This window comes from Engraulis encrasicolus, chromosome 10 (genome assembly GCF_034702125.1).
Source record: "Engraulis encrasicolus isolate BLACKSEA-1 chromosome 10, IST_EnEncr_1.0, whole genome shotgun sequence".
Taxonomy (NCBI): domain Eukaryota; kingdom Metazoa; phylum Chordata; class Actinopteri; order Clupeiformes; family Engraulidae; genus Engraulis; species Engraulis encrasicolus.
In genome coordinates, this window is record NC_085866.1 from 53,149,092 (window position 1) to 53,254,091 (window position 105,000).

The 105,000-nt window shown below is 43.5% G+C and overlaps 5 protein-coding genes and 1 non-coding gene across 14 annotated transcripts in view; 4 read left to right on the forward strand and 2 right to left on the reverse strand.

Annotated features, from left to right (window-relative positions):
- The window catches only part of dnajc5ab (DnaJ (Hsp40) homolog, subfamily C, member 5ab), a 32,132-nt gene extending 28,209 nt beyond the window's left edge, over nt 1-3,923 (forward strand). For both annotated transcript variants that reach the window (XM_063209321.1, XM_063209320.1), the window contains exons 3-5: nt 1-37; nt 1,094-1,265; nt 2,090-3,923. The exon at nt 1-37 is cut by the window's left edge and continues 177 nt beyond it. In XM_063209321.1, the coding sequence (XP_063065391.1) occupies nt 1-37; nt 1,094-1,265; nt 2,090-2,193 (313 nt within the window). In that variant the 3' untranslated portion in view covers nt 2,194-3,923. The remainder of the gene's footprint in view (nt 38-1,093; nt 1,266-2,089) is intronic.
- Nucleotides 3,924-9,081: 5,158 nt separating this feature from the next.
- On the forward strand, nt 9,082-32,856 carry trim101 (tripartite motif containing 101). Of its 2 annotated transcripts, XM_063209323.1 has the most exons (10): nt 9,087-10,040; nt 24,753-24,901; nt 25,377-25,551; nt 25,977-26,072; nt 26,244-26,477; nt 27,252-27,274; nt 27,389-27,513; nt 27,748-28,187; nt 29,710-29,824; nt 31,830-32,856. In XM_063209323.1, exons 1-9 carry the CDS (start codon nt 9,855-9,857, stop codon nt 29,794-29,796), a joined length of 1,515 nt encoding a protein of 504 aa, XP_063065393.1. In that variant the 5' UTR covers nt 9,087-9,854; the 3' UTR covers nt 29,797-29,824; nt 31,830-32,856. The 2 variants fall into 2 exon arrangements, with proteins under 2 accessions (XP_063065392.1, XP_063065393.1); XM_063209322.1 differs by lacking the exon at nt 31,830-32,856 and having other exon boundaries at nt 9,082-10,040; nt 28,462-29,803.
- Nucleotides 32,857-35,276: 2,420 nt separating this feature from the next.
- Nucleotides 35,277-61,067, forward strand: LOC134457351 (tumor protein D54-like). Of its 6 annotated transcripts, XM_063209327.1 has the most exons (10): nt 35,277-35,465; nt 37,300-37,448; nt 39,337-39,485; nt 41,315-41,359; nt 50,430-50,477; nt 54,091-54,192; nt 57,352-57,378; nt 58,032-58,073; nt 59,544-59,592; nt 59,931-61,067. In XM_063209327.1, exons 1-10 carry the CDS (start codon nt 35,447-35,449, stop codon nt 60,024-60,026), a joined length of 726 nt encoding a protein of 241 aa, XP_063065397.1. In that variant the 5' UTR covers nt 35,277-35,446; the 3' UTR covers nt 60,027-61,067. The 6 variants fall into 6 exon arrangements, with proteins under 6 accessions (XP_063065397.1, XP_063065398.1, XP_063065399.1 ...); XM_063209328.1 differs by lacking the exon at nt 41,315-41,359; XM_063209329.1 differs by lacking the exons at nt 57,352-57,378; nt 58,032-58,073.
- Nucleotides 61,068-63,604: 2,537 nt separating this feature from the next.
- Nucleotides 63,605-63,676, reverse strand: trnae-cuc (transfer RNA glutamic acid (anticodon CUC)). Its single transcript has one exon. It is a non-coding gene; the product is annotated as a tRNA-Glu (tRNA).
- Nucleotides 63,677-64,358: 682 nt separating this feature from the next.
- Nucleotides 64,359-69,594, forward strand: LOC134457350 (pancreatic progenitor cell differentiation and proliferation factor A-like). Of its 2 annotated transcripts, XM_063209324.1 has the most exons (6): nt 64,359-64,539; nt 64,949-65,035; nt 67,339-67,444; nt 67,757-67,834; nt 68,022-68,106; nt 68,604-69,594. In XM_063209324.1, the coding sequence occupies exons 3-6, from the start codon at nt 67,390-67,392 to the stop codon at nt 68,728-68,730; spliced, it is 345 nt and encodes a 114-aa protein (XP_063065394.1). In that variant the 5' UTR covers nt 64,359-64,539; nt 64,949-65,035; nt 67,339-67,389; the 3' UTR covers nt 68,731-69,594. The 2 variants fall into 2 exon arrangements, with proteins under 2 accessions (XP_063065394.1, XP_063065395.1); XM_063209325.1 differs by lacking the exon at nt 64,949-65,035.
- A 31,414-nt stretch (nt 69,595-101,008) lies between these two features.
- LOC134456340 (protein-tyrosine kinase 6-like) overlaps nt 101,009-105,000 on the reverse strand; it is a 10,367-nt gene continuing 6,375 nt past the window's right edge. Inside the window, exons 6-8 of the mRNA XM_063207710.1 lie at nt 104,581-104,762; nt 103,839-103,992; nt 101,009-102,948 (exon numbers count right to left, since the gene is read on the reverse strand). Coding sequence (XP_063063780.1) covers nt 102,710-102,948; nt 103,839-103,992; nt 104,581-104,762 — 575 coding nt within the window. The 3' untranslated portion in view covers nt 101,009-102,709. The remainder of the gene's footprint in view (nt 102,949-103,838; nt 103,993-104,580; nt 104,763-105,000) is intronic.

The following is a 105,000-nucleotide window of genomic DNA, read 5'->3' on the forward strand; positions in this document are numbered from 1 at the left end:
CAACACCTACTTCGTACTGTCCAGTTGGTGGGCTAAGGTACGGTGATCCGGAGCCGCCTGCATGCATACGTGTCCTGTGTGCATGTGGGTACAGGTGTACATGGCAGTCTGGTGCTCTATGTGGTAGAGCAGTTTTGGGAGGAAAATGTCAACAAATACTTACTACTTACTGTGAGGGCGGTGGTGACTCAGTTGGTAGAGTTGGTTTAAATGGGCTATATAAAATAAATGCTGTCCATTTACCATTTCACTTCATGCTCCCTAGCTGGTGGGCTAAGGTACAGTATGGAAGGGTGCCGTGTGTGTCTCTGAGTGTGTGTCAGCCAAAATGTGCCTAGGGTGATGGGAGAGGCTGAGAGGGCGAGGTGGGTATGAGGATGGAAGGAACGGGGGGTGACTAACATAGGAGGAATCTGGAGGTACAGGAGCAAGGACAAAGTGGGCACATGGGGGCGAAGGACTGTCCTCAAGGTGCGCTGTACATTGCAAGCCAGTTGAACTTTAAAAAGTAAGTTGCCCTGCTGCCTTAAGTTTGTAAGTTAACTCAACTTGAGGCTTATATTTGTGTCATTTGTGAAATCAAAATCTCAAGTTGAGTGAACTTAAAAACTTCAGGCAGCAGGGCAAGTTACTTTTGTACATTTAACTGGCTTGCAATGTTTTACAGTGTTGATACAGGGGTGCTCAGGAGAGTCATGCTCTGTGTGAAATGAGTCATGTGTGTCTGGCGCCCTCCCTTGGCCTTCTTCCTCTTCTGCATCCTGGCCACAAGCCGCAACCGCCATTCTTATATCCATCAGCTGTGCTAATAAGTAACTGGAAAAATGATGTGTGTACAATATACATGCAGATATTGTGTCTGGCGCCACCTGGAGGCCTTGTCGCAGTTCTGTTACTGCCACTGCTGTTGTCATTTTCATCAGCTGATTTAATACTGCTACAACAGACACAATGCATACTGTCATGTCAAAATGTCATATATATTAGCATATTTTGACCAGGACTCCCTGGCAATGGTACACTCCTGGCTAAATAAAGAATAAAATAAATACAATGTAATGTAAGATTATGTTGTGTTTGGCTCCCCCTGCAGGCCTTGTTCCTGTTCTGCGGCGTGGCCACCGGCTGCTACTGCTGCTGTTGCCTGTGCTGCTGCTGTAACTGCTGCTGTGGGAAGTGCAAACCGCGGCCACCGCCAGACATGGAGCCCGAGTTCTACGTCTCCCCAGAGGACCTGGAGGCACAGATGCAGACAGAGGACAGGGGTGAGCATGCACGCACGCACGCTCACACACACATTCACAGACACACACACACAGACACACACAGACCCCTCACCAGACGACCTGGAGGCACAGATGCAGTCAGAGGAGAGGGGTGAGCACACACACACACACACACACACTCTCACACACACACATACACAAACACTCTCACACACACTCAAACACACTCACACACACACAGCCTTGATGTTTTTTCATCCGACCTGCCCATCTCCTCACACAAGGAGACATCAGCCTTAACTCTTCTCTGCTATTGTCCTTCAACTTAAGATCAAGGTGCTCAAAGAGCAGGGTCATCCGTCTCTATCTGGAACCCAAAAAACGAGCTTCCACATACAGGACACCTTGCTTATACTTCCGTAAGAGCCTGATCACGTGATTCGTTATGTATGGGGCGCAGTGGTTAGGGAGTTGTTCTTTCAATCGGGGGATTGTAGGTTCGAATCCCAATTGACCTCTCCCTACACCTCCACCCATGGCTGCAGTGAAAATATTCTCAGGTGCAAAAGGGGGTCCTGGCAGAAAATGTTTAGGAACGACTGGTGTAATGTAATGAATGGGGCAGCCGTGGCCTAGTGAGTTGCTCTTTCAATCTAGGGGTTGCCGGTTCGAATCTCCCTGACCTCTCCCTACATCTCCATCCATGGCTGAAATGCCCTTGAGCAAGGCACCTAACCCAACATTGTTCCAGGGACTGTACCAATACCCTGAAAAGTAATAGTTTTAAGTCGCTTTGAATAAAATGAAAGCGTCAGCTAAGTGTAATGTAATGTAATAATGTACTGTAATGTTGTGTGTTTCAGATGGCACGAGCCCCATCGTGATGCAACCGTCCTCGGCCACAGAGACGACCACGCTCACTTCAGACAGCCACCACAGCTACCGGACCGACACAGGCTACAACTAGAACCCCGGCAGTACCCTTCTAGAACCCCTACGCAACACTCTAGAACCTTTAGCCCATAGCCAACCCACAGCCCACACGCCACTCCCTCCCATGAACCACTCCAAGACCCCCTTAACACACCGTACACCCACCCGACCCTGTCTCCCCAGCCCAAGACACCTCAAAAAACCAAACCGCCCTTCCTCATATTGATCCCCTCTCTCCTCCCCCTACCCACGATCCCCTGCTGTGGGGTTCTAGAACTAGAACAGGAAGGATCTGTCCAATCAGACTCTAGGGACGCGAGCGTTCATGCGCCTGCTGGCTGTGAGGAGGGGGATGGGAGATGTGAGGCGGGAGCTCTGGAGTCGGGATGCCAAGTAATCTTCTGTTTCGTCTTCCTCTGCCTCTTCCTCTTCATCGGCCTCCGCACGGAGAGTGCGAACATATCGGCGGCTTCTTTTGAAGGATAAAAAAGGAGAGGTGTTTTATTTGTTTCCTTTTTTTAACCTTTTACCTCCTGTTAATCCACATCCTGCTGTCAACCCTTTTAGCACACACACATGCACACATACACACATACACACATACACACACACTTACACACGTACACACGTACACACACTTAGACACACACTCTTACATGTACCGTACACGCACATGCAGACACACTGTGTATACATACATCCCTGTATAACTCAGTAAGTCAAGGTTTTTCTTTTTAGAATGTAGTATTTAATTTTACAATTTTTAATTGTATTTTTAATATTTATGCTTTATCCTTCTTTTGTTGTATCAGTATTGTTATTAGTCTCTTGTGATGTTTATTTCCATATTTCTTTTCTCTCTCTCTCTCTCTCTCTCTCTTCTCTGTGGTGCCATCTCCAAGTGCACCATAGGAGATGGAACTTGTGTGTGATCCACATGTACTATCAGATCCCTGTCTATCTCTCCAACCCACTCTAATAGTCCCACTGTATATGTGTGTCTTTGATGGAATCAGGCCCCTCACCAGCTGATTGGGCTAATGATGTTATACTAATAGCCACCATGTTAATTATATTACAATGAAGATGACTGATCAGAAGCTTTAGCTTCATGAGCCATTTACTGTACACTCACATGTACACGGAATTAGAAGGAATGATAGTGATGACTGATCATAATCATGATGATAATTGATGGTAATTATGAAGGCATAGCTGATATGTGACCTCATTCCAGTGATCCCCTGTCTATTGTGGTCCCCCCCCCCCTCTACAGTGCAATACAGTGCTGTTCAGAGGCCATTGGTGTCTGTGAAGATTCTCATTCAGCCAGGTCATGTTAAGTCAGTTAGACGGAAATACGTAAGTTGTTAGCAACTGTTGTTAGCAAGTTGTTAGAAACACATTTTATTTTTGTAGTTGTAGTTTACGCCTTAAAATACTCCGTCTGCACAGTTGAAATACAAAACCTCTTGTGCATTTCTTTCAAACAAATTGTATTGTGGTAGTCCTCTGACAAACTTTTCTTATGTATGCATAGTGACATAACATGTTACATGCATACAGTTGTATTAAGGGGGTAAAAACAACCAAAGGGGATTGATAAAGTGGAGAGACCATGATACAGTGGGGGTCACTGTGCTTTGTAGTCTCATAATGGCATAATGGACAGACTGCAAAACATACAGCACATCTTCATATTTTTTTACGCTTCTGGTTACAAAACTCACAAAAACTCACAAATAAAGTAAAACTGGCTCTTTGCATTGTATATTTTACTTACCATATTTTGAAGGAAAGAAGCCACTTTTTTTGCTCTTGAAAGACAGTAATACGTAAGTGAAGGAGCGCACAAAAGCAGTTCACACAAGGTCTTGTCCAAATAGCCCTCAAAGTGAGGCTGGAATTAGTCTGTCATCCACTTGGTCTTAGCAGATACCCATAGAGTCCCTGACATGAAGAAACAAAGTGTGTGTGTGTGCTTGTGTGTGAGTGTGTGCATGCGCGCCGCGTGTGTGTGTGTTGAAGAAACGTAAAGCAATCCATTTGATCCTCAACTCATCACCTCCCGTAGCGGTCATTCCTTCTCAGTGCATGAAATGGAAGCTATCAATATGTGCTATAGGAGTATAGATGTGCTCCAGAGATGCATGTATTCAGCTGTTCAGAGCACTCAATCGGCTAGTGTGTTGTGGCTCAGGCATAGTAGTGCCCTACTTGTATCTACACACACACACACACACACACACACACACACACACACACACACACACACACACACACACACACACACACACACACACACACACACACACTGACTTTCCTCTGTTATGAAATGTACAGCCTGGGAAGCTATAACAGCCTGTAGCATACAGCTAAATGTGCTCGTCTAACTTGGTTCTTCCTTGAAAGCGTGCACACACACAAATGCACACATACACCCAACCACACCGTGTACAGTTTTTACAGTCTTGCACTCCACCAACGCAGTGCTTTTCCACGCGGGGTACAGTAAGTGGGTCAGGGAAGGCGTGTGTGTGGGGGAGCGGGGAGCTGTGTCCCTGGGTCGCGTTAATAGCATGTATGGGGGAGCTGTATGCACGGCCGCTGACAGCTTTCGCAGGGCCCAGGACAACGTAATCTGAAAGGGCCTCCTACCCAATATATTCTACAATGTAATGGGACCTAGTTCTAAGCCCCCTATCACCTTGGGCCCGGGACAACATACCACTGCAACCCCCCCACCCCCGTCTGTGTGCCTGGCTGTATGTCTGGGCTGGATTGGGTCTATACACTAGCATGTGTGGGGGAGCTGTGTGGCTGTGTTGGGCATGAGGGGGAAAGAGGCCAGTGTGCCTGGCTGGCTGGATGAGGTATGTCAGGCATGTGAGGGCTGTATTCTTCTGGATCATATGGAGGATATACTGGATATCTACATGCTGACCATCGTTCAGCACACATACACAAACACATGCACACATACAACACACACACACACTCAGTAGTCCACTCGCAGTACACATACTGTACACACCTCAACTAGCCCTTTCACACAGTACACACACATCCCAACTTACCCTCTCATGCTCTGTGCATGACATTTGATGTTATAGGGTGGAGGTCACCCCCTCTGTGCCCCCAATATTCTGCAGGAATGCACAGCAGCCTACTCGAACTGCATTAGTCACTGTGGATGTGGGCCTACTGTGGGAATACTTTTTTGGTCAAAAGTATTTAGTTATAAGCAACAGGACTTCTTTGCATCTACAGTTGGAAGACGTTTCACCTTTCGTCGCAAAATTTGTCTTCAGTTTTGAATCACAGCGCTTTTGTGTGCACTTTGTTGGTTTCAAGTCAAGTAGTGTGGTGCACACATCCAAGACGCAGGTGTAGGACAAAAGGGTCAGACAGCTATGAAAATAAAGTTGAATGTCCTCCTGTTTTGCTTTCTTAAAAGTGCATCAGGAGCAGGTGTGCAGACATTCAACTGTATTTTCAAAGTTTTCTAGAGAAATCATGTTGACCTAACCAACGCTGGCTGCTGTGACTGATGAGGTCGAGCATCTGTTGACGAGCTGTGGCCTCGTAGAGCTACAGTCGTCCCAGTAACCAAAACTTGACTTGAAAGTGGTTCTAATGAAGAAGAGCACATACAGATTTGACAGCAGCTGCAGTTAGGAGCACGTTGCTTGGTTGTGGCACTGCAATGGTATGATGATGCACAAGACCACTAGCTGCCTGTCTTTGTGGTTTCTGTCAGGCTTTGTTTGCACATGGTGGGCTCTTTGCCCACAGTCTTGCTGTGATACAAAAGTGAGTTTGGAGGAAGACAGAGGGGGAGACGGTGAGTGGGGGATGCCACTGTATGCAAGCATGCACTTGCTTCTCATCTGTTGCCATGCCAACAGGTGTTCCTCAGTTACCATGTGAACAATGTGCTTCCTGTAGACACGGGCAGGTAGAAATGGTGCTTTTCAACTCGCCACAAAGAATGGCCTCCAACTGGCCCTGAAATAAAGTGTGTGTTTGTGTGTGTGTGTTTGTGTGTTCTTGCGCCATTGTGGAGATACATGTAGGCCTATCGTATTGGCCACTGTTGTGTGTGTGTGTGTGTGTTCTGTGCTGTGATCAATGTTCTCTGCTTCCTTAAGCATCAGTGCTCACCCTTCCATCGACCAAATATCTCCAACTCTTTTATTCCGTGTTAACTTAAGCTGTTGCGCTGTAAAGAATACTTGCTGTGGTGCATATAAACAAGTATTTAGCATTCACTTCAACTAAGTGTGTCATTTCCGAAACAGACACAGTAGTCAGGTTTCTCATTGTGGGCAAAATTCAGACAGACTGAAAAGTGAGTGGAAGATGTATCGTTTAGATGCATAAGCGTAAGGCTTTAGGAAAAAGTAATCTTAACGAAATTGATGTGAAATTGTATGTGTGCATCTTGTGAGTCTGAGTGCTTTTGTGTGTGTGCATGCATGTGCTGTATGTATGTACCGGTATGTATGGGGTACCATGGGAGAGAATGGCATCACGCCCTTTTATGGGAATCCTCATTCCATATCAAAGCAAAGATTCTACAGCGCTACAGTCGAGAATCTGTGGTTTGAGGAGTAATTGATCCATTTCCTGTGTGCTCAAAAACAAATAAACATTGTTGTCTATTTTTTAAAGTACACACAATAGGAACCCTCATGGCAACCCTTTATGAGTTTGTTTCCTGTATGTGCTGCAAGTAGTGGTGTGTGAATCTCTATGATATTTAAACATGTCGAATGGAAGTTATGTGTAATGGCTTTAGCGCCGAGTTTCTTCTCCCTCGTATGATTGTGTGTGCGTGCTTTGTTGCACTTCCCCGACTGTCTTTCTTTCCTCTATTTTTTTTCTTTAGTCGTACAAGTGTTTATGTTGTCTGCGTGAGTGCGGAAAATGAAGAAACCGACAATCAGTGAAGGCAAGAGATATACAGTAGCTTTTAGATAACTCGTCACTAGAGACTTATATTTTTGAAATGATCTATTAAAATAACAATATTATCATCACACATTAACACTCCCTGATGATTTTTTTGTTTTGCAAGATGTCAAACACATTTAACATTGCTGCAAACATCTACTTGTTGTTCATAGTTTCAGGGTAGAATGTTATATTATAGATTTGATTGATAATATTTAATTTTTTTTCTGGCATTACATTTACAAGGGACATTTTTAGGTGTGACATTTATGTGTCTTGTTTTGTGTTGTTAATTTAATTTCTTTTACTTTATTTCCATGTTATACTAGGTCATTGTTGGCTTGTTTTCTTGTTAAGTTCCCTGTGAACAGTGTTGTAACTCCTACAGCATGTCATATCATTGCCACCGCTTGCCCAGTCAACATGTCAACATGACCACTATCAATACCACCACCACCTGTACCAAAACTAGTCAAGATGAACCAAACACACTCTCACAAGTACACGGGAAGAACACAGTACAACCTTACCATTGATAATGTCGTGCAAAAAACATTTTATGTCATTTTTGTTTTTGTTATGCTTTTACTAAATTGCCATAGTCCAACTAGTATGCATGTAGACTTTGAGGAGACGCCAAAATGGTGACAGTCCCCATCGAGTGTGTCAGCTGACTGTATCGAGAAAGCAGACTTTTCGTTGTTTTGCTGTTGTTCAAATAAATGTTTCTCAAATGAAGAAACGCTCTGGCGTGTGTGCGTTTTTTTGTGTTTGTTCAATGAAGTATCCCTTGTAACCTTTTTCCTATTCCTGTCCCAGACATTGATGATGATAATTACTCCAGTGTGTCATCACTGTAACCCAGTCAGCCAGACCAAATCATGCACAAATGAGCCACAGAAATATTCAGCCTGATCTTTGTTACAAGTATTATATGTATATGTACCAGTGTCCGGTGCAGTGCAGGCATGCTTAATGCACACGTTATTACATTAAAACTACTGCCCATTATACTGTGTGATGTTAAGCCATTTAAACGCCTTTGGAAAACTTTAGTGCCAAATGCCTATAGTGTGACCCCAGACAATTACCTTCCCCCCATGGGGGTGCGTTGGCTCAGGTATTGCAGTGGCCCTGTCTGTCTGTCTGTCTGTCTGTCCGTCCGGCTGCAGTGCTCTTACTTTATACATGTGCCATAACAATGAATGAGTAATGGCAGTGTAATGACAATTAAACTGACTCTAATCGAATCAAATTGAATTTAATGTTGATAAGAACGGATAAATGAATAAAATGACCATAAATAGCAGCTCATTCAGCTCAGTGGGTACACAGGCCAAAGCAGCAGTAACGTTGACTGAATGGCCTGTTCTGTTATGTTTAGTACAGTACACCCCATGGACTCGGGGGTACACTGGGGTATACGTACATTGGAGGGGCGGGGCATGCCGTCCTGGGGGGCACATGCTCTACTTCACTTCTTCAAAATAAAAGTTTTGTTATTTACCAGTCATATGACTGTGCAACATCAATATTACACTGAATGAAATGGAGAAAGTTAAGATACCTTTGCACATATTGTGTTGCTCCAATCTCGAAAGTCAAATCATCCTAGCAGAGGGTGGGGGGCAGGAGAACTGAGCACTGGGGGTGGCAACGGGTGGCAGTAGATCTGAGCAGAGGGGTAATTGGAGAAAGAGCAGGGCATCGTATCGTTTGCCTGCATTCCGACCACTGCCCAATATGGACCCAGCATGCTAGGGGCAGCCCCTGGATGCCTAGCTGTAACCAGACACTCCTGTACACACACACACACACACACACACACACACACACACACACACACACACACACACACACACACACACACACACACACACACACACACACACACACACACACACACAGAGAGCCCCAATGAGCAGAGCAGTGCTGATGCCGGTCTACACCAGTGTGACACACACACACACACATACACACACACAGCAGTCTCTCGTTGGGAAACGGGTGACAGAGGGTTGTTGAAACTCAGGCCAACTGCACTTTGCTGTCCCTCGAGAGAGGAGAAGAGATGAGAAGAGAAGGGAAGGGAGGAGGGAAAAAGAGAGGAGACGAAAAGCAAGACAGGGAAAGAGAGAGGTAGAAGAGAGGACGGAAGAAAAGTGACGCGAAACCGGTGGCAGTATAGGGGATAACTCAAGTTAACACTCCAGTGGATTCTTCCTTCTCTCTTTCTTTCTCTCTCCCTCTCTCTTCTCTCTCTCTTCTCTCTGTCAGTCTGGGTGCACCCTTGCACCCCTCATTGCTCCAGTCTTGTTTACTTGTGGATCGTCTGTGTTGTAACTGGCGATGAGTTGAGGAGGCTGGCCGTGTGACTCCCTGATGGCCATTTGTAGTTTGGCATAGCATAGAGTAGAGTTGAGGTGGATGGAGGTTGGTCCTGGTGTTGTCTTGGCTTAACCGTGGTGTAGCTGTGGTCTGGTTTGGCTGGAGGTCTAGTCTTGGTCGCCAGCAGATTTACACTGTACTGTGGTAGACTGGGCTGAGGGGCAACTGTAGGCTCAGTCTTGTCTGAGGTGACTGAGCTGATTCAGTGTGAGGTGGTCTTCCCTCAATCGTCTGCTGATCACACCTTGTGTGGCATAATAGCGCATGGTGTCTGCGTGTTTTAACAGGCCCATAGCATAGTAGTGTATAGCTTGCAGTGACTGTTTAAGAGTGACTGCTGAGGGCGTGAGGATGTCTCTGCCGCTGGAGCTGAGCCACTACCAGCGCGGTGGGGAGCGCGGCGGGGAGCGCCCCGACCTCAGCACCCTGGAGAAGCAGCTCATGTGCCCCATCTGCCTGGACGTCTTCACCAAGCCTGTGGTCATCCTGCCCTGCCAGCACAACCTGTGCCGCAAGTGCGCCAATGAGCTCTACCAGGTGAGTTCGTCAGTCGATCAATTCATTGATCAATTAAGCAATCTAATAGCCTCTCATTGCAGAAGGGGTCGCCGCCGGGCCTATTCACTATTTGCTGAAAATATTCAACTACATTATTACAACATTGCTATGACAGTGCAGAGACAGATTAAGACAGCCATAACAATTTTGGTGACAGTAAGGTTATAACATAGGCTCTGTGCTAAGGGTTAATCAATCAATCAAGCAATCATTTATTGTACATGGAATATTAAAACGTAGGAAGTCATGGTTATTGTATCAATAGGCCAACTTTAAGCTGGTCAACACAGCAGGTTTCTGTTCTGCAGCAGAGATATATAAACATTATAGAGATTTGAACAAGACATTTTAAGGAGGTTTCCAGTTGTGTAATACATGACCATTAATCACTAACTACAGTCAGATGCTGGTCGTGCGTAGAAAGCTGTGGGAGTGGGGTCTGTAAATCAATGTGTGGCCGACTGTCCCGAGAACTCTTAAATCTCAAAATAGTCGGCGGCTTTGTAAGTGGACACCCGTGAGTGTGATTGTCAATGTGATCTGGCTCTGTGACATAATTGTTCATTATTCGAAGCCAAATCATAAAAGCTATTCCGGTGTGTGGGTACAGTTTGGCGGTCCATCTGTGGGCAGCTTCACAGGAAGAAGCTGGATGCGCTACATGTAAGAGATCTCAGCAGTTAATCTTTATTAACTGTAAGCCATTACAAAACACTTTTAAAGCTGAAAACATCAAGACACTGATGTATGTCTTTGTGACTGGCAGCCATTGACATCTGACCCACTGTATGTGCCATACCTCTAATGTGCTAAGACATACTATAGCACCATACAGTCAGGGCAAAAACACAAATACACACACACATGCACACTCACACACACACACACACACACACACACACACACACACACACACACACACACACACACACACACACACACACACACACACACACACACACACACACACACACACACACACACACACACACACACACACACACACACACTTCTTGCAGCATGAGTAGGTAATGATGTTTACTGATTTGAGTGTTTACTTGTGTCTTGGTGCCGGCGAGCAGACAGGGTGTTAATAAACACTGCTCTCTCTTAGTGGAACATGTGGAGAAAGATTTCCAGTGAAATCCTATAGGCTACCTAAACATAATAATAATCATCATCTTAATATTGTACAATAATATTATACAATATTATAATAAGAAAATGTAGTATATTTGTATAGAAACATAACCTAATTATTAGGTGCAAAATGTTGGTCTTACCTGTAGATCTATCAGGCATTGTTTTTACTGCGAAATGCCCAGTGTGTGGGATTTGAATAATTTCCTGATCTGTGTCCTGAAAGGGTAATTTCCAACATTCCACCCAGCTTGAGGTGTGCAAAATGGCAATTATGTATTTCCCTCAAATTGATACGTCAACTTAAACATTTTGGTATAATGTGTAAACTTGTCCATGGACAGAGAAGTATTTGTGCACAAATCAGCATGGTTTGGCACACCATCTACAATCTGTAGACATCCCATCACTGATGTGGCCTTCATGCGTCTCCTGCATTTGGGGGAAAAAAACAACTCCTGGATGCCTGCAAGCAATGCTAAATCACCTGCACTGCTCACAGATTATGCCAATCTACGAAAGCACTGAAGCACAAACAATTTCCTCAGTTCTTGTCCTCATGGTACTTCTAGACTTTTTGAGAGGACACATTAGGCAAAACACTTTCACAGATGAAAGGGGAAGATGCCTACTTGTTGTTTTTTTTTTAATTACAAAGACTTTTTTAGCGAAAAATAAATGACAGGTGTACTGACTGGGAGACAGTGTGAGAGTGACATACAGAGTGATCGTCCTGAGGACTTTTACAGACAAGTCAACCTCTGTCTAACATCTCCCTCTTATCTAAGTATACCTTTCTTTACAAACAATATTTCCTTTGTGTGGTCTGGGGGCAGCAGCTGCTGTGTTGGCAGGCCTGGACTGGTAATCTGGCATACAGGGCATTTTCCCGGTAGGCCGACAGTCCTGATCTGGGCCAATGTTGTTGTTGATTTGCTGGAGATTGGCCCTGAGGGAGGAAGGAAGGCCCATTGGTCCATCATCAATACAGACACTCAAGATATAGTATGGAAGTGGCCTGTGACTGTATTAGTGGCCAGTCTATTTCAAATTGCCGGGCCATTTTGCGATCATAGTCCAGCCCTGTGTGTTGGCATGGTTGACCTCTCTGAAATGACTGTCTGCAGGTTGGCATATCTGAAACTGAATTTACACGCATAGCCTACTAACAGACAGACAGATAGAGCAGCAGACAGGGTTGGAGGGCAAGCTTTCCATGGCATCAAAGTATCTCAACGCACATGTTGTGGAGCACTCCACAAATCCCCAACAGGTGCCTGGATCAGAAATGGCTAAAGAAGTAAAGTAGGCCACAGGCTGCATATCTATGGGCCCCGCAGTGCTGTGCTGTGCTGGGCCATTTTGTGTACTATATATATAGCTGACAAAGCACATTTGTCGTCTCTCGATTTGTTCTGTGCTAAGCACAAACAGAGAGATAATAACTGAGGACAGGAGGTCAGTTGGTTTGGGAGAGAAGGTCACTCATGGACTCATGGACTCATGAACAGTCCCAAGCTTACTGTATGTATGGAATCCGCATCTTGTGCCAAATATCAAACACACTCTGGTCCCTTGAGCCACCTCTACCACATTCACTGTCTGATTTGTTTTGTGTCCAGTACAAACAGGGAAATAATAACTGAGGACAGGAGTTCAGTCCGAGAAGAGGAATTAGGTGAGGAGGTCAGACGGAGCAACATGATCTCATAGAATTCTGTGGAATGGACATGGACCTCTGGGACACGAAATCTGCGTCAGTTTCATGAATTTTGCCAAAATTCTGTGTTACGGTCACGGAAGAATTGGACTCACGGAAGTACTTTCTCTATATTCCCAAATAGTGCAGCAATTACCTCAAACAATCTTTCACTTGGTGATACAAGCATCAAATTTGGTTCAGAGGTGCTTCAGACCCTACCATTTTAGAAAAGGTCGCTATCCAGGTGAAAAAACAAAATGGCGGCCATTTTCCAAGATGGCCGCCAATTGAACTACTTTTAAATGGCTTTTATGTATATTTTGATAGACTGATCATATTTTGAATATCTTTGTATGGAAATATATTATGTTGAGCATGGAAAATTCAATGATACACTCAAAAAAATATTGACAATTATAGTATTTTCATAATTACATATAAATAAACTAACACTCACTGAATGATTGTAAATATTACAAAAACAGAAGTAGGCCTATAATGATTACATGTTTGTTGTTTGGGAAACCTCTCTGATGCACATGATGTTGGATTAGTTATTTTTAGTCCTCACATTTGCAGGAACATAACTGTGTACAGTTGAGGCTAAAGAAATAGCATTTGCATCTTCCTCGGCAGTCAGTCTTGCATCCACATTTTGTCAGTTGCTGGCAACTCTATACAATTGTAGGAAGCTTTGACCAGAGAACTTTCCAGGCCTCACCATCTTTTTGCCACCCCCAGTTGGCAGGGCTTTCAATTTGCATTTTGCACACAGTATCCCGGCCCCATATACAGGCAGTTTGGCAGCGGACCGTTTAACATGATGGACAAGGGATGCACTTGTCGGTGGAATGGCATCATAGGATCTTTGTTTCCGAGCAAACAAGTCCTCATCAACCTTGTCTGTTGTGCTGTTCTTGTCATAAATATTGATGACAAACCTCTCAAGAAGCTTCAGGTCAGTATCTTCAATTACTTCTGGGTATGAACTGAGCTTTTTGAAGACATGAGTCACTTCAGGGCAGACGTCCCATGTTTGCCATGCTGTTTTCTTGCCTTTGCTATGGAAAGCTGATACAACATCACAGCCAGTGAAAGAATGGAAGGACATCATGCTTTTGGATTTCTCTGGCCCAAGATTCAACACCATGTCATGAATTGGCAGCCACCTGATGGAATGACCATGGCCGAATTCGATCCACATCATCTCTAATCCTGCATCCTGGAGAATTGCAAAATTGCTGACTGCAACACTGCAATACCACCTCCTCCACCCAATCTTTATATATCTAACCTGATAGGCAGCAGGTTGATCTCTTGAAATTGTGGTATGTTTGTGGCTAACATGGAATAGCCATCAGAACTACAGCTGTAATGGGTAGGGGGAGCCTTCAACTCCTCTTTTGTATCTTTCTGGCAGAGGCAGCACTTCTTCCAGTCTGTTTTAGTTGTCAAGTCAAGTCGGTTTTATTGTCAATTTCTTTACATGCACTGGTCATACAAAGAATTGAAATTCCGTTTCTTACTTCTCATGCAGACATTGAGATAGACTTTAGGTGTGGACTTAGGCAATTAGACATACATGTAGACAGTACACATGCATTACACCTAGAGTACCTATACAATACCCTTACAGACATATAAAGTGCAAGACTGGGCAACAGCAGACATACCATGTATTAAGAAGAGATATTGTTGTGCATTTTCAGTTATGTCCTATTGTGACGATTCTGATATGGTGATAGTAGCATTGTGAAATAATAATACATATAAAGTAAGCAATTGTAATGTGCAATATTTACAACTATAGTTGGTGGCTAGTTTTCCAGTACAGTCATTAAGTAACAGGCATGAAGCAGCAGCAACATGTGTGTGCATGTTTGTGTGTGCTTTTGAGTTAGTTCAGTGCTGTGTGTGTGTGTGTGTGTGTGTGTGTGTGTGTGTGTATGTTTTTTTTTTTAGTTAGTGCAAGTAGAATGTGCAATCACAATTCAGTGTTGAGGGGGGGCTATCAGTGATAGGAGGGCGGGTTAAGAGTTCAGCATCCTGATTGCTTGGTGTATGAAGGTCTGGTGGTATGGGAGCGGAGGCACCTATACCTCTTTCCAGAGGGCAGGAGACTGAACAGTTTGTGTGCAGGGTGACTTATGTCCTTGGTGATCATCAGTGCTTTTCGGGTGGGGCGGGTGGTGTAAATGTCCTGCAGGGAGGGAGTGGCGCTCCAATGATCTTCTATGCTGTGTTCACAATGCGCTGGAGTGTCTTCCTGTTTTGCTCTGTGCAACCTCCTCCCCACACTGTGTCACACAGCTGATCAGGATGCTCTTGATGGTTCCTCTGTAGAATGCTGTCATGATGGAGTTCTATGTTCCGACAGTCTTGTGTTCCCAGGTCAAAAAAATGTGTACTTAAGTGTACTTTAAGTATATTTAATTTTCTGAAAGTATATTTTAAGTACACTCTATTTATCAAGTACAGTACTTAAGTATGGTATTTAAAAATATACTTATAGTTTAGTGTATTTTAAATATATTTTAAATCATTTGTATTATTAAAGTTATGTACTTAAATATAGTTTTATAAAATATACTGTTAGTGTATTGTATTTTAAATGTATTTTAAGTATATTTGTATTTTAAAAGTAATGTGCTAAGTGTAGCATTGTAAAATATACTATTAGTGTATTATATTTTAAGTGTATTTCAAGTATATTTGTATTTTAAAAGTAATGTGCTAAAGTGTAGCATTATAAAGTATACTATTAGTGTATTATACTTTAAGTGTATTTTAAGTATCTTTGTATTTTAAAAGTTATATACTTAAGTGTAGTATTATAAAATACACTATTAGTGTATTGTATTTAAATGTATTGTAAGTACATTTGTATTTTAAAAGTAATGTGCTAAAGTGTAGTATTGTCAAATATACTATTAGTATATTGTATTTTAAGTCTATTTTAAGTACATTTGTATTTTAAAAGTAATGTGCTAAAGTGTAGCATTATACAGTGTACTATTAGTGTATTATATTTTAAGTGTATTTTAAGTATCTTTGTATTTTAAAAGTTATGTACTTAAATGTAGTATTATAAAATACACTATTAGTGTATTGTATTTAAATGTATTGTAAGTACATTTGTATTTTTAAAATAATGTGCTAAAGTGTAGTATTGTCAAATATACTATTAGTATATTGTATTTTAAGTCTAATTTAAGTACATTTATATTTTAAAAGTAATGTGCTAAAGTGTAGCATTATACAGTATACTGTTAGTGTATTATATTTTAAGTGTATTTTAAGTATCTTTGTATTTTAAAAGTCATGTACTTAAGTGTAGTATTATGAAATATACTATTAGTATATTCTATTTAAATGTATTTTAAGTACATTTGTATTTTAAAAGTAATGTGCTAAAGTGTAGCATTATAAAGTATACTATTAGTGTATTATATTTTAAGTGTATTTTAAGTATCTTTGTATTTTAAAAGTGATGTACTTAAGTGTAGTATTATAAAATACACTATTAGTGTATTGTATTTAAATGTATTGTAAGTACATTTGTATTTTTAAAGTAATGTGCTTAAGTGTGGTACTGTTAAATATACTATTAGTATATTCAATTTTAAGTCTATTTTAAGTACATTTGTATTTTAAAAGTAATGTGTTAAAGTATAGTATTATAAAATACACTATTAGTGTATTGTATTTAAATGTATTGTAAATACATTTGTATTTTTAAAGTAATGTGCTAAAGTGTGGTATTGTTAAATATACTATTAGTATATTCTATTTAAAGTCTATTTTAAGTACATTTGTATTTTTAAAGTAATGTGCTTAAGTGTGGTATTTGAAAACATACTATTCGTGTAGTATATTTTAAGTGTATTTTAAGTGTATTTGTATTTTAAAAGTAATGTGCTAAAGTTTGGTATTAGAAAGAATATTTGAAATGTACTTTAAGTTAAGTATGATTTTAGTATATTAAGTACACTTGTACAAAGTTTGATTTTAGTACCAAAAAGTCAACTTGAAATGTGTTGAAGCTCTACTTAATTATATTTTAAGTGTATTTAAGTATACTATAAGTTGTCCCAAAATAACACAACTTAAGTATGTACTTCTGCAGCATGCTATAAAGTGCTTTCTTATGACCTTGAAATAGATTTGTAGCATATTTCAAATAGTTACACTTAACCACATGTTAAAGTACAAATTAAACATCTTTTAAAGTTAATTAGTAAGTATATTTAAAATGTACTTACAGTTAAGTATGATTTTAGTATATTAAGTACACTTCTGCAAAGATTGATTTTAGTACCAAAAAGTCAGCTTAAAATGTGTTAAAGCTCTACTTAATCATAGTTCAAGTGTATTTAAGTATACTATAAGTTGTCCCAAAATAACATTCTTTAAATACACACTTTTGAAGTATATTTTAAATACAAAAATACATACTTATTAAGTATATTAAGTACACTTTTTTTCACCTGGGTACTTTTTTCAACCATCATTTTAGTGTATTTTAACCTAGGCTTATTTATAAATATGAATATATTCATTATGCTTTGTAACATTAAATAACCTTCCACCTTCAATTTTGTTAATGTATTTTCATGGTAAAAACACCATATTGAAGAGCACAAACAGATCTTAAAAAGGCATGTAAGGCCTTACCTATTAAACTTTTAAGCACAATACTGAAGTCTGTACTTAAGTTGTGTTATTAGTGTATTAAGTGCACTTTAAGTGTACTTTTTGGTGCACAAATTAAACATGTAAAAGTGTCTTTAATTCGATAAAAGCATACCACCACCAATGATTTCTAAGTATTATTATTATTAAATATATAAAAGTATACTTAAAGTGTACTACTCAAGACTATTACTTCAAGAACGTAATTGTGCCTGTTGAAGAACAGGTAGTTGTGGTCTAGTGGTTAGAGTGCAGGTCTGTGGTTCAGTGAGTTGAGGGTTCAAATCCTGGTTGAGGTAGTGGTTGTTGTCTGAAAGGAAGGTTCATGTGAATGGCTGATGGTTGTGAACAAGACAATGTACAATGGAAATGAGCAATTAGAGATTACATTAATGTTTTTTTTCATATACTTTTGAAATATATTTAAAGTGTACTTAAAATAAATATATTTGAAATGTGCTTAAAGTAAAATCTACTTGTAGTATACTTAAAATACATTTAGAGTCAATACACTTAAAATGTACTTAAAGCGATTTTTGTGAATATATTTGAAATGTACTTAAAGTAAAGTATGCTTTAGTACATTAAGTGCACTTGTACAAAGTTTGATTTTAGTACAAAAAAAGTAAACTTAAAATGTGTTTAAGCTCTACTTAATCATACTTCAAGTGTATTTAAGTGCACTATAAGTTGTCCCAAAATAACACAACTTAAGTATATACTTCTGCAGCATGCTATAAAGTACTTTCTTGTGACCTTGAAATAGATTTGTAGTATACTTAAAATACACTAAACTGCATGCTAAAGTACAAACTAAACATATTTTAAAGTGAATTAGTAAGTATGTTTGAAATGTACTTAAGTTAAGTATGATTTTAGTATATTAAGTACACTTGTACAAAGTTTGATTTTAGTACAAAAAAGTCAACTTAAAATGTGATTAAGCTCTACTTAATTATATTTCAAGTGTATTTAAATATACTATAAGTTGTCCCAAAATAACACAACTTAAGTATGTACTTCTGCAGCATACTATAAAGTACTTTCTCATGACATTGAAGTAGATTTCTAATGTACTTAAAATGCACTTATCCGCATGCTAAAGTTCACATTAAACACATTTTAAAGTGATTTGGTTAGTATACTTATAATGTACTTAAAGTTAAATATATTTTTAGTATATTAAGTACACTTATACAAAGTTTAATTTTAGTACAAAAAAGTCAACTTAAAATGTGTTTAAGCTCTACTTAATTATATTTCAAGTACATTTAAGTATACTATAAGTTGTCCCAAAATAACATTCTTTAAATACACACTTTTGAAGTATATTTTAAATACAAAAATACATACTTATTAAGTATATATTAAGTACACTTTTTTTTTTACTTGGGTTGTCTCAGGATTTTTCTCATTTCAATTTTTTTATGTAAAAAAACATTCCTCATTGTGAGGTTAGGATTGGGGATTGTTTTGGTCAGGGCAGAACTTAAATTGCTATAGCATTCTTTTGTTTACTATAGAATTTGGAAGCAATCTTCTAATGATAGACTTATGATATAGAGAATATAGAACGTACTTCTGTGTCCATAGTACAGGCTTTTGACGAAATGAACCGCACAGTGTTAGATTCACAGATTTTGTGTCCCAAAGGTCTGTGCATTCCACATAATTCTGTGAGATCAGACTGGGCGGACTGGTGACGCTTCCTCTGTCACCAAGTGTCTCTTTTAAACCGTCTATCTGTGGATATGTGGCTGGATGTGTGATCCACAAATCATTGTCTCCACTGAGTGGCTGGTGGCAAATGTCAAACAGTGAACTCTTCACCTCTCCCACATGCACTGTTTGTGATTTGTTCTGTGCTCAGTGCACAGTCGTATAATAACAATAATATCTGGATAACAACTCTGAATAGGATGTCTATCAATCAGAGAGGCCAGTGTGGAGAGGAGGTCACTCATAAATGAATGGGTCCATCAGGGCCGGTGCAGTGGGCATAGAGAGACAGGGCACCAAGTGTCTTGTCCCACAGAACTAGAACGTGCAGCGAAATCAGCTGCACTCGATCAGATGGTTGACGCTATGTTTGCAGATGCCAATTTCTAAATGCATACAATGTAAGGGGGGTTGCTCACCTGGGACACCAAACAGAGTAGAACCGGCCCCGGGGTCTGTTCCCTTGTTGCCATGTGTCTGTGAATGGGATATGTGGTGGCAAATATTAAACGCATGTTTGTTTCTGTGCAAACAGACAAACTATAACTGGGAAGGAGAGTTCAGATGACTCAATTCCCCTGTTGCACTGTAAGTGTCTCGGTATGCAATCCACGGCAGTGTATGCAATCCAAGGCTTCTGGAAAATGCTGAACACATTGATCCCTTAACCCACTTACCACATCCGTTCTAGGCTACTTGATATCTTCTGTGACCAAAGCAAACAGTGAAATGATAACAATGGGTAGCAGGTCAGTCAGAGCAGTCAACGGGAGAGGAGGTGGATTATACTATGTGACAACTACATGTTCCCTCAATCGGATGCACAACTTTTTGGTATTGACTACGTGTCCAGTGTGGAAAGCTTGTATATGTGTGTCCTAAATATTTAAGATGTTTTGTCTTGTATGAGTGGAGATCCCTTATCTGCAAACCAAATCTACCTTTGGGTACTAATAAAAATTATCTAATCTAAAATAGGAGGTGGGTTAAAAGAGTCAGAGTGGATAGGATAGGTGGGTTAGATAGGACTCCGTGGAGACACTGTAGGTGGTGCACAACAATGTTTCCCAACCTCATTTGTCTTGCTTGCATACACCCTCAGCCTTTTGCCATGCCATTAGTACCAGTACCCCCTAATTCACTCTACACCTCTCCCTCTATGTCAATGTAGCTATACTCCAAACTTTTGTTATCATTACACTTTTTCCATATATGATGTGTGATCCCGTACCCCTGGTGGTGCACGTACCCCTGGTTGGGAACCCTGCGTAGAAGGATGAATAATTCTGTTACAAGATGTCTGTCTGTACAGTAAGGGATCCTTGTCTTGTGGAAAATATGTGAAAGTGAAGTGAAAGCCCTATTTGAAAACTTTAACTCCAACTGGCGGGTCGGGAGTCGAACCGGCAACCATGTCTGACGCCCTAACGTCCTAACGCTAACCCATGACTGCCCTTCCAAATATCAAACACATGCACATTTATCCTTTCACCTAACTACCACATCTGTTGCCTCTGATTTGTTCCCTGTCTAGTGCAAACAGTAAAATAATAACTGGAATAAATAAAATAATGGAGGTTGGGCAGACGAATGAGTAGTTCCCTTGTTGCTAAGTGTTTACCGTGCAATCCGTGACTTCAGCCAAATGTCAAATACATACATTGGTCCCCTGGAGTAACGACCACCAGGGGACCAACTTTATGTATTGTCGTTAGCTAAGCACGACAGAGGTGAGTCAAGTGAACATGCCCTTGGCAACTGTGAGCTGCTGGGAGGGGTACATAGATGAAAGCCATTTATCTGTGTGCTTTGGCACCTCGTTCAAGGCAGAGCTATTTGGAAGTCAGTCGTGTCCTTCCAAATTAACCTATGACTGTGCTGCAGCAACAGTAAATACATTTACATATCTTCCATAAAAATTTAATTCTCTTTTCTGATTGGCTGATGAGGTGCAAATTAGATGTCACCATTATACTAAGTATTTTGGGGGGGGGGGGCTTTTTCGCCTTTATTATCATAGGGCAGTGTGAGAGTAGACAGGAATTGACTGGGAGAGAGAGATGGGGCAGGGTCGGGAATGGACCCAAGCCGGATTCGAACCGGGGTCCCTGTGGGTGGGCATGCAAGCCCAAATGTGCCCCCCCCATGAGGTGCAAAAAAGCTATTCCATGCTCCACTTTTTCAGTAAACAGTGCAATCATTAGTGTTGCACCGATACCATTTTTTGGCCCCGATACTGATACTCGATACCTGGCTGTGCAGTATCGGCCGATACCAATACCATACCGATACCGATAAGACCCTATTTGAAATGTATATATATGAAGGGCTGTAGGGCATACTACTTGGATGTAAAATCATTGCATGGCTTTGTCAGGCTGCTGCTTACCTTTGTGAAACAGGAAAAAGGCTAATACAGAGTGAATCCAGCAAAACTTTTTATACTTTCTAAATACCTCTATACCTCTATGAAATAACTAATTTCAAGGCTGTTTAAGTGTCATACAAGCACCTGTAAATGGTATCGGTGCCCTATTTGTTGGTACTCGCTGATACCGATACCACCATTTTAGTGCCGATCCCCTGGTATCGGTATCGGTGCAACACTTGCAATCATGCCATAAAATCATGCCATAAAAACAAAATTTAAAAATTAAATGGGAGATAGAAGGGATAATAACAACTTGATGGAGTCAATATTTGTGTGAGTACATATTTGTCATTTGTCCTGTTTGTGTCAATCAGCATGCTTCTGCATTTCCCTGCCACCTTGTTCCTGCATGTGCATTTGCAGTGGAATAGTAAATACAAAAACCCATTTATCTGTGTGCCCTGCCACTTCATATGATACAGTTTTGTTGTTTGTGCATTGATGATCAGGTCTTGCCTAATCAAACCTGTGACTACGCGACTGCTTGCTACTGCGAGCAGACAGATAAACATGAAAGCAAATAGGAACCCGAGCCGGGCACAGGCTGTTTGTTGCTAACTTACAGAGTTGGTGCTGCCTGCTGCTGCTATACGTTTCATGGAAAAAGTTGGCACGTGAGTCGTGAAATCGGACTCCCATGAGGATCACCTCTGACCCTTTGAGAGTCGTCGTTGGACATACACATACACTTACACTTGTACACATACACACACACACACACACATTCTGCATATTTCTCTCTCTCTCTCTCTCTCTCTCTCACGCGCGCACACACACACACACACACACACACACACACACACACACACACACACACACACACACACACACACACACACACACACACACACACACACACACACACACACACACACACACACACACACACACAGGATTTGGTCTCAGGCCTGGATGAGGCTGTCAGCGGCCCTGCACACACAAACACAGATTACTTAATTTGATTCCACATTACTTCAAACACATTTATTTCATATTTTGCATGATTTAATATCGAAAAGAAACAAATCTGGAGAACACACACACGTGTACGCACAGAGGTACACACACACACACACACACGCACACATTAGTGTGGTCGATGGGGGCATGAGCCATGCACAGACAGCAGCAACTGCACGGCTTATTATTAAGTGGATGAGTAGTTGTGGACAGGACAGGGACCTATTGCAGTTCTGCTTACGATGCCTCCTGTATGGCCTTGCTGATGGAAGACATTCTCCTGGGTGTGTGTGCATGTCTATGTGTGGGGACGTGTTGTGAACCGCCTAGCTCTTAGGAGGTGGGACCGTCTGTACTGCTGATAGAAGACTTTTTCCTTTAGTGTGTGTGTGTGTGTGTGTGTGTGTGTGTGTGTGTGTGTGTGTGTGTGTGTGTGTGTGTGTGTGTGTGTGTGTGTGCGTGTGTGTGTGTGTGTGTGTGTGTGTGTGTGTGTGTGTGTGTGTGTGTGTGTGTCTGTGTCTGTGTGTGTATGTGTGTGTCTGTCTGTGTCTGTGTGTGTGTGTGTGTGTGTGTGTGTGTGTGTGTGTGTGTGTGTGTGTGTGTGTGTGTGTGTGTGTGTGTGTGTGTCTGGTGGTGGTGGGGGTTGCTAATGGAGAACTCACTCCTGTGTGGGCTGTTAAGGTGCCCTCTGAGAGCCTAAATTGCGCTTAATTTGCACCCGCGAGGGTTGGTCGCTTGGTCGGTCGGTTCCGAGAGGGCCCCCAGAACACTATGTGCACCCCCAAATGGCCCAAAACGCAGAGGCAGCTGCGCTCTATTAAAGACTGCAACTATTTCCAGAGACGAGACGAGTGTCTTTCTCAGCTTTCATCCGCCCGTCTCCCTCTCTCCCTGCTGGGGTGACTGTCTGCATGGTTCTTGGTTCCCCAGACTGCCTCCCTGCCTTCTCCTCTGCCCCATACCATGGCTCAGGGAGGAGACTGTGGGGCAGGTGAAAGTCTTCCAACTCTAAGTTTCCACCACAGTTCAGTCCTTTGATGATGCCTCTGTGGCACCCTCTGATGTTGACGGAAGCTCCTGTTAATGTGCAATGTGTATAAATGGCACGAGTGGGGCAAAGTGGGGCAAATGTTGGAGGGGTGGGGGTAAAACAGCATAAGACTCATGGGAGGGGGAGGGGCAGGAAGAGAGGGTGGGGTAGGGTTGGGGGTCATGACACGTCATGAGTTCCCTTGGTAACCAAGCTGAAATGAGCGCAGACTAGTGGTCACTTGTGTAAATTAAATATAAACATAAATAAATAAAAACACTCCCACATTTTAAGTGTAAAAAGTCCCTGGTGCAGAGGTAGACTGCCAATGCTCTAGAGAGGTAAGACATGGAAATATCCCTCTCAAGAGTATCATGTCTCATTTTAGCCATTACTCATTTTCATTCACTCACTTACACACTCGCACGCATGCCTGTCATGTCATGTCTTCATAAGCATTCATTATTTTAAAACTTGCCTTAAAGATAGAAGCCCTTTTCCCTAGTCATAATCACTTCTAAAAATGATCCACTGAGTAGTGAGAGGGAAGAGGAGAGCGAGCGCGCCGAGAGAGAGAGAGAGAGAGAGAGAGAGAGAGAGAGAGAGAGAGAGAGAGAGAGAGAGAGAGAGAGAGAGAGAGAGAGAGAGAGAGAGAGAGAGAGAGAGAGAGAAAGAGAAAGAGAATATTAAAAGAGTCAAAAAGAGTGAGATAGTTGAGAGGGGGGCAGGGAAGAGAGGAAAGTTTAAAAGAGCAGAGCTGGAAGTGAGAGCAGGCTTGCTGAGTAAGAGGTGGTGCTGTCACTGTGGGAAAAACAGGCTGGCTAAGAGTTGTGTGTGTGTGCGTGTGTGTGTGTGTGTGTGTGTGTGTGTGTGTGTGTGTCTGTGTGTGTGTGTGTGTGTGTGTGTGTGTGTGTGTGTGTGTGTGTGTGTGTGTGTTTTGTGTGTGTGTGTGTGTGTGTGTGTGTGTGTGTGTGTGTGTGTGTGTGTGTGTGTGTGTGCGTGTGTGTGTGCGTGCAGCCGTCTCTGTTCCAGGTGGGCTCGGGTGGACGCTTCCGCTGCCCGTCCTGTCGGCATGAGGTTATTCTCGATCGGCATGGCGTCTATGGCCTGCAGCGCAACCTGCTGGTGGAAAACATCATCGACGTCTACAAGCAGGAGTCCGCCAGGTGAGCTACAAACACCAGTCAGCCGTGGTTAGGGACGTGGTCTTAAGATCAGAGGGTTACAGGTTCAAATCCCGCCCTGCCCTCTCACTACACCTCCGTCTATGCCCCTTGAGCAAGGCACCTTACCACCACATTACTCCGGGCCTGTAACCAACAACCTGTAAAATAACGTCGAATTGGATAAAAGTGTCAGCTAAGTGTAATATAATGTAATGAGTCGGACAGGTGAGTTACAAACAGGGGCGTGGTGATGGGTGAGAGATCTGCTAGCGTCACTATTGTGAATGACATTCTACTCCAGCTATCACACAAGGCATCCTCAACAAGCTTTCCACTAATATTTTAAACAAACCTTTGGTGATTCTGTTGCCTTAGCAAGCTTAGGTAGTTTATTTAACAAGGTGGCAATATCTACCCTTTATGGTGTTTGTTTTGTCTTACTGTACCTACAACACTGTACTGTATGTCCCTTCAGTTCTAGGCCTCCACCAAAAGTTCCAGTGCCGATCACCTGTGAAGATCATGAGGGTGAGAAGTTGAACATCTACTGCATCACCTGCAACGTGCCCACCTGTTCCCTTTGCAAGGTGTTCGGAGCCCACAAGTCCTGCCAGGTAGCCCCTCTACCTGAGGTCTACCAACAGCAGAAGGTGAGTGTGGAGTGTGTCCGGTCCGCCAAGCGGTTAAACAAGTCAACAAACAAAGGAAGTTTCATCTTGCTGGCATAACTGTGGTTGTGGACGTGAATTCGAAAACAATCAGTGACAGTGTGACGGAGGTCATCTTGCACCTGTTCACCCCCCTCTGGATCGAACATGCAACCTCGTCAACTACAACAGTCCGGCAATGGGAGACACAGTACGATACCGCTGGGCCAAGAGACTAGTCTCTCGGCCCAACGGCACGAGACTGTATGAGGCTATCGGAGGGAGGTTTTACCAACGTTCCACGCCAACTCTGCTAGTTAGCCTCCGTTACACTGTGATGTACACCTTTACAACCTCCACTGTCCAAAATGAGGTCAATCTTAAAAAGTAGCTAATTTGCACTAATGTTCAAATTAATTTTCTTTCAGACCGAGCTCAATGATGGGATTGACTCTCTCGTGGCCAGAAATGACCAAGTCCAAGGTGTCATCAATGAGCTGGAGGATACCTGTCAGAGTGTAGAGGTAGGCTTTGTTCAAATCCATTATACACCATCGCTTTGTACTGAGCAGACATGGGCGTAAGCTTCAGCCACCAACCATCAGCCAATTGCTAGTAAAACAAGAAAGCGGGTGATATGCAGTAACAGCTTCAAATTGTAATCACCTAATAATATATTCTCCATAAATGTATAGGACAATAGCAAGGCCCAGAAGCAAACCCTGTGTGAGAAGTTTGATCGCCTCTCCACCATCTTGGAAGAGCGGCGCAAAATCATGGTGCAGCGCATCACATACGAGCAGGACGAGAAGACCAATCACACGCGATCGGTGGCCTGCAACTACAGGGAACAAGTGGACAGCAACAGGAAGCTGTTGGAGACGGCACTGCGCACCATGGAGGAGCCAGACATGTCCATCTTCGTCCAGGTCAGTGTTTCTCAACAGGGGGGCATTGAGGGAGCCCTTGGGGGGGTGGGGCGTGGAGAAGGATACAGCTGAGGTCGAGGGGCGTTGGGAAGCTTGTAAAGAGGACAAGGGGGTGTTTGTTCAAAAAAGGTTGAAAAGCGCTGGTCCAGGTAGTACTCCCTCTGCAGTACAGCCTCTTACTCCTGGCATGATTTTTCAACGCTGTTTGACCAGGCGGCAATGTTGGACGCATGCCCGTTGCGTGTAATGTTGACGCAGTTGCCTCGACCTCCTAGATCTGTCACTTAAATCTTACCATCAGTTAAGTCATGTTACCGATAGGGTGTGTCAGTTGTAGACGGCAAATGTATACTCTTGAAATATGGCCACCTGGTGAATGAGTTGACAAGTGACATATTTGAATGATACTATGTAGCCCTCGGAGAGGACTGTAACTCCTTAATACAGCATAATGTTGGAAGCTAGTGTTGATTTAAAATGGCTGGCTTTGTCCAGGTAGGCCCTCTGAGAGGAGCATTATAAAGCCTAAATACTGTATGTTGTTAGTGTTGATTTGACATAATCATCTATTATAACTTTGTTATAAACAGAGCCAGTAATGACTTTGTACCAACCAAGCATCACTGTCAATGAGTAAACAATGTACTCCCACTGATAGAAGGGTACCAGTTATGTGTGTGGTGTTTTGAAGCAGAATGTTCCTGATGTCGTAATGTTCTAATGTTGTAGCTATATTTTGACAATATTGAATTTCTTTTTTTTTCATCAACACAGAGTGCAAAGGGACTCATTGAACAGTAAGTGTTCATTAGATATTTGTTGATCCTTGTTTGGTATTATTTTGTCTGTAGAGCTAGAGAGGAAATATCTGGATATTCATTAGCCTTGTGTTTTCCTTATCAAACTCCCAGAGTCAATGAGGCGGCAGGTGCGTTTGTCATTGAAACCCTGGAGCCTGGCTATGAGAACATGGACCACTACAAGGTAAACTTCAACGTAGAGGAGAGAGCCCTTTACCAGCTTGATTTCCTCAAAGGTAAACCACTGAGTTTCTTTCATAAAATAATAGTTCATACATTTTGTTTCATAACCCCTATAATGTTTTGTGTAAACTTTGACTTCAGTGCCTTGTTTCTAAACAGGAATTGAATATTTATTTCAGTAGGCTAATGACTGTAATGCACAATGGAAGCATAGACTACTGTTTCTTGTTGGTGTTTGCATGATCTGGAGTTTGCACCTGTGTACAATATTGTTTAATCTCCCACAGCGGAAGAGGCGGAGGAGAATGAGAAGGAGGAAGAGGAGGAGGAGGAGGAGGAGGAGGAGGAAGAGGAGGAGGAGGAGGTTCCAGAAGAGCTGGAGGAGGAGCCAGAGTCGGAAGAGGAAGTGGAAGCGGAATACGAAGCCGAAGTAGAAGCGGAGTCAGAACCCATTCCAGAACCTGAGGAAGAATTAGAACTAGAACTAGAACCAGAACCAGAACCAGAACCAGAAATGGAACCTGAACGAGAGTATGAGGCAACCCCTGCACCTGAGGAGACAGACGAGCCAGAGCCAGTGCTGGAGCCGAAGACTAATAGTTGGGCTGTGAAGGACTTTGTGGAGGAGAATAGGGAGACAGTGAGGGGACAGGCTGAGGGTTGCGCAGAGCCCAAAATGGAAGAACTGCTTTGTAAACATGAATATGAAGGGATAAGCGCACAACAGGTAAAAACAGCATCTACTTTTTTAAAAAACGTGTTACTTTGTGGTGGTTACATTTGTTGTTTGATTACCATTCTCTTCCCCCTCTCCAGACTGAATCACCCCTGAAATCTAACTAATGTGCTTTGATCCCCTTGCTCATCTACAAGTTTTACTTAATATAATGGTCATAATACGTAATATCATTTTGTTTTGCTATGTGACACTACATCATTCTACTAGCAATTCTGTCATAACCTCTAAGACAGCTTCTCCCCCCTCTGACCCACCTCGCAAGGATAAGCAGGTGTGCTGGCACGAGCAGCGTGATGCAGGTGACTTGGGAGCCCAGGGCGTTCCAGCAGAGGCTAGCCAGGATGCCATGCTTTACCCCAGCTGGTACAAACCCAGCAGCTGGCAGCAGGTGTCAAGTCCTGCTTGCATGGCTCTCGCCAGCGAGCCCATGCAGCAGGCGCAGCCAGACTTCCCTCCCCCGGTAGTAAGGGACCCTTTACCCTCCCTCCACCCCCAGCAGCCACAGCCACAGTCACAGCCCCAGTTCCAACAGTCCTTCCCACTTCCTGCGTGGATGGGAAGTGGTTTTATGCCCATGGCCCCAGAGATCCCTGCCAGTCAGTTCGCCAGGGTAGCTTCCGAGACTCCTCCCCAGGGCAATCTGTCTCCCCGACATCAGGCAGGCGATGGCCGTCCAGATGGGAAAGAGCACCCTGCCAACCAGGGGCTTGGTACGGTTGCCATCTCTCCACAGGTCAGTTCCGTTGTCGTCCAGGTTCTTCGTTATAGGTCATCGTATTCCGGCGTGACTGGTCGATGGATCACCTGATCGTTTGATCACCTGATCACCTGTTGTCAGTCACCTGTCCCATCACCACCTGTCCATCGCCGATCACCATCATCACCATAGCTAGTGCTGCCACCGCTGCTGCTGGTGTCATCATCAAGTCACCTGCATATCATGGCTGTGCACGTCTCTCCTGGCCTGGCCTCCCTCACCTGCTCAGCACTCTTCACAACTCATCGTCTTGTGTTTTTCACCTAGTGGAGGGAAGGGCCTTGTGTTTCAGTGCCTATCCCTGAGAAAACAGACCAGTGCCAAATTACTATATTTCGCAATGATGAAAGGTCTCGCTGACCTGATCATCTGTTTTCATAATAAGTGGTTTGTCCGTAACTGTAGAATGTTGCGCTATTCCGTTCTTTTAAGTGATACCATTTGTAATGGGTGCCCTTGCATAACCACTTCAAGGTTTGCAGCCCTTTAGCCTTTATAATGGCAAGACTTTAAAGTATGTAGATAGCAAAAAAAGGATTGGTTGTGTATGACTCTTGAATGCTTGAAACAAAGTATAAATGCTGACACAAGGTATAAATGACATCTTAGCCTTCTACTAATGGTCGTTCCCTCTTGTGTTGGGTAATGACTGTGTTGCTGTGTGCTGACTGACTTCACTTCACTTCACTTCACTGTGAGTATTTCTGCCACCTCATTGCCATGTGCTTCCATCACCTCCATCTCTCTCCGTAGGCCATCACCTTCCTCTTTTACTTCCTGGCTCTGATGGTCATTCTACCGCGGGTCTGGGCCCCCATTCAATACATCTTTTGCACATAGCAGAGAAGAGAGAGAGACAATTTTCCAGGTACTGCTCCGAGAATGGGTTTTACTTTACGTGGATGATATGGTGTTTTTCTGCAGTGCTAGTGCAAAAGAAGACATCGGTGTGGCAGGTGGCCGGTAGCTTCAAAGAAGGACTTGTCAGCACTTTTATATGGCATGTTTTGTTTTATCTTGGCAGAACAACCGTCCTAAGATATTGAGGATCCTTTGCAGCGCCAGATAAACAAAACTGTATGTGTGCCATGGGAATCCATTACTATTCGGGTAGTTTAACTGCTTTGGGAAGCAGAGCTTGGACTCCCATCTCAATTTGATATGAACATTTCTTTCAAATGTGTCGTCTGGTTGCATGATACAAATGTTGATGGCAAAATTGCATGCATTGCATTAAGTTAATTAGTTTGTAGTTGTCATGTAGCATTACAGTATATGTTGGTGGAACTCTTTAACCTTTCAGGATTGCAGAATACAGCATTTCAGAATATGATCAAAACGTATGTATGCTGACAGTAGAACCCCTAGATATGGAAAGTTGCAATACCAATTGCTACTTTCATCCCAAAAATAATGAGATAAGTTCTTGCCTGACTTCATGGCTGTATGTTTTGTGGGCCATTGCAATTCAGAGTATGACGGAAGAATAAACCAAATAGAGAAGGCTTTAAGCCGTCTTGATGTTTGAAGCCCCTCAGAAGACAATGGCTTATGAGCAAGGCGTCTGGTAGCTCTTTGAGTGCCATGGACTTGAAAACGCGCCTTTTCAGAATGTATGGCACAGTGCCAAAGACTTGATATCAAGCCAATTGCGTTTTTTATGGGGGGTGGGGCCTAACAGTTGATCTGGTATGTTTGTTCACATGGACAAAAAACTCATTTTTTATGGCTCTTAAAAAACAGTCAAATGTTGAATAAAAGTTGGCAAACCCCGGTCTGAATTTGAAAATGGCTGGCACTCAATGAGTTAATTAGTGTTTCCATGTCTGAATGAATTCTGGTTGTGAGTTTTGCCTTGGCCTCCCGCTGGCTGCCCGCTGCATGTGTTGCTCGTCGTCACAATAGGGAATGCTTAGCATGGAAATTATTTTGCCCAAGACACTTCCGGTCTTTGTGTTTTTCGAAAAAGTTGTTTTGGGTCCTCAGCCACTTGAATTCATTTTAATTTGCAGGAAGGTCTTGGCAGACACAGTGGATGGATCACTGTTACAATTATTCAGCAGAAAAAAAGGAGACAGGGTGATGAACTTAAGAGGTGTAGTCCTCCCCCACAAAGATCAAATGATACCATCACCCCATATTGTCTTAAAAACAAACCGCTATCCAACAGATTGCTTGACTAATGGATCATGTGCTTATGGAGAGAGAAACAGGAAGAATAGGAAGGATGGAGGGCATTAGAAGAAGAAGAAAAAAAAACAAGCAGCAGATAAAGATACTCAATGTCTGTTCCCTCCCTCCTTTTAGGGCCAGCCCTGCTCACTGGGAGCGCAAGGCAGGAGAGGGACAGGGGCGGATTAGAGCATTGAGGCAGCAGCCCTTGAGTCTCTGTCTGAGCCCAGGCCTGACACCCCTCTCTGGCTGGACACGTAGGCTGACAGTAGGCAGGGCAGTGGGGCAGGGCAGTATAGCAGACATAGACAGCACATGTTGCAATCAAGGCTGTGTGAAGTCTGCATTTGCATGTGAGCAAAGCTAGGAATAATATAGGGCCAATGTAGTGGGTGAAGACTTTTCTTTTACATAAATTATTTCTAACATTCTAAGTCAGTTTCGTTGCACCACTGTACTGTACTGTAAATTGGGTCTTGACACATTTGTTTGTCAGCAGAAGATGACAGGTCGACCTATATACATAAGTCCTCATGCTGCTAGACAGTGTTTTTCCATGGATGCATTCATACCGTCGCATGCTTAAAACAGTTTCTGTGGTCTGGTCATGTGCTTTTTGCACACACACACGAGTTTGAGTAGTTTCACTATAGACATGTGCATGCACATTTAAACCTGCTTCCTCTTTTCTGTCTGTGCAGTCTCTGACACCAGCATACCCGATGCAGGAACAACCCGGTCTTCCCATCAGTGCTGACCCTCCTCCTCCTCCTCGCCTCAGCTTCTCTTTCTCCTGGCTCAACCCTCTGTCCAAAAAGGCAAAGTAGAGAGAGAGAGAGAGAGAGAGAGAGAGAGAGAGAGACAGAGAGAGACAGAGAGACAGAGAGACAGAGATACTCACACCTGTCAACCAATCCAAACGAGCTAAGTTGTAAGCAATTAGGCTTCTTTTTGGAGCTTTTATGGTCTACACTACAGATCCACTTCCAATTCACAGAGATAAAACCCCTAGTTCCTAACGGCAGACCAGAACTCACAAACAAAATGTTTTCAAGCTCCAAAAAAGAGACCCGGTTGCTTGCAGCTGATCTCTTTTGGATAGCGTGACCTGGATGAACTGGGGTCTTCACAGACTGACTGTCAACTGATGCGGCAGCAGCACACATCCATGAAGGACGAACTGTAAACGAAGACCCACAGATGACAGACTACGCTGATTCCCAGCCGGTGCAGCCCAGCGTGCCCTTGAAAAGGGGCCTGAACTGTGTCTGCATGTACCTGTCTCTGTATTGGTCTCGGTTCCTGTTGACTTTGATACCAAATCACTTCTTTCGATTTTTGCCTCTTTTTTAAATTTACTTTTTGGATGGAATACTTTTTTGAGTTTAAACTTTTACGAAATGCACATTTATAGTTTTAATCAGGAAAGATCAAAGTAAGGATTTGAACCTGCCTTGAATTATGTGATTGCTGTGTTCAGTATGTCTTAATGTTTCTGAGCTAGGGCTAGTTATTGCCTCTGTTAAGTTACTGTAAGTATGAGTCAGTATCTTGTTTTGGAAAGTTCTTTGCCATTACAGGTTACACATCCTATCCTAGTAGTTTTCTTTGACACAGTGGTGGCTTTTGTACTGTATGTATTAGTAGGCCTACAAGACGTTGATGTGAAGTGACAATGAATGTGTGATGTCTTGCAGTCAATGAATAAAGGGCATGAATGATTTTAAACCTGTGGATCAGGTTGTAACCCTCAGGAGGACATGCCGTTTAGGGCTTGGCAAATGAACCAGTGCACCAGAAAGAGAACCTTTAATATTCCATGAATTCCAAACATTCCAGAATGAAAGCGTAAGTTAATCTTGTTAAGCAGGTCGATGCACCTGACTGACCTGACCATCCGATAGGGATTGGCAGCGTCTCTGTTGGATGGAGAAAAGGGAGAGGACCGAAAGTCCAGGTCCATTCCTCCTTGCTTTACACTCAGATATGTTTGAAACTGACTTCTGAAGCTACACACCAAGATGACAAAGTAAAAGTTATGTCAGTGGTTTCAATGTTACCATAAGTGGGACAGGGAAAGGGTGGGCTAGGGGAAGATGGGGAGGGAAAAGAGGTCAAAAATGTTGACCCTGGCTGGGAATTATGAGAAACATGAGAAACATGAAAGAACAGAAAATAGGCCTACTCACCTTTGACACATAGGCCTAGGCCTAGCCTATCATGAGTTTAGCATGCTCATATTTTGCCATGCTTTGTTTTATGCAAAACATTATAAAAAAATATACTACATATAAAATTGTATGTCATATCACACAAAATGAAAACACTAGAAAACCTTAAAAACTCAGGCCTACTTATTTTTAGTCAACAATCGACGTCATCTAGTAGCGCCGGAAAGGGAGGAAACGTCAGACTCATCAAGCTGAGTTGGCTGTGTAGCAACCCAATGTAAGTAGGCGGCTGGATGTGAGTGCCCGGATATCCGCCCGAGTATTTACGTCTATTTTACCTCAGCTACTCGCGTTCGGTCGTGTATTTACGACAGTTTAACCTCAGCTACTTGATTTCGGTCCGATTTGAGTCTGACTGAAGGAGGGACATAGGTGCCGTGCGTAAAGAGCCCACCGCACATCGCCGTTTCGGCGACACCAGAAAGTTCCTTGATCTCCCAATCAAAGGAATAGACCCTGTGACATCAAAATAATAATAAAAAAGTATACAATGAAATTATAACTTAAAACCGAATTGATTTGGGTGTGAAAATTAAACTGTCTCAACCGGGCACCCAAAGGGAATTCATCAAAAGATAACGGCGTTACTTTCTCGTCGGCATTATTTTGTGTTTATTATCCAGGAGGACTGAGCTGAAAACTGCAGCAGTCACCTTGCACAGTTCTAGCTGCTCTGAAGCACGTGCGTGTCTAAGCAAATCATCCTGCCCATTCGCAATGTTAAATAAAAAGTTTTGCACAAGGCTAGGCTATAGGCCTAGTATAAAATAGACACTGGAATAGCCCGTTTCGGAAGGCATTAAAGTCACGAGTTTACCCAGTCTAAATGTAGCTAGCACCCGGGAAGTTTCTGAGTTTTACTCCTTACATTAGTGAAACATAATATCAGGATATCCATCAAGTTAAAAGAATATCTGGGCATAACATTTAAAAGTGTCAGTGCAGAATTAAACTGGGCGCTGAATATAAATATTGGAGCCATTCTCCCTCCGTGTCTAGATACAGTCAGAGGCGCGCGCGCACGCTCTTATTTCTGTATTATATGAAAATATCCTAAAACGGTCACAACATCAGAGGACCTTCGTGGTGGAGGATAGGCTACTTGCGGCGGGGGCCGAGACCGAGTTGTTACGGGACACTCTTAATATTATTGAAGGGACAGACCATGCTCGATACTTTACCCGGTCTAAATGTAGCCCTCGAAAAGTTATGCCGCATAGGCCTATTGTGCAGATTGATGCCAAGAACACGTGAAACTAGGCACATTGACTAGAGCCTATAATTTAGACATAGCCTATTCATTTGATTGTGCTACGTAAACTTAAAAGTGTCAGTACAGAATCAAGCGGGACGCTGAAATATTGGAGCCAGTAACTTCGTGTCCGGTGGACAGCCTATTGTGCAGACGTGTGCGCAGTCTGCGCACGCACAACTAATTTCTCTCCCATTGCTAATCAAGCCTCCGATCTCCAAAAAGACACGGGCACTCAGGATAACCGTTTACACGAGCTGTTTAAATAATGTGATGCACGTTCTTCATGACATGGCATGGTTTGGCCACCCTAAATTCAACATGACTGCATTCGCACATAACGTTTAAACATCCATGATGGAATTGTCACTCTTAATGTGCAAGTATTGGATATGAAAAAAGATCCTAAAACGGTCACAACACCAGAGGACCCGTGGTGGTGTGGTGGATATTTGCCGCAGGGACCGAGGCCGAGTTGTTACGGTAGGCTACAGTCATATTATCGAAGGGACAGTCAGGCGACACAGCGCGACTCACATAGGGTAGCTGTGGTACCGCAAAGCATTCCTGATGGCGGAAATGAATGCAAATGCATGCAAATACTCGGGCGGATATCCGGGCACTCACATCCAGCCGCCTACTTACATTGGGTTGCTACAGGCTGTCTACTTGTCCGTGTGCCTGGCAGTGACTGTCTCGTCTCAGCGAATTGTTGTTGTGGGCAAGTCGAGGATACGGGGGTAGGAGTGAAGTCTCGGTCCAACCTTTATTGCAATCGGAGTATTTCTGTCATTCTTCAGACACCTTTCTCGACGTCTTTTCAGTTTTAAACGCCATGGACACAGCCAATCAAGGTACGTTACAAATTACACCACTCGATGTCAGGTCTAATACATTGTTACCAGTTACTACTCTGGTGGTAGCTGTGCCTGTGGTGGTGGTGGTGGTGGACTCGGAGATGGCCGTGCAGCAGGCTTCCTTGCTGCATACCAGGGCTGCAAAATGGGCCCTGGTTTAGCTTCCTTGATAATACGGAAAAGGGAAAGTCATCGGAGATTACATTACTTTGGATGCGAATGTAAAGAAACGAGATATTGCGGAGCCTGTCGTGGAAGAGGGAGCTGCTGTTTATTTATTGTGCTGCTGAATAAAGTCTAAAATGCACACATTGGGGCTAGCTAGCTAATATTAGCAAGTCATTTTAAAAATGCAAACTCAATATCTTAAACGCGCAAAGCAGAATGGGTCTAACTGAAGATATTTTTGCACACAAAGGGCCAGCTGTATTGTTGTGTAATCTGTCACACAGGGAGAAATAAAGACCTACGAACTTCTTGGCAGTTGTACCAGGGAAACCCAACCTGTCACCAAGTATTTAAATGTTCTTGAAAGTCTTTAGCTAGCAGGCGCTAGCCATTTTATGGATATGTGAAGAAGGTGCCATTCTGCCAATGAATCTTCATCATGGATTAGTGAGACGTTTGATACACCGCAATAATTTCTGGGACATCTCCCACACGGAGCTGTAATACCAGCTTGACAGAAAAACGAAAGTTCTACCTTGACGGATATGGAGCAAACTTAATGGGTTTACCGCGACACTGACCGATGTTTCAAAGTTCAGGGAGAAACCAAAGCAGTAAATCTTAAATGGCAAAATTAACCTGTCATAATTTCGCACACAACCTTGGGTCAACCAGCATCATTTGCAGGTTTATTATGGTGCCAGGGCTAGGCCTACACTGTTTAGAAAGAAAAAATACATCATTTTCAAGACGATAGCCTATGGCACACCGTGCTGAACTGCATGATGATGTCAGATGGCTGTTGGCTGGCATGACTTTGCTCGTTGACAGTTGTGGTACCTCCGGAGACGCCTAGTTGCTTAACAGATATCTTACCAGTTGCATCTGTTTAACGTTTAATATCTCAAGTAACTCCTCCGAGGGAAAGCAAAATTCAATCCACAGTGAACCTCTAATGCCAGTGCAACGAAGTGCAAACATTGACATCTACAGTTAACCATAATACAGATCTTGTCAATGATTTGGTTGTAGGTTACTATTGTAGTTCATCCACTTCAACAACACTCTCGTTATCTGCCATTTGTACTGCAACTCTGGCATTAACAGTACAATAGTTCAGTGTTGCAGTCCAACATGATGCAACATTAGACCCATTGTTATCCTCTTGTAAACCAGTCAGGTTCTCTAAATAACATTTGACCAGGTAAGCGTCATTCTTAACTTCAAAGTAGCATGCACAGCTTTTCTGCAGCACGTTATCTAGCTATCAGGCTGTCCATGTGTCCCTCCCTCCATAGGTCGTTTGCAGAGGGTGTTGGGCAGTAAGTAACCCCCCAAAATCAACACGTAGTGTGTAGAGACAAGAACCACAGAAATGCATTTTAGACATTCAATTGTGATGTTGTTGGACAAACCATACGGTTGGGCGATTTGTTTGGCCCTCAGCCTCATTTTGCGCTACATAATTTGGCCCATGGGGGAAAATAATTGGCGACCACTGATCTACTGCTTCATCTACTGCCCCCTCTTAAAGACACAAGAACAGCAGAGTTGAGGAGAAGGGGTGGCACGGCATGGTGGGGTGGGGTGGCGGGGTCATTACTTATTAAATGGAGGGACTGTAAAACCATCCTCTCAATGTGGTCCCACACTCACTTGTTAGACATCAACCTGAACTCGCCCAACAAGGGGCTGGGCACCAACGACCTGGCGGCTGACGGCGTGGAGGAGGGTGCAGTGGCTGCTGCCAGGGTGCTGCCCCCTGGCATGACGGAGGAGGAGGCAGAGGAGCTGCGCACTGAGCTCACCAAGGTAAACAAGAACACAGGGACCTCACAGAGCTGCTCACCAGGGTAAACTAAGGTCCTCACCAAGGCACTGTAACACACAGACATCACTGAGCTATGCTCTAAGCTCACCAAGTAACACAGACACACACCACTGAGCTACACACAACAAGCTCGCCAAGGTACAATAACATACGGACATCACCGCACTACACGCACGAGGCTTACCAACGTAAACAATAACACACAGACCTCACCAGGGTAAACTAAGATCCTCTCCAAGGTACCATAACACATGAACACCACTGAGCTATGCACTGAGCTCACCAAGTGACCATAACAAACAAACGTCACTGAGCTACACACAACAAGATCACCAAGGTAAACAATATCTCATAGACCTCACCACGCACCAGGCTCACCGGGCTAAACTAAGGTCCTTACCAAGGTACTGTAACATACAGACATCACATCACTTGGGTGATATGCAAACCTCACTGAGGTAACCAACAAAACAAACATGGATTTCGAGTCCTGTAGAGTGTTCAGATTTTCTCATTGGTCTACGCAGGACTCTCAAGACTCTCTTAGGCAATGAAATCTGAGGGACTCAATATTGCTTTTTTTTACTTTGTTAAGCTGCAAAGGTGTATATTACATGTTTAGGCCTTCTTCGGGGTACATAGGCACCTTTGTAGCTCACTGAAGTAAGATTCGGACCTCACCAAGGTAAAGAAAGGTACACACTGAGGTTAGCCTTGCCATAACCCTCTGTAAGCTTCTGCACCAAGCTCACAAAGGTAAGGAAAGGCCCTCACTTAAAGGATCCATTATACATACTGGGGACATATTAAAATGTGTTAATCACTGCATGAATAACACCATTACAATCTAACGTAAACAAAGGTACTCACTGAGAGGTACCATTATTCTGTACATATTGGGCCATATTCAAATTTGTTAATTGTGGCGTGAACAGCATTACAATCCAACATCAACAAAGGTCCCCTTTGAGGTACCGTTATACATATTGGGGCATATTCAATTTAGTTACCGGTAATCTCAGTGTAAATAACAGCATTAAAATCCAAGGTAAAACCCAAGGCTTTCGGCTTTTACTTTCACTTCACTTTCAAGGTAGCACACAGACCACACTGAGGTACCATGCAGGGCCCTATTCACATCAGAGCAGTTTAGCCCAGCAGGTAGCCACAACATAAACAGCTCCCCAAGGCAAAGAAATAAATGTCCTTACTGAAGGGAGCCTTGCCTTGGCTCTCTGTAAACTTCCGCTCAATTATTATATTAATATATTATTTTCATACGCATTACATCTGGGGCTGATCTCAGTGGACTCCGTTCTCAGGATGCATTCCATCCTGGTTATTCAGTGAATTGATGGTGGTGGGGGGAGCTGTTTTGGCAGTAGCTCAAATATTAGGGATTGGGTAAAATCCAATCTTATTGTTTCAAACTTCAACAGAGGTTCACCCCTCCCCCCTGAAATTGATACTCAGTTACGGTATGCAGGTTTCAGACCCTCTGTACAAAATTAGAATGAGGGTATGGTGAGATGTGGCTGTGTGACACTGGAGGATCATGCAGGGACGTATTCAGATGTGCTAATCACAGCATAAATAGGTCACCAAGGTCGCAAGCTGACATCACCAAGATACCAATTACACCAAAGGATCATCACACAAGGAATGGGGAAATACATCAGTAATACAATTACACATTTTAATGAAATGTTTACAATTTTAGAAGTTAATTTTAATGCTTTGAAAATTAATAGTTTACAGTCATGTCGTGTGTGTGTGCGTGTGCGTGTGCGTGCGCGTGCGTGCGCGTGCGCGTGCGTGTGCGCGTGCGCGCTGATGCAATACGACTTCTGCTTTGTTGTTGTGGTGCAGGTGGAGGAGGAGATTCACACGCTGCGGCAGGTGCTGGCGGCTAAAGAGAAACATGCAGGGGAGCTGAAGAGGAAGCTTGGCCTCAGCCCTCTCACCGAGCTCAAGCAGAACATCACCAAGGGCTGGCAGGACGTGCAGACCTCCAATGCGTGAGTGCAATGTTCTAGACCGAGAGTTCAAGCTTCTAGAACCATCCAAGTTTCTGCAGAAGGAGTCCAAGCTTTCCAGAATGAGTTCAAGCTTCTAGAACAGTTCACGCTGCTGTCCCCCGTTCTGCCTTCATATTTTTATTTATTTTGGAGGAAGTGGCACGTTCTATTGGCTGAGTTAAACAAGTTCAGTTGTAGGCGAATTGACTTCTGGGGCTTGAAGGTGGTTGAAGAATAGAAGTCTTTTTTCGATAAAACGGCAAACATCACCAAGCTCCTAAAAAGAAGTCCAGTTACTTTACACTTAACTCCTGCAACTAAAGAGGCGACAATTCCACCAACACTTTCCATCAGTTTTCAAGAAAAGTTAAAGCTGCCCTTTCGGCGGTCAATCATCAGTCTTTGTTTTGGAATTTGGACGTGTCCCCTCTAATAGTTCAAGTGCTGCAGCAAAGTTTTTCGTCTGAGTCCTCAAAAATGATCTGAGGGTCATCAGCATGACTGCACAGGATTGTCATGACGTAGTTAAGCTTAAGATATCCCTTGCTTAGCTGCTGCTTACCCGCCCAGCCTAGGCTGCCCAGCCCAGGTGAACCGGTCCCTCTGACTGCTGTTGAGCTTTTTGAGATCTTCTGGCTAGCTAGTGGCTGCCTGGCTGGCTTAAAGTTAAGTATTGTGGACGTGAAGTGGAGCTCTGTGTAGACCAAATATGTGGTACATTGATGGACGACTCAAACAACATTGTCGAAAAACATCACCACAATTTATTGTCTAAAATGCATTTCTTTAACCCAGCCGCACTATTAGCCATCCGGATGATTTCAAGTTGCTTTTGTCTGCTGGCCCTGCTGTCACAGAGGAAATGCTTCTTATGCCCTGTTCCCCCTGCTATGGCCCGTACCCCTCACTAGTGTCCATCTATATTACTGACCCTATCCTGGGTCACCGAGAAGTTGTATCAGATCTATGATGGCATGTCAGTTGTCAAAAACAACAACAAAAAACCCAAAAGCTACAAGGATATTTCTGATGATGCTGAGAACAATACATGCTGCACATATTTAGGTAAATGACCACAAGCTTTGCCAGATCCAAGCACACGTTCGTCTTTCTGTGGCAATGCAGGCTATAGTAGAATAGGCCTGTTAGGGATGGCCTTCATAGCCTACTGCTCATTGTAATGGATCATATGGAGTCCATCCATATCAGTTTCTGTTCAGGTTACTTGGAGGCTATTTCAAATCTATTAGTTATTAGTTCTATAATCGCATATCTCTGACACTTCTTCAAAATCCAGTTATGGTATTACCCTCCCAAACCCAATATTACACCATATTAAATGGAGGCTGGGGATGATTCTGAACGCTATGCTGGCTTTCCCCCTCCTTTAAAAATCCATTTGCCATCATCCATGGACGTTGTAATGGTGCATATGTAATTGCATCAGGAGGTTCTGGTTGGTGCGTGCTGTCGTCCGTTCACTTGCTGGATGACGGAGGAATGGGAGAAGGCTCAGAACCAGGAAATGGCAGCATGAGTCACCTCTGATTCAGCATGAGCTACTGTAGTCACACGAGTTCAGCCACTTGAGTTACCACTGCAGAGCATTTGACACACACACACACAAGCACAGACACAACACCCATGTAAATATGCACACACATACACAGACTTGCTTGTAAATATGCAGACACACACAAATTAAAACATTTGCCCCACGAATGCAGTACATTCAATACACACACACACACACACACACACACACACAGTCCTACAAGGTATCCTGTGTGTCAACCTGATTAGTCCATATCTTCATTTCTCCCCTCTAGTTATGTGAAAACAGCAGAGCGCCTCAACGAGTGGAATGACAGTTTGTAAGTCTAGCTGTCCGTCTTTCGGTCTGCATGCGTGACGGGTTTGCGGTGCCTTTTTTTTTACACCACGTCGGGCTGTCTTTCCGTGCGTTCTTTTGCAGTAGCCGGACTAAACACTTTTGGGCACCTTTTTTGCGGCCAAGTTCTGCACAGACTAAAACCTCTCGTCTCGGCTCCTCTCAAACCTTCATTCACAAGAGTACAGTACCTGCTCCTGTATACGTATCTTAGCAACCAGAGGGTGTAGGTCAACTGTAATGCACACCTTCAGATAACACCAAGTGTACTTACCATGCTCTACGGCACACTGACACAACGTTGACATTGGCATTACACTGTCAATGACATTCACACTTTGCTTTGGTGCGGGAGTTTTTAGCTCCTGTACACACACACACACACACACACACACACACACACACACACACACACACACACACACACACACACACACACACACAATGCACGTACAAACAGAAGCGCCTTTGTGAATGTGGTATTCATGGATAACTTGGGTTTTCTGGTAACCTGCCGAATGGTGTGGTGGTGTTGTGTGTCTTTGATGACTGCACTTGATTGATTTAATATCCTCTGCTATGCCTGAGCAATCTATGTGGTGTTGGTACTAACCCTCGGCGCCTCTGGTAACATGCAGAATGGGGTGGTATTTTTTTGTGTCTTATGTCTGCAGTTACAGTAATATCTGCTGCCTAGCCTGTGTAATCTGTCTGGTGTTGGTACTAACTCTTAGCTCCTCGGATCGTATGCAGAAAGGGGGGCTTTGTCTTATGTCTGTCATCTGTTGGATGTTGTTCCCTGGCGTCTGTGTTTCCATGTAGTAGGGAGGAGTGTTTGTGTTTGTGTTTGTCTGGCCTCATCCTCCTGAATCATCTTTGTGTAGTGGTGATGTGTTTTACTTCTCATTTAGTCCTTGGCTTTTATTTTCTCTTTCTTTCTTTATCCCCTGCATCTCTCTCTCTCTCTCTCTCTCATTCTCTCTCTCTCTCTCTCTCTCTCTCTCTCTCTCTCTCTCTCTCTCTCTCTCTCTCTCTCTCTCTCTCTCTCTCTCTCTCTGTCTCTATTTTTTACCCCCCGTCGCACTCCCCCTCTCTTTCTTTGTCCCTGCTTCTCTCATTCTCTCTCTTGCTCTCGCCCTTCCACTCTTCTCCTCTTTGTTTCTTTTTTCTCTCTTTTCAGTGTCTCTCTGGCAGTGTCTGCTCTCTGTTCTGGCCAAGGGAGCTGTGCATTTCACAGATAGCTTCTTGTGGTGGCTGTGGTGTGGCTGGAGCTCATGAAATGTACCTCAGTTCAGTAGAACAAAAGACAAAAGCTTGCTTTTCTTACAGTCCTGCTCCTGGTTCTCTCTCTCTCTCTCTCTCTCTCTCTCTCTCTCTCTCTCTCTCTCTCTCTCTCTCTCTCTCTCTCTCTCTCTCTCTCTCTCTCTCTCTCCTCCTAGCCTGTTCTCTCATTCTCTCTTGCCCCCCCCACCCACTGTTTATATGTCTTTCTCTCACTCTTTTTCTAGCTGTCTAGCTATCTTCATCATCATACCTCAGTCTTCTTCTCCTCATCCTGTTTCCTGCCTCCCTCCTCTCTGTCACTTTCTTCCCCTCTCCCTTCCTCTCTCTGGCTGAGTCATAAAAGCCTTTTTGTGATTATTTCAATGTATTTTTTCCTCTCTGCTGCCTCTCTTTTCTCTGCTGCCCACCTGCCAGACACCAGAGCTGATTTTTCTGTTATTAATTTATTTAGAGCTGAGTAAGAGCCGAGACCTAGGTAGGCACTGATATGAGGGAGCCAGCCACCGTTGTCTCAGTCCTGCTCTAATGGACTAATGTCTGTATGAGTATGAGTCATATCTGGGCACAGGGGCCTCATGCCAATACTGAATACTGAATACTGCCCCGTCAGCAGCTGATTAGTGCTCTACCTTTTCCTGTGGTGAGTGAAGCACTGCCTGGCCAGCCATGCTCTTCCCCTCCTGGCCGCCTTAACTGCAAAGTGCTGGGGAAAATGCTGCTTACTTATCCATAGTTTCTAACCAGCTAGCAGAAATGCGTCATTGCATTGCAACGTATGTAGTAAGCAAATGTGGTTTTGGAAGGGAAACTCCTGTAGAGTAGGAATTCTGGTTTTGTGAAATTTGCTTCTTCAGGGGAGAATAGTCCAGCCCTTCCAGGAAGTCCTCTACATTTACATTACATTAGCATTTAGCAGACACCTTTGGCCAAAGCGACTTACAAGGAGAAATTTAAAGGTGGGGTTGCAGGTTAACCATTTTAAGAATATGTACTATTATGACGTTGGGGGTTCCGCAGGCTCATAGGAGTCTATGTAGAACCTAAGAATCCTGGGGGAGTTCCCCCAACGTGAAGTCATAGCTTGCAACCCCACCAAGAACAGGGCAAGGCGCAGTGTACAGTTGCAACACTGATAGCATTGCCCTACACAGACACACGTTTGTTTGATTTTACCATAACTACAGTTAGCCACCTTACCAGCTTAGTTGTTTACCAATGGGTAATTGCAGTGCAACCAACCAACATAGTGTAGCTGTGTAGCGTAGCGTAACACAGTTGGCATCTATCTATCTACCTGAATCTAGTTAGAAGAGAGCTCAGTTACACATTATGCACCTCACAGCTTGAGTGAACTTGGCTCACCCTGGCAGGGCAGGCCAAAGGCAAATAACTGGCGAGAGCACTGCAACGTAGCAGTCCAACAGCCAATAGCTGGCGAGTTAACAGTACTGTCAGTACTGCCAGGCCAGCAGCCGATCTCAAGCTAGCGAGCGAGCAGCACTGGGCCAAGGCAGGGGCTATTAAAGGATAACTTCTGCCAATTTCAATATGCTGTTGTATTGCTCATGCTACCCTTGACTTGTCAGTACCCGGTGATGCTGCTTTTTTTTACTCAGCCCTTTCCGAGACCTAAGCTATTCTCATGGGGGCAGACTTTGTTTACATTCAACATTTTCTTAACATAGGCCTACTCCAAGTATTATCCCAAAAGGAATCGCTATTTGCTAGTTGTCTGCTGATGTTGCAGGGTGTTATTGGGAATAAATCGAGACGTTTTTTTGAGATGTAAACAAACGCCTGACCCCATTACAATTACCAGGATCTCAGAAAAGGCTGAAAAAAACCCCAAGTTCTCAGGTACTGACAAGTCAAGGGTAGTGTGAGCATTACAACTGCATGTCCAAATTGGCAGAAGTTATCCTTTAAGTGCTGAGCGAGCGGTCTGCACGGTTTTCCTCCAGTACAGCCTTGGCACTTCCTGTTCCAAATTCCAACCAATGACTAGGCAGTGTGATGCAGCCAATGACGGTTGAGTACCGGTAAGCGCTCCGCCGTGTCCTGCTCCTGCACCACCTGACCTTTCTAGCTCTTGGAATGTTCCGGATGGAGGACTGGTCTTGTCTGAGAAACTGGCCAGACAGGATTCACACTCATGGCTCTATGAGAGATCTTACACCTGCCTCTCAACACACACAATCACTCGCTGCCCTCTCTCTCTTTTCTATCTTTTGCTGTCTCTTTGTCCTTCTCTCTCCCTCTCATTTCCACTCTCTAGCGCTGCACGCTACCTTTTGCTCCTTTTCTCCACCACCGGCCTCTTCCTCTGTGTCTCTCTCTCTCTCTCTCTCTCTCTCTCTCTCTCTCTCTCTCTCTCTCTCTCTCTCTCTCTCTCTCTCTCTCTCTCTCTCTGCTAGTCCATTTGTCAACTTTGGCCTCTGATTGGCTGTGAAGCATCTATGGAATGAGTGTGTAGGATGTACAGTAGAATGCTTTGTGACCTGTGTGTGTGCGTGTGTTTGTGTGTACAGTCACATGAGTGTTTGTACAGTGGTGTGTGTGCGTTTGCGTATGTGTGTGTGTGTGTGTGTGTGTGTGTGTGTGTGTGTACGATGTACAAATATCTTCGCGCCAGGAAAATATCATACACTCAATGCTAATGAAGACGGACGCCTTCTTAGAATGGTCAGGCCTCCAGGCGAAAGAAACCAAATGCGCCGCCTTTTACGAACGGAGGAGTGGTGGTAACAGATGGTACCGGGCGAAATCGGACCAGCCACCACAGTTCAAAATAGGGGACAAACCAATAAGAGTGTATGAAAGGAAGGAAACGTACATGTACCTTGGACACCGTTTTAATGTAGCAGGGGAGTGGGATGAACAAGTGCGAGACATTATTTCGGAATACACCAAAAGACTGCAGAAAATTGATGAATCCCCCCTGCCACTTGTTATGAAATTAGAGGCCATTAGACAGATTGCCCTTGCGAAAGTACAACATCTTTTCGCAAATGTACACATTCCCCGTAAACGTCCTGAGGGAAACTGAACAACACAACTGTGGCGACAGTAAGGAGGTGGTTTGGCCTGAATAGCCACACCTACCCGTGACCTTCATCCACCATTCTGCGCGTTGAGGGTGGACTAGGGGTACCAGACATTGAATGGACCTATATCGCGACTAGGCTGGCCCACTTAGTTCGAATGCTAAACAACGACGATCAAACCGTTCGAGAAATGGCCCGTGCGTCGCTGTTTCTCGACATGAAAAAGCGCAAAGTCCCCCAAGCCAAGGAAACAGAACCCAGTTTTCCTTGGTTTTAGGAAGAAACCCAATGGAAAGCTGGACGTAAGAGCAGTCGGGTTTGGAGTTAGGTCAGATTGGCCAGACCTCAACGACTTGTGTAACTGGAGCGGAGTCAATTTACACTGGTCTCAGTCAGGACTGGTAGACGAGAACATTATTATTAGGAGTGCAAACAATCACCGTCTGCGCAACATTTGGGGATGACGGAGAGCGCGCGCATTCCTTCCAGCATGCAATCGCGCGTCTCTGCTGTCAATCAAACACCAGCAGCGCAAAACGCGCTGGACTGGGCTCAAAATGCAGGGAAAATTAGCTTGTATTTCCTCAGCAGACCAGTCAATCTCCCACAGCATATTTAAAAACGCATCTATTGATGAGGACATTCAGACTTTTACAGCAAAGAGTAGACTGCAAGTACTACCAACCCGATTCAACCTTTCAGTCTGGGTTACCCCAACTCATTCACCCCCTTCTGTATACACCATGGGACAAACTCAAGTCATAGAATCCATGTCGCATGTACTGAATGGCTGCACATTCTACAAGAAGCTGTATATATCAGGGCATGACCGGATTATAGACCTTTATTAGAAAAAACTGCAATATGTTTGCCCCTCACCTGTAACAATGTATACAAACTGTGTTCTAAAATCCCAAATGTTTGCTCCTAAACCAGAATCCAACTGCTTTTAATGGACTGAATGCAAACTAAACCAGACAGTCACTATCATTGATGAGGACAATCGAACTGTTGATATAGTGGAAGTAGGATGTTGCTTTGACTCATATCTAGAAGAAACGTTTTGTGAGAAACTAATGAAGTATCAACCACTTGTGCAGGAAATCACTGTGATGGGCTACAAATGCCAATATACATGTATATAGTGCTTGTATTTGGAAGTTTGGGCCACGTGCATAGACTGGCCACTAGGGGGCTAAGGATGCTTGGCTTCCCAAAAATGAATGCAAAAAGCTTGCTTAAATAATTGGTAGTCGACACATATGGAGAAGAAGGTGCTGTGTATATCCTTGAGACTTTTACCCCACGGACTATTGATCACTGTGGTGACACTTATCTAGTTCATGCCTGAGTATCTTTGCAACTGACAAATTTGTGTCTATGGAAACTCAATTTTGAATTGTGGGCACAAATAAAGAAGTAAACTGTGTGTGTGTGTGTGTGTGCGTTTGCGTGTGTGTGTGTGTTTACACAGTGCGGTGTGTGTGCCCCGTGGCAGTGGGAAGGGTGGCACTGTAGCGGGCTGTGTAGCGTGTGAACGCATTGAGAATGTGCCAAGCACATGTGATCAGTCAGCCTACCTCAAAGTCAACATGGAGAGATACACACACAGGGCAAGCGCCTAAAATTGGCCAGACAATATACAGTACACTATGTGTGTGTGCATTGCTTTATCCTATACAGTATATGTGGTATGAAGGGCGATTTATTACTCAAGTGTATTTGTGCGACAGCAGAAGAGTTTAAATTGAGACCATAGGCCTAGTGCGGATCCATTTATTTTCCCCTCAAACAGAAAATACAAGATACAGCAATTCACCAGTTCAATCCCTCATATTTACAAACCGTGCAGAGAAATGCAACACACTGCTGATTAAATATGTCCTTTTTCGTTGTCCCAAACATACCACGTGTCAGTAAAAGGAACAGTCCAACATTTCTGGAAATGTACTGATTGCTCATCCCCCTTGGAGTTAAACTTATTGAGTTTTACCTTTCTCCTGTTCTTCCAGACGTTCTGTGAGTCTGGTGATGTCACCTCTATTTACAAGCTAGCATGCATTAATAAACCAAATGGGGCCATTAGCTGCTAGCTGGTCCTATTCAGATCAATGATGCATACTAGCTTGGAGGTAAGTTGCGTCACCAGAGTCAGAGAATGGCTGAAATAACGGGGGAAAGGTACAACTCAATTATTTAAGTCAAGAGGAGGCGGGAAATGAGAACATTTCCAGAAATAGTGGAATATTTCCTTTAAAGATTCTACCTCAACCAGGTCATGGTGGTCAGAGGGAGTAAGCTGCATTTAAACGGATTACACTGCACTCCCAATGAAAAGGTGCCAAACAAACAAAAACTGTGACGCAAGAAAGGAAAAAATGATAAGTGTGCAGACATTTTTCTTTCTTTTTTCACAGTCAAAGGAAGTCTTCTGTAAGCACCAGGGTACTGCAGTATCATTTGAAGAGGAATGGAGGAAAATTCTGGACATTTACTATTAACTTGTTGGTGCAGAACCGAAACCTTTGGTCACAAGTCCAACACCTTTACTTACCCACTGACTGGGGTGAACAGTTCAGCCACAACCACTGCCCAAGCCTCTAGTCCAGGGGTATTGAATTATATTTCAACGAGGGCCATTTTTTTCAAATTCCTCCCAGTAAACTATACATATGTATTATGGTTGCCGACTGTCAATGAAAAAAATGTTTGCATTTCCCAGATGTAATTTCCAGCATTTTAACGTCCCATGTCCCGTTTCAGCATGATAACGGAGCCCATACCTTTATGTCTAAATTCCAAAAAAACGATTCTGTATTTGAAGGGGCTTGTGGGGGACCAGAACCTTGCTGTCCAAGGGCCGCATCTGGCCCCAGGGCCGCCATTTGAATATCCCTGCTCTAGTAGTCCATCACCTGTTTCTGTGGAAAATAACATTTGTGACCCTTTATCCTTGGCTGCCCTGTTCAGCCACAACCCCCCCCTCCCCCTCCGAGGCCTGCTCTCACAGCTGTCTGCTGCTTTGGTTGTAGTCATCAGAAATGCTCCCGTCTCCCCTGCCTAGCCCTGCTCTCTCCTGCCCCGCGGGAGGAGCTGCTTACTGCAGGACATCAGTGCATATGCTTCTGGTTGCTGTAGCTGTTACATAATATTTATGTATGCATAATGCATAATACAATACTGTACTTTCTCTTGATTTATTGGACAGCTCGACACTGTTCCCACTAATGCTTGGCCTTGGGCCGTTTTGGGTTGGATGTCTTCTCCACCATCACCTCCCCATTATAAGTGTGCTACACTGTCTATAGCAGTCCATGTGCTCCGTTATGCATTTTACTGTACTGTACATACACACTCTGCACATGCTACATGTGCTCAATGTGCTACATGTACCTGTAGGGCGGTTTAGCTTTGTCATCACCACCGCCACCCCTATAAGCGTGCTGTATCCATGACTATACCATGTTCATGATGTTGCAGGCTAGGTTTAGAAAACCATTTGGCCATTTTTGGCCAATTGGCCATTTTAAAATCTAGCTATTTTGATATTCAACTTTTTAATATTTTAATATTGCATAATTTATATTTATAAGTGTTGTGTTCCATGTTGTTTGTGTAATTTGTAGAACCAGAAAAGAGCTGTCAAACAACATCTCTTTGTGACTTAAATTGGCTGACATAATCAAGGATAAATAGATAGTGTCCCTCCCTCTCAATTAAAACTTTTTTAGTCTGTTTCTCCCTACATATTAGTGCCAGATTAATCCAAATGTAGTTCTGGGGTTCTACCTTGCCAATGAAAAGGCACACTAAGTTGTATTAAAATCTGTGTCGGTCAGGCCCCAAAGTGTCTGATTTCGCGTGAAATTACCTTTATGCATTACTGTATACTAGGGCTGTAACGATGTTGTATGGAATCGAGAAATCGTGACACACAGTCACGATACTGTATCATGATACAAGAGGGCAGTATAGTGATGCGTTTTAAGATACATTTTAAAAATCGTGGGATGTATCAAACCCTAGGTCAAAAATCGTGATACGAACCAAATCGTGAGTTGAGTGTATCGTTACAACCCTACTGTATACACACGCTTTACATGTTACATTAGATTAATATTCACGGTTCATTTAGGGCTTTTTAGCTTATGGCTCTCTGTTGTTGTGCTACATCTACAAGCATCACCACCACTTCTGCTTCTGTGTGCTCCATATACTGTGTGCAGTATGGAGTCGAGTATATACAGTATTTGTACATGCTGGCCATGCTATATTAGCTCAATGTAGATTCTTTGGTTTTAAGTATTTTGCAAAGCTCTGTGTGCGCTGTGTTGCTGTGATGCAAGGCTAAGGCAAGAGCAAACGATAGAAAGATGCATCCCCTGCCTTGTGTGTGCTGCTATCCCCGCAAGCCTGTTTGTCTATAGCTGTGTGTGATTTTGTTTACTGTAACCATCACAGTGTTTTTGATTATGTTGTTGTTTTTGTTGTTGTTGTTGATGTTGATGATGTGTAGCATGTGTGTAATGCACTAATGGTGTTCCCTCCCCATAAGAGAGCCTGTTTGTGTGTTGTGTGTGTCTGTGTGACTTTATCCTTTGTGATGTGGTGATGGAAGTCTTGTCCCTTGGTGTGTGTGAGAGAGACAGAGTGATCATCTTGTCCCTGTGTATGTGTGTGATGTGTGTGTTTGAACATCTTGTTGTCACCCTGTCACCCATATAGATATCTGTCTGCAGCGGCCACCTTCGACGACATAGCCCAGTCTGATGCGTGAGTTGCTACATTACCCCACAAACATTTGACCTTTGATCTAATCATGTAGTGTTCAACAAAGTCTTTATTTGATTTCCTGTTTACTTGCAGTACCTTTCTACCTTTTTAACAACATGCTAAGCAGGCAGCGGTGGGCTGGGATAAATACGCTGTTAGTCTGTCACTGCGGTAGATGCTTGATTGATATTTTCAGCCTTAGAGAGCAATGATTTGCTGTATGTGTGAAGAGTCTCATTCATCCGGGTGTTATGGTAGTCGGAGGAGCTAAGTTGAAACAAACTGGACTAATTTTAGGGTCTTGAAGAAAGATCACCCAAGGACTATATTAGAAGGGAGTCGGACGCAGAGTTTCCATTCTATTCCGTTAAATGGATTTGATCTTCAACTGTTGATTTTTGCAACAGAAAAACTGGTTTCCTGGTTGTTATTTTCAATCAGAAACTGGAAGCTAGGGTGGGACATTGCCAACAATTTTGTGATGGGCAATACCAACAAGGACATCTTTTCCTTTTTTTGGTGGCAAAATCGACAGTTGAAAATCTATTGAAGCAAGCGGTGTCCATATAATCCACCGTGTTTGGTTTCACCTACTGTATAATCCGAAAGACCTCTGAAGTCCTGGCCATGTTATGGAGAACAAGATCCCGAAGTAGTCTTTGGTCTTCAAACTCCAGAAATTAGTCCAGTTGCACACAGCTTAGCTCATTTGACCACTGCTACTGCTGGTTATGTGGTTTTCAGGGTCTCTGATATTGTTTATGTGGGGATTGTTGAGGGGTTACTGTGTAATGCAGTTTTCTTCTTGGGTGCTTCGTTCTCCCCTATGGGACTAACCATAATGCTTTAAGGTCCGTGCGTGCGTGCGTGCGTGCGTGCGTGCGTGCGTGCGTGCGTGCGTGCGTGCGTGCGTGCGTACGTGCGTGCGTGCGTGCGTGCGTGCGTGCGTGCGTGCGTTGGGCCTTTGATGATGATGGAGATGACAACATTGCAGTGGTGGTCTCACTCAGCACTAAGGTCTGTGTCTTGTTTATAGAAAGGCTAACCATTCTAGTCTACATTAGGCTAACAGTGTTAGGCTTACCCTCTGGTACTTTGCTTTAGTTTAGCTCATTACTCCTGAGCAGTATTAGGGGTATTGGGCCAACACTGCTACCCTCACCCAGTGGTCCATATGGACACCTTGCCTTAGTTGAGCAACACATCATTCAAGGGATTTAGCCTGAAAACTGGGTAAGTACAGTAGGCTAATAAATGCGGAGTGTATGTGTGCGCATTTGTGCTTGGTGCTTTTATGGGTTTTCCCCAGTTGTTGTGCCATACCAGATCAAGCTTTTCTCATTGGTTGGCACAAGTTGTGAATTTCTCAATGCTTGCCAATCTCAATCTCAAGTGCTTTTCTTCTTAAGCAGAGCTTGTTTGTGGAGGGTGGGGTAGCCAGCGTGTTTTATTTTTGAAAATCCAGTTGGACTACTATTCTCTGGCCACTCCCTATCATTTGGGTTTAGTGTCCATGTCCCAGTAATCCCTAAACCATATAGGCCCATCAGACTCTTGTCAACAGCTACTTGCAATCTCCATGTCTGACCATTCCACTACCAAAGACAACACTATTTCATCACAATATTTCGGCCAATATACAATATCATGGTACTTCCGATACACTGATACTCGGTAGTACTGTAAATGCCTCTCACAACAATCCGTCTGATGTTGGCACCACATTGCTCTTGTCCATCATGTAGTCCTTCTCTGCCACCTTGTCCTTTATCACCTTCACGACTTTGGTAGTAAATCTATTATAGGAGACAGGACTGGCCAATTTCAAACCGTGCAACACAATTCCAACAAACTGAACTCTAACAAGAACTAGTAGCTAGTCAGGCTGGTTTTAAGGGGTGGGAATCGTCAACTACATCGGTTTGACAATGACAGGCACAGTACAAGCGCACTGAGCTAAAGGGCTGGTCCGATAGCCCAACACTACCGCACTGTATTGAGGCTTCGGGAGGGAGGTTTACTTACGTTCCACACCAAACTCTGCTAGTTTGCCTCCGTTACACTCTCCCCCCTAAACCTCACTCCCATCCGGGTCACTGCACCACTGTGACAGAGGTGTTCCCGCCCAGTTCGTCCCCCTCGGGGATCGAACCTGCCACCTCGTCAACTACATCTGTTTGGCAATGGAATGCACAGTACGACACCGCTGAGCTAAAGGGCCGGTCAGATAGCCCAATGCTACCGCACTGTATTGAGGCTTCGGGAGGGAGGTTTACTAACGTTCCATGCCACACTCTGCTAGTTGGCTTCCGTTACACATAGCATAGACATTTCTTAGCAGGACATCAGTCTAACATCATTAGTTTTATGGCAACCTTGCAAAATGAACAGCCATGGTAAATCCATGGAAGATGAAATGAAGAAAATACATTAAAAACACATTGGTAAATGATTACAAAGGTACTAGATTGAGAGCTGAAAAAAACTCATTCATTTAAATCCATCTTCATTTCATTTATTTTCATTTTCATGTAGTTGTTATGAGTGACTGCTTACTATGCAGCAATCAAATGTACACATTGCGATTTCGGATGTTTTCCCCCTAGTCAAGTATCACCACCTGTCTTGATTCATCAGGCTAAGTATCCAATACCACACACACGCAACCACCACCCATAGGTAGAGTGAGATTGGATGTGGTATTTTAACACACACCACCCATATGGTAAATGAAGAGTGACTTAAGGTACTTAAACAAACCCACTAGGCCTAAGTGTAGAGCAAAGTTGAATACATGTTGACACACCCACCACCCATACAGTAAGTGTACTCAAGGAGATATCCTGCACAGTGGAAAGTACAGAGCAAACAGGCACACAGGCCTCCTCCTCCTCCTCCTTCCTCTCGTAAATGGGTCATGCACTCTCACAATCTCTCATCACCAGGCTACCATCTCTCTCTCTCACTCCCTCACTCTCTCTCTCTCTCTCTCTCTCTCTCTCTCTCTCTCTCTCTCTCTCTCTCTCTCTCTCTGCATCTAATTCCTCGCTCTCTCAATCTTTTTTTCTATCCCTGTCCCCTTTACACTCTCTCTCTCTCTCTCTCTCTCTCTCTCTCTCTCTCTCTTCCAATATATTCACACTTCCCTCTCTTAATCTTTTCTTTCTCTAGCTCTTCCCTCACCTGTCTCACTCCATATCTTTCTAGTATATTCTGTCTGTCTCGCTCTCATACGCACATACACACACCAATACACACTAGTTCTCAGTCATGCTCTGATTGTGCCTCTATGTGTTTTGCATATTGGCGCTTGCGGATGTGCCCAGATGTTCCCATGAGCCTTTTGTCTGTTGTTTTTGTCTGGTCTCCCAGACTTTAGTCTTTTGTTCGGTGTCCTCTTCATACCGCCCTTTCGCACCAACTCTACAGGGAGAAGGCGAATTGGGAGGGCGGGGGTCAATTTGGGCAATACATTTTCAGGCAGCCATTATGATTATTGTGTACATGTTTTAATAGCTTTCTGATGTGCATCTCTCTCTCTCTCTCTCTCTCTCTCTCTCTCTCTCTCTCTCTCTCTCTCTCTCTCTCTCTCTCTCTCTCTTTCTCTACACAGATATAAAAAGACTCAGGAAACCCTGTCGGTGGCGGGCCAGAAGACCACGGCAGCCTTCTCCACCATGGGCACGGCCCTCAGCAGGAAGTTTGGAGACATGAGGTAGCGTAAACACTTCAGCCAGGAGGGCAGGACTTCCTCACCTCCTCGCCTCCCCTTCCTCTTGCTGTCCTCCAAACCTGGACCTTTCCAACACACACCTTTCCTTTCTCACTCACTCACTCTCTGTGCCTAGCGCCAACCAGCAAAGCTTCTCATCCTGTTTCACACATACACACACACATATACACACACATATGATGTGAAAAAATATCCAATTATCTTCATAGAGAATTGAATATTTACTTTTGTAGGTAGGATGTAGACCAGCTGATGCCACTGTGATGCTCCTACCTTTGCAGTTTACTTGTAGTACTCTAAGCAAAATGTGCTTCGTACAAATGCTCATCTTGAAGTCTTTGCTGTTTGGAAAGTTGTTGGCATGTAATTACTAATGACATCATATGTAATTGCTAGTGTAGTAAACTCAGTCCGTGAATGACTTGCTGTTCATTTCTCCTCCCTGTCCTTCTGTTCCTGCATGCACGCCACCTCACCTCACCCAAGCATGCATGGCACCTGCACTCTTTCCATGCTCACAAACCTCTTTTTGTTGATGTTGAGTAAGAGTATGAAGTTAAGATTCCGCCTGTGAAGACACAGGTCATCATAATCTCCGCAACTCCCATGCTGCCTGTTCATGTCTAATGGATTTCCAAAAGGAGTTCCTTTCCAAGCGGTGGATATGGACGCCATTTCTTCCCTTTAAAAAATGCGGAAAAAACTCCTGCCCATTGACCATTTTGCAGTTTTCTTTAATGGCAGGTCTAATACCAATACGTTGTGTAATAACGAAAATGGCAATCTGAGGTGTGCGAAAAAACCACAAGTTCCCTTGAAATAAAACATAGCAACACTCTCATCTTGTCTAACCAGGAGAAGAGAATTTTACCCCGCACCCCCACTCCCCCTCCTCCCCCACATTCCTCCCGTAGAGAATAATGACATGCACCGTTGAACACTAAAAACAGTAGACAGAAAAACAAACGCAGTCTGGCTGATCAAGCATATCACACGTATCGTTAGTTTTACCCCGATGATTAAGAATAATAAAATACAGTACAAGCTGTTTCAAAACCAAGCCAAAACAACTTGATGTATTGTATTATTGTATTAGTCGCGGACTAGATTTGGCAATGCAATGGGACAAATACAAGTAAAACACTATTCCCTCCTGTGCCAAACAGACCTTTGGCCAGTTAGTAGATATTATTCTTTATCTCAAAGGAGATTTAAATTAAATCATGTAGCCTGTTTATTGCATTTAGCGGGAAACTCCATGAATACATATTTATTTATTTACACAATGGTTTATTTATTGGCTGTGGCTTGGTTGTTCCATTCCACACATGGCTTTTCTCAACACGGCACAGCCTTGAACGGTCAAACAGAATAGTCTCTGCAGTGCACCCTCTGGTGTCGTAAGTGTAGAAACTCAACAAAAAGTGAAACTTTCAGACGGTGACATCTTCCATTTTTTTTGTTTCAGTTTTCATTGTAGAAGAAAAGCACAAATCTGCTGCTTTGTATTATCACTTTATACTCATTATACTTTGGCTTGAAATGAACACTATGAAACTTTCAAGGGCATACCTTCCAACACACTTCCAAGGTGTGCAGGCCCTCACGTACGGTACATTTTCAGGTTTCTCAATTGCACTTTTGTATTTAAAATTTATTTTAAAAAAAATTGGCTGATGCCAATCCCCATCCCTGGCATATTATACACTCACTGAGATGAATGGAGTGGCAATAAACTAACTTTTTTTCCATCATCAGCCAAAATGGCTGGTAGATGTTTTAGATGTCACTCACTAATGGGTCAAAGTGGCTAGTAAGTTGGTCTTTTCTACCAGCCAAACTGAAATTTTATCAGCAATCTGCCGTTTGGCTGGTGTTAATGTAGAGACCTGGACATTGCTGTTTTAATCCCGGTATGTATTTTAGACCCTCTGAGTCTGATTGAGCAGTGGGAGGGAGGGGTGCTGTTTCATAAACCGTTGACCCGCTTTAGTTGTGTCAAGCGACCGCTACTGGACTCCCTGCTGCTTTGGGTGCAGACAGGCACCTGCTAAATCTCATCAATTTAACGCAATGCTGACACTTGGGTTCACATTCTCATAGTTTGAGAAAAGAACCTGGAGAAAAAAAGTGAATATGCTTATGTAGCTGTACATTTTTTTCTGCAAAAAAAAAATCCCCATTCTCTTGAAATATTTAGTAATGTCTTTATATGGTGTGTTGTGAAATGCATAACCACAGGCTCATTTTACTGCAAACAAAAAAATCTGGGAAAGAAATTATCAAATTCTCCTTGTTTAATCTCACTCAGACTGCTCCAAAGGCTCCTTGTCTGTGGTTGGTTAGAGTATCGCTCTGGCGTATCTGTCTCATTTCCTATCTCTTATCAGTGACCTACTTCAGCTCAACTCATTTACTCTTCTAAACTAGACCACCTCACCTCACTCTAGCTCTGTGTCTCGTCTGTAATGGGAGTGAAACTGTCCTTCCTTTCGCTGCTTATGCACCTGCCATTCCATCCACGATCAGAAGCCCTATTGCTCATGCATCATTTTCACTCGAATTGGTAATAACTAGTGTTGTGTGCATTTATTTAAACCCAGTAAGCATTCCTATCAATTTCCCTTTCTAACTCCCATTTCCATTAATATTTCCATTAACTCTCATAAACTCATAAATATGCATCCTCTTCATGCCTCATCTACATGCCTCCTTTCTACCAGAGGTGGCCAAAGTAAAAGTAGAAGTAAATGTATGGTTTAAGTACAACACCAGCACATGATATTGCATAGCAGTTATACTACTTATTACATTGCACCTAATAAGGTGGCTAGTTGTTGTTAAAAAAAACTCTAAAAACCCTAAAAAGAAAACAATACAAATTTGATCCAACCAGTGCAGAATCAGGTACATTGCTCTAAAGTAATTGTAGACCAGTCACTCAATGAAGTTACTTGTGTTGGAAGGAGACTATGGCAGCTTTTGATTTCTACTTCTGCTTTTACCTTGGCCACCTCTGCTCTCCACTAACCCTGCTGTAGTAGTCCTAGCTCTCCCTTCAGATGCAATGTCTGCCTCCCACTAAACGGATTGCTTCCATTTCTTTTGTTTTTGTTTACTACTGCTTCCCTTGGCCAACAGAGCTCTGCCTTTCTCCAATTCTTTTGGGTAAGACTGATTTGGGTATTTTTAATTATTGGGATAATCCATAATTCAGTTAATTTATTTGTTCCTCCTCTGCCAATGTAAAAAGATTAGGATTTCTTCCTCCTTCATTAGTTTAAGCTCTGTTTGAATTGGAGATTATACCCCTGTAGTGCTGCTCTATCTGCTCTGCCCTGGCATACAGCATTTGCATGTCTCAATATTACAATTACAGTAGTCTGTGCTAATTGCTAAATAGTGAGCTTTATGATTTATGGGCATGAATTAAACTCGTAATTGCTAAGCCGTGCCTAACCACTGATATGAAGCGGTGGTGGTGTAAGGCAGACCACAGTTCAGTGGCCTATAGAAACACTGAGGCATCAGAAGTACCACAGCAGGCTACATCTAAGACTTGCTATTTAATATTCCATACACACATGACAAAATGTATACATGCAGAGTAACACACAAACATGCAGAATAACATTGAAACATTTTAATAATTGCACATGTATAATAAATAATTATTTCCTGCTTTTTGCACTGATGACTAAGTCTAATGATCCCTCCTAACCACTTGAGGGCGCTGTGCTGTGATCTGCTGTGTGTGTCCTTTCTGCTTGCCTGCCTTGTAACCCGCGCACCTCTTCTCTCCCTCTCTAACGCCCTCAAAGTGGCAACTCCATCCGCCACTCCATAAGTATGCCAGCCATGAGGTAATGTACACACGGGACCCCGCCACACCACCCAGGTCCCACTCATGAGTGTCTCTCTCTCTCTCTCTCTCTCTCTCTCTCTCTCTCTCTCTCTCTCTCTCTCTCTCTCTTTTTTCTCTCTCTCTCTTTTTTCTCTCTCTCTCTCTCTCTCTCTCTCTCTCTCTCTCTCTCTCTCTCTCTCTCTCCTTCTCTCTCCCTCTTTCTCATACACATGGGACACCGCCCTGCCACACAGGCCCACTCATGTCTCTCTCTCTGTCTCTGTCTCTCTCTCTCATACACAAGGGACACCGCCCCGCCACACGGGCCAAATCAGATCTCTCTGTCTCTCTGTCTCTGTCTCTGTCTCTGTCTCTCTCTCTCTCTCTCTCTCTCTCTCTCTCTCTCTCTCTCTCTCTCTCTCTCTCTCTCTCTCTCTCGCGCTCTCTCTCTCTCTTACTCTGACACAGGCCTACTTTATCTCTTTTCAATTAATGCTCTATCTCTCCCTCTTTCTCTCTCTCTCTGAATGAGTTAATGAGTTCTTCATGACTTACATTGAAATAGACATGTATAGTATCACCAGTCTTTTTCTTTTCCATTAGAATTAGCAGGAGGTTCAGAGAAGGACATGTATATAATTAACTCACTTCTACAAGGTATCTACAGCATAGACAGTAGTCAGTTAGCAGCAAGACTAATCTAAGCTAGCTGCTGATCAGCTGTTTAGCAGCAGAGTACCAGAGCTTAGGAAGGCAGAAGAGTGCCAGACCCGTCCAAGGACATATTGCTGCACAGGCCAACCGGGCTCAGGCCCAGGGGCCCAAATGTTGTAGTTGCAAGTCTGTTCTTTCAGTCACTGAAAGGAAAACATGGCACAGTGACCTACTGTGACAAGATAAGCAGATAAGTCACTTCTCCAACTTCAATCAAGACCTTTTCATTATCATTCAGTGGGTTGTCTTTATGGCCCAATTACATGGTGAAAACCAAAGAGCTGTGAAGATAAGTGTAAGAAAAGGGTCAAGTGTTAAGCACACAAATGCACAACAGGAAAATAAGTTGAAACAGAAAGGTTGACTGAGCGCTCTTGTTCTCCAACTTAGTAGACTCCAAACTATGGGTGCTCTTGAAGTAAGAAGACTTAAGTCCTTTCACTTAGAGCGTGTTGGCACTAGGGCCGACTTCAGGCAACTCCAGAGGCCGACAAGGATTGTCCTAGGAAAATAAGTTGGTCATGTCTGGAATTCCCATTTCTGCTGAGTTTCCTGGAAGGTTGCCCCCATTTCTAAGAAAATCCGCATTCACAAGCTACACGCACTGTCATGGTGGTAATTTATAAATAAATAATGAGACTTAGCTCGTGAGTGCGGATTTTTCTTCTTTAAGTTGATACCTTTTATCGCGCACCCAAAGTGGCACGTGGCCCACTGGTGTTATAAATGATCAGTGAGCATTGGCCTAACAGTCACCATTTTGTTTCCCCCTCAGGAATTCGACAACCTTCAAATCCTTTGAGGACAAAGTTGGAAACCTCAAGGTAAAGCCGAGAAAATCCACTTGCCCAACAATTGTACTTGTGTTTGTATTTCTCAGTTCAGTGTTATTGGCATTTAAAGCATGATTACGAATCTAATGATGTGATTAGGTCTTCAAATAGTTTGCCAAGAAGTCATGAAGCGATTAAGTTAAATGTATATCTAAACATACAGTATCTAATATGCGTGTACGTATAGACAGAATGTGAGGGGTTTTTTTTTCGTTCCTTACCTTGCCCTTACATCCTGTGTGTGTGTGTGCGTGTGCGTGTGCGTGTGCGTGTGCGTGTGCGTGCGCGTGTGCGTGCGCGCGTGCGTGCGTGTGTGTGTTCCTGTGCAGACCAAAGTGGTTGGCGGCCGTGCTAACGGTGAAGAGGTCCAGTCTCCAGAGGCCCAGTCTCCTAGCAACCCCGTACAGGACAACGCCCCCTTCTAGAGAGCCGGCAACGCTACCACCACGCGCACCTCCCCCACTCCTCTCCTCTCTCCTACACCTCCTCCTCTCTTACCTTGCTCCTCCCCTACTCCTCGCCTACCAGACTGTACAGTTGAATCATCTCTCTATCTCACTCTCAGCAGTGATGCCTCAAGCCGGACAGCCAACCAACCACCTGTGAACTCCCGCTACTGGCACCCAGTCCCCGTCCTCCCCAAAAGCCTTACACCTGACCTTCTCATATGTTCTCCACTCCTCTCTCCTCCAATACCCACCCTCCCTGTCCCGTCCTCCACTCTCCTCCACTACCCCATCCCCCAAAAAAAGCCTTGCATCTTTCCTTAGCTGAGCTAATCACCACTCTGTGACTCTCTGTCCTCCAATACCACCCCTGCCAGTCCCCTCCCCACCCTCGAAAGCCTCACACCCTAATCCTCCTCTCTTGTCCAGCCCTCCCAAAAACCCTGCACCTTACCTTACCCCACCTGAACTCTGCCCCTCTCTGTTGTACAGACTCCCAAACCTCCCTGCCACTCTCCGAAACGCTCACACATGTCCTCACCTGACCACGACTGTGCCCACCTGACTCCCGTCTCTTCTCAAACCCCTCCGCCTGTCCTGAACTTGCCTACTGGCCTCCACCTGTTCTCAGCTGATGCTCCGTTCTCTCCCCATCCCCTACCTGCCCTCCCCTTTCTCTCCCCTCTGTCCCCTCTCTCTTCACCTGCCCTCCTCTTTCTCTCCCCTCTGTCTCCTCTCTCTTCACCTGTGCTCTCCTGTCTCCTCTCTCTTCACCTGTGCTCTCCTGTCTCCTCTCTCTTCACCTGTGCTCTCCTGTCTCCTCTCTCTTCACCTGGCCACACCTGTGCTCTCCTGTCCCCCCTTGGCCTTCACGGCAGCATGTGCTCATCTTGCCATCTGAAAACAACTCCAAGCACCCCAACACACCTGTGCTCTCCTCAAGGCAACATGACATGGGATCCACTCAACGCCACACGTGATGACGACAAGAAAACATTAATACACACACACACACACACACACACACAAAAAAAGAAAAGCGAAAAGAAAACAGACAATAAAAAGATGTTAAACCATTTTGTATTATAAACTATTTTACACTGCTTTGCATAATGTTTTTACATAACTTTTATCTATATACAAAGATATTATATAAATGAACAACTATATTTAAAGTGTACTGCCACGCGGCACTCATCATTAGAAGGGGAGGGGAATCGGCATTGGAGTGAATAAATAAAACAAATGTAAAAAACAAACGGCATTGGAGGAGTAGAAGAGAAGAGAAAGTAGGAAAGTTAAACGGCTAACATTGTGAAAAAAAAAAGGAAAAAACATCAACAACCTTTGAATAGCGGAGGGGGAACGTTCTAAGCTGCTGCCCATTCTACACTCCAAGTCTTGATTTGTTATTTTCCAACAACAGTGCAGTGTGAAGCACTGCTGTGCCGTACGCCTGGTGAATGTGGACTCTCTCTCTCTCTCTCTCTCCGCCTTACACTTTACACTCTCCTCAGTGTTGGCTTGCTCCCATTTCTGACCCGTGCTTTACTGTTACGTTGTATGTCATTATTATTATTATTATTATTATTATGACCGTGTTGTTTATCTGTCTCATCTCATGGCCTCTGGGTTGAAAATAATGTACAGGGAGGGAAACTGTGAGTTTTTGTGTTGATCATGTGATCTTTGCCTGCTCTTTTGTGCCATTTCCCCACATGTGACAGCGTTCTGCCAACGCACGTTTAGAAAGTCTCGCTGTCCCCAATGTGCCAATTGGCCCCACTCGCACACCGGTCACACACATGCTTGTCATTTGAAATGAAAAAAAAGGTTAAAGGTAAAAAGCCAAGCAGCAGAGGCGGATGTCTATATACCTCTGTATGCCATAATAACCTGGCCCTTTAAAACACTCACCCCTAACCAAACATGTACTTACTGTACTGTAATACACACACACACAAACACACGCACACACTGCAAGATAATGTTCTTACCATACCTGTGCTCTTGATGGATCTTGATTGACAAACTAATGACTGGACACTAAGGCCATTGTAAAGACGTTGCACAGTCACTTTTTTTTGTTTTGTTTTTACTTCGACAATGACAGTTGAAGTAGGTGGTCAGATAGGTCTGTATAAAATGATTACTCTTATTTTATTTTCTCATGTTTTGACTTGATTTGTCTCCTTGCCTTCGTCACAGCCTCTGTGTCCTTGTGTGTGTGTGGCCACACATTGAAAGGTTATGATGGGTCGCTGCCATCAAGATAATTGATGTATTCTGTTGGTGGGAGGGGTTGTGGGGTGTGAGGGATTTATTTGTATTTGGTTGCCATAAGTTAAAATAATGAAGGAAGCTGCCATTATTATTATTATTATTATTATTATTATTGTCTAGATGTAGGTTTGCGTGCCATCACTGAAACTCATGCTGTTGGCAGAGTAGAACCCTGGCAAGTGTGTGTGTGTGTGTGTGTGTGTGTGTGGAAAGAGGGTTGTGGAGGAAGGTGGTGTGCCCTCAAATCTCATGGGCTGGTTACAGTAGGCTACACACATACACACACACACACACACACACACACATCATAGAGCTTTAATGTAGGGATCTCAAGTTTAGATGTACAGAGGAGGATCTGAATGTCTCGTTTGGAGCCAACTATTATGATGATCAGTTTTCATTTTATGTTTTTACTTTGTTTGGGATATCAATAAAGCATTCCTTAAAATAATTGGCTGTCATTGTGTTCATTAGTCTTTCTTTCTTTTTTTTTCTTTCTGTCTTTGTCTTTCAAATGTGTTCACATTTGACTGATGCATTACACACTTCAGTGTGCAGCTAAAAATGACAGAATATCTGTGTAAACACGTAAATGTTCTTTGGCATGAATAAAGTATTTACTATTATACTGTAATAAACATTGATCTCTCAAACACAACAAATCTGGTGTATGTGTTTGTACACACGATGGCGTCCTTTTCCAAGCTATTGTGCAAAGGAAACTTGATTCATAGTGATTGACATTGGGAATTCAGAGAAGACTCTTTCTGAGAACATCGTTAATTGAAACAGAAGTGTTTGGGAAGCGTATAGACTAACTAGTGTCATGAATTATACTTTAACGTATTGATTTGTCTTTTAAAAACTTGAACAAATAACGCAATTGAAGCAGTCCAGTTTTAGGTAGGCTGTTTGTCCACGTGGGGGCGTGCTTTTTAAGGCGCTGTGGTTAACAAGACAACCTTGCATTTCACACAAATAAAAGGTTAATTTCAAAATTACATCTTGAAATGGATGCATAACATTTAGGCTACGCTACACCGTCCATTACCTCATCATATCCAGCCTAACATAACAATGCATTTGGCATTACATTTTATATCGGGGAGACAGAGAAAAGTAATAACATTTTAGATAGTAGGCCTAGACTGCTATGAAAACGTTTCAGTTCTATCATTCGAATTATAATGCCTACCATTTGTAATAATTTGTTCGTGACCGAATCCACGCATGTAACTTGTGCGATGGAAGCGGGTGGAGAAATAAAACGTCTCTTCCCTGACCGGGAATCGAACCCGGGCCGCGGCGGTGAGAGCGCCGAATCCTAACCACTAGACCACCAGGGAGACTGATCACGAATGTGAAAAATATGTATATAATATGGGCATTCTGCTCGTTCAACAACATTAAGCTTTTTAACTGAATCATTTTGATATTGTTTGCAGGGAGCATGCCTGTGTTCTCTGAAGCATTACAGCAGCAAAGCGAGTCACGGCTCAATGTTACACAGATAATGTAGCCTGCCCTAAGTGTGCGCATGTCAGTTCTCTCAAATAGGCCTAGGCTACTACAACAGATAAACCAACAGTCCTAACTCCTAAGCATTGATATAGCCTATTTAACATTTATTTAAGGTTATTGTTTAAGTTAAACATCCATGAAGGCCTAATGCTAGGATCGTTCTGTTTTGTGAAACGGAAAACACGTGCGACATTGTTTCAACGTTTTGTTCCACTTGTTACAATGTCAAACACGTTGTAAAAAAAAAAAAAGCCACATTAGTGACACTGCCAACTCGCTCACGTTGTTTAGGCTGCGTGCCTTCACCCCGTCCTAGTGTTTTTCCTTCAGAGAGCGACAGCTGTTATCCCCATTTGTTTGTCAACGACATCGGTACTTAAAAGTTGTCACGGTTGTTGGTGGGGAGAGTATTTTCCTGACAGCCATTGGCCTGCACGAGCAAGTTTCGCACCTCCCCGTAGGAGGATCACAGCCGTGACGTCACCAGGTCGACTCTTTAAAGCCCCTCGTCCTTCGAATCCAGTTATAACCAGTGGCCAGCTCTACAGCCAGACTCGGACCTACAAGGTCTCACCCGACTCATCCCACAAATGGGCCCCGTCGCTTAACGTCTACCCGCCGAATACCGACCGTCATCCTTCATCCAAGCTGGGGTTTTCATCTCATCACCCAACACCACATCTAAAAGGTAAGCCTAAGGATGAACTTAACAGGCTCGTTCATGTATACAGTAGGCCTATTGCCATTGATGGCCATCATCTTCAGTTCAGTGAAATGATGGCGAGAAGAAACAGCGTTATTAGACTAAGCATTGGGTCTAGGCTACATTTCCGGACCCAGTTGTGTAGGCTAATGGACTTTCCAGTTAGTTCTCTGTGCACTGATGTCACATGCACAGGTGAAACAAACAATGTTAACCACTGCCACTGTAATAGATGCCCTAAGAGCTCCTATATTAAGAGCTGGCCTAGGCTATTAGGCTACTGGAACTTGTCCTCAATTTCTGAGGCCATTTCAACATTAGGCTGTTTGCATGTTGAGCCATTCAAGTCAGCTAAAACGGGAAGTCATTCTTTTCCATTTCTTTCTTTTCACAGCTTGTAACCATAGTATGAATATCATTAGTCAGAGAACTATACCACGTTCGAATTACTCCTTACCCACCAGAGAAAAGTTGTTGTGAGGTAAGCAGCACCCAAGTGCTGAAGAGCAGCATGTGCATGTTTTTCTCTAGTTCTATCGCCGTACTCCTCTTTGGCACAAGAGCGACGGCAGCCTGGCATGGCATCCAGAGCATCACATCACGTGTGTGTGCAGCTGTGCAAGTGTTCTTTACTGTTTCTGGCTGGCACGTGGGCAAGAACATACAAGGCACATGTGCCGTGCGGGAACATAAAAGCATGGTGTTCTTTGGGCAACGCACAATTTTCCTCTTGCAGATTGCAGTCATTGTATGAGCATACGATCTCTATTCAGCGTTTGGAGTATCCCTGAGGTGCGCTGTAGGCGGCTACAGGCAGGTATTAGCGCGCACGCAGGTAGAACATGTAAATCCCTCTGGCAATCTGGAACCAGGGAGCCTGCCTCCTGCGTCTGGCGTCCTTTCTACAGTCAGAATGACCTTGCCGAGTCGAATGGGCTACATGCGAAATGGTTCCAATTGAAATAAAACTCGACATTGCATTAGTTGGCAAGTCACTTGCATAAAAATAATTGTTGTTGCAATAACAATAGTAATAACAATAATATGTATAATAATAATAATGATAGGCTACATGTATCTGTATTGCACACTTCATACAAAATACTACTGTCTCAAAGTATTCTATGCATCTATGTGTCTCAAAGTGCTCCAACATTTTGGCAAGAGCATATGCTGGTGACTCATGTGTGCATACTTACACAGTCGGTAGTGGTCGCGGTTTTGAAATATCTGTGGTGCTGTTTTGGTGGCAGTGTATAGCAGTCATGCCCAAACAGCTTTTGTGACCACATTGCACACAGATCCCTGGCATGATTCATGATTACTGACCTGACAGCATCCAAACTCTCTCTCTCACACACACACAGATACACACATGGACCCTCACACACACACACACACACACACACACAGCTTTGGCAATGCCGTCAGACTTTAGAGGGCACATCGGCAGCAAAGAGGGTAAAAATTGGAAACATGACGCCGCTCCCCAGCTGTCTGCCCATAACACACACTGCATTTTCTCAGTCAAATCAACACTCAGTGAGTTAAATGTAACACTAGTCCTACTCTTTAAGTGCAGATAAACACTTGCCAAATGTACTGTTTGCCAGAGACCCAACCCCAGTGCCTTGCCTCTGCCCCTGGTCCTGCCTGGTCCTGTCCCTGCCCCTGCCCTTGCCTCTAAGGCATGGCGAGGAATGCAGAGAAGGTCTGGAGACCACAGCAGGCCAGCAGCTTAAAGCTTACACACTCCTTAAGCTCACCTTAAGCAGACATAGCTTTGCAGTGTACTGTAACAGTGCGGCGATTACCTTATGGAAGAGTGAAAAGATAGGAGCTCACCCACCTCTGGGAAGCGATTGTCTTCTGTTAAGACCATAACTGGGAGACTAAGCAGGGGGTTCTTCTCCCTAGCCATAAAATGTTTAAAATAGTATAAACAGCTCAACCTCAACTTTCAAAGCTATTTTTTAAATGTAAGTATCATTCCTATATGCAGTTATTAGAGTAGAGTAACTGTATTGATCCCTGGGGGGGAATTAAGGTGTCCGGTTATAATTATGTATCATGGCAGATTATTTCATTGCACAAAAGGAAGCATGTGTTGCATCACCTTTTCCCTGCTGCTTGTAGTTGCCCAAACATGCATGACAACTACACTTCTTTTTTCTCTATTCCACTTCTTAGATCCCCACAGCTTATATATAGCTTTCCTGTAACTCTCTGCTGTGTTACCGAAGTTGTGTCTAAAAAAATCACCTTTCTCTAACTACCGTATAGAACTGACTGATGTCGTTATGAAGGAACTTAATGCCTTGCCAGCGTGCTCCAGTGCTACATTGCATTGTTTTGACATTTTGTGGTATTCCAATCAGATAACTACTAATCAAATAAATAGATGGAATGGCACTCAACGTCTGCTTTAAAGCAACACTAAGTGGTTTTCATGTTCAGTTGCTGTACGGGGTGAGAGTGGAATTGTCTTCCTTACAACTCCATTCATCGGAGGCAGACCACTCCACCACCGAACTATTTGGCGTTATGGAACGCGGCAAAGCAAATTTGAACGTGCCTTTCACCCTGTCACACATGTAAGAACCATTTTAATGGTTTTGGACATGTTTATCTTAAGCCTCAAATGTTTGGGACATGCTTATCTTTAAGCCTCAAAAAAGTACTTAGTGTTGCTTTAAATAAACAAAATATCCTATTATGAGCTATGTTTAACTACATAAACAGACTTACTCATGTGGGTACATTTCTCTTTTGTTTGTCTTACAGCATTTCCATCTTTGCAAGGTTGACGTGTAAAGGTTAAAAAACAACAACAAAATGGCAGCAATTCCATCCAGCGGATCCCTCATCGCCACCCATGACTACTACCGTAGTAAGTACACTATCATAACAACTTATAGGTAGCACACTAGCCACTAGGATATTACCATAGCAACTTTCATTATTACCTATAACTACCGTTGGGAGTGCACTACATCTTATTATACCGCCGTAGTAACTCTGTGATGAAACGATACCATAAATTGATATCAGGAATGATATTTCCCTAGTAAGTGACACTACTGTATCAAGTATGCTAACTCACTATTAGAAACCTGGCCCAACTCCAGTCATATTGTATTATCGATTGTCATATGTCACATTGTCAATGTCTCACGGGCTGTTTGTGTATTGTGTTTCTCAGGGCGCATAGGATCTACATCCAGCAACAGCTCCTGTGGCAGTGCGGAGTACTCAGGGGAGGTGATTCCTCACCCACCAGGTGAGAAACATCCCAGCATTTAATAGAATAGAGTGCTACTATTCACACATACACATACCATACACATTCACAATGAGATTTTGCTTGATCGCTGAAGGTTATTCTTGGCTAGCAGGTGTGGCTTGGTAAATGTTGTTAGCTGTAGCAGGAGTGGTATGCTAAATTCTGTGCCTGTTGTGTTTTGCAGGTGTGGCCAGGCAAGACTCAGGCCACTGGTGGTCCTCCTTCTTCTTTGGCAAGCAGTCTCAGCCTGGCATGCCCGGCGCAGCCAAGTGAGTTTCTATTCCCATCACTCCTGGGGTCACGTAGAACATGTTCAGTCTACTATTTTAGGTGGCCTGGCCTCTTTGTGCAGATGGGCCCGCCAGTAGCCCCATTCACTGTTGCTGGGAAAAACATGTGTAACAGATTAAGACTTGGATCATTACCATTTTGGTGACAATTAGGTTATAACAGAAGGTCTGCACATTCGGGTGGTTTTAGTGAGATACTGACCACTTCTGGGAAGTGAGAGCTAAAGTTAAACTCAACGCTAATTTAAACTAAAGAGAAATTTGAGCCAACAGCAATCACAATGCAGCTAATTCAGCTAAAACCAAAATGAAATGTGAACATAGGAGTTTGGGGCCTAACAAATCTCACAAAACTCAATATTTGCATATGCACATAGAGGTTACTATTTAGTATTTTCCGGCATCGGTGTACAGTGTACTGTATGTAAGTCACCTTGGGCAGTAGAGCTGATGGTGATTGTGCTTCTGTTTTGCAGCGCCGGCTCGTACACGGTTTCCAATGGGCAGATCACCTGCGTTGCCAGGGAGATGGTGTTGAAGAGGCAGCTGAGCGAGACCAGCGACTCTGGGAAGGCGGAGGCCGGACCTGCCCCCTCTCCTTGAGGACGTTTAACAACGCCCACACCCCCACCACCCCAACTCACCTGACCCCTCTCCTTGAGGACGTTTAACAACGCCCACACTCCCACCACCACAACTCACCTGCCCCCTCTCCTTGAAGACTTTTAACCCCTAACCCTTCTCACCAACCTGCCTACCTGCCCCCAAACTCACCTGTATTTCAGACCCCCCCCTCCCAATACCCCACTCTCCTGCTCCTCCATGACCCCATCGTCCATCTCACCCTCTGTCCTCCCTGAGCCCTGTACCAGCCTTGCACCCTCCATCTTCCTTTCCTGATCCAAGACCGCTTGACTCCATTTTGAGCAGTGCTGCTCCATAACAGCTCACCTGCAGGACCCCTCCCCTGTCCACCCTCCGTTTAACCCTCATACCCTGGAATGGATGATGGCTTTGCCCCATGCTGGGACTCCCTGAAACCATGACCACTAACCACCCCACCCCCACCACACCACCACCTGCTGAATCCCGACCCTCACCTGTGCTCCGACAACCCTCACCCCCCTCTCCCAGATGCCCCCCCCCCCCCCCTCTATAAAGACTATACCAGAGCTCTCGAACCCGTCCCACAAGGCCAGATGCCCTCCCAGCAGGGAAACCACCATGGCAACGAGAGCTCTGCGATTTTAACTATTAATTATTTTTTTACTCTCTAGTCTGCTGTAACAGCATTTGTATGTATGTTTGTCCTTTGGTTTTTGTAAGTACTATCTAATATGTGAAAGAGGCCAAAAAAAGAGTTGTTTGTTATTCGAGGCTTGAAGCCCTATAGAAGAAAATCCTGTTTGTTACTGTGCTTTTACTGTCATCCTGCTTGCGTTGAATAAAAGAAAGCTGCTTTTGAAACAGATGTTGTGAAGTATCATCTTTTCAGGGCAAATCGATGTCCAGATTATTGTGCATTCACCTATACAGTAGATTTCAATGCCGATTGCAGCACATGCCTTCTTGCAGGTTTAACATTTGTACACACACACACACACACAAACACTATTACTGAATGGTATACAAACTTACCATGACTTATGGTTGAAGTATCAGATATTTGTGTTTTTACAGAAAAGCGCTATATAAAACCTATGTATTATTATACTAATAATGTGCCATATTTAAGGAGTACTATCCCATATACACAATAGTAGTGAATTGCATGTGGTTGCCATAATCCATAATCAGTAGTTGTTAACAGGGGACTTTTGATGACAGCATTCTCTTAGTCATTACATTACACACCAATTGCACCAAACTAAGCTCACAGCCCTCCTCCTAATCCGCCATCTGAGAGCTCAGCTGAGTAATGCTCAGGTGTTGTTTGTCTCTGCTCTGGTCCTGTACTCTCGGCCAGCGTGTGTGTGGATTAGAGGTTGGGGACACGATTAGGGTTCAGACCGCTCACTAAGACCCTTTACATAACACCAACACACCTGTTGAGGAGGCTGAGACAGTAGTTGTTGTGCAGGGTTTGAATGGACACACTGCTAACTGCTGTGGCCAGATAAGACACAGGCTTACCTCAGGGTTTCACTATCCTCAAACACAAACTCTTTATGCCCCCTTGTCCCGGTCTTCCTTGATTGTCACAGGTTTTTTGTGGTCTGTCCAGATGGGACGCTGAAGAAGGCTTAGGCCAAAACAAACGTCTGTCTGTCATGCTGCTAACCTTGGATTAAACTACAGAAATTACACCCGAGAGTGTGCCATTTTTACTAAATATGAACTTTGCTGTTTGCTTGCACCCGAAGACCTTGTAAAAATATAGTTGGGAGCTGAGCGCACTTTCTCTTAAAAAAAGACTGTCCAGGGGGGAAAAATACTGTTTCCCTGGACAATGAATGGAGGGAGACATTGCAAGTGAAAAGATTGATCATTATGGAAATGTCCAGGGTTTTTGTCAGCCAGAGATGGCAACGAGACTCTGGTTGTCACACACAAGGGTGACCCGAGTCTAAACTGGGACTAGACTGGCTGATAGCCGTTCGTGTCCCCTGGAGGTGCAATACCTGGTTATACCCTACCTGCCAGGGACGGATTATGACTCCAAGGGCCCCCGGGTCAGACAGCAAGGAAGGGCCCCCCTCCATGGGTATTACTAGTTTCGAAAAAGATTCAGGGTTTTAGGCCAGAAATAAGAGAAACCTATTTTGGGGGTTCTGCGATTTGTCTCCCAAGAAAACATTTAAATACAGTTGTTAAAAGTGTAATACCGGTATGTAACGCAATGTGACAATGGTAATATAGAGGCTTGGGCTTCAGGGCCCCCTTGGTTCTTGGGCCCCTGAGCCTGGGCCCGGTAGGCCCATGCAGTAAACCATCCTCTCTACCTGTGTGCCTTTAAGAGGCTTGAGGATGACTGTTATTTTCTTCTCCGAGAGTACATCCCTTACGTAAAAAACCTCACCTCCACTCACCAAACACTTGTGTGCACCCTAAAGACTCTTACAGTACATCCCCTCTTATATGTAAGACATTGGTCTGCACTGTGGCTGTGCTTACTTTGTTAGGCCCACAGTCTTGTTTACTCTCTGCTTCTCTGCATATACATATATGTAGCCTGAGAACATCCTAGCTGGACAGTATTGTAAAAGCATAATAACTATTTACAGTATGCATCCACTACTTCATGTAATGCAAGATCATGGTGAATGAATGAATACAAGACTACATGTTAGAATGAATGACTGGCTGACTGAAGAATGAAAGAATTAGCTAATTAGTTAATGATGCATGAGTGGATAAATAATAATAAAAAAGATAGATTAAATAAAACATTAAATAATGAACAAATGTATGAAAGTGAATAAATGAATGGATGAGTTGCTGCATGAATGAATGAATGAATGAATGAATGAATGAATGAATGAATGAATGAATGAAAGAATGAATGGACAAGTGTTTGAATGAATGACTGAATGAAGGTGAATGACAGAAGGTGCTGTGTAATGTCAGGTGGCGTGTAGTGGCCGTTCTCCCCTCATCTCTTTCCCATCTGGAGCCAGGTGATCTGGATTCAGCCAGCTGAGCCAAAAATAGAAATAAACGGCGAGCCATGTGAAAGGGCAAAGGCTTGATTTCAGGAGGAGAGAGGCGGCGCCGGTCCAGGAGTCCAGTGCCACCATCCGTCCGGCTCATGGTAAAGGGATGGACGGCCAGACAGACAAGAAAGACAGACAAGAGAAGAAGATGCGTGTCAGCTGTTTCTTAACCGCTTAGTGCAGAGCATCTGTTATAACCTTATTGTCACCAAAATGTCAATGACCAAGTGTGAATCGGTTACCTAAGACTCAATGCATTGTCATAGCAATGACGTTATTATGTAGCTGAGTGTTTTCGGCAAAGAGTGAACAGGCCTGTCGACGGGACCATCTGCAGTCAGAGGCTACGCAAGCTTGTGCCAGATCCAACTCATGGGTGTGACTCAGCAGGACAACTAACGAGCAAATCAAAGAGCTGTGTCAAGCACAGGAAATGGGGAGCGGCTCTTACTGTTCCTGTTCTTGTGATGGCTGCAAACATCGGCCTCTATTGTTCTGAAAAAATGACTGTTGTATCTTACGTAACTCTTCATTGGACATTGGGTAAAAAGGAGGGCAAGACAAAATTGCACAGAATGACTAGATATACGTACACGTAATATAAAGCCGTACGTACGTACGTACGTACACGCAATATAAAGCCTTGCTGATTAAATATACATACTAAATAAATACATACATACATAGTGTTTAGGGCATTGTTTCATGAGTTAAGCTGAGTTGTAAGGTTTGACTTTTGACCATGAGGAAGCATTGGCCTCTACTGTTTTGCAACAATGACTGTTGTAACTAATCTCTTGAAAAGGTTTTGCCAACTTTCCATGAAGCAAGACATGGATACATAACTGCAATAGACACATACATGCAATAAATGACTAAATACATATTTACAATGCACATTCAAGTGAAGTGAAGTCTACATTTACAATTGTAGCCTTGGTGACTTTTTTATACTCTAAATAGACAGATTTCAGAGCATTGTTTCATAAGTTCAACCGAATTGTATGTAAGACTTGACTTTTGAAACATGGGGAAAACTGTGACATAAGCACTCTGCCAGATCTGGTATTGTCCTGTTCTCATTGTTGTATCATTTTCTGACCTCGTCTTCACTCCCCTTTCCCCTCAAACATACATACCCTTCATCTGTGACCTTGCCACAGAGTAGACTGCGGTCAGTCACAGATAAGACCCCCACACACACACACACACACACACACACACACACAGGAGCGCACACACACACACACACACACACACACACACACACACACACACACACACACACACACACACACACACACACACACACACACACACACACACACACACACACACACACACACAGAGTGTTCCCCACCGTTTGTTTGATTAAGCGGCAGCACTCTGTACCTCACGGTTTCTTTGAATCCGGAGTTTTTGTCCCGTAGCCTTTCCTCCCTTCAAAACATTGACATATCACCGACATGGTTTGTGCAACGTGTGCGGTTTTGTGAAAATCACCTGGGTCCAAATTTCACACACAACACTCAAATGAACGTAGGCCTATTTTACTGTAGATACACCACGCAAATGAACACATTTGAACACAACCAAATAAAGACCCAGACACCACACTTCATTCAAGGCAGGGCATTTCATACACACCATTTCAACAAACACATTTTTCAACCAACCATGAGCACATTTCATGCAACAACACCGATGTCTGTAACAAGTGACAGTGTTGTTTTCATGTCTGTGCTGATTTAAAGGATAATTCAAATATCATCCCCAAACGTAATTACTGTGTTATAAGGTGTCAGCTGATGTTGCATAAAATGTCTGGCATGATATTTGGAGTATGCTACTTTTTAAAATGTTAAACCAGGCTCCCTATAGAATGGTCGGGATCTTGGGAAGGACTTTAAAAAAAATGCTGTATTCTCAAGTACCGACAAGTTAAAGTATGAGCAATGCAACGGCATGTTGAAATTGGAATTCTGCTTGAAAGTCGGCCCTTCTATGATTACAAGATATGGGCAGCTGTTGTCTCATGTTCTTTGTTAGGACATCTGGTCATGGAATCGGTCAGAATCAATACGAGTCGTGGAATCAAGTCAGTCAGAAGGAAGAAGGAGGAAGGCACCTAGACAACCCAGTGCAAAATACCTGTGGGTGCATTTCCATCAAATATTTTGCCAGGTGGTGAACTGCTTTGAATTGAGGTACTTACACAACTCCACCCTCTGATGAACAGTTGTGCCGCAGGTGACAGGTGTCCTGTGCCACATATCTGACGTGATTCAGAGTCTATCGTTGGCCTTTATGGGGAAGGCCATGTTATGAAAACATGCTGTTGGCAGCAGTGGAGTAATGCTATTGGGCATGGGGCCCAGTTGAATGCCCTATATTTTGATGGCAGGACTGGCAATGTTCAAATACCATAAGAGAAACACATTTGAACACTTCTGACAATACAACACCCAACTGGAGATGTTACATACAACACCCGCATGAACACACAGTAGAGTGCACCATACTCTGATGAACTGCCCCAGGTGTGCTGTGTCTCAGCTGATGTAGATTCCATCATTTGGCCTATAACGTCTCACTAGAAAACTTCTCACTTGGGTTTCTCACTTGGAAAGTTCCATTGGCAGCACACAGTGCGCATAAGCCAATTTCTAACTCAACAGTCAGGTGCCCCAATACGATAAATCATACTAACAAAATGCACCATGAATGGGGACCCAAGTTCGTATACTGGCCGGGGTAATTTCTTAGCCCTACCCCATCTCTCTCTCCCAATACTGTCCTGTTAACAATTTTCACAATCCTGCTCAATAAAGGTACAAAAGTATTTTTAAAGGGTCCACTCTATAAGGGCTACATGTGTACTGCTGGGGAAGGTTTTTTCATGAGCACACACACACAGCTGAGGCAAATGGGATCGCCGGTGATCTCATTCACTATTTGCGGAAAAAAACGTACTATATCTATATCATACCAGCAATGCTATGGCATTACAGAGAGTCTTAAGTAGGACATTAAGACATGTTCATTACCATTTTGGTGACAATAAGGTATAACAGTGGAACTGCATGAAAGGGTTAATGGTTAGGGATTCGGCCTTGGGATGCGGCAGGAATACTGTGTGTCCGCTGACCATAGACCACAATCAAAACAACTGAGTCAGCCAACTGAGTCTAACCACCATCTAAACCATGTTAGCTGTAAAACCCAATTACTATCAGCTCTTACAGGCCTTCTTAGACTATTCTATTCTATTCTGCTCTGTTCTATTCTATTCTATTCTATTCTATTCTATTCTATTCTATTCTATTCTATTCTATTCTATTCTGTTATGCTATATTCTATTCTATTCTATTCTATTCTATTCTATTCTATTCTATTCTATTCTATTCTATTCTATTCTATTCTATTCTATTCTATTCTATTCTGTTATATTCTATTTTACAAAGTATTCTGTTCTACTCTATTCTGTTATTGTCCTTTTACAATGACAAGGTTTAGAGTTGTGTCTTTGTTTAAGTGGAGAGAGCAATACTCCACAGAAAGTTACGCTATTCTTATCAATATCTGTACCTACTTTCAGCTTTGTGCATGCTGAGGGGGTGGTGGGGTTGGAAGGGGTGTGAAGTATGTAGAGTTCAGAGGGGTTGTGCACGTGTATGTAAAAAACACATAGCCTGCTGTGTTCGTGTTCAGGAAGGTATCGTGAGGAGTTTTACAGTCATACCAAAGGGGCCTCCTGCTATGGTGAGAGTGGCATGTGTGTGTTGAGAGTGTTGACTAGGTGTGTGATCTATACAACAACAGTGCGAGAGCTCTCTCTCTCTCTCTGTGTATGTGTGTATGTGTGTGTGTTTGACATGGTATATATACATTCATTTTATTTTGGGAGAGGAGTTCCTGACCTGTCAAGTATGTAGGACACCTTTTCTCCCCTCAGCTGCCAACGGAAAGAGCATGGCCTAGTTACAATGTTGTTGTTATTATTATTATTATTATTATTATTATTATTATTATTATTATTATTATTATTATTATTATTATTATTACAGTTTTTCTCAATTGGTTTTGTACATTTCTCACAACAGAATAATGATTCTCAAAAGTCTTTGTTCAATCCTGACTTCCTGGCGTTACCTGTGCACATGGTCAAATCAGTTTCTCATTGTTTTCGGCATATAGCAAATGCTCTCGTCCACCATGCCATGGCTGTGTACAATTCTCAGTGATTTCGTACATTATCAATTGCTTTTGTCATATCACTCAAAAAGCTTTGTCACTGAATGCATGAAACTATCTCAATCTTATCTGATCAATGTAATATAAAACTGAATTTACAACATTTCCCATCCAATCTAAACAACATTTCGTTTCAGAAAAGATCCTCAAGAGTGTACTATTCAATTGACAACATGAAAAATTGATTTGACTAGCTTGTCCATACACTATTACACAATGACTAACCATTCTGCTGGCGCTGATACGTTCATGGACACTTGGTTTTGAAAGACAAATAAGGGTTTTGAGCAAGAGACTCGGTTTTGCAGGTTATCCACCGTGTTTTGCCATTTGTTAAAGCTGTTTTGAGAATGACTATTATGTTTTGCAAATTGCGAGAGAGATTCGAGAAATGTACAAAACCAATTGAGAAATACTGTATTATTGTTGTTGTTGTTGTTGTTGTTGTTGTTATAGCAGAATATTATTATTGTTATTACTATAACAGAATATTTATTCTTTATTCTTCACAAGGTCATGTGTCTTTCCTCTTCTGTTTGTCTGTGTGAAATAAGCATGATGTACTGCATTTTGTGGCAATAACAAATCACTTTGACCTCAACAGCTAGACTCATCCAAACCGCATTCCCTCATACACTCATACCAATGGCCAGAGCCAGAGCCACACACAAAAACAAGCACACATACAAAACCAAGCATACACAAACAGAAACACAAGGCCGCGAATGCACGCGCGCGTGCACATACACACACACACACACACACACACACACACACACACACACACACACACACACACACACACACACACACACACACACACACACACACACACACACACACACACACACACACACACTCACACACACACACACACGCCGACATGTACACACACGCCAAGGCCCGCTGACAGCTTTGGCTGGGACCAGGACAAAGTCATCTGAAAGGGCCCCCCACCCAATATACAATGTAATGAGAATCCAATTGTAGGCACCCTCTGTAATTGGGCCCGGGACAACTGTCCCCTTTTTCCCCCTCTGTCGGCTTCCCTGACACGCCAACGTGTACACACACGCTGTGTCACAGCGTCTGGAACATTCACGTTCACCTTTGTACACAGTAGCCCCAGCTCATCTCCCTGCTCTTACTGAAAAGGGAGTGTCCTGCTTTGCAGAGGGGTTGCTACTAGTCAAACTAGACAGACCGCTATGCTGGCTGGTATTGGGACATGCCCTCATTGACACAGACACACACTGACTGACTGGTGTGGATGCACTTGTGTACACATGCACGCACACACACACACATGCATGCACGCACAAGCGCGCGCACACACTCACACACACACGCACACATGCATGCACGCACAAGCGCGCACACACTCACACACGCACACACACACACAACCAACCAACCACCCATCCACCCACCCACCCACACACACACACACACACACACACACACACACACACACACACACACACACACACACACACACACACACACACACACACACACACACACACATACAGGCGGGAGGGTTTAGCAGGTCATTTTCAGCATACCTGAAATAAGCATGGTTTAAGAGGACCACCCTTTCCCTTGATGCTACAGCTATGAAAATAACACCAAAAAATTTGCTTTTTTGTAACTAAGATACATCCGAGTTAAAATTTTACATTTTACAGTCACAGTCTGAAATAGGATTTCTCTGACTTTTATATGGTTTAGGAGGACATGTCAGAATGCATGTTTGCAAGGTCATAAATGTTTATTAGGTCGGTGAGAATACACATACACAGATATGAAGAATATGTGGTTTAAAAGGACAAATGCAGATTAGAAGGTCGGTCCGAATACAATACACAGACATGGTTAGTATGTGTTACATTGGGTCATATGTGGTATATCAGGTCGGTCTGAATACAATACACAGACATGGTTAGTATGTGGTATATTGGGTCATATGTGGTATATCAGGTCGGTCTGAATACAATACACAGACATGGTTAGTATGTGGTATATTGGGTCATATGTGGTATATTAGAACAGTGTGGATACACGTGCACTGATATATTTCAAAGGATAAAAGTGGGAAAGGGTGTCCATCTTAACACAATACACAGAAAAGATATGAATGGTTAACGGGGCAAGTATTAGTATGTGGGCATGCACATCATACTGTATGTAAAGGGACCTGTGAGAAGGCACTCCCTGCCATCTCATAATCTCAACGATTTTAAATACTGGTGAACGTTTGTTTGATTAGTCTGGACTGTCCAGGAGCGCACACGCACATTCATTCACACACACACACACACACACACACACACACACACACACACACACACACACACACACACACACACACACACACATGAACAAGCGCACACAAGACCTCTCCGAGCCATCTCTCCTGTATGGCGTTCAGGCCGGCCAGAACAGAGCCGGTACCCGTGCTCGCACCAGTTACACTAAAGTGCTTATCTGTGAACTGGGCTCATACCGTGCTCTGAACTTTTCCCCCACGTGACTGACAGTCTCGTTGTCGTTTCAACTGTTCAACAGTTTCACAGTTCGCAATGGTGCCACTTATATGTTTGAATGACAAAAACTCAGAGTTACAGATGTGTTTTTGAAGAAGTGTCAAAAATCCCGCCAGCGGGATCTTAGACTCTAGAGGGTTAATGAACACATATTTCCCACAAATCAATACTTTTGCTGGCTGACTTTTGCAGTTGATATGTTGACCTTGTTTTATTGGCAATCTTATGCATGGATTAAGATTAAATGTTTTGAAAAGGGCAGCGTTTTGCTTTTATTCACAAAATAATGAATAGCACTGAGCTCTCTTTTGCTGATGAGTTAAACACATTTTATGCACGTTTCGACCTTGCCAACCCCATGGTGGCTGTCACTGAAGAGTCTAGTGGAACCTTTCATTATCAGTGAGAGTGATGTGAGGGGAGTGTTCAGAGGTGTACAGTAAATGGAAGAAAGGCAACAAGCCCTGATCATATTCCTGGCAGGGTTCTGAAATCCTGTGCTGATCAACTAGCCCCCGTATATGCTGAGATCTTTAATTTGTCACTTGCCCAAGCCGTTGTCCCATCTTGTTTTAAACACTCTATCATAGTTCCTGTGCCCAAGAACAGCAAGCCAGCAGGCCTGAATGACTATCGCCCAGTGGCCCTTACATCAGCAGTTATGAAGTGCTTTGAGAGGCTTGTGAAAAAACACATATGTGACACCCTGCCCAGTGCTTTCGATCCTCACCAATATTTCTATAGAGCAAACAGAAGCAGGGACGATGCCATCTTAAGCCTTCTACATACCACACTGTCCCACCTGGATGAGGGGAGGGGGAATTATGTTAGAATGCTGTTCATAGATTACAGTTCAGCATTCAACACCATTATCCCCCTGCGCCTGGCTGACAAGATGAGGGGGCTGGGACTCAACACACAGTTGTGCAATTGGGTGCTCAGCTTTCTCACTGATCGTCCTCAAGTGGTCAGAATAGGTGGAGGTGTCATTTCAAGTCAGCTGACCCTCAACATTGGCTCGCCCCAGGGCTGTGTTTTGAGCCCACTGCTCTATAACATCTACACACATGACTGTACAACCACCAGCAGCTCAAATTCCATCTTAAAGTTCGCTGACGACACCGTGGTGCTGGGTCTCATCTCAAACAACGAGACAGCTTACCTGAATGAGGTGGATGACCTTAACGTCAGCAAGACGAAAGAAATGGTTGTGGACTTCAGGAAGGTGCAGAGCAGGGCATACACGCCACTTACCATCAGTGGGGAGCCGGTGGAGAGGGTCTCAAATTACAAGTACCTGGGAGTACACCTGACTGAGGACCTCTCCTGGTCACAACACTCAACACCTGACAGCAAAATCCAGGCAGAGGCTGTACTTTCTCCGCCTACTGAGGAAGTTTAAGGTCTCCACTCCCATCCTGACCACCTTCTATTCATCAGCGGTGGAAAGTGTGTTAACAGGCTGTTTTACGGCCTGGTTTGGAAGCTGCACACAACAACAACAGAAGGACCTACAGAGAGTGGTGCGCTCTGCAGAGCGCTCTATCAAAGCCAACCTTCCAGGACTCTTGGGCCTTTACACTAAGAGAGTGGGAGCCAGGGCTAGGAAGATTATGCAGGATGTCTCACACCCCAACTCTTACATGTTCACCCTACTTAAGTCCTGCAGACGACTCAGAACCATTCAGGCCAGAACAGAGAGAATGAGGAAAAGTTTTTACCCCCAGGCAGTGCGACTGCTGAACAGAGACTTTTTTAAATAATAATTTTCTTTAACTTATTTCTCACCTTTTATTTCCTTTTTTACTTTACTTAATTTTTAATTTTTAATTTTTAATTTTTAAGATGCAGAGCTGATGACACCATCATCATTTCACTACAATTACCATGTATGTGACAAATAAAAGTACTTGAACTTGAACTTGAAAATAACAAGCGTCTCAACTTTTTTGGAATCTGCTTTTGTATATTTCAGTGTGGTGTCAGCTGTGTGTGTGTGTTAGCCTAGAAATCTAGACGCCCCTAGCGACCGCAAATTGAATTTGCTCCCGGGGGCAGTCTAGCGGACCCCGGTCGTTTTGCGAGGCTGAAAGTTATCCGATGACAGGGCCAATCAAATCGCGAGGGGGGCCGGGCTACCTAGTAAACAGGAAACTTTCTAAGAAGAAGCATGGTGTCCGTCCGTGCTACGTACAGCACGAAAGTGTTTACTTAATTTAAAAAGCCTGGATGATATTACATTTCGTGGCTGACATGGATTGATGTAATAATACACCATGAACTTATCGGACACAAATAGATCTCAACACATTACCATTTGATCATTCGATGTTTTAAACTAGCTCGGTAAGCTAAGTTGAGCATTTTACAGAACCAGATAATCACACGCTATTATCAGACCACTACTGTAGGTGTAGAATGAAATTGCTGCCCCAATTTCTAATAAGACATATGCCATTAAAACGAGACATTTGGGAGCTTTGAAAGTCTTTGAGTAGCTTACTGAATAGATGGGAATGACACCTAGTCTACCAAGCTAGTGGCTAGCTAACCTGTCGTCAACAACACAGAGCTAGGTATCCAGCCTTGTATTATATTCCTGCCCCAACTGTATAAGTGAAAACACGATTTATTAGGAAACTTGTTTGTGGCTGTGGTCATCACACGCATTCACTGCTACGACGGCTGGAAGTTGCCGCTTCACCTACAAAGAGGCCCTCGCTAGTGGCTAGCTAACCTGTCGTCAATAACAGAGCTAGGTATCCAGCCTTGTATTATATGCCTGCCCCAAATTCTAATAAGATCCATGTCATTAAAAACGAGACATTTGGGAGCTTTGAAAGTCTGTAAGTCGCTTACTAAATAGATGGGAATGACACCTAGTCTACCAAGCTAGCGGCTAGCCAACGTATCCAGCCATGTATTAGTTATGGGTATACAGCTAGCTAGCTAACACCGAACAAGCCATGTTGACAACAATCATAAATATAACCATTTAACAAGCCCCAAATTGCTCGACATTTCGCTGATTGATCAAGGAGGGCCATGTGGTTGAAAACGATGCATTTTTGAACTGTATAAGTGAAAACACGATTTATTAGGAAACTTGTTTGTGGCTGTGGTCATCACACACATTCACGGCTACGACGGCTCGAAGTTGCCGCTTCACCTACAAAGGGGCGTGTCGCGTGTACGTTGTGAAAGACAGCTGTGACGTTACACAGAAGTGTGTGGGGATTGGTTGTTCCACCATCCTATTGCGTGACGTTGAGTGCTGAAGCAACCGTTTATCCCACCCACACTGCCGCCCAGCCCTCCTAGACCCTGGTACAGCTTTTTGCTGTAGCTCGGAGAAGAACACTGGGCGCCACATGCATATTGCAGTGCTACAGACCACAACTGAAGTTTAGCTGTTAAGCCTGTAACGGTGCATTCTATTCGTATGATTTAATTTGGACATTATGGCTGAAGCGAGCGACCAACCGGAGCTACAAAATCCTCCCCCGTCGTTAAGATCACCCGTTTGGGAGCATTTCGGTTTCCCAGTGAAAACCTGCGACGGAAAAAAGTGGATAAAACGAAGGTGATATGTTGTCATTGTATTGGTGATGCCGGCTATACTGATGGCAGCACTTCAAACATGCTAACTCATCTGAGACGGCACCACCCAAGTGCTATTAGTTCTAGTTCTACCGGGACAAGAAAGAAAGCCCCCGTAGCGCAAACGCCACTGTTAGCTGCGTTCAAGCATCCTTTCAATCACAATTCCAACCGGGCTAAAGCCATTACAACATCCATTGGGGCTTTTATTGCATCGGATCTCAGACCCTATTCAGTTGTGATTGAACCACGATACAAAGTCGTCCACATTTCAGCCAGAAACTAATTCCAGACCTTTACAAACAAACCAAATCGGCTGTCCTTGAAGAGTTATCAAAAGCATGTGCAATAGCACTGACAACTGACGGATGGACATCCAGAGCTAACGAGAGCTACATAACAGTGACGGCCCATCCCATCACCCCGGAGTGGAATATAGCTAGCCAGGTCCTGCAATCGAGAGCTATGCACGAACAACACACTAGCGCTAACCTAGCTGAGGGGCTGAAGGAGGCTGTGTTGGAGTGGAATTTGGAGAGGCCAGGGACAACAATTGCCGTCACAACAGACAACGCCCGGAATAAAGTAAATGCTGTGATTGAAGCTGGAATGGGTCCCCAAATTGGGTGTTTCGCACACACCATTAATCTTGCTTCTCAGAAAGCCACAAGCCTCAACCAACTAGCCAGACTGCTAGGCAAAGTGAGACGCGTCGTGACATTCTTCCACCGTAGCCTAACAGCTGCACACATACTGGAGCGTAAACAAGAGATGCTTAGTCTGGCGAAACATTGTCTTATTCAGGACGTATCCACTCGATGGAATTCGAGCTACGATATGCTTGTAAAGTACCTGGAGCAACAGGCAGCAGTGTACACGGGACTGACAGAACAGCCTCTCAAGAAAAAGGACATCAGCACATTGTCTGACCAAGTGGTGAGAAGGGCTGAGGAAGTGATTGTCGTTCTGAAGCCATTAAAGACTCCCACAATAGTCATAAACCGAAGCTACACCTTCAGCATCCATGATCCTGCCCCTCAAAGCCACAGTTCTCCACTCTATGGAGCCAAATGATGGGGACAGCGCCATAGTGACCCAAGTCAAGGCTGCCATCAGGGAAAACCTGGAAGACAGGTACTCCTCTTGCCAAGACTTCCTCCACAAATGCACAGCCCTTGACCCGAGGATTAAATCTCTTCCTCATGTGGATGACGTCTGTTGTGACAGGATCTACAACAGTCTCAGCACTGAGATTGTGGCCATAGAAGAGGAGGTAATATGATAATAATAATAATAATAATAATAATAATAATAATAATAATAATAATAACAACAATAATAATTGACATGAGAATAAAATAATTTTTACATAAAATACGTTCCCATGTCCATTTGTATTGAAAATATTTGCACTTTTTTTATTTTACAGCATGAGGAGGCCAAAGGGACAGCAGCAGCTGCTTCACCCTCACACACATAACACCCAGAAGCATCTGAATCACCTCCTCCGGTCAAGAGGTCAGCGATGACCGAACTGTTTGGTGAGCTCTTCCAGACTGAGGTAGGAGACAAAAAGAATACTTTGCAGCAGGTCAAAAAAGAAGTTGCTGCATACAAGGCAGTGAGCAGCATTTCACTCGACTCTGACCCACTTCTATGGTGGAAGAACAATGAGTCCACATATCCCCTCATTGCCAAGCTAGCGAAGCACTACCTTGCCATTCCTGCTACCTCAGTCCTGAGTGAGAGGGTCTTTTCAACTGCTGGGGACATTGTAACTGCCAGCAGATCTGCTCTCACTGCTGACACTGTGGACAAACTGATTTTCTTGGCAAAAAATATGAAGGTTGAGTAAAATTGAATACTGTATCACTAGAATTCTGGAGCTGAGTACTGTACTTGTGGATTTTTTTGTTCACTGTTTGAGAGGAATTTATAATTTTCAATTTTAATATTTTAATTTGTAACATTGATAACCATTTGAGAATATTTGATTTAACTTAATGGTACCAAGCAGCACTTAGAATGTATTTACGGTTTCAGCTTGTATGTTGACAAGTTTTTGGTTAAATAAACAACATGCTGAGGAAGAAAATGGTTTTGCATTTTTTCCCATACCGCACCGAAAACGTACCGAACTGTGACCCCCCTATACCGAACCGTGATTTTTTTCGTAATGTTACACCCCTATTAGCTGTATAGAGAGAGGCGTGTATGAGAGGTGGCCTTACCACAGTGTCCTGTGTGAGGCGGTGAGAGGTAATTATCCCTTCATGGTGTAGCTACTGGTGGAATATGGAGCAGACATTAACAGCAGAGACAAGATCTTTGAGACCAGTGCTCTCGACAAGGCAGTTGAAGACTGCCATAAACTGCCGTGTCTGAGGATGTTACTGCAGCTGGGAGCTGATGTTAACGCATGCGACTACAACAGTAGGACTACTCTCATCCGTACCGTGTCTTACACAAGAAGTTGCCCATAACAACTTTGAAACCATCCTACTGCTGCTCGAACGAGGTGCCAGTGTGAATGCGGTGACCCATTTGTGGACAATGTGACGTCGTTGTTGGTGTGTTATCTGAAAGAGGGCTTAGATAACAAGGACGCTGAGGAGGCAGCTGCCGTCAGACGATATTGCACTCGCATAGCAAACATGCTATTGGACCACAGGGCTCAGATGTTTGCAGGAACGGGTGACTGGAGGAGTATTATTACCAACCACTCTCACTCAGCAAACTCTGCAGGCGGTTCATACACTAACTGCTGGCCCCGCTTCCACTGGAATCCAAAGTGGCGTTGTTGCCCCTCCTCCCATTGCTCCAGGACTTCCTGATTCCAGAAGTCAGCTTCCTGCGCTGGCCCAGCTGGGACAGCCTCCAGTGCCAAACCTGTCCAATCAGCAGATAAGAAGCAGCACGCCGAGCCGCCTGAATTGGAGAGAGCACATCACTGTCCTAAAAAGAAACCGAAACCTGAGGACCCAGATCTGAGAAGAAGACTGGGCGCCGCATGCACACTGCTGCGCTACAGGCCACAACTGAAGTTTAGCTGTATAGAGAGAGGCGTGTATGAGAGGTGGCCTTACCACAGTGTCCTGTGTGAGGCGGTGAGAGGTAATTATCCCTTCATGGTGTAGCTACTGGTGGAACATGGAGCAGACATTAACAGCAGAGACGAGATCTTTGAGACCAGTGCTCTCGACAAGGCAGTTGAAGACTTGCCTGATTTCCATAGACTTCAGAACTCGTACGAGATTCTGGTCTGACCTGGACAATAACGAATTGGGTTTCCAACGGGACTGGATAACCCGCCTCCCTTGGGTTGCTACTGGTTGAGCCCAGAAAGTGATCCATTTTTTTGCTCAATTTTTAACGAGAATTTCCCTTTGAACTCTTTCAATACCGTATCTACTGCTGTGGCAAAAGTTTGTCGCTGCTCAATTGTTGATACTGAATGAAGCGTTTCTGGTACAATCCATGGGTTGATTCGCAGTTCAACTACGTCACTGCCTTGAACATGCGCTCTACACTCGACGGTTGGAAATGCTGAAAGTTGATTGGTTCCCGACAAAGTGGGTGGGTTCCCGCTGTAGAGGGAAAGTTGGAAATGCTCCTCCTCAAGCTCCAGGCCCTAGTGTGTGTAGCTAAGCCGAACAGCGTTGTGTCACAGCTAGGGCGGAGCCCGGGTAGTTGAAGACTGCCATAACTGCCGTGTCTGAGGATGTTATTGCAGCTGGGACAACTACGACAGTAGGACTATTCTCATCCGTACCGAAAGAGGGCTTAGATAAGAAGGACGCTGGGGAGGCAGCTGCCGTCAGACGATATTGCACTCGAATAGCAAACATGCTATTGGACCAAAGGGCTGAGATGTTTGCAGGAACGGGTGAGAGGGGTTGGTATTATTACCAACCCCTCTCACTCAGCAAACTATGCAGGCGGTTCATACGCCAACTGCTGGCCCCGCTTCCACTGGAATCCAAAGTAGCGTTGTTGCCCCTCCTCCCATTGCTCCAGGACTTCCTGATTCCAGACAGCTACGCGGTTAATGGCAGCAAGAGCCGCTGTGATTGGTCCTCTCGAACAGGCTGCTCTGTGCTCGAGAACAAACAGCTACTTCCTTGTTCTAATCTTCACTGAACTACAGACTCTGAGATGTTCATTAAATAAGTTGCCTGTGCCTTGTAGCTTCATTTATTTACACGAACCAAAGACAACACAAGCACTTGCAAGTTACGATGCTGAAGTTAAATCGGGACAGTAAATAGTGTTTCCATAGTTCATTCTGCTTTGTGCAACCTATTCTCGACAATGAGCTTCTTCCTTGTTCCAAACTACTGCGGTGGCTAGTGCAATCAAAAATACAGGTTGACGTTTATTACATGTTTCATTTCCATTGTTGTTGAGCAACAGACATGCATAGTTTACTCCTTGTATTGTATTGAATCCTCACAGCACAGACCAGATCGAGCAAAAATCAAAACTTTCTGCGTTGACCTCTGGGCGACAGGCGGCAAAGAGAGTATACACAGCCCTGAAGGGGGTGAAATGAGATTCAGCCATAGACTCCTAACCTCCTCAAAAAGACAGGCCCGTTCACACTTTGCTGGAAAGAGACTCAACTACATCATAACAGCATTGCTAAGACATTGAAGAGAGCCTTAAGTAACAGGTAAAGACTCCAAGATAAAGATCACTGCAATTTTGAAGACAATACAGGTTTAACATAGTCTTTGCAAAGGGTTTATAACTATAAATGTCCATAAAACAGTATAAAGCACAAGTCCTCATAAGTTATTCCAAAAGGCCATTGGGTAAAACTGCACTGATGAATAAACCAGTGTTGTTGTTGTTCATGAATCTGGGATTCTACGTGATTGTTCACTTAGGCTGTTGTTTCTCATCAGGATGTAGCTATGTTGATGCCTCAACAGCTTATTTACATTTTATTTATTTTGGATTTTTCTAGTAGCATCATCACGCACCACTCACCCTCGGCATCAAGAACTGGCATTATTTGCTATTACCATGCTATCGGCACGTTAGAGCAACATCGCCACATTATGTAAGAGCAACATTGATAAAACCATGAATTAGCATATTATTACCACATTGTCATTGCATTATTACCATGTCATTAGCAGTCATTTTTGTTGGGGGGTGGGGGTGCATAACTGGCGTTATTGGAATGTTATCAACATATTATTAGTATGTTATAAGGGGTTATTTGTCATTGGAGGACACATCTCTATCACCTCATCATCTGAATTAAGGATAATGAACAATTTAGACCACATTTGCAATTCTATACAACAGGCGCCATCTTGGAAAATGGCCGCAATTTAAAGTGGCAAATCAGATGTATTTGATTGTATTGGTCTTGATCACATATATGCTGAATTTCATGTGTGTATCATAATTTGCTTGGTCAATTTAGTGCAATAAATCAATTTCTGGGGTCTTTTCGGCGGCCATCTTGGAAAATGGCCGCCATTTTGAGTGGCATATCAGGTGTATTTGATTGTATTGGTCTTGATCACATATATGCCTAATTTCATGTGTGTATCATAATTTGCTTGGTCAATTTGGTGCAATAAATCAATTTCTGGGGTCTTTTTGGCGGCCATCTTGGAAAATGGCCGCCATTTCCAGTGGCATATCAGGTGGATTTAATTTTATTGGTCCTGTGTACAAACATGTCGAATTTCATGCTTGTATCACAATTTGTTTGGTCATTTCTGTGCAAAAAATCAATTTTTGAGGTTTTCTTTGGCGGCCATCTTGGAAAATGGCCGCCATTTCAAGTGGTAAATCAGGTAGATATAATTATGCTAGTCTTGAGCACAAACATGTTGAATTTCATGCTTGTATCATAATTTTATATGTCAATTCTTTGCAATAAATCAACTTTTGGGGTATTTTTTGGCGGCCATCTTGGAAAATGGCCGCCATTTCAAGTGGCAAATCGGGTAGATTTATTGTAAGGGTCAGAAGCACATACCTGCCAAATTTCATGCTTGTATCATAATTTGCACGATTCTTGCCATATTGGCCTTGTAGCTTCTCCACTAACTGTTGTGTATGCCTGTGTATGGAATTGGGCGGGAATGTGTATAGGCTGCAGTGGCATTGCTGGGTCGATAGGGGGCAAAGTTCCGTACAACTCCACACACAGAAATGTCAGGTAGGGGGTTGTGAGGACATTTTACAAAAAGCTGCTGGGGGGTCATTTGGAAGTCAGAAAAGGGTGTTATAATGTTGTGTTGACCAGGACATTGTAGGGGGTTATAAGGACATTTTACAAAAAGGTGCTGGGGGGTCATTTGGAAGTCAGAAAAGGGTGTTATAATGTTATGTTTACAAGGACATAATTATGTCCTGATAAATATCGCCGTCCTTACAATGCTGGTGAAAAGTCAGGAAAATGTCCTGCTATACCACCGCCGCCCGCACACACACACACACACACACACACACACACACACACAAACTAATGTGCTTCAAGCTAACCATCAAGCTTTTTAGTGATTTAAGCCATTTTTCTCTAGCACTGAAAGTCTGTAACCTAAAAAAAGAAAAGAAAAAGAAAAGTTTGTAATGCAACAGGCTTGTACAGATGTGCCCTCCCTCAAACAGGTCAACCTCATCCTGCCCATTCTTGCTGGGTACACCTCCCTGCGTATTCATGTAAGGACAGAAAGAAGATCTGGCTTTTTATGGTGATGGTAAAGGTGTGGCAGTCAGTCTGTCTGGGAATGAGTGACATAAGTGGGTGAGGGATCCAGTATCTCTTCTTCTCCCATGGTATCCTCTCCCATAGGCGCCACAGGGCCTTGGTGTACTGTATGGAAGCTACCCTGGGTGTCTGTCTGTCTGCCTGCCTGCCTATCTGTCTGTCGCTGTCTGTCGGTCTATAAGTCAGTGTGTGTGTGTTTGTGTGTGTGTGTGTGTGTGTGTGTGTGTGTGTGTGTGTGTGTGTGTGTGTGTGTGTGTGTGTGTGTGTGTGTGTGTGTGTGTGTGTGTGTGTGTGTGTGTGTGTGCGTGTGGTGGACGCAGAACAGTATATACTATGTACTGCAGGAAAAGTAGATACGTTCTGTTAAATATTATTTCAGCAAAAGTGCAAAAATGCATAATGTACTGCCAAAAAAACTGCTAGGCAATAAAACACTTTTTATTTTTTTTATTTAATTTTAATAATCTTTGTAAAGCTGAAGTGCATTTGTGTATGGCCTGTACTATACAAATATAATTGCCTTGCCTTGCCTAGTTATCCAAGAGTCCATTGAGAGGCTCTGGTCTTACTATTCTAAAACTGATGCCCCAAGATGGCTGCTGAGGAAAAGAACTTCCTGATGGGAATAACTTTGAAATAGTATCTGTCTTACATTTCTGAGGCCTGGGACCCAGTATGTGAGTTCCAATGTACAGCACAGTTCTTCTCCATACAGTATTCTCGACATTGAACTGATATCACTCATTAAAGTACTGTGGCCGAGTGTTGGTCCTTGGGCATGAGCCATGACTCGACACTTCTAGGTCACGTCACGACCACTCTGCTCTACTCTGGAGGGTTAGGACAGGGTAGATGGGGTAAATGGGGTAAACGGAGAATCTGGGGCGGAATTCAAACATGGCCGACAACGGAAAGCGTCAGTCAGCAGGATCCTTATACTGTGGGCTCTTTATATCACTGTGACCTATATATGCCAGAGAGAGAGAGAGAGAGAGTGTGTGTGTGTGTGTGTGTGTGTGTGTGAGAGAGAGAGAGAGAGAGAGAGAGAGAGAGAGAGAGAGAGAGAGAGACAGAGAGAGAGAGAGAGACAGAGAGAGACAGAGAGAGAGAGTTGGGAGGGGGTACACACAACTTAAGGTCATGGAAGACCGAAAGAACGTGTGAAATGTGGCGTGTGAAAGAATCAGAGTTTGAGGGTCCCCACACACCCATGAATGCGAATAATGTCCTCAAGGGGCCCTTGTCAATTCTGGGTCCTAAAAGCGGCCCTACAGTGTCAGAGAACATGAACCCCAATCTGACACCCTACCCCAACAGCCTAACTTACAACACCCCAATCCGATCCTTAGTCATGACCTCATATACATTCAACAGCCAACCAGCACACGACCCCAATATCTCAACCCCCTACCCCTACCCCCACTCCCACCACACAAACACCTCCACCCTCAATGTTATTCTCAGATGCTTTCTCTTAGTAATCACAATTTCACTTCTCTGTAGTTATAATCATTTAATCATGTCTCTTTATATCTTGCTTTATCTTCCCCGCCTTTTGTTACTATTGTATGCCTTTATTTCACTTGTCATGCTCTTGTGCTTTTATCTGTGTGTTTTATTTGTCTTTGTTTATTTGTTTTTTTTTCTTTTTCTTTTATTTGTTTATTAAGGTTTTTTTACAAAGCACATTGAACTGCATTTGTGTATGAAATGCGCTATCCACATTAAATTCCCTTCTCTTGCCTTGCCAGTACTGTATATGCAGGCCAGGGCAGAGCCCAGAGCAGCCTAGGACCCAAGGCCTCCTGACAAGGCAAGACAAATCACGGGAAGATTATTTACAATAGTCTGCAGCACATTTCATACGCAGAAGTGGCTCAATGTGCGTCACAAAAATAAAAGCAGATAGACACTGCCGATGAAATAAGAATAAACAGGATAAATGTTAAAGGATTAAATGTTATCTACTGTTTAGTAAAATGCCACTTGTGTTCTGCAATGAGATCAACCCTGCTCTCTCTGCTCCAATTCCGTGCACCCTGAAGGGTAACTGGTCATCAAAACACAATTTACATTCGTCTGGAGCCCAGTCAGAAGTCCCAGGTTAAAAGGGCAGAGGTTGTGATGGGGAGGATTGAGGCCACGAGAGGAGGCCTGTCCCCTATTCTGGGTCACACTGGATACACAGGCCAGGCGGGGGAAACTCACAGCAGGGTTTGCAGTCTTAACCCTTTCATGCAGATGGAATCGCCGGCAATCCCATTCACTATTTGCTGGAAAAGCATATAAATACATCATAACAACATTGCTAACAGTCCACGGGCCAGGTGAGATGTCGGTACCACTCAGAGGGGCAAAGGTTGCTTATATTTTTTGAAAAGATACATGTCTGAAGTTAACATTTTTGTATGATAACCCTGCTGGAAGTACAGCCAAGTTAGGGTTATCAGCCGTTAAAGTAACACCCCCCCATCAAAAATAAAGGTTTTTAAGATGGGTGCCTGTCTTTCTACTGGCCCTTGTTTAAGACATATAGGGATAGTTAATTTTGTTATGTGTGGTATCGTTGCGAAGGGGAGACTCTGGGCTTTCATCCGACACCTATCAAGAACATTTTGGTTAAGTATAGCCCTCCCTGCAGCTCTTCAAACATTTACTCAGACACATTTTTTTCAATTTTCGCCGATATCATCTCTTATCTTTTCATACTGTGGCATCAGGGAGCATCAGAGACCTATTTAAAACTCTAAAATACTGTCTTGAGTATCAGGAATCTGAAAATATATCCCATTTTTAGGGGGTGATGTTCAGTCTTGTATCAGACATGCCACTTTTTGTTGCTGTTTTTGTGTGTGCTAATGTCTCGTATAGTCAGGCCTTTTTGAGACATTCTGCAGTTGGTTATCATAGCTTGTTATATATCATCAAGGAAGCCGACAGGGGGGACAAAGGGATGTCTTGTCCCGGGCCCAGGGAGAGAGGGGCCCCAGATCCTCATTAAATTGTATGTATTGAATTTGGGGCCCTTTCCGATGTCTTTGTCCCGGGCCCAGCCAAGGCTGTCAGCGACCCTGTATATCATATGAAAGCTTGGATTGTATAGTATGGGTACAGGTCTTTTCGTCGAATGGATTCTTGAGAGGGGACCATTCGAACAAAACGTTGGACCATTCGTATAAGGCAGGGGATCTTTCGTCGAGGACGTTCCGTCTACCGCAAAAGCCTACGAAACGTCCTTAAAATTGAACTAAAGATCCTTAGGTTTGAACTAAACGTCCCTTCAGCCTGCCTATATTAGAAATGTAAATCAGCTTTTTTTAATGCTCATTTTAACGGGTTTTCTTCAGCCTGCCTATATTAGAAATGTAAATCAGCTTTTTTAATGCTCATTTTAACGGTTTTGTTTATTTAAATATCTAAATCAGCTGTTAAGTTTTGTTTTTTGTTGATTTAAACATGTAAATCTATAAATAAAATGTACTTACTCATTTTAACTGGTAGGCCTATGTTGTTGTTGTTTTTTTTACCTTTAGCCTACGTCGTTACATTTTTTGACAATTATCTAGACAATATTTGAGAAGCTTTTTTTCACTTTTACGCCGTTACTTTACTCCGTTACATGTTTTGACAAATATCTGTAGGCCTATGTTACTTTCTACTCCTTACATTTCTGAAACAGTATTTGAGTAGCCCCAGCTGCGGGCAGAGAGGCGGGACCAAGCACAGCCTTGTCGCTTTGAATCAGGGCAGCGTGCATCTAGAAGTCCTGACCACTGCACATTTGGTTGTCATGCAGCGACTTTCCGGTAACTTTTTAGATGAAAGCATAGTATACAGATATGACCATGTATTTGGTGTACCTATTTGCATAGTAACCTATTTGCATAGCAACGGTTGCCAATTTGTTGTTATGACTGAAACTTAATTATATGTCCAAAATACCTCAAGACGTTTCAACCTTGAAGATGAATTTGAGTGGTAACCGTAATATATCTGACTCCCACTCCACTTTTCTTTTTTACACTGCATTGTACATGACCCCACACTACTCTTTCAGTTCCATGTAGTGGTAAACTGGCAACGCTTCTAGGGCCATTCTGCAATTGGTTATCATAGCTCATTATAGGCCTACACCATATTAAAGCTTGGAGATTGCAGTGTATGGGATATTATGATATATTTTGCTGTACCTATTTGCTTAGCAACGCAGGTAAAGCATTTTCCTTACCAACCAGCATCAATGATACAGTTTCTCAGCGATTCCATTGTGTTATGATACGTGAATCCTGACTACTTGTCCTAATATCAGTGTTGTGATGCAATACATCAAGAGGTTATATACAACATCTGCAACATATGTGATAATGGCCCATTTGATGTTAGTCTTCCAACCGAAATCATAGCAAATGTGTGAGAAATACAATAGGCCTTTAAACATATCGTGTCAACTTTTGTAGACATATTGTGTCATGTTAAATATGACTTAAAAATGTTCGGTTACTACATGTCAGACCTACATGTATCTTAATTTTACATGTGCTTAGCAGAAGAGATGGGAAAAGAGTTGAAGTTGTACTCAAGTGAGCGTAGGCCTATCTTTCTTAAATCTTACTCGAGGGGTAAGTAAAAGTCATGTACTCATCCAAAATTTACTCAAGTAAAAGTAAAGTAGTTAAAAAAAGTACTTTGCTTAAAATGTAATTTGATGAAAAATAGTTCTTTGTTACTTTATATTAGATGTCCTCTAGTGGCCTAGGCCTCTTTTTTTGGTCTTTTATGGCTCATTTTGTGACAGGAAAGGATTGGCGAGAGAGAGAGGCGGCAGTCTGGTGCCCTATCTAGCAACGGTCCATGCCTAGTCCTTTTGAGATGCTCTTCATTTAGTGGTTTTGTTTAGTCAATAATGACACATCTGGTGTTCCCAGACAGGCCCTCTTGCAGGAAAACCAGCAGGTCTATCATCTACAAACCTAAAGGCCAACTTCAGTCTTGGGTAGTGGTTTGAACAGGCAGCAGGGCTTTGTTGCATCTGGTATTGGAGACCTAGACTGTATCAGAGGTGTCATGATTTATAGCAAAATGTAAAAACTCTCTGTGATATAACAGTTGAAGATCATGAAGAAGTTGAACATATTGCAAAGGAAGAGTGAGGGACAATACCATCAGAAAAGTGCAAAAAGCTCATTGATGAATGAAAAACATGTTTGGAAGCTGTCATTGTCATTGTGCACCCAAATACTACTGGTGAGGACTGTATACTGACCATTCAGAAGACAAAAATATAATTTCAGCAGGGGATGTTTTCTTGGCACACGTTGGGCCCCTTTGTACCAATCAAGCATCATTACAATGCCCCAGTCTACTTGAACGTTGTTGCAGGCAGTTAAATGGCTTCTTATGGAAAAAGGGGTAGGCTACAGCCCAGTACCCAGCCCAGTACCAGCCCAGCAAGGTGTACCTAAGTAGCAGGTAAGTGTACATCTTCTTTGTGTATGCATTTTTTCTTTCTAAAGTGGTATGTAGTATACAGTATACAGTTTTATGCATAAGTCAGTATACAGGTGGGATTTCAACCTGCAACCCTCTGATCTGATGTCCATCTCCTGAACCACTACACCACAACTGTCCCATGTGCTGTTACAGTATGTGTAACATGGCTGTTATGTAACTGTATGAATGCCACAGTTGGTCCTACTCTCTACATTTACAGTGCATGTGCAGGGAGTACTATTCAGTGTGATATGAGGTTCTGTGCTATTGTAACATTAGCACATGTAGAGCAGGGCAATAACAAACCCATTACATCTACTGTGACTACCAGGTTCATATGAGTTCAATGCTCAGCATGGTCTCCTATTGTAATGCACTGTACTCTACTGAACTATACTCTACTGTACCATACAGTTCTCTACTCTACTTCACTCTACTCCATTGTTCATTACTGCTGCTTGGGTCTAGGGATGGGTATCAGTGTATGCCTGGAAAGTGAGCTGCAGTTGCATGTTGCTTCATCTGTGGCATGGTGTAGTAGTTGTTGCAGCAGTATGAAGTTCAGAACTTGTGCTGTCTTTGCAAAGCTCTGATGACATTGTACCCCACTCTTCCTTTGCAAACCTCTTCATGATCTTCACCTCAAATCAAGTGTTCTTGCAGAGGGTTTTTAAATGTTGCTGTAAATCATGATACATGTGGTACGACCAAGGCCTCCAGGAGGAGAGAAGTGCCGCAAATTCTCGAATTAAATAAACAAGTTTTTAATGTGACAACTCGAGAGTGTGCAGCACTTCTCTCCTCCTGCAAGTGTGCAACTGCACTCAGGACCCGCCAGGTTAGTGGGGGGATTAATTAACCAGTGCTCTCCACCATCCTCTTCCATGACTGAGGCACCCCAATTATGGTACCGTCCTGCTGCACTGCTGCCTTTCGGATGCCCTTTGGGGGCTGCCCCCTTGTACGGGTGAGGCATGTGTCGTGTGCACAGTGTGTAGTGTGTTGTGGAGTGCTGTGTCACAATGTGAATGGATGTAGGAGTTAACTAGTTGGACTTTCACTTCACTTTCTACTACTAAAGACTACTAAAAAGGGACAAGTTAAGGGATGAGTTTATGTTGTGTTTTTCACACAATTGCTATGATTTCAGTTGCAAGACTAATATCATAGGGGACATTATCACATATATTTCTGGTATATAACCTCTGGGCGCATAACAACATTGATTTTAGGACAAGTAGTCAGGATTCAGACACCATATGACACAATGGAATCACTGAGAAACTATATCATACTGGTTATGAAAAATGATTTGCCTAGTTAACATTGCTCTGCAAACAGGTACACCAAATGATAATATATGAATATGCTACCCACTCCAAGCTTTCATATGGTATATAACAAGCTATGACAACCAACTGCAAAATGCACCTAGAGGTATTGCTTCCTGAACTTTATGAGAAAATGGTAAAACTGTGTTTTGAAAAAAATAACATGCCTCATACAAGACTGAAAATCACCCCCTAAACATAGGATAACATAGTGAAAGGATACATTTTCAGATTCCTGATACTCAAGACAATACTTTAGAGTTTAAAATAGGTCTTTCTGATGCTCCCTGATGCCACAGTATGAAAAGACAAGAGATGATATCGGCGAAAATGGAAAAAAATGTGTCTGAGTAAATGTTTGAAGAGCTGCAGGGAGGGCTATACTAACCAAAATGTTCTCAAGAGGTGTCGGATGAAAGCTCAGAGTCTCCCCTTCGCAACGATACCACACATAACAAAATGAACCATCCCTATATGTCTTAAACAAGGGCCAGTAGAAAGACAGGCACCCATCTTAAAAACCTTTATTTTTGATGGGGGGGTGTTACTTTAACGGCTGATAACCCTAACTTGGCTGTACTTCCAGAAGGGTTATCATACAAAAATGTTAACTTCAGACATGTATCTTTTCAAAAAATATAAGCAACCTTTGCCCCTCTGAGTGGTACCGACATCTCACCTGGCCCGTGGGCTATATGAGATTACTGAGAGATTAACACGTGGTCATTATCATTTTGGTGGAAAAAAAGTTATTACACAGGGTCTGCATGAAATAGTTAAATAAACACCTGCAGAGTAAGGTCGATTACAGTGTTAAATTCTATGTGTGGAATAATCACTCATTGAATTCCTGAACCTTTCTGGTTCCCCCTGCTGGTCAAAGGGCAGGTCAGGACAGGACACGGCAGGAGAGGTCAGAGCAGGGCAGGCTACCTTGAATATGTGACCACTCCACCAACAGAGAGGGGATATTAGACTATTAATAGGCAATATTATATGGTTGTGACGTCATCTGTCGAATGCTCCATTCATTTCAACGGGGCTCCCCAACGTTCGGACGTCTGTTATTTTTCGATAACGGACGGGTTGGTCTATAACAGACCGCTGTCAATGGCAACAAGACTTTTCACTGCTAAAGCGACTTTTCAACAAGACTCTAATCAGCTGCTGTGATAGACAGCACCCGTTGTCCTGGCTACCGCTGTCAATGGCAACAAGACGTTCACTGCTAAAGCCACTGGCTTGTATACAAGTCAGTGGCTAAAGCGAATGTTTCATATCACTCCGCAGGGGGTCCGGTCTTTTGTCACTCTAATCAGCTGCTGTGATAGACAACACCTGTTGTCCTGGCTACCTAGCTGTTGCCTAGCGGTGTTCCACAACGGCACTGTTTTGTTTTGCGTAGCAACAATCTTAACATTAAATAGGTCTAAAGAAATGTCCCCGCCATGTGTGAATCATTTAAGTATATCCATATAATAAGCGGGTTAACTTTCGGCGAGTCGGTCGCTTTGTGGAATAGCAGCACTTCAGAGAGAACAAGACCCCTCCGCTCCGCGTCGGGGTCTAAAGATTCTCTCTGTCGTGCTGCTATTCCACGGTAGCGACCTTCTCGCCGAACGTTAACCCTTACTTATCTCCGATGGAAAAATCAATGCAAAAGTATTGACATTGGCGCTGTGTTCAACTTAAAAGTGACTCAAATAGCGCCTAGCAAGATGGCAGTCTGCATGCAGACAGCAGCAAGTTTCATCCCACTAGCTCCGCGTCGGGGTCTAAAGATTCTCTCTGTCGTGCTGCTATTCCACGGTAGCGACCTTCTCGCCGAACGTTAACCCTTACATATTATCATGCAATCTTACTATCTGAGCCAATTGAAAGTGACCCCTCACCAGACAGGCTGCCCTAAAAATGTGCCTACCCATCCACCAGAGTAGGGGGTATTAACTATAAGGGGGAATATTATTATGGCATCTCATAACCTGAACCAAATAAAAGTGACCCCCTAAGTTGACAGACTGGAAAATGGAAATGTGGCCAGTCACCAACCAGAGAGGGGTTTTTAGACTACAAGTACTTATAGAAAATATCTTTTGGCAATCAGAGCTGATTACGTAAAAGTGACCCTTCACAGTAGCCTAGTAAACTAGCGCCACCCACCAATCTCACATTTAGTCTGGTTTATCAGGCTACCTTCACAGGACAGGGGGGCTGGCAATGGGACTGGTCCACCATTGGAGAGGGGGTTATTAGTCTATTTGAGAGTCTTAGTCGGGAATATCATTATGGCATCTTATAACCTGAGCCAAATAAAAGTGACCCCTCACAGGGCACTTTGCCCTGAAGATGTGCCCTCTCCACCACCGGAAAGTGGCTATTAGACTATTGGTCAGCAATGTTATTATGGCATCTTACTATCTGAGCCAATTGAAAGTCACCCATTAAGGGCACTGGAAGTTGGGGTTACTGGAAGCATCCCCAATCCATTAAAATGAGAAGTGACCATTCACTCACCCAGTTCTATTTGTGCCTCTGTGTGCTGAGCCAGGTCTATCTGACCCTGTGTGTGTGTGTGTGTGTGTGTGTGTGTGTGTGTGTGTGTGTGTGTGTGTGTGTGTGTGTGTGTGTGTGTGTGTGTGTGTGTGTGCGCATGTTAAAAACAGAAGCCAGACAACCAGTGGAGTCTATATTTAGGACTGCACTCCTACGACGCGTGCACACAGCATGCTCATCGTGTGAATGTGCATGTGAGCACATGAGATGGAGAGAGAGAGAGAGAGAGAGAGAGAGAGAGAGAGAGAGAGAGAGAGAGAGAGACTATGGCTATTACTAATCACTAATCATTACGGAATTACAAATTAATCACCAATTATGAATGTCATCATTACAAATCATCCCTTTATAAAAGGGTTATAGGCATTAATTGTTAGTTTCTTATAAATGACTGTCACCATTCACTTTGTGGAAATACTACAGAAGAAGGGATAATTTGTCTGGTGATTTTGCAATGATTTTAATACTTGAATATTTAATTAATTTCATCTTAAACGGTCTTTGTCACTCAGACAATTTAATGCAGATAATGATTTAATCTGCGTTTGCACTTCTTCCAGATTTTAACTGCAAGAATGAATATAATGTAGGCGCAGATTGCTTTGCGATTCTAGTCATTCGGTTTATCGATGTCTTCTGCTTATCCCCCCACCCCTCACACACACACTGTATGAACCCTATATGAGCAGACAGAAGTATGGCTTTTTGGGGAGTGAAAACACTTCACTATTGCCCCCTGACGGAAAGGGAAGGCAACTGCAGTCTTGTGGCACAAGGTGGAAAACTCCATTCAGTGCAGGAGATTGTGAAATGTCTTTTGCCGGAACTAAAGCATGAAGCATATCGGGTTCCCGCCTGCTCACTCACATTCTTATCCACATGTTTACCACCACACGCACCGAATCCGGTAACACCGAAGCATCACGGGCTGGCGAGGTGAGAGAGTAGTGGGCGGCAAAATCGGCACTGCTGCAGATACACTCACAGCTGTTTATCATCAGTACACTCACACAGAGGGACACACACACACACACACACACACACACACACACACACACACACACACACACAGAGACTGAGTAAAAGGTTAAAAACATTACTTGGAGACCCTGGACCACCAAAACACACACACACTGCATAACTGTTCCAGAACACGCTGCACAGCTTATACGCAGCTCGTAATAATGTTTGTTTTTACAGCATGAGGGAAAATTACTTGGCCTAACACTCAGAGTCAACAAAAAAAGTAAAAACTCAACATGTTCTGTAACCATCATCTGCATTTTATGGTCGTAAATAATCCTGCACTATACAGTATGTCTGTAGCCTATATACCAGTGCTAATTAATCCGGAGTCTGATACTATCCTGCACTGTAATGTTTTTCACCCACTGTGCCGTGGCACACTAGTGTGCGATGAAAGATCGTCAGATGTGCCTTGTGGGACCTTATTCAATGATACCTTATGGGATTAAAAACACTGCTATTTATTAGTTGTACAACAGTAAAAGACCTTGTCCTTTGTGATTCATTGAACCATTTTCAAGACATTTTGACAATAATGACTGCCTAATGAGTACAATCTACCGTCTTTGCCCCCTTTTTAATTCTTTTGTTCCCCCCAAAATATAATTTTAATAATGACTTCAAAATATAATTTTAATTGGTGGTGTGCTCAAATAAGGTTGTCACATGTTGCTGTGCTGTGTATGCCATGTGTTGAAACCACTGAGTAGTACTCAAACAACATTATCGCATGGCCCTGAAGGAGAGCAGTGATTGGCGTTGTTTTGATGAGAAACGATGGCCTATTTGACAAATACGTACAGCATAAGCAACACTACTGCATTTTCCCACGTCTGTGTCCCAGCCAGGTCACCTCTTATCTATTACATTACCTGACATAACACTTGGCAGTAGACACTTTTATCAAAAGTGACATGCAAACGAGGACATGAACAAAACAATCTTAAACTGCTTGGACTACTAGACAATGAGAAAGACAACACATAGACAGACTGCAGGAAAAGTGTTGGTGTGTGGAGTTGGAATATTGGTCACAGGCCTAAAGCACGCGCACACACACAGGTAAACATAAGTATTGGTCTGAAGCCGAGTGTGCGCCGGACTAAAATGGAAAGTCAAACAACATAAACAAAGTCCATGATGACTACTACTGATATGCTCCCAAAACAAATATTCCATCCAGACATTTCTGGTCTGACTCTGACTTTGTGTTTTCTTTAAATACTACATGGTTGGTAGGTTGCCCCAGAATGTCCAGCACAGGGCCTTTGACCATATTTTGAGTGTCGTTTCTGCTCAACTTGTGCTCTTCCGGTGCCCTGTAGATAAAGATTGTATTGTACTCAATAAGTTGTCACTTTAAATATTGCTTTCTGTGTCCTGCTTCTCTAAGCCATTTTGGATAGAAGCGTCTGCAATTGTGTGCTAGCCTGATAAACCAGACTAAATGTGGATGTCTAATTTAGTCTGGCCTCGATGCATAATACATCCGAAGATTGTAGATGAGAACAACCTTCCCTCAAAACCCTGCCCTCTTTGATTCAAAACACATCTTTGTGTTGTAATTGGTTTGCCAGATTCTTGGCATTCTGGCTTCCTTCAATCATTATGCGAGGCCAGACCCACCCGTAGACAAAACATTTTGGCGTCCAGCGGGTGGCGCTGGTTCACCAGGCTAATTGTGTGCTGCTTTATTCCTGGTTCAAGTTGTCACTGTCCATCACTTCTACACAGTACATCTTGCGGTGTCAATTCATTCAACACTTACAGAGTCAAAATGAACATTCATGAAGTTGTGCTAGTAGTGGTAGTCCTATTATCTTAGTGTTGAAGACACATTCCTAATAGAGAGTTGGTGGTCTGGTATACATATCAATTACTGTCTTCTGAACTGAGCAAAGGATTTTTGCACTGGCTTGTTTTGTCTTAGGAGTCACATTAATACGGTGGCCGAGAGGTATCAATTGGAATTCAAATAAAAATACAACAGGTGGACATCTTATTGTTTCATAGTTACATTAAGCACATTGTATACAACACATTCTCACAGGTAATTTGACATCAGATGTTGGTGCTGCACCTGAGTTCAGTGAAATTGATGTGAACTCAAGAAAAGATTGCAATAGTGGAAGTAATGGATGATTCAAATTCAACAGCTGCCAGAGACGATGAATATTTTCATGTTGGGAGAATGATAGCAACATCAATCGTCCATGGAGGTCCAGGCCCTCGATACCTGTCTGAAATACTGTACGACCACCTCACAGGAAGATCAACTGGTAATGCACCCAAAATTGAAGACATCACTGATGATGCCATGAGCGTGTCCTTGCTTGAGGTTTGTGGCCAAATCAAGAAAACTGTTATCAATCCAGTATCCAGCTAGTAGTTCGTTTAAACTCTGAACGTGAAGTGAACACGTTTAATCTAGAACTTCACACTTATTCTAGTTATCTTCAGCGGGATATCTTAAACATTATTTATTCATCAAATGTATTGCATACTCAAACTCATTGCGTTTTTGTCTGTATCTTTTTTTATTTGTGTCGTTTTTTCTTCTTGAAGTAGTTTTTTCTATAATTTAAGTTGCTTTCATTACTTTGCATTGCTTTCATTACTTGCAGTTGTTTTTTTATTTGAATTCCGATTGATACCCCTCGACCACCTTACATTAAAGAGCATCTTCTGTCATAACTAACAATAACAAATAGGAATTCTAAAGAATACACAAAGACTATATCGCTGAGAGAGCTCATCAATACACTGTAATTCATTTACACAATTAGTCAAGTAACATTGTCAAATCAAACAGCAGCTACTTCACATTAAGGCTAATGTCAAAAGGCTCAGTCTAAAGCCATAACCCTGCAGTCTCTTGTAACCTCCTTCATACCTGATGTTTGAAGTTTGTGAGTGTGTGTGTGTGTGTGTGTGCCTGCGTTTGAGTGTGTGCTACTACTACAATCACAGCTTATTTAAGCACTTAACACTATCTCTGTGAGTATGCCATCATCTGTGTTCATCCAGTGGCTGTTGCATGTTCCTGAGTATTGCATGGTTCCATGTCCATTTAGTACGTAAGGCATTAAAAATGTCCGTTCAGTGGCTAGTGCATATTGTATTGTGATGGGCAGTGATGGGCAAACATGGATTCAAAACCTACCAGTGCCACATATTCCAAAAGACCTGTTTTTACCTGTCCAGCTGCCATAAGAGGGAAGGTAAAACCAGGTCATTTGGGATATGTGGCACTGGATTGTGGCTTGCTGAAGCCAGGTTGCCCATCAGAGTTGGTCTTATACTGTATAATCAATGTCTACGGTGCATGAGAGATGCCCCAGCCCCTCATTCGTCCATAGCAACTACCAGAGTCTTTATTAACGGCTCTCACAACTACAGCTCGCTGCCGCCCCCTGGTGTCTCTGGGTCATCGGTGCAGCTGTCGGGGCTCCACTCTTTGTAGTGCTCTGAGTGCTGCAGCAGGTCCTGGAGGTCCTCAAAGCAGGGCCTGTCCTCTGGAGACTGGCTCCAGCACCGCAGCATGATGTCATGCAGGGGCCTGGGGCAGGTGCTGGGGCACGGCATGCGGTAACCCTGGGAGATGCGCTGGAACACCTGGTAGTTGGTGTACGCTGCAGAAAACACAACAAGAGGTTAAAGCAGAAGTAGAAGTAGTAGAGTGGAGTCACACATAGGGCTTTCAGGCCGACCAGAACGGAGCTGGAGTCGGTGCCCGAACCAGTTACGTTCAGCACTTAAGTGTTTATCTGCGAACCGCCCGTGTTCATACCGAGCTCTGAACTTTTCCCGCACGTGACTGCGTTACCCGGATGAACCTGCTGACGAGCACGCTGTCGTCACGGTTTGTGGAGAAAAACCTAATATTTTGTGGTTCGGATTGCGAACCAACTTTCCGGTTCGCGAACGCAAATATCTGTGGTGTGAACACGACGGCTGGTTCGCGATTAGGTGCGGGAACGGGCTCCAGAATGGTTCTCAGTCGGCCTGAATGCGCTAATAGAGGTAGCAGAGTAGAGTAGAGGTAGAGTAAAACAGAAGTAGTGTAGAGAACAAGCACAGGTAGAGCAAAACTAATTAATAAATACAAATTAATAAATGTTACTCAACTAAAGTAGGGTAGAGTAGAGGTAGGGGTGAAGTAGGGTAGTAGGAGAGGTGCTATTGCCACTATGTGAAATACAGTTGGTGCATGGTGGAAAAGGTGCAAAATTCATGTACAACTAATTCGTTTTTTATCTAGGGTCATTCAACCGGCCGGAAGGGGTTCACACGAGGGATGCACAAAATATCAGCATTAACATCGGTATCAGACATGCATTTTGTGTGTGCAATATTCCATATGTGAAGATCTGAACGCAGCATGTTCAAAATACATTTTCACAAGAATACAGACACAAACGCACAATACCATCCCTAAATGTTTCCAAAATATAGGTAAGATTTAACTCTCTTAAATATCTAATATTTAATTCAGATGTTATTATTGAAATGTATGTTTTACTTGGGTATGGTGTTCCTCCGTAGGTGAAGATCTCGTAGAGCAGCACTCCAAAGGACCAGACGTCTGACTTGCTGGAGAATCGGCCGTGGCTGATGGCCTCCGGGGCACTCCACTTATAGGGGATCTTCTTATCGTCCGACACGTAGAACGGCTCCTGACACACACACACACACAGAGTTCACTTATAGGGGATCTTCTTATCATCCGACACATAGAATTGTTCCTGACACACACACACACACACACACACACACACACACACACACACACACACACACGGTCTCCCGGATCTAGTAAGTGGAGCTGGTGAAGCTGTTTGGAAGATCTGGAGATCTGAGGATCTGGTGAGAGCCAGACTAGGTAATGCACTCCCCCCACCTTGATGACGCCAGCCAATCCAGGCACACATTATTACATTATTAATTACTTAATTAATTAATTACTATTACACTTAACAGACACTTTTATCCAAAGAGACGTACAGTACTTTACAAGGTATTGGTTACAGTCTCTGGGGCAATGCAGGGTTAGGTGACTTGCTGAAGGCCATTTCAGACCTGGATGGAGGTGTAGGGACAGGTAAGGGTGGGATTCGAACCAGTTAACCCTCTGATCTTAAGACCACCTCCCTAACCATTAAGCCACGGCTGCCCAGACACCTTAATGACGCCAGCCAAGCAGGGAAATACAGACACACACCTTAATATGGATGCCAGCCAAGCCAGGTAATACAGGCACACACCTTGATGACGCGAGCCAGACCGAAGTCGGCCACCTTGCAGATGTTGTCCACCCCCACCAGGACGTTGCGGGCCGCCAGGTCTCTGTGGATGCTCTTCTCAGACTCCAGGTAGGCCATGGCGTCCGCTACCTGCATAGCCATGTCCATCAGGGAGCTCATGGCCATCGCCTGGCCCTCTGGACCTGTAGAGGAGACGGAGAGAGAGAGAGAGAGAGAGAGAGAGAGAGAGAGAGAGAGAGAGAGAGAGAGAGAGAGAGAGAGAGAGAGAGAGAGAGACAGAGAGAGAGACAGAGAAACCCAGACAGAGACAGAGAGGTACCTAGAATCAAAGACAGTAATAGTTTCTTTCTGACTACTTACTGAAGAGTAGACGAGCAATTTGAATGGGATTTGTACACACAATACCCAAACGAAGGTATA

Coding starts and splice junctions, on each gene's coding strand:
- trim101 (XM_063209322.1), top strand. CDS start 9,855: ATGTCTCTGCCGCTGGAGCTGAGCCACTACCAGCGCGGTGGGGAGCGC. Junction 26,073..26,243: donor ATACCTGTCAGAGTGTAGAG/GTAGGCTTTGTT, acceptor ATAAATGTATAG/GACAATAGCAAGGCCCAGAA. Junction 27,514..27,747: donor CCAGCTTGATTTCCTCAAAG/GTAAACCACTGA, acceptor AATCTCCCACAG/CGGAAGAGGCGGAGGAGAAT.
- LOC134457351 (XM_063209327.1), top strand. Junction 39,486..41,314: donor GACGTGCAGACCTCCAATGC/GTGAGTGCAATG, acceptor TCTCCCCTCTAG/TTATGTGAAAACAGCAGAGC. Junction 57,379..58,031: donor CCTTTCTCCAATTCTTTTGG/GTAAGACTGATT, acceptor ACGCCCTCAAAG/TGGCAACTCCATCCGCCACT.
- LOC134457350 (XM_063209324.1), top strand. CDS start 67,390: ATGGCAGCAATTCCATCCAGCGGATCCCTCATCGCCACCCATGACTAC. Junction 67,445..67,756: donor CACCCATGACTACTACCGTA/GTAAGTACACTA, acceptor TGTGTTTCTCAG/GGCGCATAGGATCTACATCC. Junction 68,107..68,603: donor GGCATGCCCGGCGCAGCCAA/GTGAGTTTCTAT, acceptor TCTGTTTTGCAG/CGCCGGCTCGTACACGGTTT.